The sequence below is a fragment of the Dromiciops gliroides genome, chromosome 5 (assembly GCF_019393635.1).
Source record: "Dromiciops gliroides isolate mDroGli1 chromosome 5, mDroGli1.pri, whole genome shotgun sequence".
NCBI lineage: Eukaryota > Metazoa > Chordata > Mammalia > Microbiotheria > Microbiotheriidae > Dromiciops > Dromiciops gliroides.
Window position 1 is genome coordinate 25,906,725 of NC_057865.1, and position 144,179 is coordinate 26,050,903.

The following is a 144,179-nucleotide window of genomic DNA, read 5'->3' on the forward strand; positions in this document are numbered from 1 at the left end:
ACAAAAGGTCAACAAAAAGCATAGTGAAATCTTGTATTTGCCACACTTTTTGGTCAGCTGTGTGACCACGAAGATATGATCTCTTATAGAATGTCAATTTGTGAAAGTTTGCCTATTTCCTTCTAAAACCTTCACCAAAGATGCTCTTCAAGCAGGTATAATTATTCTCAACAGTTTTGCAGAAATGGGAAAGTAGGCACAAGTCAGTTCTGATTGACATTTTCTTGATCACTTTTTTTTTGAGTAGTAGTACAATCTGAAATTTTTTCCAATCATTGGTATGCTCTCATCTTTCATTGTTCCCTCAATGCCCTCAAATTTGTGTCATCCTCAGCATATACATTTTTTGTGTATCCTTGGTCTAAGTCTGGTTACATTCCCCATCTTTAGGGCTTCCAGTACATTTTCCAATTTTAATTCTTCATTGAAGCCATCTGGTACTGTGAAGCTAGAATGCAAGCCTGGTGTCTCCACTGAACTTCATAGTGAAAAGAGTTTGCGATACAAACCAACCCTTACAGATCTTGACCATTCTCATCTGATGACTTGGCTCCCTACATTCTTGCAACAACCTTTCTTTAGATCTGTTTTCCCTTGCGCTATTTCTTACTGTTTTAAAAGGGAATAACTAGGGACAGCTAGGTGGTGCAGTGGATAGAGCACCGGCCCTGGAGTCAGAAGTACCTGAGTTCAAATCTGACGTCAGACACTTAACATTTACTAGCTGTGTGACCCTGGGCAAGTCACTTAACCCCAACTGCCTCACTAAAAAAAAAAAAAAGGGGGGGGGAATAACTACCCAATCTTCCACCATTTTCCTCTGCAAGATTTACAAATGCATTTATGTCCTAAACTCTTGCTCCCCTTGGCTGTCATAACTCACCATTTGGCAGATTAAGTGTTTTGTGGCAGAAGCAATCTCTAGATTCTTTTGTTCTCTTTGTTGTGACAACTGATTTACATCGGCTGAACTTCCTTAGGAAAAAGTGATAGTTCCTGTCAATGCCACTTCTTTAATCCATTTCCTGTGTTTTGGTGTCACCAGCTTATTGAAGTAGGTCGGGCTGTAGTTGCCTCGATTGCATGCCATCTTTTCTCATTTTTATTCCTTATTCTTGTTTGATGTTGTTTTTATTGTTGTTCTAACAAACAAATCAGTGAGTGGTGATTTCTGTCAGTAACCAGCTATTTCCTGTCTGTTAAAATAAAATATATTGCATTCTTGTGATGTAGACTATACAGAAGCCTCTTGCCTTTATATCAAGAGGCATTGTACACGATCAGCAACAAGTCTTTCACCTTCATTGTTTCTTTTATTTTTAATTTCACCTCTGTCTTTATTCTAAACCTAACATGTCCCTACCCCCATATGTGCATTTCCATATATAAAATATTTTAAGAAAAAAGAAGATTGTAGAAGAAACTGAATCTCTGTTGAATGCTGCTTGATTTAAATGTATGTATATATTATATTATTTATATGAAAATGATGAATTCACATCATTTCCAACTCTCTGGCTTTCCTATGCATCCTTCTCACCTGCCTTCAGTTCTTCAGGTACTTTAAACACTATTCCAATGGCCTTCCTCTTCTTCCTGACATCACCGTCACTTCTGGGCCTCCTCCCTCCCCCAACAAAATGCTGACAAAGAACACAAACCCTTGTAACAAGAATAATCAAGCACACCACTCAATTTTGGAAGCTTAAAGTTCCACATAATTTGCTTAAACGGCACTTGCAATTGAATGACTATCTCTAAAATCTGTTAAAAATAGTAATAGTCATTTTAGTTCATAAATGAGTTTTAAAGATTTTTCCTTTTGAAACTACCACAAAACCATCTATGCTAAAAAAACAAAAAATGCATACAAGAAGCAAACCGTATGTAAGTTTCCCAGTCACACAAGAGCAAAACATGAACACAGATTTTAAAACAAGAAATCCTTTCCAAACTGACCAGAGATCATAGATTTGAATGTCTGATATGGAGTATTCTAAGGTAAAAGGTGTAAAGCCACAGCCGCTGCCCCAATGAGCTAGTTCAAATTAAAAATCTATTTAGGGGCAGCATGGTGGCACAGTGGATAGAGCACCGGCACTGGAATCAGGAATACCTGAGTTCAAATCCGGCCTCAGACTTAATACTTACTAGCTGTGTGACCCTGGGCAAGTCACTTAACTCCAATTGCCTCACCAAAAAAACCCCATCTATTTAAACTTATTTTACATTATATCATACTTGCTTCAAAAGTTTTATATTACAAATTCAGTTACCACCATGAAAAGAAAGATAATTAAATATGTTTAAATAAATTATAAATTTACATTGCATACAATTAGCATCTTCCCCTTCTTTCTGTTCATTATTTCCTTGTGTAAAATTTTTTTCACTTGTCACTCTAACCAAGGAGCACCTGGCCAACCAAATGGATGCTTATTTGATGAAAACAAAGGATGCTTGGATACAAACACACCTTGAACAGAACCTGAGACCAATGAATAAGGACAACACCCCTGTTAGAGATTGTAGCTGAACTTCATAGCATTTGTACCTACTCCCTGAGCTACCAACTGAAAAAAAGTGGCTGAGGCTGGGCTTTTATTCCTGTCACTCCCCTCAGTGAAATGGTACTCACATTGATTAAATATTTAGGAAACCTACTGTGTGCTCAACACACTGTAACAGGCATTGGGGTGAAGTGTATACAAAGGGGAGAAGCCCCCAAATTTTATTATCAAGTTGTGGAATGAAACAAATACATCCATTCTTTTATGAAACGATGCAAGAATAAAAGGCTTAATACAAGAGAGGGAAAGTGAAGCAGTGTGAAACCCTGGACAAGTAGATGGTAAAAATCAGCAGGTCCACAGTCTGGAAGAAAATACAATACATCCATCTTATTCATAAAAACATTCCTTCCACCATTCACTCATATTCGAACCAATAAATTAGAATTGTAAAGGATATAGAAATTTAATAAAAGATATTTATTTCAACTAACAAAAACATTTCCATGATATTTAGGGGCAAACCAAAGATAGTGACTTATTGCCTCACATTCTTGCCATTAGAATTAGGGTGAACATTATTCATAATTATTTTGCTAAATGCTGGTAGGAAGCTTCTGCAACCTGTTCTTAGAACGAACTCCAGTTTTTCTGAATTCTTCTCTTTCCTTCAAATATTCCATTTTGCATTCTTCATAAAAGTCTGGGTTTTTATAGCTATAAGAAGGAAAAGAAATTAGTATGAAAACCTTACAAATGGAACACAGTAAATCCTCATCACCATGATCACCTGGTGGTTTATCTCAAATAAAACAGCTATTTTCAGAAGAACAGAAAAAGAAAGACTACATGAAACTGCATTTTTCCTTCTTAATTATATATGAAGTTCAAAGAAGATAATGACCCTCTCTTTTCTTTTTTTTGCTACCCCATCTCCCTTCGCCCTCCCACCCACTCCATGTTAGTGTTATTTTATAAACTGTTCTCCTGTTTCTGCTCATTTTACTCTGCATCAGGTTCATACGGGTATTCCCAGGTTCCTTTGAAACCCACCTACAGTGCAAAAATACTACATTACATTCATATCCCACAATTTGTTTAGCTAGTCCTCCATAGGCAGCCATTCCCTTGGTTTCTGTTCTTACCTACTACAAAAAGGTCTGCTAAAAGATTTTTTATTCTTTAGGTTGTAGGAAAGCACAGTAATAGAGTGATGCTGAGTCAAAGAGTATGCAGTTTGGCGATGGTTTTCACTGTAGTTCCAAACTGCCTTCCAGAACAGCTGTATCAATACTGAGCTCTACCAACAGTATATTCATATGTCTGTTTTCCTATAGCACCTCTAGCATTTGCCGTGGTGCCATGGCCAATCTTATGGGTATTAAATGGAATCTTTCATTTCTCTAATTAGTGATCTCGACCATTTCCACGTGTTTATTGATTACTTGGATTTCTTCCCTAGAAAACCATATTCACATGCTTTGGCCATTTATCTACTAGGTTCTTATTCTTATAAATTTGGACCTATTCCCTACAAATAAGCACAGAAGACCTTTATCGGATGCACAGTGAAGTGATCAGAACCAGCAGAATGTTGTACACAGTGACAGCAATATTGTTTGATGAAGAACTGTGAATGACTTAACAATTCTCAGCAATACAGTGATCCAAGACAATCCCAAAGGACTCACAATGAAGCATACTGTGCACCTCCAGAGAAAGAACTGATAGTGACTGAACACAGAGTGAAGCATGCTGTTTTTCATTTTCTTTCATTTTTTTTCTTTTATTCCAGGCTCCTTATATAAAATGATTGATATGGAAATGTTTTGCATCGCAGATTGCTTGGGGGAGAGAATCTGGAACTCAGGACTTCAATGTAATCAAAATTGTCCAATCTGTCTTCTACGTTCCCCCTCTATCCCTTGTTTGGCCGTGCTTCTTTCACTATCTCTAGATCCAGAAGGAATTTCTTACTCACTCTTCCAAATTTCTTTTTTTTTTAAATTATAAAAGTATTTTATTATTTTCCAGTTACATGTAGAGATAGTTTTCAACACTTGTTTTTATAAGATTTCTAGTTTCAAATTTTTCTCCCTCCCTCACCTCCATCCCCCCCTCCCCAAGACAGCAAGTAATCTGATATCGGTTATATATGTACAATAACATTAAACATATTTCTGCATTAGTCATGTTATAAGAGAACAATAAAAGCAAAAAGGAAAAACCTCAAAAAAGAAACAGCACCAAAACAAAAAAAAATAGTATGGTTTAATCTGCATCCATACTGCACAGGTTTTTGGTTTTTTTTTCTTTCCTGGATTTGGAGAGCATTTTCCATCATGAGTCCTTTGGAACTTTCTTGTACCGTTGTATTGCTGAGAAGAATCAAGTCTATCACACATAATGTTGATGATACTGTGTACAATGTTTTCCTGGTTTTGCTCATCTCCCTCATTATCAGTTCATGCAAGTCCTTCCAGGTTTCTCTGCAATCTGCCTGCTCATCGTTTCTTACAGCACAATAGTATTCCATTGTATTCATATACCACAACTTGTTCAGCCATTCCCCAATTGATGGGCACCCCCTCAATTTCCAATTCCTTGCCACCACGTAAAGAGCAGCTATAAATATTTTTGTATATGTAGGTCCTTTTCCCTTGTTATGATCTCTTTGGGAAAAAGACCCAGTAGTGGTATTACTGGGTCAAAGGGTATGCACAGCTTTATAGCTCTTTGGGCATAATTCCAAATTGCTCTCCAGAATGGTTGGATCAGTTCACAGCTCCACCAACAATGCATTAGTGTTCCAATTTTTCCACAGCTCCAATATTTATTATTTTCCTTTTTTGTCATATTAGCCAATCTGATAGGTGTCAGGTGGTACCTCAGAGTTGTTTTAATTTGCATTTCTCTAATCAATAGTGATTTAGAGCATTTTTTCATATGGCAATAGATAGCTTTGATTTCTTCATCAGAAAACTGCCTGTTGATATCCTTTGACCATTTCTCAATTGGGGAATGACTTGGTTTCTTATAAATTTGATTTAGTTCTCGATATATTTTAGAAATGAGGCCTTTATCAGAAGTACTGGCTATAAAAATTGTTTCCCAGCTTTCTGCCTCCCTTCTAATTTTGGATGGATTGCTTCTGTTTGTACAAAATTTTTTTAATGTAATGTAATCAAAATCATCCATTTTGCATTTCATAATATTCTCTATTTCTTGTTTGGTCATAAACTGTTCTCCTTTCCAAAGATCTGAAAGGTAAACTATTCCTTCCTCTCCTAATTTACCTGGTGTATCACCTTTTATGTCTAAATCATGTACCCATTTTGACCTTATTTTAGTATAATAAGGTGTAAGATGTTGGTCTATGCCTAACTTCTGCCCAGCAGTTTTTGTCAAATACTGAGTTCCTATCCCAGAAGCTGGAGTCTCTGGGTTTATCAAACAGTACATTACTAAAGTAATTTACTGCTGTGTCTCCTGTGCCTATTCCATTGGTCCTCCACTCTATTTCTCAGCCAGTACCACATAGTTTTGATGACTGCCGCTTTATAGTAGAGCTCCAGGTTTGGTACAGCTAACCCACCTTCCCTTGATATTCTTGACCTTTTGTTTTTCCAGATGGATTTTGTTATTATTTTTTCTAGCTGTATAAAATAATTTTTAGGTAGTCTGATTGGTGTGACACTGAATAGGTAAATTAATTTAGGTGGAATTGTCATTTTTTATATTAGCTCGGCCTATCCATGAGCAATTGATATCTTTCTAATTATTTAAATCTGATTTGATTTGTGTGAAAACTCTTCCACTTTCTTGATGATGCTACTTTTTATATCTAAGTCATGTATCCCTTTGTAGCGTATCTGCTGTGTGGTGTGGGATGTTGGTCTTCACCTTTTTCTACCAGACTAATTTCAGTTTTTGTCAAACAGTGAGTCCTCTAATGATCCCTTAACTGTTAAATAAAGTGGCCTCAGTCTTCATCCTACATAACTTCGGCAGCTTGATCACCTTATCTTCCTTCAGGTTACAGGCTAATGCTCTCTCTTTCTTCTCCTCTTACAGATCTAATTAGCAAATCTTGCTCCCCTATACTGGATCCAACCCACTGAATCTAGATATCCTGAAGGGTTCCTCCCTATGGTCTCTTCTGTTCTTTCTGCACTCTTTCCCTTGGTGAGTGCATCAGTTCTCATGAATTTAATTATCATTCCCAGCCCTAATGTCTCTCCTGAACTCTAGGTCTGCATTACCAACATTCTATTGGACACCTCTCTACCTAGATGTCCCAAAAGCACCTCAAGTGTAACATATCCAGTTAAAATACATAATCATTGTCTCACACCTACTCTTCCAGTCCAATCCCATCTTCTACTCAGCTACCACATTAATATCCCTAAAATCTTGGAGGACAGAGGCAGTGTGAACAGTGTGAACAGTTCTTGTAAACAGTAAGAACTGAGGACTAGTACCACCTCTGCCCCATACTGACTTGTGTGATCCTGAGTAAGTCCTTCAGGCACTCTGTTCCAGTCAAGCTAGCCCTTCCCTCTTCTCTATTTCATATATTTCATTCCTCTTAAGAGCACCACTCAGGTGCCACCCACCCTCTGTGGCATGCCCCACCCCTAACTATGCATGTCCCTCCTTTTTCCTATGCTCTCTCACTGATTCTGTCAGCCCCCAAAGGTTCAAGTATCATCTGTACAATGATGAACTTCAGATCTAAATATTCACCCTTAGTCTTTCTAGTGAGCTCTAGTCTAAAATCATCAGATGATGACTGGGCATTTGCATCACCTCAAACTTAACATAGTCTAAATAAAAATAATTCTATTTCCCCTCAAAACCTCCCCTCTTTCTGACTTCTCTATTTTTGTCCAGGGAATTTCATCCTTCTCATCGGCCAGGTAGGTCCTCCTTGATTCTTCTGTCTTATTGATTCTACCTCCATCTACACCATCTCTCAAACATCAATTTCCTATTCCCCATTCACATCACCACCACCCTGGTTTTCTCATCATTTCTGACCTTGACTTGTCCAAAAGCCTCTGAAGTGACTGCCCTACCATCCTTCACAGATCTGCCAAGCTGATGTTCCTAAACCACAGAGCTGACCATGTCATAAAACTCATAAACCTCCAGTGCCTCCCTATTTCCTTTAGGAGAATATGCAAACCTGTGTCTAGCCCTTCACAATCTATCTCTGGCCTACCTTTCTGACCAGACATTATTCCCCTTCACATACTACACGGTACAGAAGAATTGGCTTCCTTGCCATTTTCCCTAGATGATATTTCAGCCCCACCTCCATGCCTTTTCATGGGCTGTCCTCCATTCCTAGGCTACACTTCCTCTGTCTACCTTATACCCTTGTATCTTTCTACCTCAGAATCCTGAATTTCCTTGACAGCTCTGCTTGCTCAGGGGTCACTTCCTCTATTTGCTAGTGCTTTCTCCAGACTCCTGGGGAGTTATTTTCCATTTTCTCTGAAACTATTTTGTATTCAGTTGCCTTGGTACACATTTCCCTCCCCCACAGGAATGTGCATGCCTGGAGGGCAGCAACTGTTTCCTTTCTGTCTTTTTAACTCCAGCACCTTGTACCATTCTTGGCACATATTTGGCACTTAATAAATGCTTGCTGATTGGTTGATTTATTTGAGAAAGGACTTGGCCCCATGAATAATGATCTCCTGACTCCTTCCAGGACACTCTAAGTACATTAGGGCCAAACCTATTTGACATACATAAAGAAACAAAGACAACAAACTGATTCAACTACTTACTGCCCAATTAGGCATTCTTTTAATGCTGAATTTTCTTTCCTACATTTTACCACCATAAGAAAGCCAGAGTCTTTGCAGCATTTGGTGAAGTCTGAAATGAAAAATGGAGAAAATGTTATCGCAGTAAGCAAAGAATGCATTTTCTTCATAAATATAACTTTACCTTAATTTTAATAATATTCTATTCAACAACTTCAGAGCGCTCAAGACAACATATTGATGAGGTGCTGTGGGGGTTATATAAGCTAGTAACAGTTCATACTCTAAAGGCCCTAATAATCTAGTAGATTAGATGGCTGGATTTGCTTTGGTTCTTGTCCTTGGTTCTCTAAGAAGACCAAAATGACATCACTATGTCAGGGTCAAGGTACAGGGTGTCTGACTGTGGCTGATCAGATCACTCCAAGCTCAGAGGCTCTACCACAGGTTAGGTAAAAATGATTCATAGGCACATTTAGAGTGGAGACAGATGTCTCTAAATTGGTGTATCTCACATTTCTTTTGAGCTACTGCAATGCTGCTTTCCTCTTAGAGCATAGTGCCTTCTTTGGTGAGGGCATGGCATGCTGGGCAATGCTATCTATGCCGCAGTAGATTCCAAAGTTCTTCAGAGAGACCTGGAGAGAGTCTTTGTGTCACTTCTTCTGAGCTGTACAGGAGTGCTTTCCTTGTGTGAGTTCTCTGTAAAATAGTCTTTTAGGCAAATATATGCTTGGCATTCAGACAACGTGGCCAGCCCATCAGAACTGAAGTAGAGTTTGAATGCTTGGCAGTTTAACTCGAGAGAGAGGGCCTTAGAGAGAGAGAGAGAGGGAGAGGGGCGAGAGAGAGAGAGAGAGAGAGAGAGAGAGAGAGAGAGAGAGAGAGAGAGAGAGAGAGAGAGAGAGAGGGGGAGAGAGAGAGAGAGGGAGAGAGAGAGGGTGAGAGAGGGAGAGAGAGGGAGAGGGAGAGAGGGAGAGAGAGGGAGAGAGAGGGAGAGGGAGAGGGTGAGAGAGAGAGAGGGAGAGAGAGAGGGTGAGAGAGGGAGAGAGAGGGAGAGGGAGAGGGTGAGAGAGAGAGAGGGGGGGGGAAAGAGAGGGGGGAAAGAGAGAGAGAGAGAGAGGGAGGGAGGAAGAGAAAGAGAGAGAGAGAGAGGGAGGGAGAGAGAGATTGTGTGTGTATTCATACACATATATATCTATTTATCTATATACATACATATATACATACACATACACACATATTTCTATCTGTGTAGGCAGGAGAAAAACTTGTACCCAAGTAAGTTTAACATGAAGTAAGCAGTGAGAAAACCAAGGAAAGATCCAAAGGGCTCCAAGACATTTCAGAAGAGTGAGCTCTCTTTCAGCTGTGGCAATAAAGGAGGGAAGGCCTGAGGGAAGCGCTTGAACTGAACCTCAAGGGAAGAAATCAATGCCCACAGAGGTGAAGCAGGAATGTGGAGAAGGGATAGTGATGACGGGAGTACAAACAAGTAGAGCAGAAGCAGGACGACATCAATTGTATCTGTGCTGATCATAGGTTTTCAGAAAGAGGCCTGTTGCACCTTGATAACCAATCAAATATTGGTCCAGCAGAACTAACAAAAGATCATTTGATTTTATGGGTTCTAGCAAAAAGAAGATTTGCTCTTAAATGCGGATAAGTATGTATAGGAAATTTCCTTTTATCTCCTGTAAAGTATCCAGTAAAATGGCAAATGCTGTTTAATACTGAAAGCCAATTCCTCCTCAAATCTAAATCTTGTTAAACTGAGAAATTACAACAGGCTGCCTCATTTCTAAATTGTCTTTTCCTGTACCATTTTATCAGTAGAAAACTAAAGACCAGCAGAAGTACTGTTTTGTGTCCTGAACAAATCGGATAAAGGCATATTCTCTATATTTTCTCACTTGACCAAATCTGCTCTTCAGGAATAAATGTGACTGGCCTGAAGCCTCAAGCTGTTTGTAAGGTCTTTGTCACTTGTTTAGCAACAAGGTTTTAATTAGGATCTTTCCTTCATACCACATAGCACATTAGCACACTTTCATATATCTAGAGTGATGTTGCTAATACTGCCAACTAATTTCTCAAATACTATTCGGCAACAAATCCAATTTAAAATTCTCCAGCCTTTCATTACTCACAGGGCCAAATAATGTTGCCATGTCAAAAAGCCAGAACATATTATTCTACATGCAAATAACTGAAATGATAATTACCACTAAAGACAAGTCTCTCAGAGCCTGCGGATTAAGAGCAATCTGACCTGCCTCGACAGAGGAAGCTTCCTACATTCACCAAGGAAATCACAGGTCAGGACCAAAAACAAATACTGAAGGCTCTGCACTGCTGCTACCACGCAAGTGCATTTCTAGAGGGCAGCCAATACTGAATAAATGGAAAAGCCAATAAATACTCAGAATTTGTCTAATCACTGGTCTTCATGCACTTAGAACCATCCAACACAGAGAACGCCAGGTGACTTTTCTTAAATCTCAAGAATGAGATTATGCACCATAAGTCACCTGACCTCTCATGGTACCAACTTTTTTGCAAAACACTGTAATAAACCCAGATCTGCTACCAATGTCTTCTGAGCTTGAAGGAAAAAAACAGTAGGAGACACAATAATCTTCTGTGAAATTAGGTTATTTAAACTAAGGCAAAAGGTGAAACAAAAGTGTGGTTCAGTTGTGTCCAACTCTTCATGACCTGGTGGTCCATAGCACACCAATACTTTCCATGGGGTTTTCTTGGCAAGGACACTGGAGTGGTTTGCCATTTCCTTCTCCAGTGGAGTAAGGCAAACAGATAAATTACTTGGCCAGGAGCACACTGCTAGTAAGTGTCTGAGGCCCTATTTGAACCCAGGTCTTCCTGATTCCCCAAGCAAACAGAGGTTAAGTGACTTGTCTAAGACTACACAGCTAGTGATGTCAGAGACTGGATTTGAATTCAGGTCTTTCTGACTACAGGCCCAGCACTGTATCCAATGAGCCATCTAGCTGCCTCCCACAATCTGGTAGTGGTAGTGGCAGTGGTGGAGGTGGTGGTGGTAGTAGTAGTAGTGGTAGTGGTGGTAGTAGTAGTGACACCTAGGCACCCTGTGAAAGTCTTAAGGGCACAACTGTAGAGCAGATGGCCATACCCCAAAGTCCTGAGGACACATCAGTAATGCTGAGGTGGGGGTGGTTGAGGTAGAGGGAAGGCACATGGGATGACCTGGAGGTCCCGGGGAGACATATGGTAGCAGGTCTGAAGGCTTACCACCTCATACAAAGTAAGAGTTAGTGACTCCCACTGCATCCAATCATACTCACTGGGCTCCGGGTGGCCTAAAGCCAGGGGACAAATAAAGAAAAAGAAGGAAAGGACAACCCTGGCTGTGGCATGAATCCAGTCCTCCCAAATGGGTTCCATATAATACCATTTATCCTATTCAAATGACAAAATAACTAAAATAAAGCATTATCTTTGGCTAAGCAAAGAATCATTCGTTGCAATCAGGTGGCTTGAATAGTAATGCTTTTTGACAGAAAAGAGTCTACTTAGATATTTTTTGTCAAGCCTCATCTCTCCATGGAACCCTTCTGAGCTGGTCTCCTTTTCCTCCCCTCTTCCTGTGCATTTAGTCATAAACATCTTATACTATTTTGCAAACACAATCACTGTGACCCATTTAGAAAGGAGGCATCCAATGCTAGTTTTTAAATGCAATGACATCAAATGAAATCTTATACTGTGTCAGTCATTAACTGTGCTGACCCTTTTAGATTTGTTATCTTATCAAGACAGTTCTAGGTTTTGAAATCTACACACGACCCTAGTAGCCACAAGGCTTTGTTTTTATCAAGATTAACAACTTTCGGGAGGTCCTGATGATTAATTTTTAATAAGAAAATGAATAACAACATTTCCCTGAACTTAGAAAATGCAATAGATTCTTCTTGGAATAACTATTATGGCTAAAGACTTTGACCATTCTTTTTTTAAATAAAAGAACTAAGTTTTAATAAAATGACTTATTCTTTCCTGATATGCATAAAAAGTGGTGTGATCCAGTTCCTGAATTATAAGGGGTTATATGTTTAAAAATAAAATGCAGTTGGTAGCATTAGGAGAGGGGGAGGGAAAGGGTTGGTTTTTAATATGCCCACTTTTTATATTCAATTTAAACTCTGTGTTATTATTTAAAAGTGGCTTTTATTTGAAGACATGTATAGCAAACACTCTGAATTCAAGTCCCAGTAGACAAATGCCTGGGTGCTGTGTTGTTTTTTGTAATAATCTTCCCTTCTGGAAGCTGTGAAATAAAAAACAGCTGAAGCCAACAGGAGGTCACTCTCACTTGTTAGCTTTATTAGTTTTGATTGGTTAAAGGCATGATGTCCTAGTGAAATAAAGCCAGGAGCAACAGATTTCTGACTTCTCAAGGTTCAATGTGGTATATAAATGGTCATGTAAATAGGACGCATCATTACCATGTGACCACATAGCTTCCAGCTAGTTTTCTCTAATGTGCTAATCCTGACAAAGATGAAAGAATAAGGCAAGTTCTAAGATAGAAGACAGGCTTCGAGGAATACCCAAAAGGGCATCTGACCCTATCTCTGAAAATCTCTTTGGGAGTGAGGTAAAAATAACACTGGGATCACTTTACTAAGTATTCTTAGGGTTAGGAATGCATGACTGATCCAGGATGCATAACATGAACAATAGAAAGAACAAATCAAATTTGGTTGTGAAATTTCCCTTATTAATATGCTATTTTCGATTGTAACTTTAATTATAACCCTCAGTTACTGAAACTCCTCTCCAATGGAAATTAGCATCACTATGGACTATTAGTACTAGTTATTTACACAGTGCAGCTTAATTCCTCTGTAATGCCAACTGTCAGGGGACAAGGATAACAATTTGTTCTATTTCTTCCTCAATCCATCCTTCAAAGGCCGCCTGGGTAAGCTTTCTAAGAACAACTCTAATCACATGCCTTTCTCCACTCAAAAGCTTTCAGTGAGTAGTTCCCCACTGCTTACACACTAAATTTTAAACTCCTGATCTTGGTATTTGAGAGTCTTAATAAAAACGACTCCTTTTTTTGTAACTTTTTATCACCAGACCTTGGCACATAGTAAACTTAAGAAATGCATCTTGATTGAACCTGGTCCCAAATGGCATTCTAAGACTTATTTCACCCTGTTCCACCATCACTTCCCAGGGCAGCCCATTCAGGATGGTTCTGAATAGCTGGTTGTTAGAAAATTTTTCTTTACATGAAGACAAAAAAATCATCCTTTCTAGTGCTACTTCAAGTGCTCTTCTCTGGTGTCGAAATGATCATAGACTTTCCATTTGAAAGTTCTTCAAGGTGGAGGAGAGGCTGTGACTCCTGCAAGCTCCCAATAAACCCGTCCACTCACTCCCAAATAATGCCATAAACCCCCCCCCCAACCCCAGAGAAGTCTATTTTTCCAGTGAAAAACTGCAACTGGGATCACCTGCTGATCCGCTGAGAGAGGAGTTTATAGGGTGGTCTGTACCCAGCCAGGAAGAGACTGCAACCTTCAGCACCTTGGAGCCTTAAGCGCCAGCGGCTTCTTCTGAGGCTTGGCTTGCAGACCAGTGAAGGGGTTCAGAGATTGGCTGGTGGGAAGTGGCTGCAGTCTCTGCTGGAGCTGGGGTGAAGTGCCCTGGTTCTGAACCAGGGCTGAATCGAGTGGTGGTGGCCCAGTGGGCAAGAGCACAGGCACGCCAAACTTTCGACCACAGAGAATTAGATTTCAATCAGACATCTGCTTCCAGGTTGAGATGAGTAGGCAAAGAAAGCAACGGACAACAGAAGCTTTTGGGGGGGGGGGGTGGCAAAGTACACCAAAATACACCCTCAGAAGAAGAGAATAACAAAGTCAAAGCTCCAACATCCAAACCTTCCAAGAAAAATATGAATTGGTCCCAGGCCATGGAAGAGCTCAAAAGGGACTTTGCAGAGAAAGGAGGAGAGATAGAAGGAAGATTTAGAGAGATGGAAGAAAAAATGGAAAGAGAAATGAGAGGAATGCAGGAAAGTTATGAGAAAAAATTCAACAGCTTGAAAAGCCAAATGGAAAAGGAGATACAAAAGTTCTCAGAAGAAAATAATTGCCTAAGAATTAGGATTGAACAAATGGAAGCCAGTGACTTTATGAGAAACCAAGACACAGTAAAGCAAATCCAATTGAATAAAAAAAAGAGGGCAATATGAAATATCTCCTTCGAAAAACAGCTGACCTGGAAAATAAATCCAAGAGAGATAATTTGAAAATCAATGGACTCCCTGAAAACCGTGAACAAAATAAGAGTTTAGACATTATCTTCCAAGAAATTATGAGGGAAAATTGCCCTGATATTCTATAAGGAGAAGGTAAAATGGAAATTGAAAGAATCTACCCATCACCTCCTGAAAGAGATCTCCAAAGGAAAACTTCCAGGAATACTATAGCCAAATTCCAGAGATCCCAGGTCAAGGAGAAAATACTGCAAGCAGCTAAAAAAAAAAAAAAAAAAGAATTCAAATACTGTGGAGCTGGGGCAGCTAGGTGGCACAGTGAATAGAGCACCAGCCCTGGATTCAGGAGGACCTGAGTTCAAATCCGGCCTCAGACACTTAACACTTACTAGCTGTGTGACCCTGGGCAAGTCACTTAACCCCAATTGCCCTGCAAAAAAAAAAAAAAAACACCAAAAAACAAAACAAAACAAAAAATCAAATACTGTGGAGCCATAGTAAGGATAACACAAGATCTAGCAGCATCTATATTAAAGAACTAGAGGGCATGGAATGTGATATTCCAGAGGGCAAAGGAACTGGGACTACAGCCAAAAATCACCTTTCAGGTATTCAAGATGAAAAGACCTGAACTGAATAGAAAATCAGACTTTCAAATACAAGACCCTAGAGAAACATAACAGGAAAAAGAAAGCATGAAAGTTTAAACTGTTTACATTCCTACATGGAAAGATAATACTTCTAATTCATAAGATCTTTCTCAGTATTAGGGCAGATGAAAGGAATATACTTAGACAGGGGGCAGAGGTGTGAATTGAATATGAAGGGATGATATCTGTAAAGCATTTTTTTTTGTTTATTCTTGTTTTTTGTGGGGCAGGCAGCGTGGGGTGCCTTATGTCTTGGGCTGGACATGGGCTCGGTGCTTTGTCCACTGTGTCACCTAGCTGACCCATGATGACATCTTCAAAATAAAGTTAAGGGGTAAGAGGAATGCACTGGAAGAAAGGGAAAGGGAGAGGTGGACTGGGGGAAGGTAACTCACATAAATGAAACAAGAAAAAGCTTATGGAGTGGAGAGGAAGATGAGGAAGGAAGGGAGTAAATGAACCTTACTCTCATCAGAATTGGCTTAAAGAGAGAAGAACATACACACTCAAGTGGGTATAGCAATATATTGTGCCCTGAGGGAAAGTAGGAGGGGAAGGAGATGGGGAAGGGGAAAGGTGAAGGAAGGAAGGGCAGATTGGGGGAGGGGGCAGTAAAAAGTAAAACACTTTTGAAGGAGGGATAGGGTGAAGGAAGATAGAAAATAGAATAAACATCAAGGGGAGGGAATAAGATAGAGGGTAATACAGTTAGCAATAGTAACATGATGAGCAGGATGATAGAAGGATATTTGAAAAATGCAAATGATCAACAGAGAACTGATGGTATCTGAATACAGACTGAAGTATAATTTTATTTGTTAGCTTCTCTTTCTAAAGATATTTTGTCTATTTTCTTTCACAACCTGACTAATGGGATGTTTTGCATAACTGCACATGTATGACTTATATTGAATTGCTGGATTTCATAGGGAAAGATGAGGAGGGAGGAAGAAAATTTAGAATACAAAGTTTTAAAAAAATGAATGTGAAAAGTAATGATGAGCAGGAGGAGTTCAGAGAAGCCTGGAAGGACTTACATGAACTGATGCTGACTGAGAGGTGCAGAACCAGGAGAGTACACAGTACACAGTAACAGCAACATTGCGTGATGAACAATGGTGATAGACTTGGCTCTTTTTAGCAATGCAATGATCCAAAACAATTTCAAAGAACTTCATGATAGAAAATGTTCTCAACATCCAGAAAAAAAGAACTGTGGTTTATGAATGCAGATTGAACCATACTGTTTCTACCTTTGGGCTATTGTTTTCCTTCTTTTTTTGAGGTTTTTCCCCTTGTGCTCTGACTCTTCTTTCACAATGTGACTAATGCAGAAATATGTTTAATGTGATTGCACATATATAACCTATATCAGATTGCTTTCTGTCTTGGGGAAGAGGGAGGGAAGGGAGGGTGGGAGAAAAATTTGGAACTAAAAATCCTATGAAAACAAATGTTGAAAATTATCATATGTAACTGGAAAATAATAAAACAAAAACTCATTTAAATAAATAAGTATATTTTTTAAAAAAAATAAAGTTCTTTAAATACTTGAAGACAAACCATCATAATTTCCCCCTCTCTACCAAAAGGACTTGCATAGCTCAATGAAACTTTAAGCTGGCCCATCTCTGCTGAGCATACAATCAATAAACCCTACAACAAAAACTGTGTAATACTGAAGCATCTCTCAAGAAAAGGACAAAGGAGAAGGAAATCTATATTGATCTCTTTAGGGATAGGGAGACAGGAAACATTCTCCTCTCCCCCATCCTTACTTTTTCCTTTTCTTTTTTTTATTCATACGCTACAAGACCTAAAAGATGGGAATGATAGGGCCCTTCTCATTGAACGGAAATGATTGTTTTATTTTTTAATAGGACAGAAAGGTTCAAATGTTATATAATCAGTAAACAAGACCCAAGATGGGCAGGTCATACTGGAGAGTTCAGACAAAAGTTTATCCACTGGAGAAGGAAGTGGGAATCCAGTATCTTTGCCAAGAAAACCCAATGCACAGTATTAAGATGATCAAAGATGATACCAGAAGATAAACCCCTCAGGTCAAACGATGTCCAACACACTACTTCAAAAGAGTGAAGGAAAACTACAAGTAGCTCCAATATTAATGAAACTGCTGGGCCAAAGCCAAAAGGAAGCTCAGCTGCAGATGTGTCTGGTGATGAAAAGAAAGTCAATATTGCAAAAGATCAATGCTGTAAAGGAACCTAGAATATGAGATCTATGAACCAAGGTAAGCTGGATGTGGTTAAACAGGAGATGGAAAGTGTAAACATCAGCATCTTGGGTGTCAGAGAACTTAAATGGATGGGAATGAGTGAATTAAATTCAGTTGATTATTACATATACTACTATGGGGAAAAATCTTAGAATAAATGGAAAGTCCTCGGTGAGAAATGCAGTACTGGGTTGTAGAATCTCAAAAATGACTGAATGATCTGTTCAAATCCACAGCAAACCATTCAACATCACAATCATACAAGTCTATGCTCCCATCATTGATGCCCAAGAGACCAAAGTTGATCAGTTTTATGAAGACCTAACACCAGACACATGCACTACTGGTGGAGTTGTGAACTGATTCAACCATTTTGAGAAGCAATTTGGAACTATGCTCAAAGGGCAACCAAATTGTGCATACCCTTTGATCCACCAATACCACTGCTAGGTAAAAGGACCTGTTTGTACAAAAATTTTCTAAACTGTTACAATAATAATCAACTTTATAAAACAATGCATTAAAGGGACAGGGCATAGGGAATGCTGTATTATTATAAAACACATTAGCTCTTTTGTGGCAAAGTGTTTTGAAAGATACTGATAATTAAAAGAAGAAATTGCCATTTTTCTTAGTGACAATAGCGAAGATTAAGTTAATTCATTTTAGAATTCTTTATTCCAATAGAGAGATTTGATGGATGTTTTTGAAAACCTGAGTGAAAAAAATTTGAGATTCTCAAATCCATATTCTAATCCGAAAATATTAAGTGGCTAAATTTTGAAAAAGAGCTAAGGAAGACAAGTTTACAAAACCACCTTTTTGATAGTCTCCATTTGTAAGAAAAAAAGATTTTGCCTTGCAAAGAAACAGAAGAAAGAAAAATACCTGCTTATTAATCACTTGTACTGGTCTCCAGAAGCAATTCATATTTTATTTTAAAGGCCCAGATACATTTACATATGAGTAAATGAGCAGCCCTAGTGAGGCAGTTGATCTGACTCCACTTGAACAAGAAGAGTTAACAGACACTTGACCAGGGGCAGGAAGGACAAACCAACCACTGTGTGAAACAAAAAATTCTCCATTTGGGCTGAAAGTGAAGAACTACTTATTTCTCTGGTCTATCAAACTTAGGAATACAACTTTCTATTTCTGTTAGTAACATCTGATTTGACTGAAATCCTTTCTGCTATAGCTGTTTTTGATTTTAAATTAAAAAAAAAAAAGATTTTTCTGAGAGCCTGAAAAAGAAACATGAGTATTAATATCAATGACACCAAATTTTGAGAAATGTTGCCTTGAAAAACTTCCCTAATTTCTTTATATTATTTTTGCTGTTTTTGTAATAAATGTGAAAATTGTAAAGAATTTTATCAAAGACGTCTGTGTATGGCATGCTTTTTATGTTTAAGATTTATATATTGTTATATTTACATTTCTTCAATAAAATCTGAGCTAAGAAAATTATTTGTTTAGATTTTTTTATAATGTTTGAAATAAAAAGTGGGGAGAGAATTGTTACATAAAGTTTACAAGCAACAGATTTATAATAAGAATGTGGTTTTTGGAGGAAACTAGCATATTAAATTGTGTTTACCAGAATTAAAATCATTGAGAAAACAACAGATAATTTGGTGCTTTTAACTTCCATGCAAATGACCAACTTCAGGTTTACACACTTCACATTCAAACACAGCAAATAATATGACAGAATTTGTCTGTGTCATATGCCTAAGCTTTGATGGTGACAGTGGCAGATCACACCCTTTTAAAATTCTGACATGCATCAATTCAAAATTGACCTTGATTGTGCATATCATATTAAATAATTGCTGAAGAACACTGTTGGTGGAAGTTAATTTGCAGAGCTGGTCATGTCTTTGTTGACTTGGGTTTGAACTTTATTTTCACTGGAAAAAGTAGGCATAAAGTCTATACGAGAATTGTTGTTGAAAATACTCAATAAGTGCATGCTCCTGACTCTTCTTACCCTCCCTGCCCCAGCCCTCAACTTCCTCAGGGAAGTGTTTCCAAAAGGGTCACCAAAAATGGTTCTAAATGTTTTGTTCTATTTTCTTGTGTGTATGATTAGGAAAATACCAAATGATTACCAGATACAAATTTGGATTTATTTTTTGGACAAAAACCATAGTAAAGTAAATGCCACTGTTCCCATAGTGTCAATGCCGAGTAAAAAACAATGTCATTCCTGATAAATTGACACTGTCAAAACTGTAACAGAGGATCTCTAGCTTCCCTGTAACTTAACACATTGAAACCAACTGTGTTGGTGGAAGAAACTTGATAATGGCAGCATCTACTAGCTCACATGCTTCCTTTTCTTGGATGGAAAAGAAATAAAAGGCATTATGAAAAATTTAGTTAAGACATTTAATAAATTCCATAAGCCCGGTCACCTACGGCAAACTGATCCTTCGAGGTCTGGCTGTAGTTTCTTTAAAGACTTTACAATTTTGCTACTTAAGAATGAGTCCTATGGAGGTGCTATCTCACCATTTATATTTTCACAACACTTATGATATTGCTATCACACTCTTAAAATAAATGAAAAGCCCATAACATCTTAAAGACCAAATAAAATACTATATGCTATGTTTGTTTCTGGTGAGAAGGATAAAATATTAATTTTGTAATGCTCATTTTAATCTTGATTTGTTTGAATACGAGAAAATTTATCAGCTTGTTTAAAAGAAAAAGTCTCATGTCATCTTGAAAAGCATAGGTTTGAAATCATCTGATTTCTTTAAACAGGCACTAGATAATATACAATTACAAAATTCTGACATCAATAATGTTTTATGACAAAGTTATTATGCTTTTAATTTTGTATTTAATTGTGGTTTATTAGCTTGTTACTTTGAAGATTACTTAGTGTGCACAGAACAAATTTAGTGGTGCATTTAATGAGCCAAGAAGGTAGGACGATGAACATGAAAAGATTGTTTTACATTGTAGTGCATGAGCTATTTGATAATTCTAACATGGTACAAAAGAAAGCTTCTCTCTAGATTGATCATGGTTCAGTTAACATCACTGAATATCTAATACCTCCAACTCAATTAATTCTCACCTGATTAAGATCAGGCTGATATTCAAACTAAATCATCTCTCCAGTCAAGTAGAAATCAATATTTCTGATTTTACTTTTAAATTACAATAACAAATAAAATACTGCATCTTCAATATGCCAAGAGTGGCTTTTCTATTCTAGTCTACCATAGCATGGATAACACAGCTGATTAAAGAATTATTCAAATTTGAGCAACAATATATAGGAGAATCAGATTAATTTGAACAGAGAGATGGAATGAAGTAATTAAATACATCTTACATAGGGCAAATAGAAAATTGACATAAAATAAACTCTACTTCCTTAAAACAAACCTCACTATTTATCAGCTCAAGTAGTTAGGAATATGGTTTTATTTGGGATCACTTATTTTTGGTAAGAAAATGTTTGAAGCCTGCAAAAATGTTTAAAAAACAGACCCTTTTTTTACTACCCCTTTTCATTTCCTCCTCAACTCCATTTCCCTATCCTGTTCCCCCAAAATAACCGATAAAAAACAAAATAACCTTTTTCTTTATGGGTCAGCAAACCTTTTAAAAATCAGTGCCTAGAAGTATTAGTCCATCTCTGCTGAGCATATCATTAATAAATCCTACAAGAAAAAATGGAATACTGAGGTATCTCTCAAGAAAAGGCCAAAGGAGGGAAATCCATACTGACCTCTTTAGGGATGGGGAGAAGAGAAGCATTCTCCTCTCCCCCATCCTTACCTTTTTCTTTGCTTTGCTTTCCTTTCTTTTTTTTTCAATTCATACCCTGTAAAATCTAAAAGATGGGAATGATAGGGCTTTGGGGAACCAAGAGTGAAAGAATCCAATTCTTAAAAAGCTAAAAGATCAAGTGATCTGCATTGGGGAGTTCCCCCAACTTAAGTCTTCAGGGAAATGCTAGATGCCCACTTTTAGCTATACTATAGAGAAGGATCCTTAGACAGGTATAGAATTGATCACCTCTTAAATCCCTTCCGACTCTTTGATTATTCCCTGGGGAAAAAAAAAGGTAACTTAGAAGAATTGATTTCAAAAAATAGTTGTTTCTGTTGAGGTTTGCAAGTTTAAAATTATAAACCAGGTCATAAAAATACATTTTAGCTCTGAAAAACTGCTTTTAGACAATAAACAGGTATATGAAAATCCCAATCTAATAAAAAGCTAGGATTTGCTCCAAGAATAAATAGAAATAATCTGGATTGCCTATGACTTTTTTTTGTGGAACCTTGGATTTAATTCCCTAGGGATCTCTAGACAGATTAACTTTTAATTCAATATCATTTATTAGCCACCTCCTAAAAGTACAGTTCGGGGATGGGGGGTGGGGAAGAAGATTGGTGAAAGGAGAGAATTGAGCAGTGACACCAATTATGAAACTACTGCAATGATATTCTGGGCAAGGGATGAGGAAGAGCTGAACTAGTGGGAAAGATGTTTTAGGCTATAAGAGGATAATTCCCCATAAATAGTAGAGTCAATGACTATAATGAGTTCAAAGGAAGGAGGAACCCTCATGAACTGTAATGATCTGAAAAGGAGGGCAGAAACTAAGTTATGTTACTATAACCTGTACCTTTACCAGGGGAGATATTCAATTAAGTATTTGTTGAATGATTGAGTGAGAAGCACCTGTAAGTATTATTCTTTATGTAGTTCTCTTTTAAATTGATACCATCACATATTCTATACCAATGGTGGCAATAGTAACTTGCATTTACGTAGCACTTGAGGGCCTGTTACAGAGCACTTTCTTACATATCTAAATATCTTTAATAATTTGATCATTATGAGAATTTACAATAACATTTTTGTATTCAGGCGTTGTGGTAAGCAGTAAATATAATTCAAATGTAAGGCTGTCATCAAAAAGCTACTACTACTTTGCAAAATAAGGTATCGAGAATTTATAAAGGTTCCACAACAACTTTCTGATTTTTAAAGGTTTAACAATTCATCCCCCTGATTTAGGAATGTTTTTGTTCAAGAAGAATAGAAAAAAATATATAGGTTTCAAAAGCTGTTAAGTAAAAATATATATATATATATATATATCAGTACCTTCCAAATCAAAGATTAATTTAGTCAGCTTTGTCTTGTATTTTTTTCCTATCCCACAAGAAGTACTTTTAATTTTAAAACAGAATGTCAATAGGGTTCATTGAAATAATGGAAAATAAATTAATGCTAAATAATTACTAAGGAAGTTTTATTTATGGAAATGAATAATTCAGTGTTTTGCAAAGTAAATTCAAATAGCAGCTGCTTTGCTGACATCAATATAACTTAGAACTTTCTCAAAAATCCACAGATTTTTAAACTGAAATATCACCCAATTCTTCTGCCAAAAGTGGAGAGAAGTAGACTGTACAGTTTCAGTACTCCCACCTATAATTTAAGGACAATGTTTCATGGCATGAATATAACACCCAGGGCACCCTGTCCTTGTATGAGCCCTCCACAAAATCGATCCCAGGTTTGTAGCCCTTGGTGGGACATCCCCAACACAAAACCAAAGCCAGGGAGCTCTAACTAATGCATTTACTTTTACTGGATATCTGGAGGACACATTAGCTCAAAACAATGAATCCATAATTGTTTACTAAGTACTTACTAGGCCCAGGACACCATGCTAAGCACTGGGGATACAAAAACAAAGAAAACAAATCCCCCTCAAGAAGCTTATGTTCTGAGAGAGGAGTCAGGCCTACATGTAAGTCTGGACAGAATAAACATCAATACATACAAAGCTGTTTGGGAAGAAGGGCACTAGAAGCTGGAAGGACCAGGAAAGGACTGCTGCAGATGGTGGTGTGGGAGGTTAACCTTGAAAGAAGGTAAACATCCATTGAGACAGAGATGAGGAGAGATCGCCCAGGAGAAAGGCACAGAGAACACAGGCCACATGTGAGGACGGGGTTTGCCTGGGTTAGAGTGTGGGAGGGGCATTGCAGTGAATAAAAGTGACACCGAGGCACAGTTTCTCCAGAGAAAGATAGCATTTAATTAATAACCACACACATACTGTTAGTAAATGGGTCACACTGGCACCTCAGCAAAAGCCAGGGACCTGAGCATGATCAATTTACTAGTTGGGCTAGCAGCAACCAAAAAAACTGGGTCAATGGCATCTCCCAATGACCTGAGGCCACGAGTGAAATCAACAGGGTCTTTTAAACCCTCTGAATGGCTTGAAAGTACATCATTTGGACCTGCCCTGGCAAAGGTAAGGCAATCTTGATTGGTTGGCCTTCAGAGGTGGGTGGTCATGCCCCTCTCTGGCAATTAAGGAATGCTGGATAGGTATCAACTGCCTCTAGTAATCTTGGCTAGAAAACAAACCAACCCAATCAGGATCCCTCCCCCATTAATCTTCCCCCTGGAGAGTAAGTCACCCCTAACTTTTTTTTTTTTAGTGAGGCAATTGGGGTTAAGTGACTTGCCCAGGGTCACACAGCTAGTAAGTGTTAAGTGTCTGAGGCCGGATTTGAACTCAGGTACTCCTGACTCCAGGGCCGGTGCTCTATCCACTGTGCCACCTAGCTGCCCCCACCCCTAACTTTTGATGAAGAAAAGCATGGACAAGAGAGTCATCCCCTGGGGAAGAGCCTAGACCAAGTTGGTTATTCATTTACCAGCAGAGAAAGTCAGGGTCCCACTTTAAAATAGGAAAAGGGAAGAGAGAAAGAGAGAACTTTAGTTCTGTGCTTTTAAAAGATCAATTTGATAGCTGAGTGGAGGATGGATTGGAGTAGGGAAGAGACTTGAGACAGAGAAGCCAAGCAAAAGTCACTTGACACAGCGAGATCAAGCAGAAGTCTATCACATTTGGAACTGATGCTGAATGAGATGAGCAGAACCAGGACAACACTGTACACAGTATCAACATTGTGTGTTGATCAACTGTGATAGACATGACTCTTCTCAGCAATACAATGGTCCAAGATAGTTCCAAAGGACTCATGATGGAAAATGCTCTCCAAATCCAGAAAAAAAGAACTATGGGATCTAGATGCAGATTGAACCATACTATTTCTATTTTTTGTTTTTCTTTTTTGAGGTTTTTCCTTTTTGATCTGATTCTTCTTTCACAGTATGTCTAATGCAGAAATAGGTTTAATGTGATTGTACATATATAAGCTATATCAGATTGCTTGCTGTCTTGGGGAGGGGCAAAGGAAGGGGAGGGAGGGAGAAAAATTTGAAACTAGAAATCTTATAAAAAAACAAATGTTGAAAACTGTCTCTACATGTAACTGGAAAATAATAAAATACTTTTATGGGAAAAAAATTTAAGTGAGCAGGAAAAATTGGGAAAAATAAAGTATAAGAAGACTGGGATAAAAAAGAAGTCTATCGCATTTAAAAAGCTCAACAAAGCACATATTTTATCTTAGGCAATAAGGAGCCACTAGAGTTTAATGAGTAAGGGAATGATGTGGTCAGATGTGTTAAGGACAATTCCTGGCAGCAGTGTGGAAGATAGACTGAAGTGGGAAGAGAGAGTGCAGAGAAAACAGTGAGGAGCTTTCTCCTATTAGGAGCCAGGTGACAGATGATGAGGGCTGCGACCCTAACTTTGTGACTAGAGATAAGAGAGAAGACACAAGAAATTTGCAGCAGCAGAAACCGAAAGATTTGGCAATTTAACTGGATATTTGGAGTGAAGGAAAGCAAGGACATTTAATCAAACAACACAAGTGATAAGAAAATAAATGCAGCCCATATGGGGTTTGAGAAGGCACCCACAGAGATAGGAGGGGAGATCAGGAAACAAGGATGAAGAGGACTCACAGCATGCATGGCTTGAGAACCAAGAGAAAAGGCCCATGATGATGCCACAGCTGGTGCCACTCTGATGAGAGCACTGTCTCTGCTGGGAGGCCCATCTCATGTCCACGATGTGCAGACTCCTTTTGGAGGGGGGCATTGTGTATTGGCTCTCAGCTGGGTGTCTGCAAGTCTTACAGTCTCTGAGCTGCTCTGATACTGTTTGGTGAGTTTCAGCTCTTCAGGTTCATCTGCTGCGCTCTTACCTCCCAGAATGCTTCTCCTCCACAAGAGCCCATGAGCCACCACACTAGCTAAGGGCAGCCAGCCAAACAAAAACCAGTGAGAGTCCTGGAGGGAGTGGTACAACTCAGTCTAGTCCTTGGCTAGCTGGAGTGCTCTCTAGACTGTAATTAAGTCTGCTCTTCTGACAGTATCTGGTGCTCATTAGAAAAGTCTTGTGGTCCCACTCCTTGCCCTCAATTCCACCTAGGAATTCTATCATACAAAGCTAGGCAGCCGCTGGGCCTAAGAAGCCCCCTTCACTCCCAAGAGCTTTCCTGCTTAGCATGCCAAAGAAGGCTAGCAACAACAGAAGCACCCACCATCCCCTGGGGCCACTCCCCTGACTCTGTCTCATCTGACTACAAGCAGCAGCAACAGCACCACCCATGGTTTTGTGCTACATTCTGGTCAGGAGCAAAACCTCTTTGTCTTCTCTCACTGATCCTGACAGACCAAATATTCAAGAATCCTTTAGGCTGAACTTCACTGGACTTTTGCATGGTTCAGCTGAGTGGAAACAAAATCTCCATCTGACTGGCTGAATATACTATAGCAGCCTGGGAAAAACATGTTCTCCATGGATGTGGATCCCTTTTCCTAGCCCACATTTGACCTCTAATTCCCCTCCAGCCAAATGTTTATAAGACCTAATTACTGATCTCACCTATGAAGAAAATATAGGTTTGCAAGAAAAAAATGACATTTACTTGAATTAACAAAACTGACAAATTAGGGAACAACTATTTCCAAAACAAAAGGAATTATTTTCCTTACATAAAGATTCACAAAACAGTTCCTTTAAAAATAGCCACTTTCCTAACCCTAGAATCACATCAGAGTAAAAAAAGGAGATCAGAATCTATCTTGTCTGCACCACACCTGCCTAATGATGTCCTTCCACGTGTTCATCCCAGCTTTGTGGGGTTGTCACTATTTCTTAGGGCAGTCTATTCCACTTTTGGACTTCTGATTATTAGAAGGTTTTCCTCATATCAAACTGATAAAAATGATATTTGGTTATTTCCAATTATGACATCCTATGATTATAGTTAAGACAATTATGATAATTTATTTACATATCTTAATGTTTTAAAATTTACAAAACATTTTACATAAAATTATACTGCACAACAACTCTATGAAATGGGTGATGCACTTTGATTCAGCAATAACCCTGCTAAGTTTAAAAGACCTATTCGTTCAAAAATATTTATAAAAGCTCTTTTTATACTGGCTAAGAATTGGAAATCAAAGGAATATCCAATAATTGGGGAATGTTAAACAAACTGTGGTATATGATGACAATGGAATATTATTGTGCCATAAGAAACAACAAGCAGATGATTTCAGAAAAGCCTGGAAAGACTTATATGAACTGATATACAGTGAAGTGAGCAGAACCAGGAGAATGTGCACAGAGACAGCAATATTGTTTGAGGAAGAACTGTGAATGACTTAACTATTTCCAGCAAGACAATGATCCAAGACAATCCCAAAGGACTAATGATGAAACATACTATCCACTTCCAGAGAAAGAAATGATAGTGATTGAACACAGATTGAAACATGCTATTTTTCACTTTCATTTTTTTCTTTTATTCAAGTTTTCTTGTACAAAATGACCAATATGGTAGTGTTTTACATAACTGCACATGTATAACGTATATCTGATTGCTTACTGCCTTGGTGGGGGCTGGGGGGGGAGGGGGGGGAGGGAAAGAGGGATAAAATTTGGAATTCAAAACTTTAAATAAAAATGTTTATTATTATTTTAACAAAAGAAATGGCTGATGCAGCTATTCCTCTCTTCATTTTATTTCAATTCTTCAAACATTTGTGATTTGTTCAGTGTAGGCACTGCTGCTCACCATTAAAGAGAAGAAAGCATCACCCTATCTAAGCAGATGACTTCATAAGTTACTGTGACAAAAATCCATCACTCTGTGGTCCAGCTTTAAGCAATGAACCTCTCTGAACTTGTCAAGGCTGAACAGATATGTACTGGAAGTATTCTCAGTTTGACAGATCAAGAACACAGGGACATCTCCACCCATTACTCTTTTTTATTTCTATTATGACTAAATATTAGAAGCAGTCTACCAAAGATAGATTCTAAATGAAGATGAATTGTCTCTGGACATGTTGCCTTATCTGTAAAATGAGGGGATTAGGCTATGACTTCTAAGGTTCCTTTTAGCTCTACATCCCATGGGTTCTAAACAGTGATAAAAGTCAAAGGGGAAAATAGGATTCTTGTATTTATAGACAACTTTTAAGTAATACCTTCACTGTGCAATCTCCTCCCCATCCCACACAGACATCCAATAAACTGGGTGTGAGTCAGTAGAATATTTTTCACTTACAAAGGACAGTAAATTAAAATATAACAAAAGTTGCTCATTATAGGTAAGATAATCTAAATGTTTATAGAGAAAAAGGTCATGAAGGAAGATTTCAAGAGGATTCACTTGGAGTATTTGGAATGGGTTCTTCAAATCTTAATTTCTGGATGTTGTGAAGATTCTGTGTGTGTGTGTGTGTGTGTGTGTGTGTGTGTGTGTGTGTGTGTGTGTGTGTGTGTGTGTGTGAGGCAACTGGGGTTAAGTGACTTGCCTATGGTCACACAGCTAGTAAGTGTTAAGTGTCTGAGGTCACATTTGAATTCATGTCCTCCTGACTCCAGGGCTGGTGCTCTAGCCACTGTGCCACCTAGCGGCCCCCTGTTGTGAAGATTCTTAAAGAGAAAATGTGGTTAGTGGTGCAGAGACTGGTGTATTTTAAAACTGTTTTTGTGGGAGACAAATTGGACTGATACAGTCCTTAGTGTTCAGGTGAATCTGGAGTTAAGCAAAGAATGAGAACACATGAAAGGATCTAGAATCCTGAAGCAGAAAATGGAATGGCACCAAAATGAATCCACCTGAAGAACCCTCTTCACTGACAGTATTTTGAGTGCATCTAAGTGTGAAGGTGGCATTCTTCACTCCTTAAATTCCAGAGCTTCTTTTTAAAAAAAAAATTAATGCAATAAGTTATGCATCTCTTCAACATCTACATAACAAGAGGAAGGATGAACCACAAGTTCATCCAATAATCCCTAGATGGGAATCCATGAGAAGCCATGAGGATAGGGAATGCAGCATGAACTGCATCCTTCATTACCAATAAAGAAAGACCACCCATAGAAATCCCAATGTAATGAACACTACTGAAATACTTAAGTCCTCCAGCTACTCCTATACATAGAAGCATGTCTTCCCATCCAAAGGGGGAGAGGGGGGTGGATTTAACAACCCCATGTTAAAATACAGGGACAAATTTTTTTCAAGTATGTTTGATCAAAATATAGTGTTTCTTTGGTGTTCTGTTAAAATTCATAAGCAGAAATATATAATTATTTTTATGCAAAAGTTTTTTATAACACTTTTTAGTTTTTTTTTCTACATTTTCTGTAGCACAAGCAAAACAATGCTCAATGTCTATTCCTTCCTACTACAGCCAATGATATGACAGAGTTGCCTGGTTCTTTAAAAGACATCTTGTGCTCTGGACTCCCCCATCAATATGAACAATCCTCCCAATACACTTCATATCTTAAATGATGACCACTGGTCTCAGTTTTAGGGAAGAGAACATAGGCACTGACCTAACGTTAAGGAATTTCTCAAAACATTTCTTTTGGATTATACATTGCTCATATCTAATATCAAAATTATAATTATCGAACTGTATAATTTAAATATTCATAAGGCTCTTTTCTGGAATAACTGTGATTTTAAAAACAAGTTTATATTGACTACTGAAGACATTACCAATCACAATTAAGAATTTCTCTTCTGGAGAGCCACCTGAAGAAGGATAGGGAGGTGGGGGAAAAGCAATGATGATGGCTGCGAAGAAAGGTCCGGGCCCCGGCGGCAGCGACGGCTGCGGAAAAGCGGAGGCGGAGGCGGCTTCGGAGGTGTGGTGTCGCCGGGTGCGAGAGCTGGGTGGCAGCAGCCAGGCCGGAAACCGCCACTGTTTCGAGTGTGCCCAGCGCGGGGTCACATACGTGGATATCACCGTGGGCAGCTTTGTCTGCACCTCCTGCTCTGGTCTCCTGAGAGGCCTGAATCCTCCTCACCGAGTCAAATCCATCTCCATGACAACCTTTACTGAGCCTGAAGTGATGTTCCTCCAATCTCGTGGAAATGAGGTTTGCAGGAAGATCTGGCTGGGTCTCTTTGATACACAAACCTCCTTGGTCCCAGACTCCAGGGACCCTCAAAAGGTGAAGGAGTTTCTTCAGGAGAAATATGAGAAGAAGCGATGGTATGTCCCCCCAGACCAAGTCAAGGGGCCATCCTACACCAAAAGCAGCACCTCTACCCCTACCCAAGATTCCACTCCAGATGTAAAGCCCCTGAGGACACTTCTTGGGGACCCTGTGCCCTCTGTTGCCATCTCCAGCACTAGCCAGGCTCGGCTCTCCCAACACCGGTGCTCCCAACCACCGTCCCTCCCTTCAGTCAAGAAAGCCAGCACTGACCTTCTGGCTGACATTGGTGGAGACCCTTTTGCTGCTCCCCAACCAGCATCGAATTTTGCTGTCTTTGGGGGCCAGGGTACATCCCATGGAGGATTTGCCAACTTTGATGCCTTTGGAAGCAGCCCTTTCTCCTCTACAATTGGAGGTATCCCTCCAGCTGGCCAGGCTTTATTCCAGACCCAGCCAACGCCCATTGGCAGCAGCCAGGTGACCCCATTTGGTGCCTCTCCTCTTGCTCCTGCCAATCAGCCAAGTGCCCTTTCAGATATGAGCAATGTCTTGGGAACTGGGATGTCAGCTGGTGGTGTTCCTAGCAGAGCCTTTGGGACCGTTGGCCATGTCTCTGGACTCCACACTGCTGCTTCTGGCAGTAATAGCAGCAGCAGCAGCACTGGGCTTGGATTTGGGGCTTTCACCAACCCTTTCATCACACCGGCTCCTCACCCACAGTTGCCTTCCACCAACCCTTTCCAATCCAATGGCCTGGCCTCCGGGCTTGGTTTGGGAATGAACACTGTGGTTCCTAGCTTCTCTTCTGCACCAACCCCTAGTGGCTTCCCAGGAACGTTCTCTCCTAATCTCTTCCCTCCACAAACCTTGCTGGTTCATCAGCAGAATGGTTCTGGTTTTGTTGGATTAGGAGCAGCCAAACTGGGGCAAAGGCCTGTAAACCATCCAGCTGGGATCTCTACCAACCCCTTCATGACTGGATCCTCATCAAGCCCATTTGCCTCCAAACCTCCTCCTACTAATCCCTTCTTGTAGCACTGTGCCCAGGAAGACAACATCCTTCCTGCTCCCCCTGCCCCCAAGTATCCACTCTGTTCCCTAGAACCCTGGTGGCCACCTTTGTTTTTTGGCATTACAGTGGCCTCAGCCCAAGATGGGGAATGACTTGCCTTGCTTTGGGTGGTGGGAATCATGGGGATAATGAAAGTGCTAATGCTTTGCTCTGGGCTTGCAGATAAAACACCACCCTGTAGGCCAGTAGCCCCCTCCCAGAGCAGTGAGAACAGTGGGAGTGCTTATTAGAGGTGGCTGGCCCAGGTGTGTTTTATTATTCTATAATTGTCCCTTCTCTATTATCCTTTCTCCCCCAGCATACATGTGGTTCTCCCAGCTCCTAAAGCTTTCTCCTGTGGAGAAAGTTATTTTAGGTTCAGGCCATTTCCTCTTCTTAGTGCTGAACTCTTAACTGCTAGGAAGTTAAGGGAACCTGAACCCACCTTTCCCTACATGCTAAAGGGCCCCATCCTGGTTAAAACCAGGGGAAGTACCAAGGCATGGCAAGCATTTGGGAAGGACATTTGAATAGCACTGGAGTTGGAGCACCTTATTCCCTTGCTTCTTTCTGCATAGCTGGGCACGTCAGCAATTCCAATCACCTTCCACACCTCAACCAAAAAAAGCTTTCCTTTCCCTTGCACAAACTTCCAACCCAGCCGTGCTGTCTACACATGCAATGATGAAAGGTTCTTATCCCTCATATCAAAGCTGCTTCTTTCCTTTTCATACTTGTTTGCAAAAAGAAAAAAAAAAAAAGAATTTCTCTTCTGGGTGCATGACTTGCCATGTAATTCTTGTGCATATGCTAACATGAACTGGATAATTGTTTGATGAATGGGTCCAATTATTTGCTTCCACAAGCTGGCATTTATACATAACAACACTGTGCATGAATAAACAAAAGCAAATGAGTGAAAAGATGAATTTATGTATTTAGGTCCAAATAACTTAAAGGTGTCATTTTAAAATCACATACTATATCACACATTTTACTAAATTGTAGTTTTACCAAAAAAATTGTTATTATCTTCAACCTCCTGACTTCCAGAGTTCTCACTTAACCTTATATAAAAACAAACATAAAAACCTATAAATTTTACACTAGTGTCAATCCATAAAACAAAGCTTAATTTTTAAAAAATCTAAATGTTAGTAAAAAATTATGGGGCAGATAGGTGGTGCAGTGGATAGAGCACTGGCCCTTGGAGTCAGGAGTACCTGAGTTCAAATCCGGGCTCAGATACTTAACACTTACTAGCTGTGTGACCCTGGGCAAGTCACTTAACACCAATTGCCTCACTAAATAAACAAAGAAAAAAAAAAAGAAAAAGTTATGCAATACAACCAACAACTCCTTATATTTTTATGACTGGCTTCAATGGGTAGTTCTGGGGCAAAGAGAATTGATTGTGAGGGAGAAGGCATTCTAACTGGGTAGACCCAGAGCACAGAACAGGAAGGTACTAACCTGAACTCTTTGCAGCTAACATCACCTCTAGAGGTAACACATAAAGTCTAATATCAAGAAATAGGCTGAAAAAATGAGTAACAAACAACAGAAAGAAGAATCTCACCATAAAAAGCTATTGTGGTAACAAGGAATAGATATTTAGAAGACAATGATGACACTATATACATATATATATGTGTACACACACACACACACACACACATATACAGACTAGACACAAGTTCAACAAGAATTCCTAGAGGAGGTATAGAAATTTTTTTTAGGAGCCAACAATGATTTTTTAAAATCAAATATGAACAATAGAGGAAAACTTGGAGAAAGAAATGCAAGAAAATTATTTCAAAAGAATTAATAGGGGAAGCTAAGTGGCACACTGGCCCTGAATTCAGGAGGACCTGAGTTCAAATCTAGCCTCAGACACTTGACACTTACTAGCTGTGTGACGCTGGACAATTCACTTAACCCTCACTGCCTTGTAAGAGAAAGAGAGAGAGGGAGAGAGAGAGAGAGAGAGAGAGAGAGAGAGAGAGAGAGAGAGAGAGAGAGAGAGAGAGAGAATGAATAGCTTGGTAAAAGAGACACCAAAAAATTCTAAAGAAAGTCCTCCTTATAAATCAAAATTGGACAGGTGGTAAAAGAGGTACAAAATCTCACTGAAAAAATAATCCCTTACAAATTAGAATTGAACAAGGGGAAACAAATGACTCCATGAGATATTAAGAAACAAATAGATGAAAATATGAAATATCTTAATGGAGAAGCATCTGACTTGGAAAAGAGATTGAAGAGAAATAATTTAAAAATTATTGGACTACTGGGGCAGCTAGGTGGTGCAGTGGATAGGGCATCGGCCCTGGAGTCAGGAGGACCTGAGTTCAAATCCGGCCTCAGAAACTTAACACTTACTAGCTGTGTGACCCTAGGCAAGTCACTTAACCCCAATTGCCTCACCAAAAAAAAAAAAAATTATTGGACTATCCAGAAACCAGGATAAAAAAGAGGTGAGAAGCTAGATATCATATGTCAAGAAAATATCCCCAACATCTTAGAAACAGAAGGCAAAACAGAAACTGAAAGAACTGACTGATCACTTCTTGGAAGAGATCCCAAAATGAAACTCCCAGAAATATCATAGCCAAATTCCAGAGCTCTCAGGTCAAGGAAAAAAAATAGTTCTAGCAGCCAGAAAGAAACTATTCAAATAACATGTAGTTATAGTCAGGGTCACATAAGATTTAGAAGCTATCTCTCTAAAGAGACAGAGGGATTGAAATGATATTCTAGAAGGCTTTGGAACTAGGATTACAAACAAGAATAACCAATCCAGCTGACTAAAACCCTTTAAGGGAAAAATGGATATTTAATGAAATAGGGAACTTCTAAGCATACCCTGATGAGTATGACATTCAAACTCATGACTCAAGAGAAGCAGGAAAAAGTAAATGAGGGAGAAATTATAAGGAACTTAATAAGGTTAAACTGTTTATATCCCCAAATAGAAAGATAATACAAGTAACCCCTAAAAACTTTATTATCATTAGGATAGTTAGAAGTAGTCTACTTAGAGGCATGGGTATGAGTGTATGAAGTTAGGATGATCTCAAAATAAAAATGGAGGGGTGAGAAAGATATACTGGGAGATGGGAAAGAAGAAGAATGGATGGGAGGAGCAGGTGACACCTGAACCTTACTCTTATCTGAACTGGTTAAAAAAGGGAAATATACATATAGATATATACACATATACATACACAGTTTGTATAATATTCATCTATCCCACAGGAAAGACAGAGAAAGGGCTAAGAGAAGGGGAGTTGATAAGAGAGGGGGTATATAGACCTCACTTTATGTAAGTAGACCAATCTGTAAACTTCTAGGTAAAGCAATTTTTACGTAATGTGAATTTGCCCACAGACACTGGGAATTGAGGGAAGGAGAAAAGAGGGCTGCATGCCTGTGGAGGTAGAGGTCAGCCCATGATTCAAGGACACATGGAGCTGAATATGGATACAGACAGGAGAGGATGGGCAACACATGGATTGCAGGGACAGACACATGGTACCCAAGCATGGACAAGGTACCCAAGACAGACACACAGGCAGGTGGGCGGAGCAGGGCAAAGGTGTCCCCTTGCTGTGCCAAAGGTCTCAATTCAAGCCTCTGATCTGGCAATGCTAGCAGCAGTCTCTGCACCTGCCCATCCTTATGCTTTCATCTGAAGCTCTTTTTTTTAGCTTTTTTTTTTTCCTTTGGGGGAGGGGGACGATGCTACAAAGTGCCAAGCCAAGGAGCACAATACTGTACAAGAAAGTTAGTATAAATGATTTATTTGGGGGGGGGGGGGAATGTGGATTTCTTTCAGAATTCTTTACATAAAGTCAAATTTGTGTAATGCAAATTTACATAAAGCAAGCGGGAGGCAGGGGTCAGAAGCAAAACAGACTTTTGAGAGAGAACAGAATAAAAGGAAATATAAAGTTAGCAATCATAACTGTAAATGTGAATGGGATGATTTTACCCATAAAATGGTAGGGGATATCAGAATGTATGAGAAATCAGAATCCAAAAATATATTCTTTACAAAAGAAATACTTGAAAAAGAAAGACACACAGAGTTCAAATAAGGGGCTGGAGTAGAATTTATTATGCTTCAGGTGAAGTACAAAAAGGAGGAGCATAAATTATACTTTCACAAAAAGCAAAAGCAGATCTCATTAAAAGAAATAAGAAAGAAAACTACATTTTGCTAAAAAGAAAAAAAAAGTACTATAGGGAGCAGCTAGGTGGCGCAGTGGATAAAGCACCAGCCCTGGATTCAGGAAGACCTGAGTTCTGGTCCAGCCTCAAACACTTGACACTTAACTAGCTGTGTGACCCTGGGCAAGTTACTTAACCCCCATAGCCCTGCCAAAAAAAAAAAAAAAAGATACCACAGACAGTGAAGTAATATCAAGACTAAACATATATGCAACAAATGGCAAATGGAATAGCATCCAAACTCATGAAAGAAAAGTCAAATGAATTACAGGAGGAACTAGTAAAATTCTACTAGTAGGGGAGCTCAACTTTCCCCTCTCAGACCTAGATAAAGCTAACCATAAAATAAGTAAGAAAGAAGTTAAGTAGATAAATATAATTTTAGAAAAGTTAGATATGATAGCCCTCTGGAAAAAAACTGAATGAAAACAGAAAGGAGTCTATCTTTTCTCAGCTATACGTGGCACCTTCACAAAAGCTGACTATCTACTATATCATTTAAAATATATACAACTGCAGAAAAGCAGAAATATAAATGAACCCATTTTGGACTAAAATGAAAGAAAAATTATGGGGACCCAGGACCAAATGGATCTATAAGCAAATTATATAACTAGTCTGTTAAAACAATCAATATCTTTAGCAAAGTTACAGGATATAAAATAAACCCACATAAATCATCGGTATTTCTACATATTACCAACAAAAATCCAGCAGGTATATAAAGAAATTATACTTAAAATAACTGTAAACAGTATAAAATATATGGGAATCTACCTGCCAAGATACACATAGAAACTATATGAATACAATTACGAAACACTTTTTACACCAATAAAGACAGTTCTAAACAACTGGAAAAATATTAATTACTCATGGGTAGGCTGAGGAACCAATGTAATAAAAATGACCCCCTCCCACCACCCCCACAAAAAAAAAAAAAAAAAAAACCAGATTGGCTGGAGTGCCTTAAATCTTATAGTCTAAGCAAAGACCAGTGGATTGACATTTATACATCTCACTGCCACCTCAAATCCAATATATTCAAAATGGAACTCATCCCATCTCTCCTACCCTTCCGACTGCCTGTCTTTGTACTGGTACCACCTAGGTAACATCACCTAGGATCACACTTTGGAGTCACCTAGGAATCATCCCTCTTCTCCCTCTAGTTTAAGAGTGTGTGTGTGTGTGTGTGTGTGTGTGTATTCCCCAACATGTACACTATTATATGTATGCATGCTTACATTGATATTTATATGTGTATATGCATATGTATATGCTTTATCTATTTTATATGCACTTATCTCTTGTTAAGAATGTAAGCTCACTGAGAACAGATAATGCTCCTTTGTACTTGAACCTCTAGTACCTAGTACAATGATTAGTACAGATGGGTGCTTAATAAACACTTATTGGATGATTAAACACTACTGCTGTTTTTATGCTAGTCTTGTGGATAAAATGGCCAAATAAGTTGGTTGTATTTGCAATTGGCTGAATAACCACATCAAAACATGGGGATCAACATAAAGGGAGACTGGAACCATGAAACTATTTTAGATCTAGTCTGACTCAACATTTTCATCAACAGAAGGCATTTGATCAGATCTGCAGATTACAATAAGCTGAGAGGAATGGATTGCTAACATGATAAACAAAGAAATCAAAGTATTAGAATGCTCAACTGAAACAACAAATGCAACTCAACAGGATTAAATGCTGTAATAAGGTTCAAAAAATAAATTCCATGAGCACAGGGTAGGTAATATTAGCTGATAATGCTGATAATAAAACAAACAGGATCTTAGACTTGTAGATGGCATAGATTCCTAATCAAAAGAAGTAACATGTATGTATGTTCTGTTCTAATCATAGCTTATATAAAGTATCATGTTTATTCTGGATACCACAGTTTAAAAGGGACACTCACCAAATTACTTGTTAAGGCTAAAATTCTAGCTAGTCTGTCTAAAATATCTAATGAGTGGTCGCCAATAAATTATAAGCTTTAGCAAGAGTTAGGCTTTTTAGCATTTATTAAGGAGAATAAGAATTTGGTAAAGAGAGAAGAAAAGGCCTAGATTCCTATCTATTCAAGGGAGAGCGCGTTTCTTGCTCCCTTCTCCACCAGCGTCCCCAAGAAAAAGCGTTAGTCAGAGCGCCAGGCTCCCCCCTTCTTCCTCCCACAAGCAGACATCACTTCCTAACGCCAAAGAAAAGACTCGTGGTCTTGCCCTCAAAGACCTTCACTTCATGGGGAGCTTTTCTACAGTAAGTCTCCAGCAGGTGGCGTCATTCCAATCTTTACAAAATAGAGTGTGTCTAGGAAAGGGTAACTGTGATGGCAAACTGGAGTTCTTAAGCCAAGTTGTATAAAGAATACTTAAAAGAACTCTGAATGTTAAGCTTGAAAAGCCAACTAAGGAGAGACAAAATAACTATTTTCAAATAATTGAAAGGCTGTCACGTTAAAGAGGAAGTAGCCTATTTTACTTAAAAAAGACAATTCAGGTAAAGTGCTTTTTAAAATATAAGAACTATATAATGATGAGCTATTACTACTACTCCAAGACACAAAGAAAAATCAAAAGTTACAGGAAGCAAATGGACAAAACACAAATGTTAATGTATAAGTATCATGTTTTATAGACAAAGGTAACTCTTCCTAACTGAAAACTACCCACAAATTAGAAATGGAACAGAAAAAGAAAGCAGCAAGTCAAAGATGGTTCACGAAGACAGATTAACCAAAAAAAAAAAGGGGGGGGGGAGATAGAAGACATCTAGAGAAACAAATGTTGTGAGTATTAAATCTCCTTGATATATAGCTTTACAACTTTGTGACAATACATGCTCAACACAATATCAAGTGGAAAATTTTAATGTCTGTAATACAAAATCACAGAAGTAACCTAACAACTGTTAAGGCTCTGAGAAAAAGGAATATGAAAGCATGCTAAAATAAAATAGTATCCAAAAACCTGAAATACTCCCCAAGTATACACTATTGTGTTCTATGAGACACAACTCAAAATATATGGGTTTATGTTACAAGAAAAAAAAATCACATCATGAAAATTTTTAATTAAAAAGAGGAGCTGGAAGACCTGGGTTCTAGAATCCCTGGCTTTGCCAGTAACTCTTCACATACAAGGCAAATGACCTACCCTCTGTAGGTTTCTGTTTCATCACCTTGTTATTGCATTAGGTAATTTCTAAATTTCCTTCCGCACTAAAATTCTAAGATTCTGTGAAATAAATAGCTACTCAGAAAGCAAGCAATTAATTAAATGATTCTCTTCAACACCTATTCAAAATACTTCACGTCTAGTATTACATACCTAGTGGTAAGAGGCAGAAATGGAATTAATTCCAATTCTACGGCCCGTACTAACTATCAATGCTTTGCTCTATGTTAACAACTTATGAAGCATTTCGGTTATGTAGCCTTAAAACTGTCCCCCCCCCCCCTGTTTCCTTTGGTTATATTTAATAAGGGGAATAAAAATAATCAGGCACAATAATGACCTCACTATAAACATTAATTGGACCTGGAATTGTTTTCCATCAACAATTAAAAACACCACTGAAAGCCAGAAGAGGACACGTTGGAACAAAAGGAAGGTGATAAACCTTAGATGATGTTTTAAAGAAGTAAGCATTCCACTTTGCTTCTACCACAAGATGGAGATAAAGGAGATGAATTTCCATTCCTCGCAAAAAGGGTTACTTTGAAACCAAAGACTTAAAATCACCTTCATATAGTCTGTATATCTAAAGAGGCTATATAAAGTATGTCCTCAAAATATAAGTTTTAGAGAAAAGCAAGTCACATTCAATCACATCAAATGCCTGTGCTTTATAAAATATTCTCTTATAAGGAATGGTAAGATAAGGACAAACACTCCCTTTCAAGTTTCTATCATAAAGAAATAGAACAAGGAATTCTATTGTTAGAAATATTACAGAATTCTGAGAAGGCTGGCTCTCCAATCATTTATTTGTTAGGATTTAAATATGTAACCATTATAATAATTTTGTCAAGTTAACATTTTAATAAAATTAATTTTTCCCAGAGAAACTGAACTACTTTGAATAGTGATAGACAAAACAGCTAATATTTCAATTTAATATGCTAAAAAATAAAGGCATTCTAAATAATTGAGAAGACTAATTATTTGGGCATTGTCTATAATTATAACATAAAAATTTTAATTTTATTTCTAAATAGGATAACAAACATTTTCTCATTAAAACTGCTATGCAAAATTTTTACAACATCCTTCAGAGGAAAAACGTATAGGTCTACATGCAAAAACCCTCCTTGCAGAAATATTTTTTAAAACATTCAAATGTTCCATATCTGATATATAAATACATTTAAGTATTCAAATCATTATCTATACATGGATCACAAAGGGTAATAACCGCCTCTTCCTATTATGTACAAAAGTCAATATTTAAAATACTTTTCTCAGAAATAAAACAATAATTGTTTTTCTTACCAAAACAGAAATGTCCTAATTCTGCAAAGATGGAGTTGTAATTGTGTAAAAGAGAAAAATGTCATTAGCTAACAAACATCTCAGACCATGAAAGGCTAGAAATTGTGGCAGAGAGCTAACAGCAAAAACTTTCAAAGTAGGCTAAAATTCGCTTCAAATAAGATGCCAATAAAGGTGACAAAACCAAGACACAAAGAGGTCACCTAAAGGAGGCTGTCACTGGGTTTTGTGGGGAAGGGAGTAGAATAACTGCTGGTGAAACTGAGGAGATGAATGAGATTAGGGATGGAAACGACAGATAGGTACTTAATTCTTGAAAATGTGATGATTGGGTTTGGAGACAGGGTACACATTAAGATGATGAGAAAGTATAATTAAGCTCAGAATTAGCTATGTCCTACTACTGAAAGAGTACACACAGGTACATGCTTGTTCAATAAACAGATATTCCCAATGATCATACTTTTATTGACAAAATTCTCCCTAGCTCATCTTTCAGCTCACAGTAGGTTCTTTCTTTCTGTGTTGTGTAAAATACAAACCCTGGAGGGCAACTAAGCATCAATCTCTCCTTCAATAAAAATGCTGGTTCCTTAGCTTGTTTAGGGGTGACACCTGGTATTTTATTGGTGTTCGAAAACTTTTCTTTAAAACAAGAGCTATAGGGACAGCTAGGTGGCGCAGTGGATAGAGCACCGGCCCTCTATTCAGGAGGACCTGAGTTCAAATCCAAGCTCAGATACTTGACACTTACTAGCTGGGTGACCCTGGGCAAGTCACTTAACCCTCACTGCCCTGCAAAAAAGACCAAAAAAACCCAAAAAAACAAAAAACAAGAGCTATAGAGAGGAAGACGTTGTCTGTTTTTTCTTGATTTACTCATCAAACTTATGTAAACTCTCAAATAGAAAATTAATTCTTAAAAAAATTAAATCTTAGAAAATAAGGAATATTAAAGAAATAGGTGTGGCCCCAAACTCATTCAAGTGTGGGCACTCAAGCTCTCCCTCAGGCTCTCTCTGTCTCTGTCTCTGTCTCTCACTCACTCATCTGTGCACACACATACACACTACTAACTAGAAATTTTGTTGTACAAAGAAAAGACATACATAGTAATTTATTAAAACATTTCTATAGTTTTACACTCATCTGACATCAAAATTTATAGGAAATGAGCGTTAACTGTATTAGCAGCAATTAGCTGAAGAAAAATCCAGAGTGGGAGTTGAGTTGAAAAAAAAAAAAACCACTGCAACTCCCATAAGCCACATTTTAGCTGCCCCATATTAACTCAATGTCTTATTTAAGTTAGAATTACTGATGAGCTGATAGGCCCACAAAAAATATTATAATAAGCAGAAAAGCGGCTCATGTGTAGAAGTAGATATGTGAGTGTAGAGAAAGAAAAAGACAGGCAGTGATGACAGGTCACTTTGTTTCTATGGTCTTGCCACCCTACCAGTCACATCACACAGCTTGGCAACCAATGATTTTTCTAAAACTCAGGAGTTGTTGCTATATGTGAACGTCTAAAACAAGTATGTCATTTAGTATTGGAACATATGGTGCATGGAACTGTAGTTGGACAACACAAAACTGGTATTAAATTGTTTTGAATCATCTTTTTATTTCTTCTAAAAAGTCTGATTTTAGCAATATATTAGGTCTGATATCTGAAGGCCAGCTTAGCTGATTCTATATGGAAAGCTTCATTACAAGGTTGACCACAGAGGAAGGCATTTAGGCATTTCTGGAAGATCACATTTACTTGCTACTCCTCCTCCTCTTCCTACTACAACTACAAATAATAATAATAATAATAATAATAATAGCACTTTTTCTGAAAATTATATTAAATTTATTGCCTATTGAAAAAGAAAAAGCAAAGTATAGATAATAGAATCCTACCATTTCACATATAATTCTCTCCTGTTCTATAATGTATGTATATAGAAATGCTTACAGTGTTTGGTGCTTAAGTTCAGAATAAAAATTAAATTAAATTAATCTTTTAAACTAACAATTGGGGGCAGCTAGGTGGCACAGTGGCTAGAGCACCAGCCCTGGATTCAGGAGGACCTGAGTTCAAATCCGGCCTTAGACACTTAACACTTACTAGCTGTGTGACCCTGGACAAGTCACTTAACCCCAATTACCTCACCAAAAAAAATATAATAAAATAAAATAAAATAAAAATAAACTAACAATTGGTTGTGGAGCTGGAAAAAAACCTGATACCTCAGGGATTTCTGAGCCAGAACTCAATGAATATATGAAATGAATGACATGCCTTTCAGTAGTCTCTTTCCTTTGAGGCTGAGAGAGGAGGCAAGACTACATTGAGCTATGACTCCAACCCAGACAATGATGGCCATGAATAAAGAACTGACTCTATCTTTTTAGTGTTTCATCTTTTGAGTTTGGAAGGTGTCAGGTGTGTGTATGGGGGGGGGGAGGGGGTCCCCACTGAAGTGAAATGGCAGTGGTGGCAGTGATCATCAGAGTGGTACTAGATAACACTAGTGAAAGCAGCAGAAGCCAGAACAAGACCAAGATGAGTAAATGTGAATTTCAGACGATCCCTCGTGGCAGAAAGAAGTGCTGACCATGAATCCTAGAAAGGCAGGGATCCTAGGAGCCATATGGGTAGCGACATGTTCTCTGCAAATGTGACTCATTATCATCATACTCTAAATTTGATTACATTCCCCCCATGACTACAATGTATGTTTGTGGGAGAGTGCACCTCAGGTTTTGGGGGGAATGTTTTGTACCAAGTGGTCTCACTATCTTACTAACTTTAGCTGGATAAAAGGGAATCACACCAATGGGGGCTCATGAGAAGTTGTACTAGAAACCCGAACCTTCTGGGTTACACCCAGGACCAAATGTAAGTGCAGAAGTGGCTTCAGAGGGGGTGCTACATTAAGGATTCTGAGAGGTGAGAGGGAAGAAGAGGCTTGACTTGCTGACTAGCCCAATTTGGCAGCCATTTTTTTCAAGGGGGTGGGAGGGAAAGGAGATCTTTTCAAGAACTGAACTATGGAAGGAGGATGCAGCATATGTAGAAAGAGTGAGCCACATGTGGTGGGTGAGGCCACATGTTGTGTTGGTGAGGGCTTGCCCCCTGCCTGTATCATGGGGGTGTTGCTATATGTGGCTCAAAAGGAGGCTCTTTTGACCTCACCTTTCTCCAAGGGAGATTTTAATTTCTACCACAAGAAGAAGTTGGGGCTGGAGACTCTTCTCCTCAGAGAGGGGTTACTGGGCTGGAATTATAACTATCTGATCCCTTAAATATAGTTCATCTGGAGCAGGACTTCTTAAACTTTTTCTACTCAACCCTTTTTTGCCCAAGAAATGTTTATGTCGGGCAGCTAGGTGGCGCAATGGATAAAGGAGCAGTCCTGGATTCAGGAGGATTTGAGTTCGAATCCAGCCCCAGACACTTGACACTTGCTAGCTCTGTGACCCTGGGCAAGTCACTTAATCCTCATTGCCCCACAAAAAAAAAAAAAAAAAGTTTACATGACCCTGGGTATATAGGTATATAAAATAGGTATACATAGCCTTTTACTGTTGCCAAATCTTTCACAATCTTCATTCAGTTACATGACCCCATATGGTGTTGCGACCCACAGTTTAAGAAGCTTTGGCCTAGAGTATATAATCAGGTTCAGTTTAACTTCTGTTTGCTCTGTGTCATTATCAAGGAGGAGAACCCAAGCTCTATACCCAAAGCTTGACCCCTTTCCCACCACGATGGAGACTGCCAGCTCCTCCCAAGTCTTCACAGAGTCTTTTCCTTCAGCAACCTGTAGTAGGGGTCGGCATCTTATATGTTCCTTCTTGAAGCCAGAAATGCCCAAAGTGAGTAGGAGCTGGAAGAGTCCCAAAGAAGACTGAAGAAGGCTAGAGTTCTGCTGCTGCTCTCACCAGTTCCACCCCAGCCCTTCACATGGGGGGTTGGGGGGGCCAACAGAACGTTCATCACCATCAATGAGGAGTCATACCAAATGGGCCTTGGGACAGGGCTTACATTTCTCCCCAGGCCAAAACTCTGCAGCTCCTAGCAAAGATCAGTTAGAGTCGGTCCAAAACCTGGGAAGACGGTAGTGCTCTTTTTCGGAGGAAAAGGTTAATGATGCTGAGGACAACACTGATTCGAAGAAGCGGGAAAGATTCATCAAGGCGTCTCGACTTCTACTCTGGAGCGCAGCTGCAGGAGTTGACTCAAGAGCTCAGGGTTCAAGAGAGCTGGCACGGTGGGCCAAAGCCCAGGGCTGACCTCCTCAGAGCTAAGGACTTTGTCTTCTCTCTGCTCCTGTCCTCTCTCCAGTGCTCCCACACAAGTTCTCAACTCTACCCCATGGAGAGCCTTGATTAACCCCCACACCTTATCCTCGGGTCTCATCCACCAACGGGACTCCCAGGTTCCTGAGCGGACTGAGCTTTTGCTCCCCCGCAGTGGAGTCCATGAGGGGCCTGAACCCCTGGGTCCCTACATCCGAGGGCCCCACTACGATGCCGGCTTCATGTTCCTGGTCCCCTTGCTCTGGTTGGACTGTCAATAATAGCACTTTTAAGTCTGCAAAGTGCTTTCCATTTTATCTCATTTGACATACGCTTCTTTAGTGAAAACAAGTGTTTGTGTCCTCAGCCTTGCACACAGTAAGTGCTTAATAAATCTCTGATCAACTTAGTTGAATCCAATTATCTACCAGGTTGTGATTTGACTCAGAGAAACACCCACAACAAAGAAATTACCTGTTCTTAAAGTAGTGAAGAAGAAGAGTCAACTATAAAATATAAACAAACAAATTTACTTTGTGGGCTATCTGAAACAAGCTTTTAAACAACTAAAAGATTTAATGAGGCGGAGCCAAGATGGCGGAGGAGAGGCTGTGACTCCCACAAGCTCCAGATAAACCCGTCCATTCACGCCCAAATAATGCGGTAAAAATCAAAACCCAGAACAGCCTAATGCACATAAGAACAGAGTGAGACTGTTTCTCCACAAAAGAGGGCGATTCTGATCACCTACTGATCAGGCTGAACAGCTCAGCGCGCGGTCCGGACCCAGCCAGGGACAGTGCTTCCAGCACATGTCAGAGTCTTCAGCACCAGCAGCTTCTGAGGCTCCGATCACGGACTGGTGAGGGGGTTCGGAGGTAAGCCGGGGTGAAGTGGAGGCAGTATCTGCTGGAGTTGTGGCAAAGCACCCTGGGTCTGAACCAGTGGGCTGAATCAAGTGGTGGTGGCCCAGTGGGGGAGGGGTAAAAGCACGCCAAGCTTCCGACCATAGAGAATCAGAGTTCAATCAGACTTCTGTTTCCGGGTCAAAGAGAAAGCGGCTGTGATTACTCACAAGCCAGGCAGGCTGAGAAGAAGCCCAATCACCCCCTGGACCACGCTGTAGCACGAATGGTGTGTCCGGGAAGCAGCGCTACACTTTAAGGAGTAAAAAGCCAAGAAACAGTAAGCCAGGATGAGTAGGCAGAGAAAGCAGAAGACCATCGAAAACTTCTTTGGGGGAAAGGTAGACCACAATACATCCTCAGAAGAAGAAAATAATAATAGGGTCAAAGCTCCAACATCCAAAGCTTCCAAGAAAAATATGAACTGGTCTCAGGCCATGGAAGCTCTCAAAAGGGACTTTGAAGAGAAAGTAGGAGAGATAGAACGAAGATGTAGAGAAAGAGAGGAAGGAATGGAAAGAGAAATGAGAGCAATGCAGGAGAGTTATGAGAAAAAAGTCAACAGTTTGAAAAGCCAAATGGAAAAGGAGATTAAAAAACTGTCTGCTGAAAATAATTGCCTAAGAATTAGGATTGAACAAATGGAAGCTAGTGAGCTTATGAGAAACCAAGACACAGTAAAGCAAATCCAATTGAATGAAAAAATAGAAGGCAATGTGAAATATCTCCTTGGAAAAACAGCTGACCTAGAAAATAAATCTAGGAGAGATAATTTGAAAATCATTGGACTACCTGAAAACCATGACCAAAACAAGAGTTTAGACACCATCCTCCAAGAGATTGTGAGGGAAAATTGCCCTGATATTCTTGAAGCAGAAGCTAAAATAGAAATTGAAAAAAATCCACCGATCACCTCCTGAAAGATTTAATGAGTTTGTCCCATGAACAACACGTTGATAAAAACAAGTCCCTGACCTCAAGAAACTTATAATCTGACCCATTAGACAAGTCACTATAGAAAAACAACAATCCCAAGGAGAAGGCTAAATGTCAAATGAAAAGGACAATCGCCTGCAGCTATCAGCTCAGCTCCGACTTAGTCCACAAATCCTAGGTAATGGATAAATGTGGCCCATTCATGCACTATCACAAACTGCTAAGGGACAGAGGCTGAATTTCAACCCAGACCCTCCTGATTCTAAGTGCATCGCTCTGTGCATCTTGACAGACTTATAATTCCTGGGGTGCTTGTTTGAAATCAGTCTTGGGGTTTCCTAGGCACTCCTTATATTCAACTTTTAAAAGTTCTTTAAATGGGTCCTAAAAAGAAACAGCCATTAACTCTTATGTGGCGATCTCCATGACTTAAAGACTGCATTGGTAGAATCAGGATTCTTTTAGAATACAATCAGATCTCATTTGGACATAGTGAAGCAGCAGGGCCAAACAATGTAATATGTATTTAATCAATGCTTATCAAATTGAACAACTGAGTAAGCTCAAGAAGTAAAGCAATCCAGCTAAATAATGTGCCTGATTCATGCCTTGCACAAAGTCAGACTCTGAGTCCCTTGAGAGCTCAGATGGCCCAATTTATCTTATTCTATCTCCTGGTGACTAGTATAGCATCCTGAATAGAGAAGATATTTAATAAGTATTTGCTGAATAATGACTAACAAACTCCTAGATCTCTAATGCCTATCCTTGTTACAGAGAAGCTTATCAAGGAAAAGCATGGGCATCGTAATTAATCTCTCTTGATCAGTTTTTCAAAAGGTCATCAAGTGGTCATAAATCTCCCACAATGTGTCATTAAAGATCCCATTCAAATCCTTCCCCAAAATACTTCGCAATTCCATGACATCAAGATGTTGCTTCGCTTTATTTATTCAAAGTAAAAAACGAGCCAAAGGTTATAAAGAGAAGCTTGTGTGGTATATATGATACAATATCACACTGGTAGAATATTTTTAAGTTAGTTTAAAGCATTTAATAAATATTTTCTATGTTCCTGGCAAAGTGCTACATGATGGGGATATAAATACAAATGAGCAAGACAATCTTTACAGAGTTTACATTATGATTTTTTGTGTTTTTTTTAAAAAAGGTTCTGATTTCTGTTTTATGTTTTTGTTCATCTGTCCTTTTCACTATCCTCCCCCACCCCCACTAAGAAAATGTACAGGAAAAGTAATGTTTAAAAAAATTCTACAATATATAACTTCATGGTCCAGCAAAATAAATTTCTGCATTAGCTATTTCCAAAAATGCATCTCTCTTTCTGCATTTTAAGTTCATTACCTCTCTGTTCGGCAGTGAATGACATGCTTTATTATCCTTATTCTTCTGTGATTAGAATTCTAAAGTCTTTCAAAGTTATTTTTGTCCATAATATTCTTATTAACCACATACCCTGTTCTTATTTCACTCTGCATCAGTTCATAGAAGTTATTTCCCAATATCTTTTATATATATATATTATTTTTAACAAAAGTCTTTTTAAATTTTAAGTTCCAAATTCTTTCCCTCTCTTCCCTATTCACAGAACAGGCAAGCAATATATCAACTATACATGGGAAATCACGAAAAACATTTCCATTTTAGCCATATAGCAAAATAATAATAATAAAGTGAGAAGATTATACTTCAATTTGCACTCAGAATTCATCAGTTTTCTCTCTGGAGGTGGATAGTGTTTTTTTAATCATGAATCCTTCAAAATTGTCTAGGATCACTGTATGATCAGAGTAGCTAAGTCTTTCACAGTTTATCATTGTTACAACATTGCTATTACTGTGCTCAGTGATCACCTGGTTTTTCTCACTTCTCTTTACATCAGTTCACATGTTGTTCTGAAACCACCCCCATCATCATTTCTTATAGAACAATAGTAATCCATCATAATCATATGCCACAACTTGTTCAGCCATTCCCCAAATGATGGGCATCCCCTCAATTCCCAATTCTTTGTCATCACAAGAGTCATTATAAATATTTTTGTAAATATGGGTCTTTTTCCTTTTTCTTTTATCTCCTTGGGATACATACCTAGTAGTGGTATTCCTGAGCCAAAGGGTATGTACCATTGTATAGCCCATGGGGCACAATTCTAAATTCTTCTTTAGAATGATTAAAGTATTTCACTACTCCACCAACAATTCATTAGTGTACCTATTTTCCCTCATGCTCTCCAGCAATTGTCATTTCTGATCGGTGTGAAGTACCTGAGTTGTTATAATTTGCATTTCTCTAATCAAGAATTATTTAGAACAATTTTTCATGACTATAGATAGCTTTGATTTCTTCTGAAAACTGCCTGTTCATATACATTGACCCTTTATCAATTAAGGAATGACTTGTATTCTTATAAATTTGACTCAGTCGTCTCTATATTTGAGAAATGAGATCTTTGTCAAAGAAATTTGCTGTAAAAAAAATTACTTCATTGTTTATGGAACCTTTTAGCAAATGTAGTTTCCCTGATTATCTTTTAATTAGTTCTATTTTGCTTTTGCTTTTGCTTTATCTGAGATCAAGATTGTTACCCTTGCCTTTTTTTACTCCAGCTGAAGCATATTAAATTCTACTCCAGTCCTTTATTTTAATTCTCTGTGTGTCTTTCTATTTCAAGTATGTCTCTTGTAAACAACATATTATTGGATTCCAGGTTCTAATCCATTCTGCTGTTTCCAATTGATGAGTGAGTTCATCCCACTCACACTGACAGTACGATTAACTGTGTTTCTCTCCATCCCATTTTCTTCTATTCTCCCCCTCTCTCTTTTCTTCCTGGCCCTCCTCAAAAGATTATTTTGCTTCTAACCAGTGCCTCCATTAACCTGCTCTCCATTTTATCATCCCTTTCCTTTTGCTTATTCCCTTCCCCTCCTATTTTCCTATTGAGTAAGAAAGATTTCTATTCACAATTCTGTGTGTTTGTGTGTGTGTGTGTGCGTGCGCGCGCATGTGCTCACATTCTTCCCTCTTTGAACCAATTCCAATGACAGGTTCAAGCATTGCCTTCTACCATCCCACCCACTGTAAAAACTCTTCCTTGCATTCCATTTTTATGTGAGAAAAATTTCCCCATTCCCTCTTTCTCATACTTTCATTTATTAAAGACCATTCCCAAATAACTGACTCACAACCATGCCCTCTATCTATGAAAACTCTTTTAGACTGCTCTAATAATGACAAAGTTCTTAGGAATTACACGTATCATCTTCCCACACAGGAAAGTAAATAGTTCAACCTTATTGAGTCCCTTATAGTATCTCTTACAAGTTTGCCTTTTTATTCTTCTCTTGAGTTTTGTGTTGAAATGTCAATTTTTCTATTCAGTTCTAATCTTTTCATCTGGAATGCTTGAAAGTCCTCCATTTCATTAAATATCCTTTTTTTTTTTTTTCTGGATAGATTATTCTTGGTTGTAATTCCAGCTCATTTCCCTTCCAGAGTATCATATCCCAAGCTCTCTGCTCCTTTAATGTAGAAGCTTGTGTGATTCTGACTGTGGCTCCACAATATTTGAATTGTTTCCTTCAGGCTGTTTGCAATATTTTCTCTTGACCTGGCAGCTCTAGAATTTGTCTATAATATCCCTGGGAGTTTTCATTTTGGGATCTCTTTCAGGAGGTGATCAGTGGATTCTTTCAATTGCTATTTTACCTTCTGGATTTAAGATATCAGGGAAGTCTTCCTTTATAATTTCTTGAAATATATCTAGGCTCTTTTTTGATCATGACTTTCTAGTAATCTAGTAATAATTCTTAAATTATCTCTCTTCAATCTATTATCTAGATCAGTTGTTTTATCAGTGAAATAATTCAAAATTTCTTCTATGATAGTTCAACTTCTATTTTTTCATTCCTTTGACTTTGTTTTATTGTTTCTTGATGCCTCATGGAACTATTAGCTTCAGTTTTTCCAATACTAATTTTTAAGAAATTATTTTCTTCAGTGAGCTTTTGTACCTCTTTTTTTTTTTTTCATTTGGCCAATTCTACTTTTTTGTTCTTTTCTTCAGTGAATTTTTGTATCTCCTTTTCCATTGGGCCTATTCTGCATTTTCTTCGGTGAATTTTTTGTGCCTATTTTACCATTAGGCCAATTCTGTTTTTTAAGGTGTTATTTTCTACAGTATTTTTTGTGCCTCATTTCCCAAGTTGCTAATTCTCTTTTCATCATTTTCTTATATAACTTTCATTTCTTCTCTCAATTTTTCCTCTACCACTCTTATCTCTTTCTTTAACTCTTCCAAGAATTCTTGCTGGGCTTAAGTCCAATTAGCATTTTCCTTTGAGACTTTGGTTGTAGCTATTTTTTTTTCTTTCTTTCTTTTTTGTGTTTAGTATCTGCTTTATTTTAGAGTTCCAAATTTTTCTCCCTCCCTCCTTTTCCTCCCCCCTCCACAAGATCGCAACCAGGTTATATATGTACAATCTGGCTGTAGCTATTTTTAAAACATTATTGTCATCTTCTGAGTTTGTGTCTTGGTTTCCCCTGACATTGTAGTAGCTTTTCTTTTTTTAGTAGTAGCTTTTAATAGTCAAGTTCTTTTTTTGTTGTTTGCTCATTTTTTTAGCCTGTTTCTTGACTTTGAACTTTAATGGGGCTCTGCTCCCCTAGAGTTAGGGAAATAGTGCCCCATGCTTCAAGCTTTTTTGTGCTATTTTCAGTGCTAGGTGAGGGTCTGTAGGGTTTCAGTGTTTCCAAGGTGGTATGATACAGGGAGAGGTGTGGTCACTGCTCTCCTGGTCTATGCTCTGGTCTTTACTCGGTAATGGCTCCTGTTGCCCTACAGCCACAAGCACTAGCACTCCTCTTGACCCTGAAACTGTGACCAGGGCTCCTGTTCCTTTGTGAAGGACCACCAGCACTCCTCTCCACCCTGGAAATGCAAGCCAGAACTGCAATATGGACAAAAGTGCTAACAATCAGCAAAAGCTATAACTGGTGCAAGCAATGGATCCCCTATAATCTCTTTCTGACCAGCTGTCCAGCCCTCTTACCAGCTATGGTCTGAGAGTTCCCAAAGTTAATGTGGTCATATGTGTACACTCTAGACAGGCCTCCACTCCAGTGTCACAAAGCTCTCCTACCAACCTTCTAAATTTTCTTAAGATGGAAAAAATGTCTCACCTTAACCTTTTCTTGTATTTGCCACTCCAAAATTTAATTTGAGGCATTTACAACCATTTGGAAGGGAATGTTGAGAGAGTTTAGCTATTTCCTATAAGTAGTCAGTTTTGTTAACATTTAATAAGGCAATATAATTTCTGATAAATTTCTTTATTTCCTGTTCAATTATTGTGAGTTCTCTTTTTTTCAATTTTGACACAACTTGGTTTTCTTCTCTTTAAAAAAAAAAAACAAAAACAGGTTAGCTATCTATTTTGCGAATATTAGTTTAAAAAAAAAAAACTCCTAGGGGACAGCTGGGTGGGACAGTGGATAAAGCACCGACCCTGGATGCAGGAGGACCTGAGTTCAAATCCTGCCGCATATACCTGACACTTACTAGGTGTGTGACCCTGGGCAAGTCACTCACTTAATCCTCACTGCCCTGCCAAAAAACAAAAACAAAAACAAACAAACAACAAAAAAAAAACCTACCTCCTAGATTTATCTCTCAATTCAATGGTCTTTTTGTTTCCAATTTTATTCGTCTTTTCTTGCATCTTCATAATTTCTACTTTGTTAGGGATTTTTAATGACATATTGATTCATACTTATTTTCTCTCTCTTTAGCTGATGAAAGCATTTAGAGATAAATTTTCCCTTTAGAATTGCTTAAACTGTATCCATTATTTTGATATGTTGTCTAATTACTATAATTTTCTTTGATGAAATTGTCTAAAATTTAATTTTTGACCCATCAGTTCTTGATAATTACATATTTATTCTATTTAATCTCTTACTTTTAAACTGTTTTTAAGGACCCTTCATTTAATAAAATTTGCTGTACTATGATCAGTAAATAATGATTTAACATTTCTTCTTTTCTACATTTTTTATGAGATCTTTATGCCATAATATATGGTCAATTTTTGTAAAGGTGTCATGTACAGTTGAGAAGAATATAAATTCCTTTCTATTTCCAATGGCAGAAATCTAGCATCACTAAGTTTTCTAAAGTTCTATTCAGGTCCTTAATTTCTTTTTTGCTCACCATTTTGTTAGATTTGTCTAGATCTAAAAGGGGCACATTATAGTTGTGCTATTTCTCCATCAAAGTTTATTAACTTTGCCTCTAAGTATTTAGATGTTATGTTTTTAAATGCATAGATATTAAGTACTGCTATTGATTCATTATTTATGGTACCTTTAAGCATAAGGTAATTTCCCTGAAAAATCTCTTTTTGGCATAGAGAATTGGATTGTAGAATATTGGAAGAGGGTAAACTCAAAAGGCAATAATTGTGAAGAGATTTAAAGGCCAAACAGCATTTCACACTTGAAGCTCAAGGAAACAGGGTTCCCCTGGAGTTTACTGAGTAGCAGAGGGGTGACATGGCTGGATCTGCCCCAAGTCCCTCAGTAATCAGGCTTTGTCCTACTGACTGGCCCAAATTTCCCATTCTCTCCTAAAAATACTCTGGCACCATTTTGCTAATCTCTCACTCACATTGACCCTTTCAAAGCTACCTTCAAGCCTTTACTCAGTCATTTCCCTTGCCTGATTGGAATGCCCTCCGTTTGCCCCTCTGAATCTTACCTATTCTTGGAGACTCAATCTATGTCTCATCTCCACAAAGTCTCATTGGGCTCACTCTTTCTGATCCCTATTAGGACTTACAGACACTACAACAAAATTTAACACTTAATGAGACCATTAGTATTGTTCCCTGTTATTAAACATATAAAATCCTAGATTTAGTGCTGTAAGGGACCATCTAATCCAAATCACTTATTTTATAAAAGAGGAAAAAGGGGACCAATGACATTAAGTAACTCATCCAAAGTCACACGGGTAGTAAATGTCAGGGATTTACACCTACGTCCTAGGATTCCACTCCTGACTCTCCTCCCAGACTTCTACAATGACAGAGAAAGCTCTTCACTCTTCACTCCTACTGTAGCCCCTCCCTCTTACTGGCTTCCTTCCCCTCCAGGAACTTTCTCTATGATGCCCACCCTGCCCCTTCTTCCCCTGGAAATGACAGCCTTTGACAGAATAATCTTCCTGTGTATTTATGGCACAGTGAAAACTGATCAGTAGAGCACAAAGAACAATGGATTTGGAGTCAAGGGGGCTGTGTGATCTTAGGTAAATGTGCTATGTATGGTCAAGTATACAGAATACAAAATGACTTGTAAGGTATAAGGTACACTGTCCCTATTCTACAGATGAGGAAATCAATGGCCAGGATCACAGATCTGTGGCCAGCAGACAAACTCCAAGAAAAAAAAATGAACAAATCATAAATGAATGCAAAAACAGACATAAAACCAGAACAAGATGGATTTGCTGGTAGATCCCACAAAACATTCAAAAATAATTAACTCCCATATTACATAAATTGGTTGCAAAAAGAGGAAAAGGAAATACTACCAATTTTTTTCTGTGATACAAACGTCTTGATACTTTACAACTGAAAGACAAAGCAAAAAACAAAAACTACAAGCCAATCTCCTTAATGAAGTAATAATATAATATTAGCAGAGTTCGCAGTAATATCTTTAAAGGATTATATACTTTGAAGAGTAAAGATTTATATCAGGATTATAGGATTGGTTCAATAGAAGAAAAATTATAAACATAACAGACTATAAAAATAATAACAACAATAAACATGATTATATCAAGAGAAGCAGAGGTAGAAAAATACATCTTTTTTTTTTTAAGCATAGTAATGAAAGAGTAAACAGAATATCTAAAACCAAGAGTCAGTATCATAAGTAATGGAAAAATACTAAAGGCTTTTCATCATAAGATCAGGGATAAAGAAAGGATATCCATTATCACCACTATTATATAACATAGTGTTAGAAATGCAAGCTTGATTAATGAGATGAGAAAAAGAAATTGAGAAAAAAGCCTAAGTAGAGAGGAGACAGGTTTTTTTTTACAAATAATATAATGTAATGCTTAGAGAACTGTAAACATTCAATTAAAGATTAATTGAAACAATAACTCCAGCAAAGCAGTATAATATAAAATAAATCCACATAAATAATCAGCGTTTCTTTAGATTACCAAGAAAAAACATCCAACAGGAAGAAACGAAAAGTTCCATTCAAAATCATTCAGGGAGACTACCTACGGAGAGACACACAGGCACAATATGAATACAACTATAAAATACTCAAACACAAAAATAAAACATATTCATTGCTCATGGTTGGGCCATGCCAATTCTACTTAAATTTATTTGCTTATTCAGTGCTATATCAAACTAGTAGGGAAACGAATTGTGATGTATACAAACAAAAGGATTTTAAATTAAGCCACAAATAAGTATGTTGCCATACCCTTTATAGTAGCAATGTAGTACTGACTTGATTACTGTTTCTAGAGTAAGTGGTAAATGCTACCTTCTGCAGGAAGACTTTCTGATGTTGCCTTCTCTCCTTCTGATGTAACCTTCTTTCTAATTGCATCTTTCACGTATCATGTATTTGCTGTTGTTATTCATTATTTTCAGCCATGTCTAACTCTTTCCGACCCCATTTGGGGCTTTCTTGGCAGAGATACTGGAGTGGTTTGCCATTTCCTTCTCCAGCTCATTTTACAGATGAGGAAACTGAGGCAAAAGGGGGTAAGAAACTTGCCCAAAGTCACCCAGCCATTTGAACTCAGGAAAATTAGTTTTCCTGACCCCAAACCTGGCACTCTATCCACTATGCCACCTAGCTGCCCAAAGGTACTGTTGTTTAGTCATTTTTTTCAGTTATGTCTCTTTGTGACTCTCTTTGGGGTTTTCTTGGCAAAAATACTAGAGTGGTTTGCCATTTCCTTCTCCAGCTCAATGTATTTCCATATTGTGTTTTTCATCAGTCTGTAAACTCCTTGAAGTCATAAACTGTTTTTCTAGTTTGGGCTTGCATTGTATCCCCAGCAATTAGCACAGTGCCAAACAAAATAAGAGCTTAATAAATGCTTGTTGATTGAAAAATTGATTGAACAACAGATCTGGAGATCAAGGACCTGAGTTCATAACCAGCTTCTGATATTTATTTATTTATTTTATTTTATTTTTAGTGAGGCAATTGGGGTTAGGTGACTTGCCCAGGGTCACACAGCTAGTAAGTGTTAAGTGTCTGAGGCCAGATTTGAACTCAGGTCTTCCTGACTCCAGGGTCAGTGCTCTATCCACTGCGCCACCTAGCTGCCCCACTTCTGATATTTATTAACTGTGGATCTTTGGATAAATCACTTAGCATCTCTGGGCTTCCATTTCCTCATCTTTAAAATGTGAGGAATCAGCTAAATGACATGTAAAGACCTTTCTAGTCCTATAACTATGCTTCCATGTTCCTTTTGTTCCCTTCTCATCCATTATTTTAACTTCAAGTGATTTTGATCTTTGTTCTAACAAATTACTTGTCTATCTGTACAGATATCTGATTCAAGAACACCTCCCATAACAGTAATAAATTATCTTGGAAAGACATTTGTATATTTGTGTGTGTGTGTGTGTGTGTGTGTGTGTGTGTGTGTGTGTAGTTACTGGGTGCTCAGTACACCCAGTACCTACTCAAAAAAAAATATTCATTATATAGAGTCACAAAGTTTCTATAGCCTACAAATATTTAGTATATCTCATTCCTTATATATGACCCATGTTTTTTCAACATTTTATACCAATCTTTGCATTGAAGAAAATGAGTTTCAAAGTCTATAAGTTGATTTGGAGGAACTTAACAAGTTCTTCACAACATGATGGTACTTAAGTTGTAATTATTTCATGGTGATCTTAATCAGTACTTATTATGGTCACTGCAATATGAGATGACCAAAGTGTCCTATGAAATGTTTCTTTATTGTCTAATTCTTCCAACCCTTTTATTTACCTCTCCATAAAGAACATGTAAGTCATCCTTTCCTCTAGCTGTAACTTCCTTTTGTCTTCTGGTTTCAATTATAGCAAGAAAGCCAAGATTTGATAGGATTAAATTACTTCAGTGTTAAAGCTACTCACTCTTCACTGGGCAAAAATTTCCTATTTAGAATGAAAAGTTAATGTTTATAAACCATCCAAAAATTGTGATTCTTCATATCTTACGACTCCTTTTATATATCTCTGCTATGATCGTTGCATAAGCAGAAGAGGCCATATAAGACAGAGCCACTTCGCATTTGTCTTTGTTCCATGGGTTTCCATGGCCAAAAAGATTCATCACCAAGTAGGATGGTACCCAGAAAAGACCTAAAATCTACTGAAGACAGCCGGATCCTTTTTCCAGCATGGTATCATTTGCTAGTGACTACACTCTGCTGACACATCTTTCCAGAATTCAGGGTCACCTCCATATCATGAAGGCATCAGAGGTAGGCCCTGCAGAAATAAATAAATAAATAAATAAAGCCTATGAGAGCAAGGGCAAATTTCTAATGCAATTCCTACAGTTTTTAACTTTTGCTCTTTCAACCCTTTTCTTCATAAAGAACATTTTAATGGAGCGGGGAGGGGAAGGTAGGCTGAAGATGTGCTCAAGGTTAAATAACAAATGAATAGGACTAGGATTCTTCTTGTTCAGGCTAATAACTTCACTAATGAAACCAAAACTAAGTTTCTAAAAGAAAATATAAAAAGAAAACATTGTTAACTTTATCTAAACAAACAAAAAAAAATTTGAACATTGCCCAAAACAATTCACCTCCAAGTGGTATTTCAACACACTGTTTTCAAAACATCAAAAGGGCAAAACGATTTACTTGTCCCCAGTTTATTTATCTCTATAGTATTAAGATGACAAAAGTTCCTTTCTTTCACATTAACGTAAAACACATCTATGCTAAGCAAACCTTCCTGGGATGCTTTTTGTACCAAACTGAAAAATAGTTACAACAGTGATTTTAGCCATATACATAAAAAATGACTTAAGCAACGCTTCATGCTAAGAGTCAATGTATAGTTACTTACCTATTGATAAAGACGAACTTTAATTTGTTAAAATAAGATAGCTGATGTGTACAACTCAAACCAAATCTGTCACCTATGGGTATTAAAAACCAATAGGGTATAAATAATTAAAATATGATAGAAGACAGTAAAAAAATGACAAGGAAAATTAGTGCTGGTAAGAATACGGCAACCTGGCTGAAATTGATATTCATTAGGGTACTCTTCACATGAATAGAGAGCATTTGGACTGTGGTCTTTATCAGAGTCCCAGCTGGTAATGGTTGAAGGTTAATGCCTTACCCCATTCTGTTCAATTTTCTATCCTAATTAGCCCTCCAAATCTATAGCTGTGAGCACCAAGTGTCTGTGCTCAAAAGAAACTAATTAATGCTAGCAAATTAGATCAAGTCCAAAGATCCAACAGCCAAACTCTTAGTTAAATGCTCCTTGTTAATAGGAAGTGTAGCTGTCAATAACTGCTGTTGGTGACTATAATGAGGCGTCTTTCTTTCATTGAAAGTGATTTCATTTCTCTTTGTCCCTGTAAAAGCTGTTCCATTCCCTTCAAAAACCAAAGTTGCAGTGGTAGAGCTCACGGTCTGACCCAGTTCTTGTGATCAGCTGGGCTGCAATGCTAAGAAAAATCAACCAGGAAAGATTTCTGTGTAAACCAAGTCTTGGGTGTTAGGCAGGCAGGCAGATACTTACTAAAATTCCTATGTCTTTATTCAAGAACAATACAATTAGCAAGCTTGTTGTCTTTATATAAGGTCCCATACATAACTATTTAATGGAATAAGAGCTACAAACAGAAAAAAGAAACAATGGTGAAGAAAAATATCTCGATTCTATATATTGCATCTTCTAATGTTCTTTCTGCACAGTTGTCACAACGGCCAGGGAAGTTCATTCTTAACCCACAAGTTGGGGAAAAGAAGTTGAACATTCTTAGTAACATGCAGACCCAAAACATCCAGCCTTACATAAACTATGTACTTTTTGCTCTATGGCCTGGAAAATCAGTGATCTATTAGAAAACAAAAAGCTCAGTTTAGTTATAACACCTCTAAGACAACAAATGCGTAGAAATGGAGCTCACAAGCACCCAGTCTTTGAAAGAATTTCCTAGTTATCATAAGCCAAGAGATGTACTCTAAAAAACATCCTAAAGATGAGCGATTTACCACTGTAGGCCACTTTACTTTGATTATGACAATGGAGATAAAGATTTTTCCTTCCTTTTTATCCTTATTCAGCTAGTTTTATAGCTGAACCAAAAGGCAAAGGCAATATAAAATTATATTTCTTTTTTTAATCAGAAAAAAATCCATTAAACTTCCACCTGTCTGTTGAAGGCAACAACAATTTTGAAATTAACAATTCTAAAGAATCACAAGTAATTATAAGGTTTTCAAACACCATATAAAATCACGCACAAAAAAAGTTCAATTTTAAGCTATTATTGCTTTCTCCTTCAAGGGTAGTACATGATACCTCTCTAAAGTTAATGTGAATATAATGTGTATCATCCATGACTCAAGTGAGCCCTTCTACTAACATCTTGTAAATTAAAAACCTAAATTTAAGTGACGCATTTTGATTGGGGCATAAGAGTAAGGCAACTCTACAAGCAATAGGAAGCTGATTGTGTAACTTTTAGGATGATCTATTTTAACCTTTGCCTAGCTCACCTGAAACCTTTTCTGAAGTTTCCCAGCAAGAAGCAGGTGGAGGGTAACCTCTTGAGACTACCAGCATGGCACCTGTCAGTGCCAGCTGGGCTTTGGAAGGCTTGTCTGCAGGGGCCAAGGGGTTAATCTTTTCCAACACCTGGAGGGTGTTTGCTCTGATTACCAGAGCTTGGCCATTTTTGTCACTGGGAGAAAAAGAGTTACACCAAAGCATATACATCAGCTTGGATTACTCAGTACTTCACCCTTATTCTTATCCATTTTTCTGATAAGAACAGGTCATAATAAGACACTTAATTTGCCGTAAAGCAGTGTTGCTTTGAAATGTCCATACACATTTAAACAACCATCACAAGCACAAGTCCAAGCTGTAGTTCTGCTCTCCCTTCCCAGGGCTTGGTCTGTCAGGTACAAAGGTCATTCTCAAAAACAGGCAGCTCCCAAGGGACAGAAATGTTCCCAGTGACAGAGCCTTGGGGAGCAAATGCCCACTCCTGAAAGCTCGGCTGACAGCGGCCAGGCTCCACCAGAGAGACGCCCATCCTCTTCACTAAGGATCACAGGGGCCCGCAGGAGGAGAGGACTGGAGGAAGCCAAAGAGTTTTTGTCAGATAACTCTTATGTTTTTAGTTCATTTTTAAAGAAATTCTTCAGCTGCAGCAGTAAATGGCAGTGCTAACTGCCCACTAACAGTTTTATCGCTAAAAACAGGACTCTTTGTTTTATATTTTCCACTCAAATGCATAGCTTACCTTCTCCACTGAAATGTTAAACAAGGACTAGATGGTGAAAAGCATTTCAGGTCAGAAAAGTCTGCCTAGAAAACCATTAAACTATAGTCTCCCTGCTCCAATCAATCCTGCATTCAGCAATCAAATTGATTTTCCTAAAGCACAGTTAAGTCAATGTCACCTCCCCTCCAGGATCACATAGAGAATCCTCTGACTGGCTTTCAAAGCCCTTCATCACCTACCCCCCCACCACTCCTTTGTCTGGTTTCTACACCTCATTCTCCTCCTTATACTCTATTATCCAAAGACAGTGGCTTCCTGGCTGTTCCTTGAACATTACCCTCTACCTTCCACTTCCAAGTATTTTCTCTGCCTGCCCCTCTTTGTTTCTGCCTCTTAAGTTCCCTGGGTTCCTTGGCTAAAGTTGGGATCTTAGCTCTCCTGCTGTGAGCAGTTCAAGGATTTCCAGTGTGGTAACCTTGTGGTCAATCAATCTGTTTGGCCAGGCCATGGTTACATTGAATGAGTAAACTTGTTCAACTACCTTCAACTACGACATCTACTCACACAGAGTGGTGGGGGCAGGCTGGTTTGGTGCAACAGGATTGAAAGTGACACCAAAACCATCAAGGACATCCAGGATCACTTCAAGGTCAACATCAATGAACTACCTGATGAGAGAGGCATTTCTTCCTACATTGAGCCGACATAATAGAGGTTTTGATATGCTACTTGAATGATCTTGGTCAAGTCATTAACCTCTCTAAGGATCCATTTCTTCATCTATCAAATGAAAGAGACAGAAAAGATCAACTCCTAAGTTCTCTCTAGACCTAAATTGGTGATTCTAAAATCTTGCTTTTCATAAAATTGGACTAATCTACATGCATTTTTCCTTTGAAAAATGCTTTCCTGTAGAATGGCATAGTACTGGGTTTAGAAGATAGACACCTGGGTTCATATCTGCCTAATGGTACCTATGTGACCTTGGCCAACCTAGTTCACCTTGATGGGCTACGATTTACTTCTAAGTCTCTTGACCTCCCATGTCTGAATTCATCTATCTTGTATAAGAACAACACAACCAGATTTTTGAAAAATTCAGAAAAAACCTTTAAAGAAGCTCTAGATACTTCTAATATAGCCAATAAAGGTATGATTAAAGCACATTTTTAAAAAGTGTGCTGAAGCATTATAGAAAGTAGCACAGTACAGTTTCAAAAACTCTAAGGATCTTTCCTTTCCAGGCTAATATCTTTGGGATGATAAATTGAGTCATCTTTTGTCTCAATTCTTACTTAGCCCTTGGTTGGTGGCTGTTGCCCTTCTCAGTTTGTCTGAGACCTGGAAAAGACCTTTATTTAGAAAGGCCAAGGTCACCCACTGCATTCTGAGCCATCACCAGTTGTCTGGACCTTCGTCTTGCCACTGGACTCCGGAAAGAAAGGCTGATGACTAGCACAGCTCTTCCTCACTCAGATCCAATTCAAGCACAAGTCGAGACATCGAACTCATGGAAGGACTTGCATGAACTGATGATGAGGGAGATGAGCAGAACCAGGAGAACATTGTACACAGTATCATCAACATTATGTGTTGATCAACTGTGATGGACTGGATTCTTCTCAGCGACACAACAGTACAAGAAAGTTCCAAATCCAGAAAAAAAAGAACTGTGGAATATGGATGCAGGCTGAACCATACTATTTCTTTTGGTTTTGCTGCTGTTTTTATTTTTTGAGGTTTTTCCTTTTTGCTCTAAGTCTTCTCTTATGACATGACTAATGAAGAAATATGTTCAATGTTATCATACATATATAACCTATATAAGATTACTTGCTGTCTTGGGGAGGGGGAGAGGAAGGGGAGGAAGAGAAAAAAATTTGAAACTAGAAATCTTATAAAAACAAATGTTGAAAACTATCTCTACACATAACTGGAAAATAATAAAATACTTTCATAATTAAAAAAAAAACATCACACTCATGAGGTCATTGGTCCTCTTCCAGAATGAAGGAGGAAAAATAAGTGATCTCATCAGCTCCCATGGTCTCAACTATTATCTATGGAGATGAAAGATCCACTTGTTCAACCCCAACCTCTCTCCTGACCTGCAATTATGCATTTACAACTTCTGTAGAAATCTCAAACTGGATTTCTGTACAGATATCTAAAACTAAATTTGTTATCTTTCTCCCAAGTACTCTCTTCTTCCTAATTTCCTTACTACTGCTGAAGATAACACCATGCTCCTAGTTACCTAGGCTCACAACCTGGGTGCCATGCTCAACTCCTCATTCTCTCACCTCCTACATCTGATTAGCTGCCAAGTCCTACTGATTATTCTACTTTTGCAACATCTCTCATATACACCTCCTTCTTTGTTTTGACACTGACATAAGCCTGGAGCAAGAACTGATCAGGAACTAATGACTATTAGGAACAAATTATTCTAGGGGACTAATGATGAAACATTCTATTTATCTCCTGATATAGAGGTAAAGGAAGGAGAGGGATGGGGAAGAGCAGCAGGGGAAGGAAGGAAAAGAAGAAGGAATGGGAGAGGAGAAGGGAAGGGAAAGGGAAAAGGAGGGGAGAGGAGGGAGAAAAGAGAGCATATTAACCTGTGATTGGCTCTGAGCGATGGATAAAAGGCAGCCAGGGAACATAAGATGACTGAATTAAGCAAAGAGCAAGGGGACAAAGTCTACTTCTCTTTCTCAACCTTCTCCTTTTCAAATGGGTGCCAGAAGCAAAGAAAGGAAAAAGTAAAATCAAATGTAATGGAGGAAAATACAAAACTAACTGTCATTACTGTGCATATGAATGGTTTGAGATCTGACCCATTTGACTGAGAAGGATAACAGAATGGATGAGAACAGAATCCAACAATATGTTGTTACAAGAAATGCAACCAGAACATAAATATTCACACAGAATTAAAATAAATCAAGTCAACAGACATTTATAAAGTGCTTTCTAATGAACCAGGTAAAAGCTATCATAGCCCAGCTGTAATTCAGAAGGCAGAAGCAGCACTCATGGTCTTGGGCCTCATTCCATCTGCGTAAGCCTCACTTGATCACCACCACAATTCTGCAACACACAGACTGACAACAGCGTTTTCAAAGGATGTTTTGGGACACAGAAGTCAGTCACACAGCTGTGTGATGCTGACAAAGAAGAACACGAAGCAAGAAAAAACAAGCACTTGGAGCCAAACAATTAGCAGAGCATCAAAACCAGAGGAAAAGGAGGTGTTGAGAGAGACCCTGACCTTGCAACAAGTGCCCCCACTACAGCAGCATCTGCAGGGACAGACTCCTCCGAGGAGCTGATGGTGCCTGTCTGGTACTGACCAGAACAAATGGCAGACAGGAGCACAGGGAGGCATCCCTACCTACTAAACCTGCTAGGTCATGGCACAAGAGCTAAAAGCAACCTCAGAAGTCCACAAGTCCATCCCTCTCCTTTCAGAGATGACCTAAGTGAAGCCTGGACAGGTAAGGAATGTTACCCAGGGTCACCCAGCTACTAAGTAGCAGAAGCAGACCTTGGGTCCTTTGATAGCAGCTCTTTTTGTGGGGGCTAAGAATGGGAAATCAAAGGAATGCCCATCAGTTGGGGAATGGCTAAACAAGTTGTGGTATACGACGGTGATGGAATATTACAAGCAAGACTTGTATGAACTGATATATAGTGAAGTGAGCAGAACCAGGAGAATGTGCACAGAGACAGCAATACTGTTTGATGAAGAACTGTGAATGACTTAACTATTCTCAGCCATACAATGATACAAGACAACCCCAAAGGACTCATGATGAAACATACTATCCACCTCCAAAGAAAGAACTAATATAAATTGAACACAGACTGAAGCATGCTGTTTTTCATTTTTTTTCTTTTATTCAAGTTTTCTTCTACAAAATGACTAATGTGGTAATGTTTTGCATAATTGTACATGTATAATCTGTATCTGATTGCTTACCACCTGAGGAAAGGGGAAGAGGAGGGAAGGAAGGAGGGATAAAATTTGGAACTCAAGACTACAAAGAAAAATGTTTATCACCTAAAAAAATAATAATTTGGGTCATTTTACTCCAAATCCAATGCCCTTGCCACTATACATAGAAATAAAACTTTAAAAATTCCTTAGACTGAGAATTAACGATATTGTAGATTTAACAGAGTTGTCACTGCTCTGCACAACCATCTCATCTCATCCACCTGCTACCACTAGCTGGGACACCTAACTCTCTCCATCATATAAATGGATATTTTACAAATGTTGACCCTGGAGAAAAATCAAATGAAATGGCAACGGTTTTAATAACTGCTACTTGTTTCTTTCAACTGATTTCCTCATCTTCAGCAGCAATAATCCAGGAGAGGAGATCTGAATCCTAACCCAAGAAGTTGAAGTGATTTACCCAAAGTCAGATGATAACCTTATACTGAGGATGTGAGATTAGAGTTATGCAAATGTCAGTTATTATTATTACCCCTTTCTTCATTTTTTTATGGTGGCATTCAGATAAAAGTGGTACTGGAACAAGTTGTTATCTTGCTATAATTATTCTTTTAATGACTATTGCATAGGTGGGTGCTCAAGCACAAAGGTATTCACTAGCATTCACTAAATTAGGATGTAAGCCCTTTCACCATAAGGTCCCTGAAAGCATCATTGGCACAACTCCAGCAGCAGACAGAACATCCTTACAGCAAAGTTAAAATACTCAGCCTCTCCTCTTTAGAGAAAATGTCAATGTCATTCTTCACAAGTTCACTTTTTTAATCTTACTTATTGGGGCCTAATGAATGCTCTCCCTGCCCAGATCTCCATAAAGGAGCCAAGGAACTCTCATGGAATGATCCTTTTCTCTGCAGGGTTCGGCTTCTGTCTGGATTGTGAACTCTTTGCACTTGCTCAAGTCCCACATGCATGGTCATTTCTCATGTAATAAACCCATGTTTTCACATAAGTTTTGTAAAGTTGTAATTGCCCATTGACAACCTCCACCCAAAACACAGCACTCCATTGCCTGACTCAAACCCACTACTCAGGCCATATCTTCTTTATACATGTCTATATACACTCGAGTGCAGCCGTGCAAGCATGTATATGCACATGCGCACACACACACACACACACACATGAACTTTGTTGATAAAAGTGGATTTTTAAAAGGTGATGACAAGGCTTGATGTTGCTTTTTCTCACCTACCACAATCAATCACTGGAAGAAGGGGTTTTTAAGGTTCTTCTCCATATCTAGGACTGCATTTCTGAAGAACTATTTTGACTACATGGTTTTAGAGAACATTGTAAATTGTATATAAATTGAAGCCTTCCTAAAGTTCTCATAGCTAGAATTCTAGTGAGAAGGAAATCATGCATATTAATTTAGTGACCACTTGACTCTGAGGCTAAGGATTACATTCAGTTCACATTATCAAAGAATGTGTTTGATCTTTAGATGAATATTCGAATCTTACCTTGCACTTGATCAGAACACCTCTCTCTGGCCTTCTCTCTCATAATCTTAGGAATCAAAACATCTTTTTCTACATGTCTGAGATGGTCTTCTGCAAGAAAAAGATATTAATAAAGTGCATTATTTCATTTTTTTCTAAAATAACACAATCTATAAAGGTCTATATTCTCAAACAAATCAACATGCTGAAGAATTCCAATCCTTCACCCTACCCCAAATCCTGTCATAGGATGTACTACAAAGTAGGTGGGAGTCAGGAAGACAGGAGCTCATAGCTGGCCTCACACTTACTAGCTGTGGGACCCTGGGCAAGTCACTTAACTTGTGTGCCTTAATTTCCTTATCTGTAAAATGGGGATAACCACAGCACCTATCTCCCAGGGTTGTTTTGAAGGTCAAATGAGTGCTTGGTGCAGTGCCTGGTAGATAGCCAACATGATAGAAATGCTGGCTATTGCCATGATTATCATTCTCATTGTAGTAATAAGTACAAGTACTGGGGCAGCTAGGTGGTGCAGTGGATAGAGCACTGGCCCTGGAGTCAGGAGTACCTGAGTTCAAATCCAACCTCAGACACTTAACACTTACTAGCTGTGTGACCCTGGGCAAGTCACTTAACCCTAACTGCCTCACTAAAAAAAAAAAAAAGTACAAGTACACACCACCACTTGATTATATCATAGCAGAAATCGTGTCGGCACAGATTTTTAAAAATCACTGGGTTTGGTTGTTTTGGGTTTTTTTATAACTGATTCCTTATCAATATGGAATCAATATGGAACAATCCTCTAGGATTGTTCTTACTGACCTCTAAGTAAAAAATGTCCTTTTGTAAAGACTAGTGAAAAGTGCAATCCCATCTGATCTTGGCAAAACCCTTATGAAGTCAAGCGCAAATTATAAGAGAAGTTTATCTAAACTGTCAAAGGATGTAAAATATTGCTGCTGGGGATGTAAATTAAAAATGCACTGGAAGAGGACTTAAGAACCATGGTGGTGAATAAGGAAAGTCAATTTCCACGATAGGTTATTCCTCAGATCCTGAGAGAACTGGAATATAACTGTGTGGGGGTGATCTACCTCTAGGAATGTAAAGAAACCCAGGGAGGAATAAGGATATTGCCTACTCCAAGATAAAAGGCCCCAAATATGATATGGAGGGGGATTTCATAGCCAGCTTGTTCTGTGGATCCCAGTGTTACACTGTGGGTGATTTGGAAGAGACCACTGTGTAATTTAAAATGCTAAATGTGGGTTCTAATCTGTTTCCCCAGTTTGGGGGGAAAATGACTAAAATCACTGATAAAACGAGTTTAGGTTTTTAAGGGTTTATTGAAAGATAGAAAGAGAAAGAATGAGAACAGAATTCCCCCTCTCCCCTCTCCCCTCTCTCCCACCACAGTGAAGGAACCAAAAAGAGACTGAGGTCTCCGCCCAGGCCCTCCTTCCTCCTTCCTGTCCCCTCCCAGAATATGGGAGGCTCCTCAAGTTGATTGGCTGGTAGCCTTGATAGACAGCACCCTGGAGCAAACGTCACTTCCTGACCCCAAGGAAAAGCCCCATGTCCTTGCCCTCAGAGGCATCCTCCTCATGGTGGAGCTTTCCTATAGTAAGTGTCCAGTAGGTGGCGTCATTCCAATCATTGCACCACAAACCACCTCATTGTCTTGTTTGCTGTTGCTATTCAGTCATTTCTGCTGTGTCCACCTCCTCATGACCGCATTGGGGGTTTTCTCGGCAGAGACCCTGGAGTGGTTTACCATTTCCTTCCCAGCTCATTTTATAGATGAGGAAACTGAGGTCAACAGGTTAAAGGGACTTGCCCAGGGTCACCCAGCTAGGAAGTGTCTGATGCCAGATTCAAACTCAAGACGCATCTTCCCAACTCCAAGCACAGGGTTCTATCCACTGTGCCCTAGCTGCCCATTCTCTTGTTACATTAGAATAAATTAAATCAGCTTGTCAAGTATCAGTCATGCCAAGTAATGTCAGACGCTGTGCTCCTTCACAATAAGAATAACAGCTTTGGGGGCAGCTAGGTGGCGCAGTGGTAAAGCACCGGCCCTGGATTCAGGAGAACCTAAGTTCAAATCCGGCCTCAGACACTTGACACTTACTAGCTGTGTGACCCTGGGCAAGTCACTTAACCCTCATTGCCCTGCAAAAAAAAAAACAAAAAACAAAAACAAGAATAACAGCTAACATTTCTATAGTTTCTACTATGTACCAGGCGCCATGCTCACCACTTTACAACTCTTATCTCATTTGATCCTCACAACAATCCTAGGGGTAGGTGCTATTACTATCACCATTTTACAGATGAAGAGACTGAGGCAGACAGTGGTTCTATGCCTTGCCCGAGGTCACACAACTAGTGCATTCTTGAGGCTGGATTTGAACTTGGGTCTTCCCTATTTCAGGTTTGGGGCTTTATGCACTGTGGCACCACCTCGATGCCAAGATAAGTGCTAGGGATACCAAAAAAGGGGGGGGGGGCAGGGGGGTGTTGAGGAATAGTGAGGGCCCTCAAGGAGTTTACAGTCTAATGGGGGAGATAATCTAGACAGGGTCAACTGGAGATAATCTCAGAGGGAAGGAACTAAAGGAGGATCCAGGAAGGACCAAAACCACCACTGCCCTTCCAGTGGCCACATCCCTGAAAGGGGAAGAGGGTGAGCCCCAGCAGAGCCACCACCTGCAGGAGGCAGAGTATGGTCTTGGCACAATGCTCCAATACTTTACCTCCTCCCTAGCACTCACCCCCAGTAGAAGGAAGGATCCTGGCCCAGCAGCACAGTCCCGCATCCCCAGCACAAGCCAAGGCCCAGCTCTGGCAGTAGCCCACTTATAGCTTTAAGGTAACACCCTCCAAACCGGAGGACCACAGAAAAAGTACCAAAGCCACCTAGACTTTTAACATATCAAAGTCACACTCAAAGTACCTTCAAATAGGTTTCATTGTTATGGTGATGATAAATGCAAGTAACTTTCCATTTCAATCAATGCTGAAATTATTCTGAGAGCTCCAGGCCTGCCTGGAGCCTTCACAGAGTGAGGGGGCCACACAGGTGCTTTTGTTTTAGTTTTTATATCACAAACACAAACCTGGTGAAGGTGACCAAAGATTTTGGTTAAGATCCAAACCCAGTCTATCTCCTAAAGAAAAAGAAGGCGAAAGAAAACAGGCAGATTACAGCAGATCTCCACAGGAGGTTTGGGGCTCAGGTGCCAGACAAAAGAGTGAGGATTTGGGGAGATCGTTGCCCTCAGTAGGGATCAAGGAAACAAAAGTCTCTACTGATAACAGACTAAGTTATTTCACTTAGAAGAATCACTTCAAGCTGGGATAATGGAAGTCACCTGGCTGCTCAAAATATGTATCTAGCCACATTTCTAAAAGGCTCTAAAAGAGCTTACCCCCGAACTGCTTGGAATCTGTCCCAAATAGTGAGCCCCAAATCTAGTCCAACTATTCAAATTAATTAACCCCATAGATACAGCTTTGCCCTAAAAAGGGAGAAAAGATTGTGAACTACCCCATTTTTAAAGAAAACTCCTTTCTTACTCCTAAATTACAAAGCAATCATTTTGTTGAAAGCTACCTTCAATTCTAGGCTAGCTTTGTCAAACAAATGGATGAATTAGATTTTCTAAAGTAAGATCTTTTGAGAAGAGCAGAATTCAGTTAAAGAAAAATAAGAACTAAGACTTGTCATAGATTAATCAGTCTACAACTGGTTTTTGATACAAGTGATATTTTCCAATATTTGCAGCACATTTTTAAGCCCCTTCAGGCTTCACTACATTTAAGGCCAACTGCAAAGTGAAAATCCTCATATATAGGGCTCAGAGATCATCATGAAACCTCAACTCATTAAACTGAAGTGCTATGAATACAGGAAAGGGGGCAGGAGCACAAAACATTTTCTTTTTCTTTCTCAAAGTTCCTAGAACCTGAAAAGAAGGGAGGAGTAGGTGTTCATACTTCTAAGATGGGAAGTGGGGGGAGGGGGCGGGGAATGAAGGGAATGGAAAGGTAACTTCCTTAAGAGAAAAAGCTTGGAACTATGAAAAACTAAACAACTCAATTTTCCCTTCCTTTAACTTAACAACTGGACCCTCGAGTTAGAGAAAATGACTATTGCAGGACCTCGAGACCTAGTGATTTATCTAGGCAATCCCTTTGATGAAAGCAACACTCAAATGTCACTCAGGCACTCAAGCTCCTTCTAACTTTAGTCTGTTTTGATCTTTAGAGATTATTTTGAAGATCACAGAATAAAATTTTGCAATGGTCCAAAGAAATAAAACTCTGGACTAACAGGTACCAGAGAGAATTTTCTAGTAAGTGATTCCTTTTAAGCAAATATGAACATAGATTTGTCATGCATAATAGTTTGTAAAGGTATGACCTATGACAGGGTCTTATCCCTACCACAAATTCTAAATTAGTTGTGTCCAAATTAAGGAGGTTTTACTGTATTCTAGTTAAAGCAACAAAGGGGCATTAACATCTTTAAATAAAAACAAAACAAAACAAAAAAAGCAACAGAGGCACCATCTTAAAGCTATTTCAAGTCTTCAACGAGAGGACAATGATGGTGGTGATGGTGGTGATAAAGATAAAATGACTAGCAGTTACTTCTGTAGTGCTTATTATGTGCCACACACTGTGCTAAACACTTTAAAAATATTATCTCCTTGGAGCCTCAGAACAAGCCTGGAAAGTAGATGCCATTTATCCCCATTTTACATTTGAGGAAACTGAGGCAGACAGAGGTGAAGTGACTTGCCAAGAGTCACATAGCTAGAAGTGTTTGAGGCTGAATTTTAACTCAGATCTTCCTGACTCCAGACGCAGCATGCTATTCATTGCAGCACCTAGCTGCCTCTGTACTTGGTTGAAAGAGAGATGCTTTGGAAGTACATAGGATATTAGTTTCCAGATTTTTTTCATTTAAAATATTCATGTACATACAAACAGTGTACAGGTACATTACAACAATTATTTTTTTTCCCATTTCTAAACATGGTCCTAACTGAAGTCATTCAAAAGCCATTTAAGGACTTACTAGGTGCTATGGGAGTTACAAAGACAAGGTCCTTATAAATTACATGGAACAGAGTGTATAGAACCCAATAAAATGGCAAAAAAAATAAACTAATTGATTTAATTAATAATAAATTAATTATAATTGCATATAATTAATAATAATTAATTTAATTGCAATGTAACTGTAAGGAAACCAGTAACAGCCCAGCCCAGCGCAAATGTGGCAATTGGGCAGTAAGTAATTATACTTTATGATTGCAATAGGAAACAAACTGTATATGCAAAAAGTATTGATCATTATTCTATTTATTATAGCAAAAAAAAAGGTTTTAAAAAATTGAAGCACTCTATATACCCAACAATTGGGAAATGGCTGAATAAATCCTATTTTTACATAATGGAATATTAAAACACCTTTGTCCCTGGAAAAGACTTATAGATTTGGAAACAGATTTCAAACCTAAGTTCCATTATTTCCTTCCTGTGTGACTTTGGACAAGTCACTTAATTTCTTGGGGCCTCAGTTTTTCATTTATAAAATGATTGGTGTGGACCACATGACCGAGTCTCAGTTTCCTTCTAGCTCTAAATCTCTGATTGTATGAAAAAAAAGAAAGAAAGAAAAATGTGACTCATGCCAGAAAATACAGAAATGTATGAGGAGACACAGAATGAATCAGCAGAAGCAGAGCTGGAACAAACTAACTACAACCATGCTTGGGGGGGAAAGGGAGGGGAAAGAAGGAAGTCAGGGCCAAAGGCAGGAGACAGAACAAGAGCATTTTAGCTGCCTGTTCATTCTTAATTCTTTTGGCTCTGTATAGCTAAAAGCAGTGACATGTATGAGATTCTGTCCTTTGTTTTGCATGGTTATTTGTAGTTTGCCTTTTTGACTATCATAAAGTTTATGTTCCAATTCAGTCAAGTATTTATTACATCATATACAAGCTTGGCTCTGGGGGATCCAAAGGAAAAATGAAAGCCCCAGACCTTAAGAGGTTTGGGTTCTGCTTAGAGGGCTCATACATAAACATATACAAAGAAAACTGTAAATTTGGGAGGAAAGAGGGCATGGGGGGAGCTCAAGGAAGGATTTATGGAGGAAGTAGCACAGCAGCTGGGTTGAACCTTGGAAAAAGGGAGGAGAAAGAGCCCGTTGTGGGGAGGAAGAAAAGGGGGCAGCCAAGCAAAGAGAGAGCCAGTGTCTCTAGGAGGTAGAAAACCTGTACAGAGAATAGGAAACATGCTTGTTGGGTTGGAAAAGAGAGTAGAATATAGGGCAATAATATGAAATGTCTGGAAAAGAAGGATAGTCAGATTGTGAAGACTTTTCAAGATCACACAGAGAAACCTTGCATGGAGTGCTAGAAGCAATGGGAAGCCCCTGAAGCTTCTGGGTGAGAGAAGGGTCTTGGTCAGACCTGTGATTTAAATAGGAATATCAATTGGGTAGCCGTGTGGTGAATGGGCCAGACAGGGGAAAGCCTAGAAACAACCAGAATTTAGTCAGTCTACTATGTGACCAACTGACATCCCACCAGGCACTGGAGAGACCAAGACAAACGAGAGAGAGAGAGAGAGAGAGAGAGAGAGAGAGAGAGAGAGAGAGAGAGAGAGAGAGAGAGAGAGAGAGAGAGAGAGTGAGTGTGTGTGTGTGTGTGTGTGTGTGTGTGTCTGCTCGTGTGTAGAGATGGAAAGACAGGGTGCCAGAGCACACCTGTCCTCAAGAAGTTTACTTTCTATCAGGGAAGAAAGGTGATAAGGGATGCTGCCCTGAAAGGACTCTTCCAGGGGTGCCAAGGATGTGGGATGGAAGAGAGTATAATATACATAATAATCCATGAAACCTGTCAACTGATTATCGAAGGAGAGGCAAGAGAAAGCAGATGAGTTGAGGGAGAATAAAAAAACCTAGATGACTGGAAGATGGTGATACCCTCAATAGAAATAAGGTATTTAAAGAGAAGACATGTTTACGCTAAAAAATAGTCATTTCTGTTTGGGTCATGTTGAGTTATATGTGCCTTTTGGACATCTGGATGAAGCTATCTAGCAGATATAGGGGTGATCCAAGTTGGGTTTGTTTTTTTGCCAAAGAATAGAATATAGACTTGATGGTAGATACAAAATAAAATGCAAGGTCACATAAAAATTACTGGAAAAATTTCAAAGTTAACTTTAAAAGTTTTTCAAAATGTTGGTTTTCGTTTTCTTAAATAAGAAGTTATTTTCCTTAACAAAACTGTATGTTTTGAATTCCCTTGACGTCAATGGTGTGTGTATGTGATAGGCATGTGTAAGTGTCTGTATTAAAAAGTTTCCAATATTGAGATTTCTCTACTGTATACTCATACCAGTTCACATTGAAATAGAGAACAAGGATGACAACACAAGGGAAAATTTCCAAAGCTCTAACTTCTCACCATTCTATCATCACCTGAAAGTCAATTTTCACCTTTTTCACTGGCTGAATTTGTTAGCTCACATTTTGCTTTGGGGCTCATGTGTTCTTGCAATATGGCAGTACTGGATTATAAGGCTACTGATAATAACACTTGCTAAAAATCCACAATGGTTATGGTAGAGTGAATCAAATTCAGGAATAGTAGAGTTAGAAAAAAGGTGAGACATGAAAGAAAATGCAGATTTCAAATGACATTTTAATATTAACTTTTTTTTTCAGTTAACCAGATACCACCTAATACAGCTACCATGCCTCAGTATTCATGTCCCTTTTTTTAGATAGAATCTTGTTTTACTTCCAAGGTACATCTATAATGTTGCCACTGAAAGCTAGAATCTATCTAATGTTGATATTTCTTAGTTCACTTTAGTAGAAAAACTAGAAAAATATCATCAACCTTGTTCTAGAAATTTTTCAAAACACTCTTAATAGCAACCACTTGTATCTGTAGGTATCCTTGTCTCCTTCCCTGTTCTTTTTCGGCAGCCAGAGTCTCAGTAGCAATAGTTTCAAGGAGATTTACTGTAGCAGATACAAGACACAGGTTTGAAGAGCTCGAAATCTATCCACTTGGCAAAATCAAAGTAGCCAGACAGACCAAAGAGCTTTACAAGGAGAACAACAATGATGTGTACAACAGTATAACTATATTTCTGATCTTTTTCTACTTTTGATCTTTGTTGGGGGAAGGAGGGAATCAAAGAAAAAGGGAAAGAAGAAAGTCCAGACTAGAGGGACCAACATCCCCATATTTCTCTCCCTCCAGTGGTATTTGCAACAGGAATGGAAAGGTGCTTCTCCTATGACCCAGCACCACAATCCATCTCTGACAGCAACAGATGAAAAGAAAATAGTATAGAGAAACTAAAATTAAACTAGGATAGAAATTTACAATGGTCAAGGGATCATAGCTCTGACCTCAGAGACCATCTAATCTAACCCCTTCATTTTACATATGAGGAAACTGAGGTCCGTGCTGAAGAGTAGGGAGAAACACAGATTTGACTCATTTATAGAACTAACTCTTCTGAGTGAGCAAAACCCAAAATCCAAAGTTGCAGCAGCATCTTCTGTTTTATGCCACATATGCTTAAGTCAAATAGAATTATAATTCCTTAGATCTTATTGTACATAAAGATACATGAAAGCTTTGTAAATCCATTTTAAAAGAAAGTTATTACAACAAATAAAAGGCAGAGGGAAACTCCCTAAAAACCCCCACTTTTCCAACATGGTCATTCTCTAAGCAATGGAAAGCATGTCAATGTGGCATATGTGCCCTTATTCATGCAAAGCTTCAGGGTCAAATAGCTAAATCATATGTCTCTTAAATATTGTGCTCCATCTATTTAGTCACATAGGCTCTTCTTATTAACCACCTAGTTCACACAATTAGATGCAGTATCTTCTTGGGACCCAGATTTTGCAGATTGCAAAGGTGTTGAAAACTTCCTCTTCCACCCTCATTGCTTTATTAACCAAGATAAGCCAAGGAGAGACAACAAATCTAAAAGTCTACTGAAGCAGGAAACCAACTTATGCAATACACAGTGTCAATTTCAGAAACATCTTCCAGTCTCCATTATGGCCAGAATTTAAATGAATGAAGAGTTTCTTTGCTTTCCACCACGAATGTAATGTCTGAACGCATTACTGAATCATAGCAATGCTCTGGAGAGACTAGCCGTCACTCTAGTCTAGTCTAGTCTATCCTATTCTATACATATACACATACACACAATCTTCCTATTGACTTCCAATAAGAATATTACAAACATTGTCTAATGGGAAGGGATGAAGAATTCACAGAAGAGTTGAAAAATTTTGGTGAAGAAGAAATGAAAATAATGAATGACCTATGAAACGCGTATAATAAGCATTATGATTTCTATCCAATGATTTATTTGTGTTTGTCACACCATCTAGTATTTAGCAGAAAGTTCCTAACCCTGAGTCCTGCCCACTTGACTTTTGATTGCTCATGTTTCCCTCCCAGACCAAGCTGTTTCCTCTTCAGTGTTGAGACACTCCACAGACAACACATTTGAAGAACAGGCCATGGAGGGTGGGGTGGCATTAATCATCAATAAACCTGAAAAAAAAACCATTATGCTAAGATTATAGGTGCCTCTCATCCTCATTTACCCAACAAATTCTTCAAGCATCTACCAAACGCACAGGAACCCTTTGGTCCCTTTAGTACCTTACAGGTGTGATGAACCACTCAGACTTTCTCTGCTCACCACATGACCAACCCATCTCTTGTCCAATCACAAGATGCCACTTCTAGCATGCATATTGATAGCTTGCTTATATCTTAACTATTTGTCTATTATCCTCTCAATTACTGGTGGCTTTGGAATTTTAAATTTAGTTTCATCTGAGAGAGTATTCCAGGATTCAAAGAACTGAGGATACAGGGAAGGAAAGGGAAAGGGAGGGGAGGGAATGTGGGGGGAATAAGCATTTACATAGCATCCACTATGCACCAGGCATCTTGCTAAGCACATAACAAATATTATCTTATTTGATCCCCATAACAATGCTGAGTGGCTAAAGAAACAGTGGCAAACAGAGTTTGTGACTTGCTCAAGGTCACACAGCTAGTGTCTGTGACCACATTAGAACTCAGTTTTTCCTGACTCCAGGCCCAGCTTTCTATCCACTGCCTCTTCTAGCCACTTCTAAGAACATGAGAGTTAGAGACTCTATTCTAAAGCTTTAAGAATATGGGGCAGTTAGGTGGAGTAGTGGATAGAGCACCGGCCCTGGAGTCAGGAGGACCTGAGTTCAAATGTGGCCTCAGACACTTAACACTTACTAGCTGTGTGACCCAGGGCAAGTCACTTAACCCCAATTGCCCCACCAAAAAAAAAAAAAAAGCTTTAAGAATAACGTTCTTCTCCAAAAGAGTTGAAAGACATTCTGAACAAGAACAACATTGTAGGAATAAATGTATAGCTTCCCAAGATGAGTACTTTGAAGGATATTTCACATTTGCAAGTATAAGTTTTAATACCTTTGTTCAAAAAAGTTAAATTATTTCATTATATTATAGTCATACCTTATATTCTGTCCTAAAAATTCATCAGTTAGTTCCTTACTTTCTCAACTAGGTAGGTTTGATAGTCTGTTTATAGACTATGAAAGGACAACTCAGTGAAAATGAATGATTGAGAGGGGGTGGAGCCAAGATGGCTGAGGAAAGGCTGTGACTCTCTGTGCTCCCAGCAAATTCATCTGCATACCTCCAAAAAAAAAATGCCATAAGACAACTTCTGGAGCAGCATAACTCACAAAAGAACAGAGTGAGACTATTTTCCAGCCAAAGACGGCTTAATTAGGTGGCTGGGATTATCTGCTGTTCAGGGGTGAGAGAGGAGCTCAGAGCCCCTCACAGGCTGCGCCGGCAGTATCAGAATCTTCAGCAGCGTCTTCTGAATCTCAGCTTACAAACAAGTCAGGGGGTCCAGCAGTTGCCCAGGGGAGAAATAACTGCAGTCTCTGCTGGAGCTAAGGCAGAGTGACCATATTTTGAACCAGTAAGCAGATTCCAGCGGCAGTGGCCCAGTGGGGGAGGGGCACAGGCACACCAAGCTTTCAACCATAGAGAATAAGATTTCAATCAGAGTTCTGCTTCTGGGTTAAAAACAAAGTAGGCTGTGGTTACTTATAGGCCAGGCCAGCTGAGAATGAGCATAATTGTACCATCTGGAATCCCCTGTAGCTTGGGATAGTGAATTCTGGAAGCAGTGCTCCACATTAAGAAGGAGTTAAAAGCCAAGAAATAGGTGGGCAAGATGAGCAAGCAGAGAAAGCAGCAGACCACCAAAAGTTTCTTTGGAGACAAAGTAGATCAAAATATACCCTCAGAAGAAGATAATAGCAAAGTCAAAGCTCCTACATCCAAAGCTTCCAAGAAAAATATGAATTGGTCTCAGTCCATGAAAGCACTCAAAAAGAACTTTGAAGATAAAGTGAGAGAATTAGAGGGAAAGTTAGAGAGGTAGAGGAAAAAATGGAAAGAGAAATGAAGGTAATGTAGCAGGGTCATGAAAACAAAGTCAACAGCTTGAAAAGCCAAATTGGCCAAATGGAAAAGGAGGTACATAAACTCCCTGAAGAAAATCTTTGCTTAAGAATTAGAATAGAGCAAATAGAAGCTAATGACTTTATGAGAAATCAAGATGCAATAAAGCAAATCCAAATGAATAAAAAAATAGAGAGGAATAGGAAATACCTCCTTGGAAAGTGAATGATTTATGTATGATATGGTTTCTATAGGGTGCCTACTTAATGAAATTTAAAATGCCTTTTACTTATAACATTCAAGGATCTATAGGGGTATTTATTAATCTTGGCTATTTGAGCTAGAAAGGAATTTACCACTTTGACAACAGGCCCCACTTACATATACAAGCTGTAAGTTTCTTGAACCTCATAAGGCATTTTAAAGGATTATTAAAGCACTCACATGGGCTAGACAGAAACTAGAATCTAACTCACTAGATCATACATTCACCACACTAAAAAGACAGAAAAGAAAAATGACCACCGATTTTATCAACCTGACTCAATGCTCCCTTACTGAGTGACTGCTATGTTCATAGCACCAGCAAGTCCTACAAAGGAACAGCAAAGAATTTAAAGCTATAGTCTTTGTATTTGCTGAGTATAAAATCTTCTGAAATAATATCATGATATTTCTGACCAGCTAAATTATAAAGTCCTCAAGAACATGGTCTAGCTCCATGTTCTTTGAATGACTCAGAAAGGTTAGCAAAATACTTACATGCATAGTAAATGTTCCAATATATATTTGTTTAATAAATAGCTGTGATCCAAGGGGAACAGTTAACCATATCCTATAATACATAACTAAACATTTCTACAGAAGAAATTATAAGTACAGGGTTTTTCTCTCTTGGCTTGGAGATTATCTGTGAAGTTACTATTACCCACATTATTTCTCATCAACGATTCCAAAATACAAAGATACCTTTAGTGCTCTAACAATGCATACTTCCTAACCATTATGTTCAAAACATCTTGAGTTCTATAACATATATTGCCACCCCCACCCCGGCCTCACAGGGCCCCTAGCAGAGCTGCCCCATGTTTGAGGCACCCTGTGGGCCAGCACCCACTCAAAACCATATTCACAAGTGGCTACCAAAGCATTTGCTTTCACCTGGCAGCCAGAGGTCATTCAAAGGCAAATTCAGAGCCCAGGACATTATGCCCATCACACTGAAGAACAGAGGGGTCCTGGAGCCCAGGCAGGATTCTATTCTTTTCTCATTCAAACATTCTGACTGTTCCCCACTCTCTAAGGCATGAGGGCCCCATTTTTCAAACCAGCATTCTAAACTCTGGTCCCAATTTAATTTTCACCTCAATTCAACTAAAGCTTATTAAATGTCTGCTCTAGACATAACCCTTTATTAGGTGTTGGGGACACAACAACAAAATAAAACACCAAGCTCTCTAGGAGTTTACAATCTAGCAGAGGGTTGAGATACATGTGGGGCAGCTACATGGCACAGTGGATAGAGCACTGGCCCTGAAGTTGGGAGGACTGAGTTCAAATCTCACTTCAAACAGTTAGTAGCTATGTGACCCTGGGCAAGACACTTAACCCCAACTGCCTTAAACATCTGGGGCCATACCCAGTTGCCCTGATGTATATCTTGTCACTGGACCCAGATGGCTCTGGAGGAGAGAGTGAGGCTGGTGACCTTGTACACCCCTCCCTCATTAAAGTCATGACATCACCTCCTGATGTCATGGTCCTCTTCAAGAATGAAGGACAAACAACAAACAAGACATAAATAAAGGTAATACACAGCACAATATAATAGATGTAAAGTAATCCAAACAAAGTTTAACTGAGAAATTTGAGGAAAGAGAAATTATTTTCAGGGAAAGAAGAGATTTTGCCAGGGAAGAAGGGATTTTGAGTTGTGGTAGGAGGCACAACTGTTTTATAGAGGCTGAGCTAGTTTCCCTTTATGGAGAGAGGAAAGTCAGTCCTTGGGGCTTTGACTTCCTTGAGACTAAGGTAAAAAAATCCCAGCCTATGGAGAGTTGGTGCTCTGGAATTTTGATCAGAATGCCCAGTGCCTAGCCCTAACACCTTTCTGACCAATCATTGCCAACTGGCTTCTGTCTTGGTGAAGTGGGTTTGTAGGCAGTGAATGGAAAGGAGAGCAAGTAACATTTATTTGCATTTAACTAAGACTTAGATCCTCTTTTGCTAATAAAAGCAAAGTTGTGGGGTTTTTTTATTGTATTTTATGTTCTAGTACTGTCTCAATGCATTCTAATCTTAAGGCTTAACTTATTACTGGATAACCCTGAACTAGATCTGGCCCAGATCAACTGGAGTTGATCCAGTGCTTAGCAAATGTTTATTGATTGGTGAATGGATTCCAGGTCATCACTTCCTGATCATTTCAGTCAAAAGCGATATTTTTTCCCTCTTCCCTCTAAAGGTACTTTATTTGCAATGAGTCAGCATGGTAAAATGGAAAGACATTGGAAAGACTTGGAGTTACAAGACCTTGGTTCAAGTGTGAGTCCACTACTTTACTAATTATGTGACCTATGTGCCATCCCTGCTCATGATGACCTCATAGCCATTCCTCTCCAACACTCCCCAGAGAGGTCATTCACACTCCATCAGAAGACCTTCAAGGGAGCAAAGTCTCCTGTTTCTCAAAGCACATGATCCCACGTTAGGGCAGCTCCATTAAAAAGTGAACTCCTCTGAGACAATAATAATAATAATAATGTAGACAATAATATTGATGATTCAACCACACAAGGTCGTTATGACCCTCAAATGAAATACCATCTGTAAGATACTCGTAACTGCAATGTAGCGAGGAAGCGTGTTGTGACCATGGCTGAGAGTGCTTTCTGCCACTTAACTCAGCCTGCCAAATAACTCCTTGAAAGTGAAGTACCTTATTCACCCGCCTTATCTTCCCTCCTCAACCTCCCCCCCACCCCCCACCCCCCACCCCTCCCCAGTTCTTGGCCCAGTGCTTTGCATTTAATAAATGTCTACTGAATACAGTGAACTTTTTTCAAAAGACTCTCATTCTATAATCCCACCTTATATCAAAAGCCTCAAAATTCCAAGTCATTTCACTAAGTTAATGTCTTGCCATGGTGACCTTGTGAAAATTTTTGTTACTGTTCTTTAGCTAGTGGTGCTGAAAATCTCAAAGACAAGGGAAGGTAGTCAATGGTCAAATTGACTGAATTTGTCTGGACCCCAGTTTATTCATCTATAAAACACATAGAATGAACTAGATTATCTCCCAATTCATTGTAGCTCTCTACCAACCTTATGATTCTGCCCTCATTCTCTCTACTTAAAAACAAAAATATCTTAGGAGTTGGGGGGGGGGAGGGGGTAATTATATTACTCAATAATCAATATCCCCCTCTTTAGTAATCATAGTTATCCCCAGTTAGTAATCACAGGTTAGAATGACCTTAAATCACTCTCCTAATTTGTACAGCGCCAATCGAAAGCAAATGGATTAGAAACATAAACCCGTATAAAAATAAGCTACTGACGCAGTTAATAGGACCTGATTTTTAGTAATTTTCTTAGTGATGTAGTGAAAAAACAAAGGACCTTAGAGACCACCTATTAGCAGAGTCACCAAATCTCAATATTGGAAGGGATGTTATCTGTCATTTAACCCGGTCTGTACCTCTGTACGACAGAGAATCCAGTGGGAATCCGCTCTGTACAACCTCCCCCCAAATCAGTTGTCTAATGTCTATTTGAAGACTTAAGGTAATGGGAGATGTCTCCAATTGGCCGTTATTTTATTTATGTGTGTATGTGTGTGTATGTGTATATGTATGTATATATAAATATATATATGTATATATACATATACACATACACACACACACACACACACTCACACTCACACACATATGTGGAGCAATGAGGGTTAAGTGACTTGCCCAGGGTCACAGAACTAGTAAGTGTTAAGTGTCTGAGGCCGGATTTGAACTCAGGTCCTCCTGAAACCAGAGCCAATGCTTTATCCACTGCACCACCTAGCTGCCCCTGTTATTCTATTTTAAAAATTGTTTTCCTTATGTTCAATTGAAATCTGCCTCTCCAGAAATTCCAATGGCTCCTATTTCTGTCTGCAGAAGGGCAGAACAGCCCTAGCACCTCTTACACTTGATATTCCTTCAAATGCTGAAAAACAGAGATTACAACCCAGTAAATTTTCCATGCACCTGGCTAAAGATCTCCAGTTTCTTCACAATAATGATCCAAGCAAGTCACTTCATATCTCCTTAAGCCTTGGTTTCTTCCTCTGTAAAGTAAGTTCAGCTAGATGGCCTCTGAGTCCATTCTAACTCAAAATTCTATGGTCATCACCCTACTAATCAGGTGAAATCAAGAAAAGTTATTTGAAAGGACACAAAAAGGACCTCTTTGCTCTCTTATATCACTAATCTCCCACCAAATCAAGTGTGTATCACCTTAACTATGTGATTCATCCCCAAACACTAATTGCTTATAGGATTCTGCTGGCTTTCTCTGATGTATTTTTCCCCTTATCAGATAATTAGACACTTTGAGCTTTCATTTCTGTTTCTAATGACTCTTTCTGTTTATACCAAAAGTGACTTTGAGAACAAATTGTTATGTCATTTAAGGAAAAAAAAAAAGCCCCACTATTAAGGAAAAATAGATACACTAGTGAAAGCTCAATAGATTAATTAGCCTGGAAACAAATCTCTGGCTCTTCTATACTGAGTAACTCTAGAGCAGTGGCCTGTCTTACTTGTTATATCCCATACATAAATATGTGTTGAATGAGTGACAATTTCAGCGCACACCCAAAAGGAGTTCCAGGAGCTCATCAGTCAGAACCCTTCCCAAGAGGAAGGTCACTGTCATCACATGTTCTTTTGGACAAGTTTACTTCGCAAAGCTGTAGTTACTTCACAAAACACCTTGGCAGAACATGAAACATTGACTCCCCAACTAGAAGAAGAAAGTGGGCTAACAGTAGAAGGGTGCAGATAACAGACTCAAAGAGTAGGGGAGAGGCAGCTCAACATTCTCTTGGGTGAGCTCACCTGGGTATCATGCCACTATATTCTGGCCAGAGTCAACTACAAGCCAATCTTTCTTTTAGCGTATTATTTACAGGTTAATTACTTTAACAGTTTTAAGTAATTAGATCAATCATTTGATTTCTAGATGCCTCCTATAACCATACTTTGCCAGTAACCTCAAACAAACTGCAGAAGTCAAATAAAGCAAAGACCTCCTACAGGGTCAATTAGCACTTAGGTCATTTTAATGACTATTTGACTAATGTGAACTTAGATTCTATGAGAAGTGAGAAATGGCCACTAAACAGCATTTTCCATATTTTGCTTTGTGGGTTTTTTTTCATTTAAATGAATTACTAAAGAAATATTTTATTTTAATAATAAATATTTTTAAAGTTTTGGGTTCCAAATACTATCCCTCTTTCCCTCCCTCACTTCCTCCTCCCTGAGACGATAAGCAGATTATATGTGTTACATATGTGTTATACATGTGCAAAATTTTTTTAAAGAGAATTACTACTTTATTTTTTCACTGCCAAAGAAATGAGCAGTTTGTTCTGTTGAAAACAAAGTCTTCATGTAATCCTTAAAGTAGTGAGTCCTGCTGCATTCTTGGAACAAGATATAACTAGTATAGATGCCTAAAATGTTAGAAATCCATTGAATGATGGTTACATCCCAATGAATGGAAATTCATTGTAAAGTATGCTTTTTTAAATCCTTCAATGCACCTAGCACAATATCTTGCACACAAGAGACACTTGATGATTATTTCTTGAACTGTGTAATTGAATGATTAAATGTTCATGTATGTACTTTTAATAAGCACATAAGAGATTTGGATTGTCAACTTGAACATCTCCATGAAGGGTCAGACAGGAGAATAAAATGAATGTTCATGATTAACTTTTCAGTCATATTTCATCATAAGGGGGCACTATGGTAATGTTTAGAAATATTAAATGAAGAGGAAAAGGGCAATAACATAGCCAAATGCCTAAGTCCACCATCAAGGAATAAACAACTGATATCAAAATGGAAAAGGGCTTATGCAAAATTAGATTATCCCAAATACTGATTTGAGAAAAATAGATAAGCCAACAAAAGATGATTGAAGATGGTCAACAAAACAAAAAAACATGTTTTAGAAGATGGAATCACAGAAAAACATCTTAAGTATGATCTTGAATATCCTTTTAATAACATCAAAAATAAAATAGGAAACTACTTAAGTGTAGAATTAGATAATGTTTGGATACAGTCAGCAACATACTGTTTTCTATTCCTGGTTCAGCAAGCCTCCAAACAGTGGGTGCTAAAATTCAACAATGCTCATTTAAAAGAAGGACCAGATGTTAAGCTGAAGGATCTTTTGTGGCTCTAGGTGAGCATATTAATTCAGTGGTATTTCTGAAGGATACACCTGCTTGGCATCTTTGCTTTCCTTCTGCTCCTCTTACGTTGGAGTTCTTGCCAATGATCAACAACAAAAGTGAGCGGTGTAGATGTCATGTAAAAAAGGAGTGATAAATAGGGCTTCAGAAAAAAATGTGGATCTTTATATACATGGATTCACTGCTTTCCTTATTAGTAAGTCATACCTTGTGTAATAAAATGCTTTAGCCAAAATAATGTATTTCCGATGATAACTGTGCTTCCGGGGTTAAAACATGTAAAACGCAGAAGTTGAACAGTTTTTATAATTTCATACCAATACCGTGGCCATTTAGTGGTGAGTAATAAAAAATCTAGTGCATTATCATTCAGCTCATTTGAGAGATTTGTTTTTACATCTCTCTCGTCTTCTGGTCATTCCCAAACCCTAAGGTCACAGACCCGGGCTAGAAGCACACTAAAGCACTCCGGAGCTCTCCCTTCCTGGAATCAGCACCGGAGTTTCGATCTCCCTCACCACCATCCTCCTAAGGAACCCATACTTCTGTTGGCAGAACAATTCTGTTTTATCCTTTGACTAACCTTGTAGCTCGAATGTTCTGATTATTTTCATTGCGGATGTACATGATTTCAGCTACAATAGGAATCTGACTTACAAACATATGCATACATACTTACATATACACTCAGCTCCTAAAGAGCTGCCTGAGACGTTAAAAGTTAAGTGACTTGCCCAGGGTAACATAGCCAATAAAGGTCAGGAGCAAGACGAACCAAGATCTTCAAGATTCCATGGCCAAGGAAAAAGGACTCACATGTACAAAAATATTTATGGATGCTTTTTTTTGTAGTGGCAAAGAATTGGAAATTGAGGGGATGCCCATCTAATGGGGAATGGCTAAACAAGTTGTGGTATAGGGATGTAATGGAATACTATTGTGCTGTAAGAAACAATGAGCAGGTGGTAGATTTCAGAAAAACCTGGAAGTACTTACATGAGCTGATGCTGAATGAGATGAGTAGAACCAGGAAAACGTTGTACACAGTATCAACAATATTGTGTGATGATCAACTGTGATAGGCTTGTGATGGAAAATGCTCTCCAAATCCAGAAAAAAGAACTGTGGAATCTAGATGCAGATTGAACCATACTGTTTCTACTTTTTATGTTTCTCTTTTCTTTTTTAAGGTTTTCCCCTTTTGTTCTGATTCTTCTTTCACAACATGAGTAATGCAGAAATATGTTCAATGTGACTGTACATATATAACCTCTATCAGATTGCTTGCTGTCTCGGGGAGGGGGGAAGGAGGGGAGGGAGAAAAATTTGGAAGTGGAAATCTTATAAAAACAAATGCTGAAAACCATCTCTACATGTAACTAGAAAATAATAAAATACTTTTATGAGTGAAAAAAAAAAGATTCCATGGCTAGATCTCTGTCCACTGCCTCTCAAGTTTTTCTTATTATTAATATTAATGAAATGTCACAAAAGGAGACCAAGTTTTAATATGAAATCTTCAGATGAGCCAGTTTCTCTAAATGTCTACCCTTGAACTTAAGTATGCCCACAGATCACAGCTAAGTCACAAAAAGAACAATGATACTGAAAAACAGGGATCCAGACCCAGCCACAGGTCTGCCACCACCCAGCTTTGGGACCTGGGCTAGTCACAGCTGAGCACACTGGGCAAGGGTGAGCAGTCTGTAAGGGTCCCTGTGAACTCCAACACTTGGACCTAAATCGCTGGTAAACCAAAGTCACACCTCAGCACCATCCAGCATCTTCCATAGGCTGCCTGCCTTTGTGGGTCCCTCCCGGCTCCCTAGGTGAGCTGTATTTCTGAAAGTAAAGGCTGGAAAGAGAAGCCAGTGCTACAAATCCGCCTGGGGGCCATCTGTACTGATGGAGAACATCCCAAAGCATTCTAGCGTACCCACTACCTCTGAGTTAGAAGGGAGTCACCACATAGCAAATATAGGAGCTCTAAGTAAAAAAGGCTTTGGATCATTTATGCTCCTGTGTGGAAAGTACCCACCTCTGCCTCTTGAAATCCCCATCTCTATCCCCATCTCTATCCACTGCTCAACTCCAACACTCAAAAAGGCCTTTCTTGATCCCAAGGTTTTAGCACATTCACCACCATGGAAATGTATTTGTATATACAGATATAGATAGATATAATTGTAGATCTATGTAGAAATTTATAGTGATAGATCTATAGAGATATCTACATAAATAGATATTGATATCTATCTCTCTATATAGCTACATATATGCTGTATTATCATATACATGTTATATTATCTGTGTACATGCTGTTCCCCAACCTATGCATGTATACTTCTTGAACCCAAGCAGAGACTGTTTGGGGATTTTGTCTTTGGCTCCCCAGAGTTTAGGATGGTGCCTTTTCCCAAGTGCTTGATATATGCTTACGGAGGAGCCAGCTCATTAGCTCAATACTCTCAACCTGCAGACGAAGAAACCACAGATTGGAGTCACAAGGCTTGCCCAAAGGACACAGTGAAAGGAACGACAGGACTATCATACAAAGAGTGGGACCAACTGAAAGCACTGAACCACCACCACCACATAGCAGGTCTTGCCTTTTCCTCCCACGCATGAGCAGTTTCTGTGTAGCTCAAGGGTGGACCCGTATGACAGACTACAGGAAGGGGGTGTGACAATAACTGACATTTATGGAGCACTTCACAGAAACCAAAGCTCAGCTCACCCACTTATTCCTCCATGAGTCTTCCCAATCCCACCCATCCCTCCTCCTTCTCATTTATGTGCATTTACTCTATACTGTATACACAGGCAGCCGTGCAGTCAAGAGCCCACCTCTGAATACACAAGGCCTGGGTTCAAGTCCTCCCGCTGACACATACTGACTGGGGACCCTGGGCAAGTTACTCACCCTCTCCGCCCCCTCCATGCTCCAGGCCACTCTAAGATGATAAATTATAGAGAAGGCGCGGCCCAGCACTGGTACAGGGACTTAACTCACTAGGGAGGTCTCTGCACAGGTGAATTCACGGTCTTTTCCATATTCCTTATATGTGTAAATGTTGCTTCCCCCACAGAAGCTACTTGAGGGCTGGGACCAATTTAGCGTTTTCTTTTACTAAGTTGAATTCTCAGTGTGGCAGCCTTCCCTGCCTAGCTAGAGCAGGCCTTTAATAAACACTAGTCAATGATTTCACTTGAGCTTAAAATGGTACTAGAGACATGTGGAGGTTTGGGGGGAAACAGGTCTATGATATCAACCATGTAGGAATAACTGCTGAGCAGAGCAAATGGACAACGTGCTGCACCTGGGAGTCAGGAAGGCCCAGTTCAAAGTCCACCTTCAACATTTATCAATAGTATAGCCCAGAGCATGTTACATAACCTTTCAGCCTCAGTTTCCTCACCTGGAAAATGGAGATAATAATACCTGTCACCTTACAGAGTTGCTGTGAAGATTAAAAGAAATAATATTTGTAAAGGACCCTGCAAACCTGAAACACTACACATTAGTTATAATGATAATGATGAGAGGTGCCCTGGAGAGGGAAATTTCCTTCACAGATGCACCTTACAGTCTGGAGAGGTGCCTGGAGGCACCCTAGAGGTTTCGGTGTCTTGCCCACACCAGCCAGAACGGGTCAGAGATCGGGAGGACTTGAACCCAAGTCTTCCTGATTTCCAAGCCTACTGCTGCTCTCTATTACACTAGAATCGCCTCGTTATTAATGGATTATAATCCCCATTTGACAGATGAGAAAACTGAGGCCCGTAGCCAGGACTTGCACAGAGTCAGAAAGGTCGTCAATGTCACATTCACACCAAAAGGTCCAGGGCCATAGGAGAAGGGGGAGTAGGGGAGGAGAAAGAGCCTGCGCAGTAGGGGGCAGAGGGGGCGGAGCCTGCGCATGCGGGGTTGGAGGTGAGGCGACCCTTGCCCAGGTCCGCTCATTCTTTCCACTCCAGCCTGAAGCTCCCACGCTGTCACAGAGCAGGCCCGTGGGGAGCATGGAGGCGGCGGCGCTACGGATGCCTGGGGGCCGGAGGCGCAGAGCTGACGGCCCCGCCGCCCCATTCCAGCACGCTCCTACCTGCCTGGTTCAGCTCCATCTCCGGCTGCGGCGACGGCGATGACGTCTCCATAGCGCCGGAGGGGGGCGGGGCGAAGTCCAATGGTATCCCGTGACCTCTCCTTTCTTTCCCTGGTGCCTACTTCCGCCACGCTCCTCGGACTCGCGCCTGCGCGGACGGCTTCGTGTCGCTCTCGCGCTTCCTGGCTGTCAGGGAAGAGACAGCTGAAGACAGACCCTGCGCATGCGCAGTGGGGGTGTGCGCCCCTTTCCCCCTGCCTTGCAGTAGAGCACTCACCTGTTAAAAGTGTAGGAGGAGCCCCTACCTTGACAGGCAAAGAACGTCAGTTCGAGACCCTCTATGACCTTAAGTAGAACACATCCCCCGGAGCCTTTTCATCTCTGATAGCAGGGGTTTGGATCACACCTGTCTACGTCTATAGAGTGTAAGTTTCTTGAGGACAGGGGCCGTTTTGTCTTTGTGTCCCCGAGCCTAGCACCGCGCCTGGTACCTGGAGGGCAGGCTTTAGAAAGCGCCTGGTGGTTGTGATTGGTTACCATGACCTCTGAGGTCCTTTCTGCTCCTGTCCCTTTGGACAAAGGGGCTTCGTCCCCACGGATGGGCTGCCCCCCCCCAAGGGCCCTTCCCAGCTACTCTGCATGTCTCCGATCAATAAAAAGCTTTGTCCCCGTTTGCCTTCCAAGTCACTCCTGCCCAAACCGTCAGAGGCTGACTCTACTGATAGTATAACATGCTGATATACACAGAACGACACGTATAGGGAATATACAGATTCCTCGGCTAGCATTTAAGGACACCTCACAATCTGGCTTCAGTCCGCCTTTTGACCGGCTTCCACTTTGTTCCCCATCACATACCATCTATTCCTGCTCAACTGTACTACGAGCAGCTCCCACCCATTCACCCTGAAATCCCTCCCTGCTTTCTACTTGGCCAGAATCCTGTTATTCCCTCGAGGCGTCTCAGGTCACCTCTGAAATCTTCCAGGGTACACTCTTTCCTCCCACCCCACCCTCAGCAAGCTGACTGTTCTTTGTCTTATCAAATCTGCTCAGACCACTTTTCTAGATCGCTCCTTTCTCCCTATCACACCCTACCTTTTAACAAGTATGTCTGAATATGTGGCCCATCTCCTCTACCCCCAAGTAGAAGAGAGACCTTGGAGAGCAGGCACCGTGTCTCTCCACCCCCCTCCCCTTTGTATCCTCAGCGGTGATCATGGCATGTTACAGAAAAAGGTGCTTAATACATACCAAACATTGACAGTGGATGAAAGGTACCCACTCCTATAAAAACAATAAGGGATATTGGGATATTGCCACTCTGGAAAGCCTACACTTTCCAGTGTATTGTGCAGTAAGCACAAATTGGTCCAGTACATTTCCCATGACACCTCAGTCTTCCAAAAGACAAATTTAATGATAGGTTACTAAGATTTGAACTTCCTGTAGGATCCAAGGGATGTTGTCGAGGAAAAAGTTGGGGAAGTGAGAAGTTTAGACATAGGTTACCCATGGGGTTCTAATTCATGTACCAAAAATGAAGGTAGGGACTGACTAGATGAGCAATCTGCAAACTGAACTGAGAGGCTAGGTTACCAGATCAGTGGACAGATACCTCATAGGTATGCCAGCTTCAGGTCAAGAACTATGAGCAGCAAGTATCAAGGCAATGATGAAAAGATGCAGGGTTTCCCCAGTGTGCACATGGGAGCCTGGGGATTAGCATCAGAAAGCTTCTTCCTCAGACTGTGGCTCAGGACAGTCTGAACCCAAACCTATCACTGCCCAGAGAGGAGGATGTTGGTACTAGGTCACTGACTGTTAGATATAGTGATGGCACCGCAACATTGTCATTTCATTTATGAAATTATTTGCTTAAAAATACCTTTGGTACCTTTCAGTTTTTCATCCCAATCATTTCAAGATACCCCCTTCCTTGAACAAAGAAAAAATATACTAGAAGGAAACAAGATATATACCAGTAAATGAACATAAAATGTATATGAAGTAATTCTAATGAAGAACAATAACAACTGAGGGGAACAGCCTCTTTAAGCACAGAGCTCTTGAACAAAGAGACGTGCATACCAGGATGGACAATAATTTCAGGAATAGGGGACAAACCAATCAAGTAACCGAGGCTACTACTTCAGGTCATATCTACCAAACATAGGTATCCCTGAACTTCTGTCTTAGGCCCTCTTCTCTTAGCCTTCTATACTATACTATTTTGCTTGGTCTCATCAGCTCACATGATTCTCAGACCTGTTTGGCCAGCCCTAACCTCTCTCCTTGCCTCTAGTTTCACATCTCCAGCTGACTTTTGGACCTCTTAAATAGAATGTCCTATAGACATCCTAATGTCAACATGTCCCATACAGGACTCATCTTTTGCCCAAAAGCTCCCTTCCTCCAGACTTCTCCATTACTTTCAAGGGTATCACCATCCTTCAATCACCCAGCCTCATGTAGTCCTAAACTCCTCTCTCTCTCTCTCTCTCTCTCTCTCTGTCTCTGTCTCTGTCTCTGTCTCTCTCTCTCTCTCTCTCTTGTTCGATCGCTCGCTTGCTCGCTCACTCACAAATATCTAATCAGTAGTCAAGTTCTATTGTGTCTAATATAAGTCCTCTTCTCTCCTCAGATGTTGCCACCACCCTGGGATCTTAGAATAGTTTTCTGATTGTTCTCCTTGCATCAAGTCTCTCCCAGTCCAATCCATCCTCGACTCACCTGTCAGACTAATATTCCTAAAGCACTGGTCTGACCACATCACCTCCCTACCCATTCAGTGCACTCCAGTGGCTCCCTCTTACCTACACCGTAAAATATAAAATCCTCTGGCTTTTAAAGCACTTAGAACCAGGCCTTTTTCTGTCTTCCCAGTCTGTTTCCACATTACTCCCCTCTGCATGTTCATATCTAACATGTATTCTTTGATCCAGTGACATTGGCCTCCTGGCTGTTCCACGGACAAGACCCTCCATCTCTTGGCTCTGGGCATTTGCTCTGCCTGTTCCACTGCCTGAAATGCTCTCCCTCCTCCACTCCGACTATTAATATCCCTGACTTTCTTTAAGTCCCAATTAAAATCCCACCTTCTACAGGAAGTCTTCCTTAGCCCCTCTTAAATCCGAGCCTTCCCTCTGTTAATCACTTTTCATTAGCCTGCAGAGAGCTCGCTTTGTATATATTTGTTTACTTGACTCCCCCATTCAATTGTAAGCTTCTTGAGGACAAAAACTGTCTTTTGCCTCTCTTGGTATCCCCGGGGCTTAGGACAGTGCCTGGCACATAGTAGGTGCTTAATAAATGTTTATTGAATTGAATTGAAGATGTTTTCATTGTGTCCTGCCAATAGGGGCGGGCTGTTTTCTCTTTGAATATTCTCTTAGTGACCTCATCAGCTTCTACTTGTTCAGTTATTATCCCTACACACACCACTCTCAAACTTCCCTATGAAGTTCTTATCTCTCTCCTGAGCTCCATTTCAGCATCACCAACTGCTTCCTGGATGTCTCCAAGTAGACATCCCCACAAACAGAACTACAGAACTCATTATTTTACCAGCTGCCCCCTCCCGCCCAATCCACACTTCTTCAACCTTCTCTAGTTCTACCAAGGACACGGCCATATTTTCAATCACATAAGCAGTTTTCATTCTTCACTCTACCTCATTTCCCATATCCAGGTGGCTGCTAGGAGAGCCCTGTCAGTTCAACTTCCATAGTTCTTGTTATTCCCTCCTCTCTGTTCTTGTGGCAACCCCTTAGCTTAGGCCTGAGCTTCTTCTTATCTGCACCGTTATAACAGACTCCCACGGAGATTTTTGTAGCTAGATCCTCCTTTCTTGCCAATTCATCCTTTAAACAGCTCCCAAATCCCTGTTCCTAAGGCACATGCCTGCCACGCATGTCACAAGCTCAAGAGTCTTCAGGAGATCTCTCTTGCCTTTAGGATACAATACAAAGATGTCAGTTGGGCACTTAAGGCCTTCATTATCTTGCTCCTTCCAATATTTTTCCAGACTTTCTCCTTATACCCCTTCAAACACTCTATGTGCTGACCAAACTGGCTTACTTGCTATTAAGGTTGTCCACAAACTTATGAAGTACCTGCCGTGTAACAGGCACCTGGTTCAGCACCCAAGATACAAAGAAAGGGCATGGGGTTCCCTGACCTTAAGAAACCATTTGATGTGGAGAAACATGCAAACAACTAAGCAAAACAAGGTATATACAGGACAAATTGGAGATCATCTTAGAGGGAAGGCATTAGCATGAAAGGCACACAGTAAGGGCTGTGTAAATGTCTTGTCTCTCCATCTAGCTAGCAAGGAATCCTCAAGAGACAGAGGTGATGAAAAAGTATGGTCCAGACATGAGAGATTGACTGGACAAAGGCAGTTCAGGACATATTAGTAACAGCCAAGAGGCTAATTTGACTAGGACAGATTATATTACAGTATTTTGGGGAGATAATATGAGATAAAGCTAGAACTCATCATAATTTATGTTATGTACATTTGCATTATGGAGGTAAATTTGTTGAAAATCATTGCATGAGAGATGATGGGTCACAATGCACATGTATCTGGGTATTCTGTTGATTACGTGGTTTGTAATAGGAAGGATGAGTGTATCTGTGAGGGTAAATGAAAATATTTAGTTTAATTAAAAATATCAACACCTTCTTAATAAATTAAACGGAGAGATTTTTTTTCTTGCATTGTTCCTGTGAGGTAGGCAGGCATCTTTGATGCTGATATCTTTTCCTTGTCCAGCTAAAACATTTAGCTTTCTTTTATCTTTTACAGTATATATCCCCATGTAGACAACATTATTCTCTTGAGCTATGAAGCCATATCCAATTTTCTGGATTTGGCACATAAGGGCTGCCTCTAACTGTAGGACTGAAATAGAAACACTCCAGACCTGCAGCAATATGTTTAAATCAGGGTGAACTGTATGTGAAACACTCTTTAAATGAACAAAGGAAATTTAGCACTGTGAACTCTCACTTATCAGATGTGAAGAAAGGTGTGAAAAAATCACCTCTCACCTCTGGGAAGCCTTTCTCTTTTTTGTTTTGTTTATGCTCTGTGGTGTTTTCTGGGTGGCCACCAAGGCCATGTTTTCCTCTGAGTTCAGAGAGCCTCAATACTAAGATGTCCCATTTAAAGCTATGTGACTCTAACGCAGTTTTTCTATTTCTTCTTTCATGACCCAGTCTGTATACTCAGTTGAATTTTAAAAGAGATTATGTTGCTTTTTGTAGTAACAAAGAACATGAAAGAAAGTAGCTATCCATAAATTTAATTTAATTCAACAATGAACCATATGGAAATGAATTGAAATGAAAACTGTGGCAATAAAAACAAAAGCATTTAAAAGCACTTATTATGTGCAAAGAGGTGTGTTAAGCAACAGGGGAAGGAATAGAAAAGCAAGGGAATCTCTGCCTTCAAGGAGTTAACAGTCTAATAGGGGCGATCAAACATATTGGAAGGTTATCATGTAAGCATGGAGCAGATGGAAGGGCTCAGTAGTTCTGGGAGGCACAAATGATAATGCATCTTCTTTAGGGTCATTTCCATTTATGAGAAACTATATTCTTTGCTGTTACTGAACCAAGTGCCAAGGACTTCAGGGAAAGATTGTTTCCACTAAATCTTTGAAAGGTCTGGTTGTTGAGGAGGTGGTAGTGGTATGGGATTAGGAAGAGAGACTAGAATTAATAAGAAATCTGGGGCAGCTAGGTGGTGCAGTGGATAAAGCACCAGCCCTGGATTCAGGAGGACCTGAGTTCAAATCCGGCCTCAGACCCTTGACACTTACTAGCTGTGTGACCCTGGGCAAGTCACTTAATCCCAATTGCCTCACCAAAAAAAAAAAAAAATCTGGGAGTAAAGTGCGTAGAAATGATAGCTAAATATATACAATCTAACTGAGTTCCTCATCCACTGGGGAAAATCACTAAACAAATTGTGTTATATGAATATAATGGAATGTTATTATGCAGTAAGAAACTACAAAACATGAATGTTCATCTCTAAATCTTTGATCTTATAAAGAGTTCAGAGAAACTTTAGAAGATTCACATGAGCAGATGCAGATCAAAGTAAACAGAACCAGGAAAATAATTTGCATATGACTATAAATTTACATGTGCTGTAAAGAAAGGCAATATTAGATAACTTCACAAATCTGATCAGCAAAATTAGCATTTTTTACTTCAGAGAACTGGTGAATGAGAAATTGTATTTAGAATCTTGTCTCTGGTACTTCCCTCTGTGGGACAAGTCACTTAACCACTCTAAGCCTTAGTTTCACCATTTATAAAATGGAACTAATGATACTTGTAGTAGCTTCCTCACTGGATTGTTATGGTGATCCACTGAGAGAATATATTTTTGCAGAATTTAAATCACTATCTATAAATGTTAATTTGGAACTTGAGCAAAATAATCCCATACCTCTGGTTTAGATAGTGCACAATAAGGATGCATGAATTTCAGAAATTTGCGATTCAGGCTGGGTCTATTATAAAACAGCAGCCACTGCTCAGAGTAATGATAACATAATGAGCACAATCCTATCTTGACACCAAAGTGTGAATAGTATAATAGAAGAGGCTAATCTGTACCAGACTGAGGTCATAAAAGAAATTCCAAGCACAGGTGGGGGTCAAAAACCCAGGAGATGCTATGGAGGAGCCAGAAAGGATTAGCTGAGCCTGCTTTCATTCAGCAGGTTTTATTTGCTCGGAGCTTTAATCAATAGTTATAACAACTAGTATGTACATATAGCTCTTATAGATTTTTCACTGCTTTGTTTGAGCTTCAAAACAGTCCTTTTAAGTAGGTACAAAGAAGCCACCTAATCCAGCAATGGGATACTATTAACCACAACAGTCATAGCTGACATTTACCTGGAAAATGAAAGATGACTAAGCCTATAAATTTTGCACAATTATTTGCGTACGTGAACCTTTCAATGATTTTGGTACTTCTATAGGTATTATTCCCATTTTATGGATGGAGAAGCTGAGTCTCAGAGAGGTTAAGTGATGCCTGTTAAATCAGAGGCAGGATCATAGGATAATGGATTTTAAACTGGAAGGGATCTCAGAAGCTTTGGAGTTCAACTCTCTAATTCAAAGAAACTGAGGTGTGGCAGGTAAGTCATTTCTCTACAGTCGAACGGCTCTTGGGAGTCACAGGCAGGATTCAAACCAGGCTCTTCCTGTCCCTTAGCTGCCTCATTCTAACTCTCCCAATTCCAAGTCACTCAATCTGCCTCCTATGTCATGCAGCTCCATAATTTCAACTATAATACATTATTTGTTTGTTTTTTGGGTTTTTTTTTTGGTGGGGCAATGAAGGTTAAGTGACTTGCTAGTAAGTGTTAAGTGTCTGAGGCCGGACTTGAACTCAGGTCCTCCTGAATCCAGGGCCAGTGCTTTATCGACTGTGCCACCTAGCTGCCCCCTATAATATATTATTGATATCTTTCTTTTTCTTCTTTCAGGAAATCCCTGTGAATTCATTGATAAGAAAACACCTTCTACCAATGCAGGTCAGTACTTCCTCTGCAATTTATATTCTTAGAGATTTGTCTGGGGTACTGAAAAGTGTCCCTCATTGCTGTAAGTCACATGATTAATGTCTGCTTCATAACTTCCTCCAAGGTTGGTGTTCTTTCCATTGTACCAAGCTACCCCTTATTGCTTTAATTATATATATAGCCCCTCTCCCATCCAAATAGTTCTCATATCCCATTCTCCCAGGACTACTTTAAAAAAAATGAAGCCAAATAACTGCTTGTTAATCTAATCATTTATATGGTACCTTAACTTTAGATCTAATGAAAAGAGCAGTAGGTTTGACTTTTCCCAGAATCTCAGAGCTGGAAGCAGCCCCAAAAGCAATGTATTGAGTCTAATCCATACCTGAATAAGAATCCTTTCCACAGTATATACAATAAGGGGTCATCTAGTTTTTGCTGGACCTCCAGGGAAGAGATGCCCCCCGCCATTTCTTCAGGTATAACATTCAACTTCTGTATGGCTTTAATTGCTAATAAAGTTTATTTATATCCAGAAAAACTTCCACTGGTGACTTGTAGTTCACTCTTCTGACAGAATAAGTCTAATATTTCCTTGACATGGTAACCCTTAAAATGCTTGAAGATAGCAGTGGTTCTTGTCCCACCCCACCCTCCAATGCTCACTTCTCTCTTGCTCTGCTTCTGGCTCTTTGGACTTTTCTATCACTGTTCCAGCTACCTTCTCACCCTGGAGATGCTTGTGGCCCTGCAGCCTACTCCTCTAATTGGTGAATCCCCAAAATGAACCAGCTTTAGAGAAAGTGCCCAAGTCAGCCATGCCCATTTCTCTACTGGCTCTTATACACTTTCCCCTGCGTGAGTATAGTTTCCCTGTCCCTGCCCCACCCCATTTGCCATTATTCTTTCATGTTTTGCCTTCCCCAATTAGAAAATACCCTCCTTAAGTGTAGGGATTCTCTTTCTTTTCTTTTCTTTTTGCTTGTATTTTTTTCCCCAGTGCGTAGCAGAATGTCCAGCACACAGTAAGTGCTCAATAAACACTATCATCTATCTCTTCTGGCCTTCAAATTAATTTTCTCGGGTCACAGATTTATATGCAGAAGGGACCCTAGAGGTAATCTACTTCAACTCTTTCATTTTTACAGATAAGGAAACTGAGGCCTAATAAGGTTAAGCGATTTTCCTAAGCTCACATAGGTAAGTAATTGACAGAGCCCAGATTTAAACCCCGGCCTGCTGCTTCCAAATGAATAGTTCTTTACCCTGCTCCCTTTCCACAAATTAGCATATGACATGAACCCAAGGCCATTCATCATCCTGGTCACCCTTCTCTGGATGCTTTCCACCTTATCAATGACCTTCCTTAGATATGGAACCCAGGACTGAAGCACTCAACTCAAAGATTCTGTGATTTTGGGACATCTCTAACCTGGTGCTCTTTTTTGGTGAACCTAAAAGTTAAAACTGATCACTACCTGCTGGAATACCAAAATTGTTACCTAAATCAGGATAAGACTTATTTTAGCCCTGACTCTTCTTCAGTCCTAGCTCTGTTGGAAATGTGTGATTTTGGCTGGAAAAAAAAAATGTGCACATTGATCACTGTGGCAGTCTAGGGTTGTTGTTGTAAAGATAAAAAGATAAAATTTACATGTGTGTGTGTGTGTGTGTGAATATGAAAGTTCTTGCAACACGATTAGATACATTTTTTTCTTCCAAAACTGGGTAACAAAAGGAGTTACTATTTTGTAGATGATAATCCCACTGTGTTTGGATGTGAAGTTCTGTACTCATCCTTTTTGACAAAAAGGAAACATCTTCCTGGGGCAGAGAAGGGACTTAATAAATACTTGTCAACTGATGGATATTATGCATCAATGCACTGTGACTTCCAGCTCAAACTGTGCTTGCCTGGAGTAGTTGCTGCTGTAATCTCTATCACCTGAAAACCCTTCTGTATCTGGTTCAGGAGACTATATTGGGCTTCATCGTCAGTCTTGAACTGTGGTTAATCACTACATTGATCATAATTCTTCAACCTTCATTTGTTTTTTTCTTTTCAATGTTGTTGTTATTGAATAAATGGTTATCTTGGTTCTACTCAATTCAATCTGGATCAGTTTATAAAAGTCTTCTCATTTTTCTCTAAGAATGACCTATTCATTACGTCCTATGCTACAATAATATTCTATCCCATGACTATACAACAGATTTTTAGCCATTTTACAATTGATGGGCACCTTTTCCTTTTCAACCCTTTGCTACTACAAAAAGAGCCACTCTAAGGGTCCCTTTCTTATTTCTTTTATTTCTTTGGGATATAGGCCTGGTGACATGAGTAGGTCAAAGGGTATGTATAATTCATGATTCTTTGGAGTATAACTTCAAATTGCTTTCCAAAATAGCTGGATCAATTCAAAATTCTACTAACAGCACAAAAGTAGACCATGATTGTTATTGTTCAGTCGTTTCAGTCGTTTATGATTCCACAGCACGCTATTTGGGGTTTTCTTGACAAAGATACTAGAATGGTTTGCCAGTTCCTTCTCCAGCTCATTTTACAGATGAGGAAACTAAGGCAAACAAGGTTAAGTGACTTGCTCAGGGTCACATACCTAGTAAGTGTCTGGGGCTGGTTTTAAAATCAGGTCTTCCTGACTCTGTGCCGAGTGCTCTATCCACTGTACCACCTAGCTGTCCTTCATCTTCAAATTGCAATAATTTTGTTTCCTCTTTGACTTATTTACTCAATATTTTCTTCTTATCTTATTGTTAAAACTAACATTTCTAGAACTATATCAAATAGTAGTGTGGATAACAGAAAGCCTCCAGCATTTCTTCATTACATAAAATGATGGTTCTTTGTTTTAGATAGTTAATATTTATCATATTAAGGAAAGTTCCCTTACTTTTTAATGTTTTAACAGGCATAGCAAATGTGCTTTATCAAAAGCTTTTTCTGAATCTATTGGTATAAGCGGTGCTTTTTGTTTTCATCAATAATATGTTCTCTTTTCCTATAGTTTTCTTAATATTACATCAGCTCTTCTTTCCTGGCATAAATCCAATCTGGTCATAGTACTAATATCTAATTAAAATATAATTTTTTGTATTTTTATGACTTCTTTGCTTACTTTTTATTTAAAATTTTACATTGATATTCATTAGTAATATACTATTGTATATGAGAGGAGGATTTTGGCAGGTACCTTTTTCTTGTTTTTGTAAATAGTGTAATACTGGGGGGCAGCTAGGTGGCACAGTGGATAAAGCACCAACCCTGGATTCAGGAAGATCTGAATTCAAATCCAGCCTCAGACACTTAACACTTACTAGCTGTGTGACTCTAGGTAAGTCACTTAACCCCAATTGCCTCACCAAAAAAACAAAATAGTGTAATAATAAATTGATTATTCTTTGAATATTTGATAAAATGTATTTATAAATTTATAAATTCATCTGGTGCTAATTTTTTCTTTTAAAGTTCATTTATGGCTTATTCAATTTCTTTTACTAAGATTGGGTTATTTAAATTCTCTATTTCTTGTTCTGTTAATCTAGATATCTTTTGTTTTAGTTAAAATTAATCCTTTCCATTTAAGTTGTCAGTTTTGTTGGCATATATTTGGGCAAAATAAATTCTAATAATTTCTTCTATTCATTTGTTGTGATTTCTCTTTTATTTTTGATATGGTCATTTAGATTTCTCTCTCTTAAAAAAATAAGACTAGTTTGTAGTTCATTCCTCTCCCCACCCTCCACCCCCCCAAAAACCCAGTCCCTAGTTCTATTTATCAATTCAAAAAGGTTTTTTGTTTGTTTTTATGCTTTCAATTTTGTCTTTTTTTATTTTTAGAATTTCAATTTTGGTACTTAGTTGTGATTTTTTGATTTATTGCTTTTCTAGTTTCTGTTTTTGTTTTTAGGTTGCATACTTAATTCATTTACCTGTTCTTTCTCTCTTCTTTTTTTTTTGTTTTTTTTTTGTTTTTTTTTTGTTTTTTGTTTTGTGGGGCAATGGGGGTTAAGTGACTTGCCCAGGGTCACACAGCTAGTAAGTGTCAAGTGTCTGAGGCCGGATTTGAACTCAGGTACTCCTGAATCCAGGACCAGTGCTTTATCCACTGTGCCACCTAGCCACCCCCTCTTTCTCTCTTCTGTTGATGAAAGCATTTGCTTTGGCTACATCTCCAAAGTTGTGTTATGTTGTCTTCTTGTAATTTTCTTTTATAAAGTCTCCATTGTTTCTGTGATTTTTTTTCTCAACCCACCAATTCCTTAGGATTAAGTTGTTTTACCTCTGACATTTTATTTAAAGGGAGATGGGGGGAAGGAATAAACACTTATATGGTGCCTACTATGTCAGGCACTGTACTAAGTGATTCACAAATATGATTTTATTTGATCCTCACAGCAACCCTGCAAGATAGGTACTGTTATTATCCTTATTTTATGGTTGAGGAAACTGATAGAAATTGAATGGATAAATGACTTGCCCAGGGTCACACAACTAATAAGTGTCTAAAGCTGGATTTGAACTCAAATCTTCCTGCCTCCAGGCCCAGCACTCTATCCACTATACCACCTAACCCTTTATATCATATTCTTTTTGTTGCAATGTGGTAAGTAAAAATGTATTAAGATTTTTGCTTTTGCATCTTTATGAGGTTTTTAGGCCCTAATATATGGTCAATTTTTGTAAAGTTGCCTTCCACAGCAGAGAAACATATATTCTCTTTTCTATTCCCATTTAGTAATTTGGTAGAGGTCTATCAAGTCTAACTATTCTAAATTTCTATTCAAGTCCTTAATTTCTTTCTTATTTATCTTTTTGGTATGATTTTCTAAGAGATTGACTGAGATGCTCTTTCTTCCTATACATTGATTACATTTTCCTTCTTACCCTTCTTTTCTTTCCTTTTAAGTCCTCCTTCATACTTCCTTTCAAAATGATTTTAGTTTTGCAGTTCAATAATTCCTCCCTGATGGGACCTTCCCTCTTAATTCCCCCTTTCCTCATCCCTTTTCTGTCCATTTCCCTGAGTATAATATATTTCTACAACAAGCTCTTTGTGTATATGCATGAGTCCAACCTTCCTTTGTTGGGTTCATCTTAATATAATGTTAATGTGATACCTTCTTCCCACCCCACCCTCACTTCTTCGTGATTTCTTTCATTTTCCTCTGATGCACCCTTATTTTATAAAATAATTGCATCCCCTCCATCCCCTTTTCTAAGCTAGTGTATTCCCTTTACCCTACTTTTTCTTTCTTAAGTCTGTCTAACCCATATCAAAAAATCTCAGGCCCTCTGACTTATGTAACCCTCTCTAAGATCTTTGAAGACATCAAGGTTGTGAAGGGATATATTTCTTCTCCCTTTATAGGAATGTAAAACATTTATTACATTTCAGATTTTCTAACTGTTCAAATATATTTACCTTTATATATTTCTCTTAACTACCACCTTTATATTTCAAAGTTTCTACTCAGTTCTGATCTTTTCATCAGGGAATACTTAGAATTCCTATCTTTTTTAAAGGTCTGTTTTTTCAACTTGCAGTATTATACTCAGTTTTACCTTTTTTTTTTTTCTATTTTGCCATTTGAAGTATTGTTGCAAGTTCTTTTCTTCTTTATGAGGTAGCTTCAAAGTCTTGTGTAATCCTGATTGTGGCTCCTTGGTACTCGAACTTTTTATTTCTGGCTATTTGTGTTACTTTTTTCTTTGACTTGGATTTTGGTTATGGTGTTCCTGGAAGTTCTCATTCGGGAATTTCTTTAAAGAAACGACTGGTTGATTCTTTCTATTTTTCATATTTCCCTCTGGTTCTAACAAGTGTAGAAAGATTTTATTCACGATCTCTTGAAATAGACTTCTTTTTTTTTTAAATTGTGGTTTTCTGTCAGTACAGTGATTCTTAGATTATCCCTTTCTCTGACTTGTTTCCCAGGTCAATTGTTTTGTTTTATAGCAAATACCTAAAATTCCCTTCCATTTTTCCAATCTTTTGGTTTTGTTCTGTTTCACATTGTCTTTTGGAGTCATTGATTTCCATTAACTCCATTCTAATTTTAAGGAATCTTTCACTTGTGTAAGACTTTAACCTTCCTGTACTAAATTATTTTCCTTTTAGTTCTTTCCGTTAAAGCTCACATTTCCTTCATATTATTTGGGGGGGAGGGCAATGGGGGTTAAGCAACTTGCCCAAGGTCACACAGGTAGTAAGTGTCAAGTGTCTTAGGCTGGATTTGAACTCAGGTACTCCTGAATCCAGGGCTGGTGCTTTATCCACTGTGCCACCTAGCTGCCCCCTCCTTCATATTATTTTTAATACTTTTTAAATTCTTGCTTCATTTCTTCCAGGAATTGTGGTAGGCTTATTGTTAAGCTATGTTTTGTTTGAAGCTTTGCTTATAAATGTGGAGATATTTTATTTTTGGAATTTGTTATTGGACATCCATAATACTTATTTATCATTGTTGACTTTGTTTACTCATTTTTTTTCAAGACTTAACTTCTGTGTTGGGATTTTATGTCACAATTAAGCTCTGTACATTTCTGGAAGGAATAGAATTTGGAATTGTTTGGTTCTGAGCTATATTATCTGGGGTCCTTATATTGTTTCTTCTGATAATGAATGCTGTATTTTCCATGGAATTCAGGGATGTCTTAGGTCTTCAAAATACCAACTTCAGAGCCTTATGGCTCACTCTGATCTATAGCCTTTTTCAGTATCATTTTTGTAGGCTTATGAGGCCTTATTGAGGTATTGATGGTTCAGTTGCTAGAACACTGAGCCTGGAGTCAAGAAGACCTGAATTCACACCCAGCCTAAGACACTTATTAGCTGTGTGGTCTTGAAGTGTAATTTAAAATATTATTTAACTTCTGTTTATATTAGTTTGTAATAGCACCTCCCTCCTTGGGTCATTATTAGGATAAAGTGAGTTAATATTTGTAAATAAAATACACGAATATCACAGTGCCTAACACATAGTAAGTACTTAACAATAGTTCATTTTCTTCTCACCCTTCCCCTTCATCATTCCAGTCTGGGGCCAAAGCAACACAGCTGCAGACTCCAAGTGTTCCTGGACTACTCCTGGGACACACTCTGCCAGGGGTATAGAACTCTAGGATCTAAACTTTCTTGGCTCTTTCTTTTCTTTTCCTTTCTTTTCTTTTCTTTTCTTTTTTTTTTTTTTTTGCTGAGGCAATTGGGGTTAAGTGACTTGCCCAGGGTCACACAGCTAGTAAGTGTCAAATGTCTGAGGAGGCCGGATTTGAACTCAGGTACTCCTGACTCCAGGGCCAGTGCTCTATCCACTGTGCCACCTAGCTGCCCCCTCTTGGCTCTTTCTTGACCCATGCACTTGTAGGCTTCCCTGTATGGTGCTCCTAGGCTGGACTTTTTGGGCTGAATCTCTTCCCTGGTTATGCAGCTGACATCTCCATGTTCCTCTACCTCACCTTGTGCTGAGAGGCTTCCACATGCTTAAGGATCTTTCATCCTATAAAGGGATCCAGCACATGTGCACAGGTACATAGACACAGGATGATATGAGGAGAGAACCCACATTCACACCACGGGTGATGAGGGAAGACTGCTCCTATGAGCAGGTGTCAGATGGAAACAGCGGGTATGGGGAGAGAATGGGGCCCAGCCCCAACAAAGATAGAACTCCAGGTGCGGGAGACAGTGCTTAGTTCTGAGGATCAAGAAGGAGATCTGTTTAATTGGAACAGAGAGGGTGTGAAGGAGAGTGATGTGAAATGAGGCTGAAGAGTCAGACGAGCCCAACTGTGGGAGGCTTTCAGTGTCAGACAGTAAAACTGAGATTTTGTCCTGAGGCTTTCGGGAGCTTTTTGAGTAGGGGAGGAACATTGAGCATTGAGGAAGCATCGAGAACTCTGAGGTGCACCTGCTGAAGAAGGGAGAAATTGAAAGCAGGGAGACCAGTTAGAAGGCTACTGAAGATGCCCCAAGTGAGAGAGGAAGGCCTGAGCTAGATTGGTGGAAAGAGGAGGAGGAGCATGGATTAGAGAGAAGCAGAGGGAGAACCAACAAAACGTAGTCTACTCAAGAGCAGCATCTTTGGAATAATTGTTTCTGTTATCAAGGCGGTTACCCCAAAAGGACAATATCAGGTGTCATTCCATCCAGGTCCTTGGATTCTGAGTCAGAAGAGCTAAGTTTGAATTCCATCTCTCACATGTAACCCATCGTATGACCCAGGGCCCATCACTTCTCTCTTGGCCTTTAGTTTCCTCATCTATAAAATGATGGGTTGGGACCAGATGATGCCTAAGATCCCTTCCAAGTCCAACTCACATGACTTTGTGCCTTGGGGATGTTTCTCCAACACTGGCATTCATCTTTCTAAAACACCAAGTTATTTGAGGCAAACCATGTATTAGAGACAACTGGCAAAACCAAACAAACAATGGAATCTGATGCTTTCACCCATTTGGATTGTTTAAACATGAAATTATCAAAACAGAACAATCGAAATCTCTGGTCTAAATGTTGGCTAGCCTATCAGTTATGTTGGGGTGGGGGGTAGGTCTTCAAGGGACATCACACACACCAAAGACAGAAAATAGCACATTGGTTGGCCACATGTAGCCTGTCCCTGGTCCCACCCTGCCTCAGGTCTTGTAGATTCCTTTCTGCCTTCAGATCACATTTTCAAATGTTTAATTAAGGCAAATGTGTATTTTTCTTCATTCCCTATGAGGAGCGATGCAATTAAAAAGTTTGAGAATCTGCACTGGATGTTTGAGAAACAGATTATGGCAAACAACCCACCCTTAAAAATTAAATAGAATATTATAATCATAAATAGCTCTGGCTTACTGGCATTTCTGTAATTCTGTCTAACATTCATATTGTCATTTGATTAGTTAATCATCCATTTTCCAAGGTGTGAATGTGTTTTCACACTTCTGCTAAGACTGTGTTAACTATGAAACTATAGATAGCAATAGAGATTAATTATCTATGGCACCAGTCTCCACACCTTGTGCTTACCAGAGAGAGGAAGAGAGTGTATGCTTGAGCACAGGTGTGATTTTAAGAAATGAAAGAAAAGCAAAACTTGGTCAAACGAGTTCAAGGAGTGCTTTCAAATGACATAGCTTCAAAATGTTAACCATGTTTACATCTTATGGCTGATTTCATGAAACAATGGTTGTACCAAGCAAGACTAGAGTTCTGTATGAAGTCTATTGGAATATACATTCTATTACAAATGACTCAAGTGTAAGGGCTTTGCAAATGAATTAATCTTTCATGGAATTAGGAAATCCGAGAGAATCCCCTCATTGGATTGGGGAAATCTCTGAAGCTCCATTAAGATAACACTTAGATTTAGAAACTCATCCCCTGAAATTCAATTGAATACATCTGAGCTCTTTGGGGCTCAAGGGAGAGGTGATGCTATTGTTGTTGGGCTGCTTGTTAGACACACTTCCCCCTCCCCTGGTCTTCCTCATGCCTTCATTTTTCATCTGCCCTGAATGATGTTCTTGTGGTTTCTCCTGATGTGCCTTCACTTTGGCTCCCTTCTAATTTGGAATCATTTACATCATTATTCCTGCTTTGCTCTCCTCCAACTTCTCTGCTTCCTGAATAAAGCTTATTTTGTGTTTCACAGTAATGTCACCTCCTTAATTTCTAATTGTGAAAGTATGTTGACTGCAAATCTACAAATGACTGCACACAAATGCTGATATGTTTCAATAGGAATGTCCCCTAGAGGGAGCGTGGTATGGGGGATTGCACACTGGGCTCTGACCCATAGGACGGACCTGGGATTGAGTGCCTGGTCATCCTCTGTCAGGGCTGGGGCATGCCATTTCATCTTTACATCTCTCACTTTCTCTTCTTACTGTTATCATGGCAAAAACATTAGAATTGGAGTCAGGACCTGAGTTGGAATTCTGGCCACCAGGGTGACCATTTTGTTGTTGTTGTTCAGTCATTTCAGTCATGTCTGACTCGTTATGACCCCATGGACATCTCTCCATTGAGATTTTCTTGGCAAAGATATTACAGTGGTTTGTCATTTCCTTCTGCAATGGCAAACAGAGGGTAAGTTATTTGCCCAAGGTCACATAACTAGGAAGTTTCTGAGTATGGATTTGAACTCAGGTCTTCCTGACTCCAAGTCCAAAGCTCTAACCACTGCACCACCTTAGGTAAGCCATTTAGTGTCATAGCAACTTTAAAGATTATCTAGTCCAACCCTCTCATTTTACAGATAAGAAAACTGAGGCTCATCAATGAAATGTTTTTTCAAAGTCACACAGCAAGTGGTAGAACTGGGATTTGAACCTATGTTCTTTCATTTTAATTCTACCATTCTTTCTACTACACTAAACTTCATGGCTCTAGGACTTAGTTTTCCCCTCTGTAAAATGAAGGGAGTGAAGTAAATGATCTCTAGGTCCCTGCTAGCTCTTAATCTATGATTCTAATGGTAATACTATTTGTACATCTTTTATATAGACCTTGTTAAAGAGCCCTGTTAAAAAACATGAAAGAAATCTTTACGGCACGTCTACCAACAATTGATTTGACTGTGATTCTTTTTGCTTTCCTTTATGTCTTCCTATCATTAAAAACATGAATCTACTAATACGGTTCATAATTTTTTTCTAAAAAAATCCATTTTGTTGATATCGTTTGTCTTTTAATCACCAAAATTTCCCCCAATGTCCCTTCTCCTCTCCCTCCTCCCAGAGAACCATCTCATAAAACAAATAGTATTTTTTTTTTTAGTAAGGCAATTGGGGTTAAGTGACTTGCCCAGGGTCACACAGCTAGTTAGTGTCAAGTGTCTGAGGCTGGATTTGAACTCAGGTCCTCCTGAATCCAGGGCCAGTGCTCTATCCACTGCGCCATCTAGCTGCCCCAAAACAAATAGTATTTTTAAAGAGAAAAAGAGAAAAAATTAGCAAAACTGATAAATAAGCCCCAAAATCTATACGATATATGACACCCATGGACCTCCTACTTCTAAAAAAACATGAAGTTGGGAGAATCTTCTCTCAGATCTCTTCTTTGGAGTCCTGCTTGTTTTCTGTAACTTTGTAACATTCATTTGTGATTGTTTTACAGTTGTACTTGTAGTCATTGTATATATTGGGGTTTTTTTTGGTTCAGCTTAGTTCACTCTGCCCCGGTTCAGATAACGCTTTACATGTTTCTCTGTCTTTATCAGTCATCGTTTCTTTTTTTTCTTTTCTTTTTTTTTTTTAAGTGAGGCAGTTGGGGTTAAGTGACTTGCCCAGGGTCACACAGCTAGTAAGTGTTAAGTGTCTGAGGTCAGATTTGAACTCAGGTACTCTTGACTCCAGGGCCGGTGCTCTATCCACTGCGCTGCCTAGCTGCCCATCAGTCATCATTTCTTACAGCAGAGTAATATTCCATTACATTTATGTACCATAATTGGCCCTGGATTCAGGAGGACTTAAGTTTAAATATGGCCTCAGACACTTGACACTTACTAGCTGTGTGATCCTGGGCAAGTCACTTAACCCTCATTGCCCCGCAAAAATAATTAATTAATTAATTAAAAAACAAACAAACAAACATTTATGTACCATAATTTATTTAGTCCTTTCCCAATCAATGGGCATCCGCTTCATTTTTAATTCTTTGCTACCAGATCATAATCTAATAATTCCATTTTTAAGTTGTCTTATTTTATTTGTGAAACTCAAGAGCATCAAATATTTTTTACAACATATACTGTATATGTGTGTGTATGTGTATGTATGTGTGTGTATATATATATGGAAAGAGAGGTATCTCATTAGCTTTTAGAATAAAAATAAAATCTCTTCCTTACAAATTAGAGTTTTATCTTCAAATGGCAAATAGGAGACTTTGCATTCCTTCTATTTTTTTTTCATTTGCCTGAGATGAATTTGCTGCCTCTTACATGTTCCAAATTTAAACCTGACACCTAGATAGGAAACTGACAAACAGGATATGAGTAAAGGAAGACGCTTTTCCTACCATGTTTGATACAATCAAAACAGATGTTGGCTTTTTACAAAAATCTTTTTTCTCTTGTTTTGTTTCTTTGGATCTAAAGCAGTCAGACAGTAACAGTGACAGGCTGAACACTTAAGTACTCCATACTTAACGGCCCAAAAAATGTAATATGACTGGAATTCCATGGAGTTACTGCCTCACAACTGCCATTGTTCTGTCTTGTTCTTAGCTATTCTAAACACAGACCTCTGCATAAGTCAACCATGAAATTCATATCGTCTACTGACCGTATATAAGAAAAGTCAGGTGCCATCTGAGCCTCAAACCAGAGTAAGAGCAATATCACCATCAAATCAAAGAACTTTAGGGTGAGAAGGCACCTCCAAGGACATTTAGTCTAGTTTGAACCTTTACAGGAGTCGCTTCTATAGCTTGCCTGATAAGGAGTCATCTTGACTGTTGAAAGACCTCCTGTGAGGAGGAACAAACCACTTCTCTGGACAACCTGTTTCATATTTTGGAGAGACCTAATGGTCCGGAAATTTTCCCTGATATCAAGCATAAACCTATCTTCCTACTACTTCTGCCCACCACTCCTAGTTCTCCCCTCTGAGGCCAAGAAGAACAAGATCCATTAGTCTCATTTGACAGGAGCATGTTAGCAAAATGAATTTGGGAAACTGAGTAGTCTTGATAATTTATGCAAAACCCCCGTCCCTGGCTTCTATTTCTAGAACAAAGAGATCAAGTGCTGACTTAAGTCTGGCTCCAAAAGCATTGAATACTTAACTTTTAGATAAATCTCATGAATGAGAAAGCATGTGAAGGCTGTACAGGCTGCACCATGTGACTGACTAATAGATATCATGAAGAGAAACGTATGACTGGGGAAAACGATGAGCTCAGTTGTGCAGGATGCGTTATTTTGACGTTGCAAGCCTGTCTCATTTGCTTTTCCAAATACCATATTCCAGTTTTTCCTTGGATTTTTGGTAAATGTCAAGTAGTCCTATGATATTCAAGTGGCTTTTCTTTGCCATATAAAGAGTGTCTCTATGGCTGACTTCAATATCTTTTATTTAATGTAGTTCTGATGTTTAACTATGTCATTTTGGGTAGGCCTCAAGTCAAAGGTAACATTTTTACTTCCTAAGGCAAAAGCCAAGACTAATCTGTTAAAGCCACTTGGTTGGGCCATGAATCAGGGCTCAGAAGCAGCAGCAGCAGAAGGTGATATTAGTCTGCTTTCCCAGTTGGAAGGAAGATGCTATGGAACTAGTGGGTCAGGAAGCAAGGAGGTGGGAACCTTGATTAAGGTGGCAAAGTCTCAAGGGCAGGGACCTTGCCAGGTTGGGGAATGTATCACACAGCAGCTGCTGGAGATACGGTGTCAGTTCACACCAGGCCTGCAACTCCCCTTGCTCCTGGGCTTGAGGAGGTGGGGTCGGAGGTGTTGAGTAGAAGGGAATGATCATACATGGGCTTCTGTAATCAGGGGCCTGATGCTAATGGAGATGGTGATGGGGGGGGGGCGGGAGAACCCATCATCATCTTCAGTTTGTTTTGGAACCAAAAGACTCATTTTAAAAGAAGAAACAGCAAGCCTTATCCATGTCTGTATTACGGTGATATATGCTTGATTAAGGTGATTACACTGTGACATACATTTCCTCTTCTGTTACTACTAAAGCAACAGAAAGTATCCTAGTCACTGGCTGGATGACCCTGGCATTACTCTGATGCTTTGCCCCAAGTTCTAAAAACAATGTTTCATAGACTTCTAGGATCAATAGAAATCCGTCTAAGAGCGTACTCCAATCTAAGGATTATTCCCAACTCTTACATCTGACCATCTCAGTGACTTTACTGTAAACTAATATGAAAATGGTGGGTGAATATGAGTAAATGACAAGTTATTATTGGTAGAATAAAGGACTAAGTACTTGGATCTTTAAAGGATTTTGTTAGGGTCTTCATAAGGTGTCGGCTCCTCCAAATATAGTTGAAATTGGAGTATATGAAAGAAGTTGGTTTAAAGTGGAGGAGGGGGGCAGCTAGGTGGTGCAGTGGATAGAGCACCGGCCCTGGAGTCAGGGGGACCTGAGTTCAAATCCGGCCTCAGACACTTAACTAGCTGTGTGACCCTGGGCAAGTCACTTAACCCCAATTGCCTCACTAAAAAAAATTAAAAAATTTAAAAAAAATAAAGTGGAGGAGGACAAAGGCTAGGGATTTTTTTTAAAGTTATACACGCATTTTCAGGAGTTGAACCAGGTTTTGCAAGTAAGGGGTAAGAAATTGGCAGTTAGAAAAGAAGGGAAAGAGAACAATTTGCTCTTTAAACATATGCATTCATTATGCCTCTGAACAGGAGCTGGGATCTGCTGCAGGGAGTGAAAAGCAAAGGGAGTTTTCATTAAAATAAAAACAATGCTGATATAAAAGGGAAATGAGCTAGAAGCATTAGCAAGAAGATTTGAAAAGTTTCTTTGCCACGGACCCCCAAATGAGGGGTCACTGGGTCAAGGGTCAGCCCCAAACTGGGAAAAGTAATTTGTTGTCTGACTTCAGGCAAGTGCCTCCCCTTCTCAGATTTCCGTTTTCACATCTGTTAGGTCCCTTTCTAGCTTTGAGAATATTTTATACATGGTTAATATTTTTTAAAAGATCAAGTCCTCTACTTGTTAAAAACTAAGAGTATATTTCCTAGCCTCTTCTCTCTGGCTCAGGTTTTTAAATGTAAAAGGGATTATGGGTATAGATCACCACTTATCATGTTACTTGACTTATTATCATATTCATTAATCATCATCTTGAGTTTTAAGGTAATCCAGGAGTAGGCTGAGATATATTTTCATTCATTAAAATGACAACACATTGTTCATTCATTCATTCACTTATTAGTTAGCTAGCTCCCACCTCCATTTATTAAATACAGCCCTTTGAGGATGAGGCCTTATTCCTTTCAACACTAGATTCACACACATCCAATGTGGATGGTGAGTGTGCCTCATTTGGCTCAGGTTCCCCTCCCACCTCAACTAAAACTGGCCAAACTCCGTGTGTATCAGATGAAGAGAACTGATAGGAAACATGCATTTTTAAAGCAAAACATTACACCAGGATAAAAATAATGAGCAAAGCAGTACAGAATAATAGGAAAACACATTCTAACATACATTCCCAAGAGAGTATAAGTCCTTAATTCCCACCAGAGTAGCCTGAGAAAACAGCATCTCTGAGATTCCCAGCTTAGAAATGGGGAAAAGCTTCTCTCTTTCCATCTCTAGGTGTCTCTGCCTGTCTGTCTGTCTGTCTGTCTGTCTATCTGTCTGTCTGTCTGTCTCTCTTTTCCTCCTCTCTCACCCCAGACTGCCCTAGAGCCCATTCTGGGGCCCCCGGAATACCCCACCTAGAGCAAACACCCAATGGGACGATTTTCCTCCTCACTGACCCCAATTTCCCCAGACCCTACCCCCCACCTTCATTCCTGTTTCTTTTCTGGTCAGATACTAACTCCTTCCAACCTCTGATCACCACCACTCCTAGAAGCCAGAATCCCTCCAACCCTTAGGCCCATTAGCCCTTCCAAGTGGTGGTTGGCTGTTCTACTTCAAATTACCCTCCCATGGGGTTGGTCATCCTGGGCTTTGCTAGCCACCCTCTAGCTGAACCCTCCTCTGTGACGTTCACTAGCTCTGTGATTCCCCACTGGTAAAATGGGGATAACAATATCACCTGTGTGAGGTTAAAATTGGATATTAGATCACAAATCTCCCTACTTAACCTTTCCCTTAACTTATCTCCCAGACTAGTAAATGGAAGAAGCTTCTGGTTTTCTACTTAGAGCTTTTATTGTATGGTAGTCACAAGGTGATGTTGATTAGAAGGATAAGAAAGTAGAAATACAATGCAAATCGTCTTAAGTGTAAGCTTAGTCTGTATTCTGTATAAAACTCACCAAAGCGGAAGGCCACCTTTGGGGCGAGAGACCGAGTCAAGCACATGCTGTTAACCGAGAGCCGGGCCGAGTCAAACTCCAGTCTGTGTCTGTCTGTGCAGCGCAGCCAGGAGACCAGCGGAGTGGGAAAAAAGGCCCACTTCCGTTCTCTCCTTGCCTTTTAAGCTCGCACCCCGGAAGTCGAGTGCTCAGCAGGCAATCTGGCGTGCGTCGCAGGTGGACTGGTGTGCGTAGCTCATGCTGTTGGTCTCCTCCCCAAAAGGGTGGTCCTAAAAAAAAAAACTGGCGTCTCTCCATTATCTAACCGACTGTTAAAACTTTTTACCACATTCCCCCCTTTTGTTCCTCAAGAAACAAAATATTTCCTTGACAGAACAGTAAAAAGAATATAATAACTATTGCTAACTAATAATATGTGAACAACAATATAGAAAAGGAAGAGAGGAAAGTTTTGTCCAGAGGGGCGATTTTTTTGTCCTCATGAACCGACGCTTTGACATTAGTCTTGCAAAGGGAGAGCCTCTGCAGAGAGTACATGTTACAGATAGTGTATATTATAACAGAAAGGAGATAGTAAAAACTAACAAAACATATAAAGTCTCTGAGTTCTCTTGTCTTCTTGAAGTGGTAAGATGTCATCAGGAGGAAACTGGATTCCGGACTCCAGTCTGGATTCTGGTTTGGAAAAACTGGATTCTGGACTCTGGTCTGGAAAGCTGGATTCTCTTCTTTAACTATTTGAATTGCTGTATTTTTACTAAACCATAGCATAGCATTGTCAATGATCAAATTAATAAATTCCATTACACCTGCCTTGAAAGGTTATTGAGGATCACACAGTAATATATGCAAAGCCCTTTGTCAAGCTTAAAGAATTCAGTGAATGTTAGACATCATTATAGGTGTTATATTGACTTCTCCTTGCCATGCTATTTACTCCCAGAGTATGAACCCCTGGAGTCCAAAGGCTTTTTGTTTTCATTTACATAACATCATGTTTAGCATGCAGTAAACACTTAATAAATGTCTGTAGAAATGAATAGACTTTAATAATTGTATTGAAGTTTAGAGATAACCAATGATTGAGGAAAGGCTGGAAACTCCCAGTGTCTTACGCTAGATTTGAACTCAGGTCTTCCTAATTTCAGGTCCACTTCCAAGGTCAGGAAAGTCTGCTTCTGTTCTATTGTACACATTCATATATGTGGGGATACTGTTGTACACACACACATACACACACACACACACACACACACACACACACACACACACGAATCCCCACTCAGATCCCTGGATACATGAATGTACTTCACACATATGCATAGATACAAATGTATGTAGAGATATAGATATATATTATTCCAAAAAATAGAGTTTTAAGTTATTAATTCTTGCAACTTAAAACTGCTTTAAGACTTTGGGGACATACTGTGCATATGAAGAATGTATAGTATTTTCACTGTGGATACTGTACTAATAACTAGGGAATCAGGAAAGCTACTGTGGAAGAGGAGACGTGTGAGTTGTATGTACCCTGAAGGAAGCTGGGGTTCTACGAGACAGAGATGAGGAGTCTCCTACGGGTCACACATGGGGGGCCAGTGGCGGAAGTGGGAGATGGACTGTAATAAATGGAGAAGGGCTATAACATGAGTGAAGAGTATGTAAAAGGAAGTAATATGAAATAAGACTGGAGAGGGATAATGGATAGCTTGAAATCCCATGATGCGGATTTTGTATCTTATCCCAGAGGTAACAGAAGATGCTGTACATGAGATATTGAGGTACCTAAATCCACCTTCAGAACCATTACAAAAGCTGCTATTTTAGTGATTAGCTAATATTATTGACAGTAAATACTCACTGAGAACCCAAAAATCCACCCAAGGATCTCTGGTAATAGGGGTAGTCACATGCCTTGGCAAGGGTGTGACACTGCTAAACAAGAGGCCTCAGGCCCAAGCAGAGGGATCACACATGAAACCAGCAGGCCCCGTGCATGCCGCAGTACTCCCAAGTTCAGTCCAAACCAGATTTAAATGTAGTTCTTATCTGATTTTAACGTGTTGACATATTAATAAAAAAAGAAGAAATACATAAATGTGTGGTTTTCTAAGTCACTAAGTCAGTAAGTCAACCCACAGGGATCCTTATGTAAGGGCCGATGGCCCTCATTGAGTTTGATGCTGGTAGTCTAAAGGGAAACAGTGAGTCAGCACTCTTCTGGGGAACTTAAAATACAGAAACCCAAGCCAGATTTGAGTCGGGCCAAGGCAGACCAAGAAATTTGGCATGTTAAACCTGCTAGGATGGGCTTTTGTTTTCCTCTTGACCTTTGTTTTTTGAATAGCAATAAGTCAGCCAGTAGTGGTATGCTAAGTGAGTGAATGGTCTCAGCATTGCTGTACTCCAATGAAGAGAAGCATGAGCATGCAAGAAACCAAGGAATGATTTTGAGTGAGAGCTGGTAAGTCAGAGAATCCTTCCTAACCAGGACTACTGGTGATCACAGGGCTGCTTCTTGTCATAGGGAGCTCAAGACCAAGAAAATCACTGGCTAGCAACAAAAGAGGAGATGGTCTCAAGATAACCCAAAGCCATTGGATAGATAAAATCAGTCAATTCATGATAAAGAGGATTTTTTTGGAAAGGGGACTTTAATTCCTCAAAATTCTTTGACCTATTTCAATCTGAGTATTTGCATCTCATGGCTATAGATGTACTGGAGCCAGCTCATACCTGCCAAGGAGATTGTAAAAATTTTAGTGTGATCACATATCTTGGAAATCAACAAATGCTTACAAATCAGGGCTTGTTTTATTGGTTTGTTAATTGTCTTGGCTTAAGAAAATGCTAATAATGCAGACTAAACGTAAAGTGCATCCTTCATAATTTTTTTTCTTTCTTCCTTTCCTTTTTTTTTTTTTTTTGCTGTGGCAATGACTTGCCCAGGGTCATAGAGCTAGTAAGTATCAAGTGTCTGAGGCCACATTTGAACTCAGGTCCTCTTGAATCCAGGGCCGGAGCTTTATCCACTGTGCCACCTAGCTGCCCCCAGATACTTTTTTTTTTTAAATAGCTGGTTGTTAAACATTTACCAGCACACTCCTGATTATACCAGACTCAGGGAGATGAAGGAAGGTTCTTATTACTAGAAACCTATATTAAGGGAATGGATTTTCGTCTGATAGAAGCATAAAATATATGGTATTCTTAAAAATCCCTTAAAGTCCCTATAATTCCATAGAAGTGAAAATGTACTGGCTAGTATTCACATTATCTAGTTGTGTAAAATGTTCACACTAGTTAAGAACAGAGAAGGAACTGTTAGATAAGAAGGATGTTAAATGACTGGGGAGTGGGAGGGGGGTTGAGGCAAAACAATAATTCAGGCTAAAAACAAAGTGGCAATCTAGAGCCTGGAAAGAAAGAGAAAGGACAGTGGCCGGCTAATTGTACTCCCTGGTGACTCCGTTCCGAAAGGACAAGATGGACTGAGTGCATAATAGAATGTACGAGCCACAGTTTGGAAATCTCTGGGAATACAGAGATGTCTTGTTCCACCCTTGATGGAGCTTGAAAATGGCCAAGAGCAGAATGCGGGCCCCATCTTGTATTATCAAAGGACATGGAACCACTTACCCCAGCTCCACCCTGAGTGCTGTCATGCTGGTGTGACAGGAAAAGGCAATGAAGCACAGATGAGTGACTACTTTAGTTAGGATGAGCACTCCACTTTGTTAAGTTCTGTCTTCAGATCTGCCAGACAACACAGGTATTGTCACAAACAAATCTTTCATATCAAACTTCCCCCTGAGTTCTTTAAGGGGTTTGGTGCCTAAGTAGCCTGTGATGGACCCAGATCAAAATGAGACACAAGGATGCATACACCCATGAGGCCAAAGACAGAAACAAAGGCCTTGTGCATACCAGAATATTTGTAGCAATTCCTTTTTTCTTTTAAAATATGGAAGCGGAATACTGGAAACAAAGTGGGTGTCTATGAATTGAGGAGCCTATGAACAAATTATGGTCTCTGAATGTGGACAGCTGGCCACACAGTGGTTAGAACACTGGGCCTGGAGTCAGGAAGACCTGAGTTCACATCTGGCCTCAGATTCCTACTAGCTGTGTGACCTTGGGCAAGTCACTTAACATCTGTTTGCCTCTATTTCCTCATCTGTAAAATGGGGATAATAATAGCACCCATCTCCCAGAGCTATTGTGAGGATAATGAGGTAATCATTGTAAAGTGTTTGACCCAGTACCTGGCACATAGTGGGTATTTTATAAATGTTAATTATTATTATTAATTTTTAAGTTAATTGTTATTAGTACAGATACCAGCTTTGGTTAAGCATATTATTATTTTCTTCATATTATATATACCAGAAAAGGATTGACTGTGTGTCTCCCTAACTTCTCATAGTTTCAGGCCCCGTGGTAGAGAAAGCAGGGAGAGAGCTTCAGCAGACCCACTCGGTCTCAAGAGAAATAGCATGTGGTCTCCAAGAGTTCAGAAGACCGACAGACCTGCTGTCCTAAGAGGGAGGGCCAAGAGAGAGAGCTGTTGGCCTCTTCCAAAAGTTTTTCATCCTCTTTTGGTAGAGGTGGGTCATTAGTCATTGATCAAAGCTAATTGATTAGCATCATTCAGTTCCCTTGGTTGACATGATTTATAATGAACTTTACTGAGGACGTCAGGGAGAAGAATGTAAAAGACCCTCACTGAAGGACAAAGGCAAAGTCCAGTACCTAGGTGTGGTCTGATCCCATCAGCCCTGCACTGAGCTAGACAAAAGAATCTGTCTCTATTTCTTTTGTTCCCTTGAGTTTGTCCCAGACAGATCTAAACTTTCTGGAGTGGGGCGTGGGGGGGAGGGAGAGAAAGGACTCATATTATTATGTATTAGCAGACTCTATTGCTATTAAAAATGACTGGACAATTCAGAGCAACATGGGAAACTTATATGAACTGATGCAGAGTAAAGTAAGCAGATCTAGAATTAGATAGACAGCAGAGCTTGGCACAGTGTCTGGCACATAATAACTAGTGCCTGATAAGTGCTTGTTGGCTTGTTCACAAGAACTACAATGGTGTAAATGAAAATAACCCCAGAAAGCAACCAGGCTCACATTGTAGCCCGTGGCTCAGCATGCCGAGTGCTGGGTGTACATGGATCTGGTGCAGCTGGAGGAGTGGCTCCAAGCTATGATCAGTCCTGGGGATGTCCCCCAATATCTTCTGCTTTGGCTCATTGTGAACCCACCCCAGAGTTGCCCCTGGGAAATCTCAAGATTGTGGTTTAAAAATGGCTTATGTTTAGGTCCCCACAGATGTGAATAAAAGGGTCCCTAAGCTCTTTCCTAAAAGTACTTAAGGTAACAAGGCACATATTGGGTCCAGAATAAACTTTCTTTCACTTCGTAGAAAATTTAAAAAATGCATAAAGGTCCCACAGTGGCCCCCAAACAGTGAATTCAGTTCACTTTGGTGAGTCCCACCTTTCCCCATGGTCAGCATACAGTGTCACAGACTCATAACATTGCCCTTGGTGTGGACTCCCTCAAAAGGAAGTTGAACCTGGGCTTGTGAGGGGCACAACCTTTTAATATATTAACGAACCCCATTTTCATCCAAGAGAACTATTGTTATTGTTTGTTCTTGGTGCTGGAAGAGGAACAACATGGCATCACCATGTCAGACTCAATGTACGTGTTCCCCTGGGGCTGATCAGACCAATGCCAGCTCAGAAGGCTCCACCACAGCTCGGGCACAAATGGTCCACATGAACATTTGGAGTAGGGATGGCTCCACATTTGGGCATCTCAGCTTTCCTTTGTGCCTTGATCACAGACCACAGCACCTTCTCTGATGCCGGTGTGCATCCTGGGTGCTCCCGTGCCAGCATCTCCCATGTCTCAAAATTGATTCCAGAGTTCTTTGCAGAAACTTTGAGAGTGTCCTTGCATGGCTTCTTCGGAGCTCCATGTGAGCACTTTCCTTGTCCGAGTCCTCAGAGAGAACTAGAGAGCGGTTAGATCTGACCACATGCCCTGAGGCCTTGGACTCCCTCTGTAAGGGAAATGTTCCTGGTGGTGCTAGAGAAGCAACACCTTGTCCGTTGGCTCTGCAGAATCTGAAGGATTCATAACGGCCTCAAACGAAATCTTTTTTTTTTTTTTTTTTGCTCCCCATATCATCACTTTAATCCCTTGCCACACTTTCATACTTGCAACTCTGGGGCCACATTTGAGATGCTCTTCCTGCTAAGAGGCAGGCCCTGCCAGGAAACTCCCCTTCCCTTCTACTCTGTGTGTAGTATGTACCAACAATTGGTGGTCTGGGTACCTGCTGACTTGTATTTTGTCTCCTGACATAAGCCCATTGAGGGCAGAGGCGAGTTCTGCTTTCTTTTTTTATCTCTAGCACTTAGCACTGTCCGTGTCTAGCACTGAATTAATACTTAAGAAATGCTGGCTTTCTGCTGTGGCAGTCTGGCTCCTAGACCTCTCGAGCTCGTGGTTTGTAAATAGGCTGATGCCTCCTCGAACTCTCCCCGCTGCTGTTAGAAGGGTGCTTTTAGCTGGACATGGGGCTTTACAACTTGGAATTGCCAGAGAGGCAGCTGTTAGAATGGCATGTGGCCCAAGCATCCCCCTTCTCTCTATAGAAGGCCAGGATTGTTCAGGGCTTCCCATTGCATGGTCACGTGGCTCCCCTCTTCTGGAATTAAATGGTGGAGCGGATCTATAATAGCCATTCACCCCTTCCTCTACCTCTCCAGGGCTTGATCCAGTACTCAAAGTCCAGGTCTCGCCTAAACTACTGCTATGTAGACAATGCTAAGACTGAGCCCACTTTCCCTACTTTCTCTAGGGGAGAGAGTCCCCCCAAAGTGTTCAGAGGAAATATTCATCCTTTGGTTCTTGCTATAGCTTTGGAGTGAATATTTCTTTGTAAAAGCTAATGGATGTAAAGTGGTTCAACAGAACTGGGATGCTAGTCACCAATCCCTAACAATACACCTGGTAGAAGTTCAAGCTGATGTAGTAGAAGTAAAGACACCCCCCAAACCCTCCAGGCTACTACAAGGCAGAGATAGAGCTGCTTTGACCCTTAGAGACTGAGCTAGACCTACAATGGGAATTTCCATTCCCTTGTTAGCAGGGCGGGATTGGATGGATGGCTGTAGGCAGGCAGGCAGAGAACTTTTGTTCTGTCAAGGAATGCCGATGTAGCTGAAGAATTCTGTCAGAAACGGACACCTTCTGAGGGAAACCTTTCCCAGTCTCCCTACCTTCTAGAACCTTCCTCCATTTTGTGGCCTGCCTTCCATGCTCTATGAACCTTGGCACATATTGTCTCACTCCCTGGAATGTAATCATCACTTCTTGCCTTTCTTTGCATTCACCAACACTTAGCACAGTGCTTTGAATAGTAATTGCTTAATGAATGCTTGCTGGCCATTCACTCCTTCCATCTTCTGGCACTCAGGGAGACCTGGCACTGTCCTGATGGTGCTCCATCCCCAGTCCCTCTTTCTAGTACTGGTTCCATTTTTACTCTTATCCCCTAGCTAACTGGTGGGGGGCAGTGAATTGGAGTATTCCTTGTTTCCTATTACACCATCACCCAGCATCATCTCCTCCTCTGAGGTTCCTGCCATACAAATCTATCACTCATCCTGATGGTGAAGTTCTGAAACTCCTTGGCTTAGTAGATTCCAAATAATGTTTCTATGGCAAAGCTCCCCTGAAATGTTTGCACATGTCATGGCCTGTTCATGGCCACCACATCTTTCCTTTGCTGTCTGAGTGATCCTCTAGTTTAATTCTTTGGAGACTGTAGTATTACCTGACTTTTAGCCACTAGAAAATTCTTGGTGTTAAGGATGAGGGTCCTTTGTTTCAAGGAGAAGTTTGATGTCTTTGGAATCACTGTGCAGTTTCCCAAAGACAGCTCACCTTGATCTTCTGCTCAATTCTGGGTCCAACTCATCATTTGTTTATAAGGTCAAGGCTCTCCTACAAGAAGGTTTCTCTTATACATGTATCAAGATTATATATTTCTTTTTTTTTTTTGGTGAGGCAATTGGGGTTAGGTGACTTGCCCAGGGTCACACAGCTAGTGTCAAGTGTCTGAGGCCGGATTTGAACTCAGGTCTTCCTGAATCCAGGGCCAGTGCTTTATCTACTGCACCACCTAGCTGCCTCAAGATTATACATTTCCATAGATAATAACAGTAGTTTCATGCCCTCCCTATTAATATCAAATAACACCCTGAATGCCTAGTTCAGTGGTAGAATTCTCACCTACCATATGTGGAGCCCTGGGTTCGATTCCTGGACCTTGCATATGTGTCAGGGCAGCTAGGTGGTGCAGAGGATAGGGAGCTGGATCTGGAGTCAGGAAGACTCATCTTCCTAAGTTCAAATCTAGCCTCAGAGACTCTGTAACCTTGGGCAAGTCACTCAACCCCATTTGCCTCAGTCTTCTCACCTTTAAAATGAGCTGGAAAAGAAAATGGCAAACCCCTCCAGTATCTCTGCCAAGAAAACCCCCAAATGGGCGTGCATTATTAATTCTAAGTAAAAGATAAGGATTCTTTATAAATGTGTGTGAGGGGTGTCTTCCAGGTGGTCCTGTTTGTGGAAGAGGTGCTAAATGCATAAACCTCTAGTGTATTGAAGAACCTCTAAAATAAATTCCATAATCATCAGAGAGCCTGGCCTTGTAGACAGCAGGCACTTAATAAATGCTTATTGAATCAGATGTTTCTTCTACGCAGATCTTTCTTCTAGGCATCAAGAGAGGCACAAAGCTTAGATAAAGCATAATCCCTGTGCTTGGGAAGTTTAGAATTGATTAAAATATAAGGAAATTCTAGTTGTAGTCTGTTATTCTATTTTTTTTTACTAAGCTAGTATTTCCATAATATTTTAAGGTCTGTAAAAAGCTTTAAGGTTTCAATGCAGACCTGGCCTCAGAGAAAGGAAACCCTGGGTTCAAGTGCCCTGTTTGATGTATATGGGCTCTGTGATGAAGGACATGCCACTTAAGGGAAAAGGCACTGAAAAGTAGAGATAGACATGCGAGAGAATCTCTGTTGCCAAGGCATCTCACATGGCTGGTGCATAAGGCCCTAATGTTCACAGTGAATGTAGCACTAGGCCTGGAGTCAAGAAGACCTGAGTTCAAATCTACCCTCAGACACTTACTAGTTGTGTGACCCTGAGCAAGTCACTTAACTTCTTTCTGCCTCAATTTCCTTAACTGCAAAAGGGATAATCATAGCCCCAACCTCCTCTTGAGGATTGAATGAGATATTTGTCAAAGCACTTAGCACAGTGCCCAGCACATAGTAGGCCTTTTAAAAATGCTTCTTCCTCCCCCACCCCTTTCCATGATCTCTGCATGCTGCTTCTGCAGTGACACAGCTTAGCTCTCTGGGCCCACTCTCTGCCAAACATGGCATCAGATACTGCATGAGTCGTTACAGTAAAAGACGCTGGTGTCACCTGGAGGGGAGATAGGGAAATTCTCCCTTTGCCTCCTCTTTTATTCTGCAAAAGAGTTGAGATCTTCTTCTTAAATGATAGAGAAAATGGCCTGCTCAGCCCTCACTCATGCCTCTTCAGGTCACCAGGTGTACATCTGACTCTTCAGTCACCAAAGGCTAGCTACCATGTTATTCCATCAGGGTGATTAAGGAACATAATCACATTTCCTAAAGGAGGCAAAACATGAACACTTTCTTTTCACTGACCCCCCCCCAAAGTCTGAAAGAGCTGAACCCTTTATAAGGGGTGAATGGGCCACTCCCATTTTTGTACCATTTATAAGTTGTGAATAGGTCATTCAGGGTGTGAGGCACTCAAGGTTTCATGCCCTTTACAAGCTGTAAATGCAACCACTCCAAGTCTGAAAGGGGAAACATCTTAACACCCCCTTGCTCTCCATTACCTTCCCCTTATATCCTCTAATTTCATCAAGTGGTTTGGGGGGGACTCAAATGAATCCCTGATCAACAATCTTTTCCCACACATATATTTATATACATGATCTCCTTCGATCTGCACCAGAGAAGATGATGCTAAAAGACATTACAGTTTCATATCCTTTTACTACTACCACCTGTGATCATTGAACTGCTATGCACCTTCAGTGAACTGGGTGAATCCATGTGGAGGATTAATGGTAAAGCATGTTGAGAGGATATGAATGGGGTAGGTTTTGATCAGTACTGTGGAAAAGAGGTGACATAAATGAAATCATGGTTCCTTTCAAAATATCTCCATTAAAACAGAATAATCAGTTAAAGCTATTTTCATTTAGGTCAACAATAATCCATTAATTGACACATTAAGTACTTATTATATACCAGGGATTGGGCATGCAAAGAAAAAAACAAAATAGTCTCTGCCATTGAGGAATATGTTGGGGTAAACAACAAGTTGTGCATCTAAATATATGTGTGTGTGTGTGCGTGTGTGTATACACACACGCACACACACACACGCACACACACATATATATATATATATATATATACACATATATATGTATAATATATATATACAAAGAAAATAAAGTCTCATCCCTAGGCCCATCTGTAGCTTTTCTAATCTCCCAGCCTTTCCCCAAATAGTCAAGCATCTGAAAATCAAAGTGACGTCATCCTGGGTTTCATTTTATTTTCATATTCTCAATGAAAACTTCGTCTTGAGTCCACAAGATAGACGAAGGTGGGGTGCTAGCAAATTCACAAAGGAGAATCCTTATAGGAAACCAAACCATGAAAAATTCTGTGACAGATGGGAAAGCAAACAATGAGGAGCTAAATATAACTTCAGGGGAGCTGGAGTGGGGGTGGAGATGCAGGTCAGCCAGGACCATATGAAGAAGGCAGACAGGTCAGAGGAGATCTGTGATTGACTTTGGTTCTTGTCATTCATTTCCATTTGTGACAATAGATGCATTACTGCTAAAATGCATGGCATTCTTTCAGTAATTCAAAGTATCAAAGGAATGACACATGTGAGCTAGAGGGATGGGGGAAGGGAAAGTTAGACCTGTGATTTCTGGGTGGGGAATTCTAGTATAGAAATGCCTTCCACTGATTCAAATCAGCAGCTTGTTGGTAAATCATGTCTTATAACGTTCCCTGGGACATTGAGAAGTTAATTGAATTTCTCATGCTTACATATGAGTATGTGTCAGAGTCAATCTAGGTCTTCCTGTCTTTAAAACCTGCCTTTGATCTACTTTGCCAAACTATCTAGCACCCAGTAGGTGTTTAATTCATGCTTATTACTTAATTGATTGTCTACTCAGCGTGGGAATTGTAGCAACATAGAATTTGAGTTAGAAGAGACTCATTGACCATCTTGTCCAACCCAGAGACAAAAGGATCAGCCCTTATGACATGCCCAACAAGGAAGGGCTCACCCAGCTTCTTCTTGAAGACCGTCTGGGATTCTCCTGGGATGTAAAAAAGACATTTTTAAAGGCTCACACACTAAGGAAAGTAGGTCTATAAGATGATGGGGCTTATTTTCCTGCATGTCTCATGGATTCCTTCTCATTTTGCAGTAACACATTGCATGCATATGTGCTTTTTAGAGTTCCAAAAGACCAGTTTCTTTCTTGTCTGATGTCATTGGTCAGGAGCCAACTTTAGGTTAAAAATCTAGCCTAAAATATTAAGACTATCTTAACTCCAATCTAAACTCCTCTCCATCTTCCTAATGCTTACCTAAAACTACTTATGTACTTAATTTAAACCTAAGTGATCTCCATTCACTAATTCTATTATTGTTCCTGACACTGGCCTTGACCCTGTCTCTAAAAAATAAAGTAAAAAAACCCCAAAACACTGTCCCCATCACTGGACCTATTCTCACCCCAAACCTCTCCCCTTCTAGCCCTACTTCTGTTGCTCTCAATAAAAACTCGATTTCACCATATCTTCCCCCGCCCAGTGTGGTTCTTTCATTTTTAAACCTTTTCCTTTACCCTAGAACTAGAACTCTTGTACAGGCTAGGAATTTGACAGAGGACCGATCACCACGTCTTTATTCATTCTCAGCATCTAGATTCAGGGCCTCCCAGCAGGCCACAGAATCGATTTGAAGCTAAAAACCTCCTGGCTCTCCTTAGCCTCTGTTTGGCTCTCTGTGGTACATGTCTGGGTCAGCTTTATCTTCCCCTATTCCATACTAGGAAGATGGCAGTAGGTATTCAGTCCAATTTAACAGTCCACAGCATGGGATAGTCCATAGGACACTGGACTTAGAGTCAGCAAAACTTGCATTCAAATCCTTCTTTAGACACTTACTGGTTGTGTGACTCTGGGCAAGTCCGTATACTCATCTCTGTGCCTCAGTTTCCTCATCTGTAAAATGAGGGGGTTGAATTTGATGTTCTCTAAGGTCCCTATGTATATTCTTACATATTAGTAAATGCCTCCTATATGTCAGGATAGGGCACTAGGCCTGGAGTCAAGAAGACCCGAGTTCAAATCTACCCTCAGACACATACTATTTGCACGACCCTGAGCAAGTCACTTAACTTCTGGAAGAGCTGGGGATACAATAAAAGGAAAGAAACAATCTCTCCTCCCGGGGAGTTACTTCCTACCAGCTCTTCACTTTGAAGGAAAGGTTCTTTGCTTTCCAATTTTAATGCTGAAGTTCTTAAAGCAGCAGCACTTGAGGCAGATGAGATGCACAGTTCCCTATGACCTCTTTCAGTATTAGAATGTTCTGCTAGCTCAGCCCAGGGTACTCAGCAGGCATGTGTATCCTTTGGTTAAAGGCTATGTGTCAAATGTGGGTCTAGACCCACACCAGTGGGTACCGCTGGGTTAGAGCATCATTTTAATGAGGCCAAGATTAGAGGCTCAAACCCTTTGTGGGCCACTTAGTCTCAAACAGAGAACTGAATCCTTAGCCACAAACTACACTCCTAACCCCAGCCAGCTAATTGTATGTGTCCTAGTTAGCCACAAGAGAGCCGGAGAGTATGGGTCTAGTCGGCAACACCTTTTTAAAAGCACTTAGATTCATTCTAATAAAAACAATTTCCTATAGTAAAATGATTTTTAGGTTTCATAGGGTTTCTCTTTCTCTGTGTCTCACAACCTTTTGATATCATCCCTTATGATATAAACTCCTCTGATTCCCCCAAAAGAATATAAGCCCCTTGGGGAAAGGGACTGCTTTATTTTGGGGGGTGTCTTAGTAGGCACTTAATAAATGCTTGTGAATTGATTGATAATAATAGTTGCTTTACATAAAACTTTAAGATTTGTGAATCATGGGGCAGCTAGGTGGTGTAGTGGATAAAAGTACCAGCCCTGGATTCAGGAGGACCTGAGTTCAAATCCGGCCGCAGACACTTGACACTTACTAGCTGTGTGACCTTGGGCAAGTCACTTTACCCTCATTGCCCCTTGCTCCCCCCCAAAAAGATTTGTGAATCACTTTGCCTACACTATCTTAATGCGTCCTCACAACAACCCTGAGAAGTAGGGAACTACGAGTATTATTATCCCAATCTTTACAGATACAGAAACTGAGGCTAGAAAGTTAAGTAACTTTAACTTGTCCATGGTTAAAGAGCTACTAAGTGTTAGAGGCAGTATCTGAACCAAGATTTCCCTTGAGGCCAGAATTATTTCTATGATACTATGCTATCTATCAATAACAATGCTTCAAGATTTGTAGAGACTCAGGTAAAGGGGCAGGGCAAGGATTTACCCCAGGCCTTTGAAAAAGCTTCACTCTTTCCACTCAAAATCAATAATGGGTCCTTTTGTCAATTTTGGAGAGAACAGCCCAGAATAGGAACTTGAAGCAGATGCCGTCAAAGAAGATGCCCTCAATCCCCCAGTGGTGTGCTTAGGATCCCAAGGGCAAGATGGAGCCTCACTAAGGACTTCTTTCAGGGGGCAGCTGGGTGGGGCCATGAATAAAGCACTGGCCCTGGATTCAGGAGGACCTGAGTTCAAAACCGACCTCAGACACTTATTAGCTGTGGGACCCTGGGCAAGTCACTTAACCCTCATTGCCCCCCCCCCAAAGTCTTTCTATTAAGTATGTGGCTTAGGAGAATAAGCCAGCCCAAAGCTTCATATGGGTTACATATATATTTGTACTTATTCTCTTTATTTAGAGATGCAGCCATGGAAGAATGGATAGTGAGTTGGCCCCCTGGCCAAGAGGAGCTGGGTTCAAGTCAGACCCATCTTGAACAGATGCTTGTTATGTGTCCTCTGGCCAGTCGCTTAACCTCAGGACTCTAGACAACTCTAGGCACTCTTTACAACTCTAAATTACAGAAAAGGTGCTGACCTGCATGAGGAGAAAGTTTCCTCATCTGGGAGTTCCTGACTGCCATGAAATCCCTGGGCCAATTGCTATCCCCGTTTTTTTTTAAACTCTGTATATACTTATATAGTCATTTGTTGTCTCCCTTAATAAATGGAACCTTCTTTTTTTTTTTTTTTTTTTTTTTTTTTTTTTTTTTTTTTGGTGAGGCAATTGGGGTTAAGTGACTTGCTCAGGGTCACACAGCTAGTAAGTGTCAAGTGTCTGAGGCCGGACTTGAACTCAGGTCCTCCTGAATCCAGGGCTGGTGCTCCATCCACTGCACCACCTAGCTGCCCCTAAATGGAACCTTCTTAAGAGCAGGAATTTTTACTTTGGGGGGAGGGTCTTTGTATATCCATTGCTTAGCAAATGTTTGCTGATTGACTGATGTTCATTTTTATTCTTATTTCACCTGTATAAAATTGTTGTTTCAAGCTAGGTCACAGGTTTTCCTCAAGGCCTCTAACTGTTGAAACTCATGCATCCATTGAATCCACTATGATTTTCCTCAAAATTATAGGTCATTATTTATGGTCTGTAGGGTAAGACATGAGGCACAGTTATAGCAAAAATGTTATGCTGGCTATTCCCCATCGAAGGGAATATATATCTTTTTCTTTCTTTTTTTTTTAAAAAGGGTTATTTTAAAGCAAGCATGGGTTACACTTTGAGGTGGAAGGGGGAAAAGTTGTTTTCAGATAACCATCCTCAAAATGTTCTTTTTAGTTTCAAAGTAAAATGAATTTTAAATAAAAATACAATGCATTTTTTCTTACACTGTGGTACATATTCTCCCAATGTACCTCAATACAGCTGCTATGTGAGTTAGAGCTTTCCTTTCCTTCCCTTCCCTTCCCTTCCCTTCCCTTCCCTTCCCTTCCCTTCCCTTCCCTTCCCTTCCCTTCCCTTCCCTTCCCTTCCCTTCCCTTCCCTTCCCTTCCCTTCCCTTCCCTTCCCTTCCCTTCCCTTCCCTTCCCTTCCCTTCCCTTCCCTTCCCTTCCCTTCCCTTTCCTTCTCTTTTCTTTCCTCTCTTTCTCTCCTCCCCCCCTCTCTCTAGATAGAGTTAGAGCTTTCCTTTCCTTCCCTTTCCTTCCCTTCCCTTCCCTTCCCTTCCCTTCCCTTCCCTTCCCTTCCCTTCCCTTCCCTTCCCTTCCCTTCCCTTCCCTTCCCTTCCCTTCCCTTCCCTTCCCTTCCCTTCCCTTCCCTTACCTTCCCTTCCCTTCCCTTCCCTTCCCTTCCCTTCCCTTCCCTTCCCTTCCCTTCCCTTCCCTTCCCTTCCCTTCCCTTCCCTTCCCTTCCCTTCCCTTGCCTTCCCTTCCCTTCCCTTCCCTTCCCTTCCCTTCCCTTCCCTTCCCTTCCCTTCCCTTCCCTTCCCTTCCCTTCCCTTCCCTTCCCTTCCCTTCCCTTCCCTTCCCTTCCCTTCCCTTCCCTTCCCTTCCCTTCCCTTCCCTTCCCTTCCCTTCCCTTCCCTTCCCTTCCCTTCCCTTCCCTTCCCTTCCCTTCCCTTCCCTTCCCTTCCCTTCCCTTCCCTTCCCTTCCCTTCCCTTCCCTTCCCTTCCCTTCCCTTCCCTTCCCTTCCCTTCCCTTCCCTTCCCTTCCCTTCCCTTTCCTTTCCTTCCCTTTCCTTTCCTTCTCTTTTCTTTCCTCTCTTTCTCTCCTCCCCCCCCCCTCTCTCTTTCCCCCCTCCCCACCTTGCTCTGCCTCCTCTCTCACAAAAGCAGATATGCAAGTTATCTGACCCAGGTTGTACATGATCTTTATAGTACATGGTTGGGGTAAAGAACATCATATCCTTTGTTCAACAGTTTTTGTATTTCTTTCTGGTCTTCTGCCTTTCTAGTCCTCAAATAAGGCTAATTACAAAGAAAAAAAAGGTGGAACTAGTGGAGAGAGATCCTTTAAAGCCCTTCCTTTTGCAACAAGGAACAAAGGAGAGTACCAAGGGCATGACTAGACCTAAAAAAAAAGAAAAGAGAAAAACCACCTAATGAGGATGTTGAGCTAAGTGCTTGTGAAGAAAACTGGCAAAAAGGGAGCTTTTAGTCTAAAATCCATAAATAAGTGTGCATCAGATGAGTACTAGAAGATTTTTAACAAGACAGGCCATGGAAACTCTATCCTTCTATGTAAGAGCTGCAACCTTAAAAAAACACCTTTCTTTACAAGGTATTTTCTTTCAAAAATTAATTTAAAAAAGATACTTGAAAATTAAGGGGTTTTATTCATGCCTTTGAATCTATTATAAAGAGTATCCCATAGAAAGTCCCATTTCTCAATAGAATTATGAATACTGCTGCCTATCCATGGGTCAGAGGTTTGGCACAAGTCTCTGAAGAAGTTGTTCATTGAGTACTGTGCCTTGGAGAAGAGTTGACCTTGGGTCTCCTTCTTCTTCCTCTGAGTTTTCATGTGTAGCTCTGAATTTTGAAGCTGGAAACTCTGAATGTTACCAAGTCAGAACAGCTTTTTTTCATCCCCTTGTCCCTACCAGGTCATAAAACAGGGCTGCAAAGTTGGAGGAGACCTAAATGGTTGTCTAGTCTAACTCTGAACCAAAAAGATCCCCCTCTCCAATCTACTGACAGGTGGTAATCCAGTGTTGTCTGGAGCACAGAACAAAATACCACTCCCACCCTCAGGCAGTCTGTTCTACTTCTTATCAGTAAGTTTCTCTTGATTTAAGATCTAAACTTGTCTCCTTTAAATTTTTACTCATTCATTCCCCCTTTACATCCAAACATAAAAAGTTTATACTACACACCTACTGACTGATAGGTGATGGACTCAGAGTATAGAACGAGACATATTTTCGGACATGGTCAGTGTGGAAATTTGTTTTGTTTGAACATGTATATTTGCTATAATTTCTTTCTTTTTTCCAGTGGTAGAGGAGTCAAATGGAGAAAAAGTCTCTTTTTGCTAACTGAAGCAAGTAACCATTTCATTTTAAAGTCTATTCCTTCCATCTTTCATAGAAGTATAGATTTAGGGATGGAAGAGAATTCAGAGGCCATTGAGTCTAACCCCCCTCATTTTATACATGAGTTAACAGTCATAAAGTGATTAAGTGACTTGTCCAGGATCACACAGTTCAAATCACACAGAATTTGAACCCAAGTCTTAAAGACAGTTATTATGCTCTACCTGAGTCTTCACTTCTCCAGGATATGCATCTTCAGGTTCTTCAACTGATCTTTGTATGATGAGGACTCAATTCCTTACCCTATCCCGGTCGTCCTCCTCTGGGCATACAGATTAGCACATTCTTCTGGATGGATGGATGGATAGATAGATAAATGGATGGATGGATGGATGGATAAATGGATAGATGGATGGATGGATAAATGGATAGATGGATGGAAGGAAGGATGGATGGGGAGAAGGATGTATGTATGTATGAATGGATGGATGAGTGGGTGGGTGGATTGGCATCTCCATAGCAGAATATAATGCCATGTCACTTAACCTGGGTTCTCCATAAACTATTTACACAGGTTCAATTGGGATCTATCAAGAAGAATTAATTAAAGAATCATTATGTGTCAAGTCCTGTGCAAAGGCAAAAATGATATAGTATGCAAAAATATAGAGATATCTAAAATGCAAGCAACATAATAAAAGGCAACCGTAGAGGTAGAGAGGAAAAGATACTAGCTGCTGAGCACGAATATTAGCTACATTTATATATGTGTATATATATATATATATATACATATATATACACACACATATATATATATACATACATATATATACATACACACACACACACATATATATATATGTATGTATATATATATACACACACACATATATGACCTAACTCCTGCTTATACTGGAGGGCTGGATCTCTCAGAGGATGGCTGCTACCACTCTCAGAGGTGGGTTTCTAATGCTGTTGATCATAAATTTCTACCAGTGTGCTTTCTGTTGATAATCAGCCAGTGATCACCATTAGCTTCTATCAAAGAATATCCTAAATGGCATATCAAGACTGGTAGTTACAAAAACATTCCCCCACAAAAGACTAAGGACTCACCTACAGTTATGTACAAGGTCCATGGAGAGAATGGGCACAAACTGTAGAGAGTGCATTTGGCCAAGGGGTAATTCACAACCCCTGATCACTCAAAGTTCTTTTTCTCCCCTTGTAAGATCATCATGAACTTACCCTTAGGCATAGCTCTCTTCCCAGTTTCTTTCTAGAGTCTATAGTCAATACTTCTCTACCATGAAAGGTTATCAAGTTGCCTTTTACTGAGCAACTGTAGCAGCTAGTTGGTGCAGTGGATAGAGTCAGGAGGATGTGAGTTCAATTTCAGCTTCAGACACTTGACTCTTATTAGCTATGTGACCCTGGGCAAGTCACTTAATGCCAATCACCTCAAACATCTGGGGCCATCACCAGTCATCCTGATGTACATCTTGCCACTGGACCCAGATAGCTCTGGAGGAGAGAGTGAGGTTGATGACCTTTCACAGCTCATCCTCACTTCAATCCAATTCACTGCAAGTCATGACATCACCTCCTGATGTCATGGTCCTCTTTGAGAATGAAGGACAAACAACAAAAACAACTAGACAACTATTGCTCCTGTTTGAATGTGATATCTCCTCCTAGCCCAGTCTTTCTCATGCTTGCTAGATGCACTATCTGCTCCTGGTCCAGTCTCTCTGATGACATGTTCAGGAGTGGGGGGGGGGGAGAGGAAGAAGAGACCGATTTCTTCTCAGGGTCTGGGCTCTGATTCTCAGAATGGAGTCCTCTGAACGGGAACGTTTGTGACACTAGACTCGTTCTTTGCTTGACTACTTGACTTCCAGTTGGCTTGCTGTTATACAAAGCCCGAGAGATAGGATTTGATCTTCACCAACAATCACAATGTATCTCCTGTGTGGAATCTATTTTTTCATCCAATAGCCAAAAGCCTATAATCCTCTCAGATTGATTAAGGATTTATTCACACCTAGTTTGCATTTTTGATTGACTGACTCTATTGAGGTGCCTGGAAGTCTGAGATTATATTAATTGAAGCGGAGGTGGAAACTTCTATCCTAACATAAATAAAACTCTTTGAAGACTCTAAAGTGCTATGAAAATGTCACTTATGATGATGAAAACAAATGAAACCCCAAGCGAAAGGAACTCATTCCTTAAGTTTAAAAAACAAACAACATTTACAATGTTGACAGAGGGGGCTGGATGGCATCTGCCTTGTTCATTTTAAGCAGCATAAGTCCTGTGTATCTATCGCACGACATCCATAGCCTCCCCATCTTACTTGTTTACTCTTAGGGCCCAAGGCAGGACAGTGGAATTTTTAGCTGCTAGTGCTCTCGGTGATTTGAGAGACTCAGGGTTAGTAGCCATCTAGAACATTCTGAAGATCACCTATATGACAATAATAATGAGAAGTCAGGTGTACGCTGGTGAATGGAAGAACAGAACAAGGGTGCTGTGGGGAAAAATCAGGGGAAAGTGTCTGGGGGCCGTGGAATAGTTTGTTACTGGTGACCAGTTGGTTGGTTTGAATAATTGCTTCACTGTTTTACTTTGCTTTGGTTCTTGGGATCCCCTGAACTTTGGGGCAAAGCACAACATCCAAAACAGGTAAATGCTCAGAGCTGTGACTAGGGTAGGGCAGCTGTGCCCCTGGGGCTGATAACCTAGAAGGGCACACTCTCTTTCCTCCTCTCTCCAGAAAAAAGGGTCTTGTTCCCCGGCCTCCACCTGCCAAGTGCTCTCAGGGAACTTCATCAGCCATATTCGCAAGGAGGTTAGGAAAAAGATCCAGAAGAGCGTGAATGAGGGAGGGATAGGCAGCTCTGCTTTCCCAGTCCTACTGTCCCTGAACTATAAGTGGTAGATGGATATGTCATGGACTGGACATTGTGCTCATTGAGCAGCACCTGGTCAGTCGAGGCCCCATTCTGACTCCGGACCAGAGGGTGCCTCATCCCAGATGTTCCCTGGAAGCCTGAAGCACTCCTCCTCTTCTCTGGAAAGACCTTGCCCTATCACTAGAGCTCTGGCGGGGGGGGGGGGGGGGGGGCTCTGTCATGTTTTCTCTCCTCAGTAAGGATGAGGTCCACAGTAGCAGGGCAAGTTCAGCCTCTGTTCCCAGAGTATCTGGACCGAAGTAGCCTCTCTCTGTGAAAATGTGTAGATTGTGGAAATACTCTGACGTCTTGGAAGGGCCTGGCCTTGCCCGCTGAAAGTCTAGGACTCCAGAATTCACCTTGACCTCATCCTTTGCTGCTATACCCTCATTCTTTACTCCCAGAGCTCTCCTCTCCATAGCACTAGTTGGGGTAGAGCAGTGAAGAGGAAGGGCCTGCCCTCGATTGATTTTCCCCAGGTAAAGAAACTGCTAAAAACAGCTCTATCAGAACCGATGTGGCTGTCACAATGCTATGTTTATGCTCCACGAATGTCCTCAAATGTGGTTTTAAATGATACCACCTCTTCCTGCCTGGGCGAGGGCATAACTGCCTTGTTCTGAGAGAGTCTAAGGTTCTATCGTTTGAGAATATATTGTTCCATCTGCAAACACAGAAAGCAAATCTATTGTGTCTCATGCAGTTGACTTGGCTCATGTATTAGAACTGCAACCCATGAGGCAGAATTGATCCATTCTTCACCAAGACCCCTTTCAAAATCTAGCAGATGGTTCATATGGCTCATAGGCCAAGGATCTGCAGTGAAGGAAGAGATGAGAAAGAAAATGATAATCTTCCCAGGCAGAAAACAACAAAAACCCTGCCACGTGTACGCCAATAGCCCTGTCTTCTTACATCTTATTCCTCTCCCTCTCCTTTCCCCCACCTATCCTACTAGGCAGTGCTGCTGGCATCCTTGTTGTTCCTTGGACAAGATACTCCCTATCCTAACCACAGACATTTTTGCTGTCTGTCCCCCATGGCTGGAGTGCTCTCCCTCATCATCCCTGCCTCCTGGCTACAAGAAGCCTTTCCAGACCCCTCTTAATGCTAGTGCCTTCTCTTTGTTAATTATCTCCAATTTGTCCTGCAGATATCTTGTTTGTACATAGATATTTGCATGTTGTCTCCCCCAGACTTTGAGTTCCTTGAAAGCAGAGACTGTCCTTTTGCCTTTCTTTGTATCCCAAGAATTTCACTCAGTTCTTAGCATACAGTAGGTGCTTAATAAATGTTTGGGTAGCTAGGAGTCAGGAAGACCTGAGTTCAAATCCAGCCTCAAACACTTACTAGCTGTGTGACCCTGACTAAGTAATTTAACCCTGTTTGCCTCAGTTTCCTCATCTGTAAAATGAGCTGGAGAAGGAATGGCAAACCACTCCAGTATCTCTGCCAAGAGAGCCCAAAATGGGGTCATGAAGAGTTGGACATGACTGAAAATGACTGAACAACAAGAAATGTTCAGTGACTTGACTTATAGTCGTTAGGTTGGTTTTTATTTCCTTCATAAGCTCATTGTTGCCATTTCACTTAAGTAACATCAAATGCAATCCTCACTTTGATTTTGATGGAAACATTATTTTAAGATCCGTTGTGCAGAATATAAAGCTCCAAATGTATGATGTCAGTGTGCTCTGAAAGTCGTTTTACATGGTGTTCATTTCTAATTCACTGTATATTCTTTTGTCTTAGAGTAACAACCTACATAGAACTTGCTTTAGAGGTTTGATTGTCAACAGGATAACTCCACTTGATTTAGAAGCATTTATAAAGCACCTACCATGCTCCAAACATTGTTCTAGGTACTGGGGTTTGTTGTTGTTGAGTCACTTCAGTTATATCTGACTCTTTGTGACCTATTTGTGGTTTTCTTGGCAAAGATATTGGAGTATTTTGCTATTTCCTTCCCTAGCTCATTATACAAATAAAGAAACTGAGGCCAACAGGGTTAAGTGACTTGCCCAGAATCATACAGCTAGAACATGTCTGAGGCCAGATTTGAACTCAGGAAGATGAGTCTTCCTGATGCCAGGCCCAGTGCTCTATGCACTATGGTGCCCCCTAGCTGCTTTAGCAACTGGAGGTACAAGGACAAATGAAAGTCTCTGTCCTCTGGAAGCCTACATTTGGCTGGGAAGATACTGCAAAATATCAGGCAATTTGCCCAGATTGAAGATTGGCATATGAATTCAACCCCAGAAGCCATCCTCTGGGGCAGCTAAGTGGTTCAGTGGATAGAGCACCAGCCCTGGAATAATGAACACCTGGGTTCAAATCCTACCTCAAATACTCACTAGCTAGTGTGACTCTGGGCAAGTCACTTAACCTCAATTGCCTCAAAAATAAAATCAGCCTCCAGTACTAAGAGCATGTAATTCTATGACAATTGGCAGAAATGATTTTGAGAAAATACACCTCTGTCATGGACAGGAACAAAACAACATAAACCAGTATGCTTGGGTCAGCTGAAGAGAGCCAATTGTTAAATAATCACAGTGAGCATTTATGCCTTGGAAATTGTCAAACAGGACTAACCAGGGCTTAATTTATTTTTTTCTTAGTTGTTTAGGCCTAAGAAAGTGTCCATTAATGCCAATGGTACTTCAAAGTGTGTCTTGTGTACAATCCCTCCCCCCCAGCCAGATGGTTGTTAAACATTTACCAGCATACCACTGGCACTCATGTATGCACTGATACTTTCTCCTGAGAGTGGGAGATACCACAGATTATTAGGCCATGTAAGTCCCTTTTCAATAATGACCTGACCTTTATATAGTGTTTTGAGGCTTATAAAGTGCTATAAATTATATATCATTTCATTTGACTTCACTTTGCACCTCTGGCTCTGAGATTGTAATAAAATTAATATGATAATTTCTGCCAAAAAGACCATGTCTCTCATCTTCCCTGACCACCTTGCCTTCCCAGACTAAAACACACCTTCCTAGTTACCACTCCCCTCTATGTTTCATCTCCCCCTATGAGAATGTCAGTTACTTGAGGCCAGGGACTAGTTCTCTTCTGCATTTGTGTCTCCAACTTTTAGTTTAGTGCTTGGCAGAATAATAATAGTATCAAGGATTTATATGGTGTATATAACATACTTTCCATATTATCTTTTTTTGGTTTTGTTTTTGTTTCTGTTTTTTGGTTTTTTTGCTGGGCAATGGGGGTTAAGTGACTTGCAGGGTCACACAGCTAGTAAGTGTCAAGGGTCTGAGGCCAGATTTTAACTCAGGTACTCCTGAATCCAGGGCTGGTGCTTTATCCACTGCGCCACCTAGATGCCCCTCTTTTTCTTTTTTTGCAGGGCAATGAGGGTTAAGTGACTTGCCCAGAGTCACACAGCTAGTAAGTGTCAAGTGTCTGAGGCTGGATATGAACTCAGTTCTTCCTTAATCCAGGGCCAGTGCTTTATCTACTATACCACCTAGCTGTCCCATATTATCTTATTTGACGATCACGACAGTAGGTGTTGTTATTATCCTCATCTAAGCTAAATAAGTTGCCCAAGATCACAGCTAGTAAATATCTGAAGCAGAATTTGAACTCAGATCCACTGCTCCATGTACTCTCCCAATTAGTAAATGCTTTCCACATGCTTTTCATTCATCCAACAAGTATCCCTATTTAAAAATGGGGAAACTAAGGAACAGTGACTTGCCTCTGGTCATATAGCTAATGTCAAAGGTGGGGTTTAAACTGAGCCACCCTTTCCCATTACTCTAAGGTACTCAGTGTTATTTTATCATTATCATCATTGCTAGCATTTAACACCTACTATGTGTCAATCACCTTGATAAGTGCTTTACAAATATGACCTTATTTGATCCTTACAACTCTGTGAAGTAGGTACCATTTTACAGTTGAGGAAACTGAAGCAAGCAGATGTTAAGTGACTTGCCTAAGGTCTTAGGGCTAGTAAGTGTCTAAGGTCAAATTTGAACTCAAGACTTCTTGATTCAAGCCTCAGCACTTTATCTTCTCTGGTGCCATCTGGTGCCACCTGGTGCCTCATGTCACATTACACTTTCTCTTCAAGTTAACGAGTAATTTTGATCCATCTTGTATTCCCTTCTGTGTTTCATCGCTGTATCAGCCTTTTTTCACTCCTTTCAGGCACCCTCTTTAAATGAAACAAATGCTCTTTTAAGTTCGAAGCTTAATAAATATTAACAAGTCAATAAATGTTGGTCAAAGTTGAAGATGAAACTGGCATAATGTCAATGGAGCTGAAATCCCCAAATTTCCACAATCATCCTTAGGGCCAACAGTTCCAGGCAACCTTCCTCCTCTTCTGAAGCCTGGTGTCTAATGCTGGCCAGTTCTGACTAGCTGCCTTGTCTCACATCCCATGCAACATTGGGAGTGTCACATCCCATCTTGTTGGCTTCCTGCATCGCCATTGACCAAGGTGATGGTACCTGGTATAATGCAAGGTCATGGATCTCCCAGAGAAAGAATACGCAGGGCTCTGTTGTGTCAGAACAAGGAGAGCCAGTGAATGTAGACTCAGAACCCCAAGCGGAAAGGTTAATGGATTCATCCATTTGCAGAGGTATCAAGTCTTTTTTGGGTTAGAATTTAGGACATTTTGTCATGACGTTATGACAGTACAAACTATGAGCAACTTTCAGAGAGCAGACTCGAGTTTCTCAGTGCCCCCAAGATATGTTATCTTACAGTAATATACACTTTGTCGAGTCTGGTTGCTTAATTAAAACCCAGAGTTCCTGTGATAGTTGGAAAATAACTTTTTTTTTTCCTGGCAAAAACTTCCTGGTGCTCTGTGATCTACACAATTTCATGACGAGCCGATCCAGACTGTAAAAATAATTAATGCATTTTTATGGTTGCTGCTAACATAATTAAACACTGTGACAGATGTTGATCAAATCTTCCCCAGAATCTTCTTTTCTCTGTTTTTATCACCAACTCAAGTTCAAGTCATGAATTCAAGAATAAAAAACTAAGAAAATCAATCATGTGATTTATATATGTATGTTATATGTGTGTATATACACATATATACCCATATAGATATATATACTCATACTTATATCCCTATATATACCTACATATGAATGTGCATGTATACATACGTGTGTGTATATATGTATATGTATGTGTATATATGTGTGTATGTGTAACATGTTTTCTTTTTTGAGAGGTGGGATAGAGGGGCCATTGTGGGCTGGGACTGGTCTAGCAGACTGGTCTGATACTTCAGGTTCAAACATGGAAACAAATGAGACACATGCAAACCATCTAGTAGCTAACAAAAGGAGAGTTCCTTGGCCATAGCATGGAAAGAATACTCAGCAAGAACACAGAAGTGACTGAGTTGCATCTCTGTGGTGGCTGTTTTAGTTTTCTGGTCAAGCCTGAGGGAGAACAAGTGCTGACTTCTTAGTAGTTCACTTTTGTAATTTGGCCACTAGGATGATAAGTCAAGAGCCTGACCCTTATTTTCTTGAGTCAATTAAGCCTCAAGGATCATTTAAACAATTTTAAAAGAAAAGCTATTCTGCCCTATGTGCCAGATGTTGCTTCTAGCCCAGGGAGTCATGGCTGGGGAAAGAGAATCTTACTGGTTTTTTTTTTCCTCTGGCATTTACTGGTTTTGTAGCCTTGGGCAAGACACTTAATTACACTAGGCCTCAGTTTCCTCATATGTAAAATGACAGAGTTGGCTGAGATAACCCCTCAGTGCCCCTTCAGCTCTAAATGAATGATTCTGTGATGCTGTCATGTAAGTTTCTAAGATGAAAAAAACAAACGTGAGTGCTAGTCTCAGAGTTCACAGGGTGTGGATGAAGATGCATCATCAGGCTTTCGCTGTGCAAAAATGATGACCTCATGATGATGCAGGGGAAAGATTACTGGGAATCAAGTTAAATGACCTGGGTTAAAATCCTGCTACTACTACTGCTGCTTCTTTTCTTTTCTTTTTTTTGGTGGGACAATGAGGGTTAAGTGACTTGTCCAGGGTCACACAACTAGTAAGTGTCAAGTGGCTGAGACTGGATTTGAACTCAGGTCCTCCTGAATCCAGGATCAGTGCTTTATCCTCAGCTCAAATCCTACTTCTGACCTTTACTACCTGTGTGACCTTGGCCAAACCTCTCAGGGCCTTAGATTCCTCATCAAAAAAATGAAGGGATTGGACTAGAAGGCCTTTGAGGTCCATGATTCCTCCTCCTTTTCCTCTTCATATCCTCTTCTTCTTTCTCCCTCTTTCTATCTGTACCTCTTCCTTTCTCTTTCTTACTCTCCTCTCTCCCTTGCTTTTTGTCTCTATCTCTCTTCCTCTTTCCCTTCCATTTCCCCTACTTGAGTCTCACAGTATACATAAACCTCAACACACATAGACTCCAGCCTCTGCAAAGAATGAAAGGAAGTACATTTTCTCCTCTTTTTATGGGGGCCAAGCTAGATTGTTTTAATCATGCAGGATTTCATTTCATTTCTTCCTTCTTAATTTTTTATGGCTGTAGTCATTATGTAGACTATTTTTCTGGCTTTGCTGACTTCATTCTGCATCAGTTCATGTAAGTCCTCCCATGCTTCTCTGTATTCATCATGTCGGTCCCTTCTTGCATCCCAGTAATAATATTCCACTGTATTCAGGTACCACAGTTTGTCTGGGCATTCATTACCAACACACATAACACTTTAAAGTTTGCAAAGAGCTTTGTCTACACAAAGCTTGCCATCTGAGCCTCACAAAACTTCCCAAGGGACCACAGTTGTTACTCTCCCTTTTTTAAGAGATGAGGAAATTGAGAATCAGGAACATTAAGTCATTTGCTCAAGGACATTCAGCTAGTAACTGTCAGAGGTGAGATTCTAACTCAGTTCTTCCTGACTCTAAATGTAGCATCCTGTCAGGGTGGGCTGGTAGATGTTTAACAACCAATCTTTGTCCATAAGACACATTTTAAGTTTAATCTACATTATAAGTTTCTCCAAAGCTTTCTTCAGTCAAGAGAATCAACAAAATAATATTCAAATCCTGATTTGTAGCATTTGCCAATTTCCAAAGTGTAAATGTCACACTGAAAATTTAACAACCAGCTCTCTCAAGCTGATTCAAGCTCATTTCACTACATTAGGCCACATTGCCTCTTTGTTGGTACAATGGGATTGAGCAACATTGAAAATCCCTTGAGTTACACACAGATTGCTCCTGCATAAAGCAAGTAGTCACCCCCAGATACACAGATCACATTTTATGTATGGTTAATTTCAACTTGACTTACGTTTTTGTCACCTCACTTCTTTACCATTTGTTGGACTTAATATGGACCTATAAGGAAAAGTTGGTGCTGACTTTCAATAACTGGAAAATTAGATTCCAAATCTAGTTTAACTGGGAAGGCTTTCAAAATGACTTGGAAGTGGGGCAGCTAGGTGGCGCCTTGGATAGGGCACCAGACTTGGGTTCAGGAGGACCTGAGTTCAAATCTGACCTCAGACACTTGACACTTACTATCTGTGTGACCCTGGGCAAGTCACTTAACCCCCATTGCCCCTGCAAAAAAAAATTACTTGGAACTTAAGAAGAAAATGTTAATGTGAGTAAGAAAGAAGCAGCCCATTTTAAATTATATGGGACAGAAAACCAAAAAAGTATAGAGCAGAAGAAAGATTACAGGGTAGCCTGAGAGTAGAATTGTTTGAATATGGTGAAGGGAGTAGCCAGGAAAAACAGAGAAGAGAGAGGGAAGTGATAGAGGCAGGAGCAGGCTTCCTGAACAATTCAAATCTAGATTTAGATCTTGGGGTGGGGGTGGGAGTGGTAGAGAGGACTAACAGACATCTTTGGGAAAAGGAGTGATGATTAAAATGACTGAAGATAATTTTCTCTCTCTCTTTTTCATTCTCACTCTTCTTTCTTTTCCTTCCTTCCTTCCTTCCACAGTACCTACCTACATCATGGGTACTTAATAAATGCTTATTGAATTGGGAGTTCCTTATATCAGTTAAATCACAAGACTGGTGGAAAGGAAGGGCATACCTGGAATGGAGAACACCGTGTGCAAAGGCATGGGGATAGGAAATGGAATTTTGTGTAAGGAAAACTGTAAGTAGGCCAGTTTAGCTGAAAAGTCGAATGCATGAGTGTTAACATGTGACAGACCTGGAAAAAAGGTCAGCTGGGTTTGGGTTCAGATTGTGAAGAGTTTGAAAAGTCAAACAGAAGAGTTTGTATTTTATTTGCCAGGCAAAAGGGAGCCACTAGAGCTTCCTGAGTCGGGGAGTGACCTGGTTAGGTCTGTGCTTTAGGAATATAGATCCAGTTGTGGTGCAAAAGATGGATTCAAGAGGGGAACGCCTGCATGAAGGAAGATCCTTCAGGAGGCAACATTTGCAGTCTTTCAGGTGAGAGGTGACGATGCCTTGAGCAAGAGCATTGGCTGCATGAGAGGAGAGGAGAGGAGAGGTTGGATGTGAGATTGAGGGGGGAGAATCAACAAGCTGTTTCCGACCACTTTAGGCATGCGGCAAAAGAGGAAAGCATTGAGGATGACTCTGAGATTTCAGACTGGGTCACTTGAAGACTAGGGGAGCTCTCAGAAATAGGGATTGTAGGAAGAGATCAGGGTTTGAGTAGCAAGAATGAGGGCTGATATGGAGACGGCGATGGGACATCCTACTGGAGATCGTGAAAGAAAATGGATGAGTTATCTGCAGGGATTGTCAAATACAAGCCCCTTGAGATCCATGGGATGTGCTAAACAAATGTTTATTGACTGTTGACTGATTGGTGAGAAGACAGCACAGAGTATGACGTCCCACAGTCTGAACTGAGTTGTTGGTAGCAGTGACTATGTTGTGAAACCCCAACATCTAAACCTTCAGCCATTTAAATAAGCCATTCAGGGGCAGCTAGGTGGCGCAGTGGATAAAGCACCAGCCCTGGATTCAGGAGTACCTGAGTTCAAATCTGGCCTCAGACACTTGACACTTACTAGTTGTGTGACCCTGGGCAAGTCACTTAACCCCCATTGCCCTGCAAAATAAAATAAAATAAATCAATAAATAAGCCATTCAGTTGAGCACATATAGAGACACCAATGAACATCGGGCTGGACCTGGAAGAGATGTTATGGGGTGAGGAAACCCATCCCTCTGAGAAACAAACTTCCATTTCTCATCGCTAGTACATTCTTTCTTCAGGCCGTCTCTGCTCCCAGCTAGCAGATGCATCATCCCTCTGGTCCTCCCAAGTGTGAGAAGAGCTGGTAAATTTTCAAGCTAGTGCAGCTGTTTTCAGGCTGATGAATTTTTATTAAATCTATTTACAAGACTAAGCTTGAAAGCATCTGGAGGAAGAGTGGGCTGGTTGGATGCTTTCAGGCTTTTCAAGGAAGTATTTCTTTTTTTTCTCTCCCTAGGCAGTAGAGAGGCATCTTGGTGCTTTGTTTGTAAAAGAATCCAGTTAAGAGGAACCCCTGGGGGGGGTGTGGTGACTTGACAGGTTGGATTTGCTTCTTTAAGAAGGATCAGCCATTTGAGAAAGGGGAAAGGGCCTAGGGAACCTCACGTCTGAAGTTTGTATACAGAAGTTGAAAAGACAGTCTGTTGCTGGTTTCCTTAGATAGAAAACAAGGAGCCCTGATGAGATGATCTTTATTTTGTTTTTTGTTTGTTTGTTGTTGTTTTTGCGGGGCAGTGGGGGTTAAGTGACTTGCCCAGGGTCACACAGCTAGTAAGTGTCAAGTGTCTGAGGCCAATTTGAACTCAGGTCCTCCTGAATCCAGGGCTGGTGCTTTATCCATTGCACCATCTAGCTGCCCCCCTAGATGATCTTTAAGTCTCTGTATCTGGGAAATTCTCTAGACCTCATGAGTAATGGTAACTGCCTGAGTTGGTTGGTTGTTTTTTTGCCTTCAATTTCTAGTGTAGTTAGGTCTTATTTAGGATCTTCCATTGTGTCCTTTCACAAGCCTGAGAGTAATCACTGCCCAGCCCTCTAAGCAAGACAAATTTGGTTGAGGGTGGGGAGGAGCATGTGTGTGGTTGAGGTACACTGAAGAAGGCATTAACAGGGGCTGAGGAGGCTGAGTAACTTGGAAGCCAGAGCATTCTGGGTGTGAAAAGGAGGGTATTGTAGCCAGGTTTGGAGCATGATGGAGAGTCAGGAGAGCAACCTAGAGATCTAGAGATGACTTATTAAGAATCTGGGCAGAATGAGAAATTGTTGCTAAGTGATCACCTCAGAGGGAAGGTCTAAAAGCTGCATTGGGGAGCAAGGAACAGGTTGTCCCTTCCTTATAGGTGTAACGATTGGAATGACGCCACCTCCTGGAGACTTACTGTAGAAGCGTTCCGCCCATGAAGGGAAGGTCTTTGAGGGCAAGACCAGGAGTCTTTTCTTTGGCATGAGGAAGTGACGCGGGCTAGTGGGAGGAGGAAGGAAGAGACTGGCGCTCAGTCTCGCTCTCTTTCCTTGGGAGTCTGGTGGAGAGCGGAGCTAGAAATGTGCTCTCCCTTTAATAGATAGAGGAATCTAGGCCTTTCTCTCTCTCTTTACCAAATTCTTATTCTCCTTAATAAATGCTTAAAAGTCTAACTCTTGCTAAAGTTTATAATTTATTGGCGACCACTCATTAGATATTTTAGACAGACTAGCTAGAATTTTAACCCTTAACATAGGTCAAAGGGTGTAAGAGAAGTGTGAGATCAAAGTTGGAATGTATCTTTGGAGTAATTTAATCCAACCCCCATATTTTATAAATAAACTCAGAGAAAACAAAGTTATCTATTGCCATATGAAAAATGCTCTAAATCACTATTGATTAGAGAAATGCAAATTAAAACAACTCTGAGGTACCACCTCATACCCATCAGATTGGTTGATTTGACAAAAAAGGAAAATAATAAATGTTGGAGAAGCTGTGGAAAAATTGGAACACTAATGCATTGCTGGTAGAGCTATGAACTAATCCAACCATTCTGGAGAGCAATTTGGAACTATGCCAAAAGAGCTATAAAACTGTGCATACCCTCTGACCCAGCAATACCACTATTAGGTCTATAGCCCAAGGAGATCATAAAAAGGGAAAAGGACCCACATGTACAAAAATATTTAAAGCTGCTCTTTTTGTGGTGGCAAAGAATTGGAAATTGAGGGGATGCCCATCTATTGGAGAATGGCTAAACAAGTTGAGGTATATGAATGTAATGGAATACTGTTATGTTGTAAGAAATGATGAGCAGGTAGATTTCAGAAAAAACCTGGAAAGACTTAAATGAACTGATGCTGAATAAAATGAACAGAACCAAGAGAACATTGTACACAGTATCAACAACATTGTGTGATGATCAACTGTGATAGACTTGATTCTTCTCAGCAATACAATGATCTAAGATAATTCCAGAGGACTCTTGATGGAAAATGCTCTGCACATCCAGAAAAAGGAACTGTGAAATCTAGATGCAGATTGAACTATACTGTTTCTTTTTTCTTTTTGAGGTTTTACCCTTTGGTTCTGATTCTTCTTTCACAACATGACCAATGCAGAAATATGTTTAATGTGATTGTACATATATAACCTATATCAGATTGCTTGCTGTCTTGGGGAGGGGAGAGGAAAGGGAGGGAGGGAGAAAAATTTGGAACTAGAAATCTTATAAACACAAATGTTGTAAACAATCTCTAGAAAATTATTTTTATGATTAAAAAAAAGAAACTTGGGTGCAGAGTGGTTACCCAAGGCCACACACATAGTGAGCATGAGTAGGGTTTGAACATTCCAAACACTATATTGCTTTCACAACCCAGGCATACTCTCCAGTCTTGGAAAGGGGCCCAAGGAATGGTGTATCTTCAGGACAAAGGTAGGTTTTAGTGAATGCTAGAAGATGGCAACAATGTGAGAAGAAAAAGGGACTAGGGCTGAGTCCTCTAGGGATAGGAAAGGGAGTGGTGGTTGGTATAGCCAGTCTATGCTTTCTTCCCATTCATCCTTCTATGCTGCTGCCAGAATCCTTCATGCTATGGTTTTGAAAGCCAACCAGTGCTTGGCAAAATTGGAAGGAGGGGGTGTCCACCTCCCTAATAGGAAGGCGGGTCTGGGAGAACAAAGTGATAACACTAGGACCCTCGAGGGTGGTGACCCAGGAACTGGATCAGGGGTAGGCTGATTTGGCTAGGCTGTTAAAATGGGAGCTAGTTTGGGGAGAAAAGAATCCAGTTCTGTCTAGGGAGTCAGTATCTGGGCCAAAGTCCTGGCAAACCCACTCTATTATTGCCTATAGGTTTTCTGTTCTCTTGAGATACATGTGATTGAAATTACATCCACCAAGAACTCACATAAATTAAAGTACCTCAAGCAATTGTTGCATATTATTATTATTCTGGATAAAGGCATCCCTATGTCTATTCTGTCTACTCTGAAAGTCTACTCTATGTCTATTCATGTCTACCATGAACATCAACAGAAACTTAAATAATGGAAAGCATTTAAACAAGAAAGCTGCCTCTTTTGCCTAACTTTTTCCTAGGAGAAAACAAACCATTTCTAGATCTATGGTATTTCTATAATACCCCATGGATAGTTCCCATTGCATCCAACTCTGGAAATGCTCAGTTTTTAGTGATTTGGAAAATTCCCTTTCTTTTGTAACTATTAAAGGAAAGTAGTGAGTTCCATACACTTGATAAATTACAGTGCCATTTGAACAAATAGGATCATAGAATTTTGGAGCTAGAAGGATCAGGTATATTGACACAAAAATGTGCTGGTCTTTCAATGTACTCTTATCTACTTTCTTTTCTATTTCTTTTTTTCTTTTCTTTTTTCTTTTTGGTGAGGCAGTTGGGGTTTAGTGACTTGCCTAGGATCACACAGCTAGTTAAGTGTCAAGTGTCTGAGGCCAGATTTGAACTCAGGTCCTTCTGAATCCAGGGATGGTGCTCTATCTACTGAGCAACCTAGCTGCCCCCCTTCAATGTACTCTTAAATTTTAGTCGTGCTTTTGTACCCAGAGGTACCTACTTTACATACATTATATAGTTTTGTCCATACAGCAACCCTGTGAGGCATGTACCATAGATGTGATTATTTCCATTCTGCAGATAAAGAAAGATTCAGAGAAATTTAGAGACTTGCCCCTGCTCATATATCAAATGTCAAAGGTGATATTTGTACCCAGGACATTCCCAAGTCAAAGTCCCAGGCTCTCTCCACCACTCCAGGCTGCCTCATCTAGTACAGTCTCAATCATTTAGTTTGTTGCTACCCTTTACAGATCAGGAAACTGAGGCTTAGTGAAATCGAATGGCAGGCAGTATGCCCAGGGAGAGCAAGACACAACCTCTTGAAGCCTCAGGTAACCCCCCAAGGCTATCTGATCACTCAGAGTTAGGTTGT

General features: G+C 39.9%; 2 protein-coding genes across 3 annotated transcripts; one reads left to right on the forward strand and one right to left on the reverse strand.

Annotated features, from left to right (window-relative positions):
* Positions 1-2,969: 2,969 nt before the first annotated feature.
* Positions 2,970-87,097, reverse strand: CMC1 (C-X9-C motif containing 1). Of its 2 annotated transcripts, none has more exons than XM_043969313.1 (4): positions 86,945-87,097; positions 64,824-64,913; positions 8,309-8,399; positions 2,970-3,227 (listed from the first exon to the last, which is right to left on the reverse strand). In XM_043969313.1, the coding sequence occupies exons 1-4, from the start codon at positions 86,994-86,996 to the stop codon at positions 3,107-3,109; spliced, it is 354 nt and encodes a 117-aa protein (XP_043825248.1). In that variant the 5' UTR covers positions 86,997-87,097; the 3' UTR covers positions 2,970-3,106. The 2 variants fall into 2 exon arrangements, with proteins under 2 accessions (XP_043825248.1, XP_043825249.1); XM_043969314.1 differs by having other exon boundaries at positions 86,949-87,007.
* Positions 29,467-31,311, forward strand: LOC122730092 (arf-GAP domain and FG repeat-containing protein 2-like). Its single transcript, XM_043969312.1, has one exon. It carries the CDS (start codon positions 29,467-29,469, stop codon positions 30,877-30,879), a length of 1,413 nt encoding a protein of 470 aa, XP_043825247.1. The 3' UTR covers positions 30,880-31,311.
* Positions 87,098-144,179: the final 57,082 nt, after the last annotated feature.

Bases quoted from the DNA above. Each gene is read 5' to 3' on its own strand.
- LOC122730092 (XM_043969312.1), top strand. From the start codon at position 29,467: ATGATGATGGCTGCGAAGAAAGGTCCGGGCCCCGGCGGCAGCGACGGC.
- CMC1 (XM_043969313.1), bottom strand. From the start codon at position 86,996: ATGGAGACGTCATCGCCGTCGCCGCAGCCGGAGATGGAGCTGAACCAG. The intron at 64,914-86,944 runs GTAGGAGCGTGC...TTTTTCTTGCAG, and splicing joins GATGGAGCTGAACCAGGCAG to AAGACCATCTCAGACATGTA. The intron at 8,400-64,823 runs GTAAGATTCGAA...TTTTCATTTCAG, and splicing joins GTGTTCTGATCAAGTGCAAG to ACTTCACCAAATGCTGCAAA.